Consider the following 143,639-nt stretch of genomic DNA (forward strand, 5'->3'; position numbering starts at 1 on the left):
ATATTAGAAAAGAAGAAAGGCCTCAAACCAATAACCTTAAGAAATTAGAAACAATTAAATTAAACCTCGTGTAAGAAGAAAGGAAATCATTATAACAGTCTAAATCAATAAAATTTTAAAAAGAATAACAGTAGACAAAATCAAGGAAACCAAAAGCCAATTCTTTGAGAATGTCAATAAAATTTATAAACTTCTACACACATTGATCATGAGTTAAAAAAAAGAGAAGGCCCAAATGACCAATATCAGAATGAAAGAGTAGATATCACAACAGATCCTATAGAATTAAAAAAAAAAAAATAGAGGCAAACCAGGAAACAGACTATTAACTAGAGACCAAAGTGGGGGTTGCCGCAGGGGAAGGGGGCAGGGTGATGGGTTAAGGAGGGCACTTGTGATGAGCACTGGGTATTGTATGGAAGTGATGAATTACTAAATCGTACACCTGAAACTAATATTACAGTGTATGTTCACTAACTGGAATTTAAATAAAAGCTTGAGAAAAAAAGATAACAAGGAGTATTATAAACGACTTTGTGCCAACAAATTCAGCAACTTAGATGACATGTTGCAAATTTCTTAAAACGCATAATCTACCAAAGCTCTACCAAAAAGTAGATAACCTGAACTGTCTTAAAGCTACTAAAGATGGATTTTGTAACCAAAAATCTTTCCACGAAGAAACCCCAGGCCCCGAAAACTTCTCTGGAAAATTCTACCAAACATTTAAGGAAGAAATAATACCAATTCTACACAAACTCTTCCAAAAAATTAAAGAAGAGTATGGTAAGCAGAATAATGGTTTCCACAGATGCCCATGTCCTAATCCCTGAAACCAATAGATGTGTCACCTCACATGGCAAAAGGAACTTTGTAGATGTGACGAAACTGCGAATCTTGAGATGGAGAGATTACCCTGCATTATCCTAGTGGGCCCAATGTAATCACAAGAGTCCTTGCAAGTGAAAGAGAGAGGCAGGAGAGTTGAAATAAGGGATTGAAAGATGCTATACTGATGGCTTTGAAGAAGGAAGGCGGGGCCGTGAGCCAAAGAATGCAGCATAAAAGGCAAGGACACTGACTCTCCCTAGAGCCCCCAGAAGGAAGTCAGCCCTGCCAACATGTTGATTTTAGCCCAGTAAGATTCACTGTAGACTTCTGACCTCCAGAACTGAAAGATTCACAAATTTTCCTTGTTTTAAGCCAATAAAACTGGGCTTATTAGTTCAGCAGCAATAGAAAAGTCGTACAAACAGAGAATGCTTCCAATGCATCCTATGAAGCCCGTGTTATCTTGATATCAAAACTAGACAATGCCATTACAGTAAACCACAGAGTATCAGCACTAGACGTCCTTAGCAAAGTTAAGCAAATCTACTCTGACAACATATAAAGAAGATAAGTCCTCATGACCAGATACGGCTTAACCCAGGAAAGCTATTACGGTTCGATGTTCCATTGCTTTTCCAACCTGCTCCCAATCCCTTTGATAGACTTGGTCTCCAGCATCCCATCCTATGTCATCTTCCACCCCATTTCACTCTTCACTCAGAATTTGTCTGCGTCGGACTTCTCTCCATTTCCTAAATATATAAAGTACCTCCATGTGCTCATGCCTTTGCTCATGCCATTCCTCTGCGAACACTGTCTTCCCTAGCCTTGTTCCTGGGGACACTTACTCACCCTAGAGCAGATCCTAGAGCAGATCTCTGCTTGTGCTCTGAGAAACCTTTCCCTCCAGCCTCAGGCTCTTCTTCCCCATCTCCCTATCTCTCTCTGCAGCACTCCAATGAGACCTGTCTTACAGGATTTCACCTTCTCTTATAATTCTTACTTTCCTCCCAGACTATGAGTTCCATCAGAGCAAGAAATGGTGTCCAATTCTTCTTTGAATCTTCAATGCCTAGCACAGCGCCTGCCATGTGGGAGACCCTTCATAAATTACTGATCAATTGGCACTTTAAGAGAGAGTAGTTGATAGTCACTTGAGATACAGTCTCGTGTTCTGCGGGACAGAGGGAACTAATCTACAAGGAAGAAATGAGCCTCAGAGATTGGAAGCGGTCCAGAAAGAAACACATCATCTTTCCACTCAAAATTACATCATCTAATTGGCATGCTGAAGCATTTACACATACGATATTCTTTTTGAGGGCAATAAGGAAGATGGGATTAATCCTACTTTTCCATGAGGAAACTGACGCTGAGGAGAAATAAATAGTTACCCAACATTATGGTGTGAGACAGTGGCAGAGCAGTGAGATCCACTCCCAGGTGGCTCACGATACCCCATATGCCACAGTTGCCCACCCCTGCCTGAAGGAAGTGAAAATCAATTGGGTCTTTGTGCTGGACTGCAGGCATCCCATCTGGAGTTCTGAACTGCCTGCCCTCCGGATAACTTCCACTGCAGGCTAAGGTTTCCCCAGCCTAGTAGCAACCCTGGCTGCCCCTTGACCTCTAGACCTTCTAGGCATTGCCCTCACCTCTACCAAAGCACTCAGTCAGAACACTAACAAAAATGGGAAAGAGAATACGTTTGAGTTGAAAATAGGGATGTCTACGTAGCTCGGTCGGTTAAGTGTCCACTCTTGATTTTGACTTAGGTCATGATCTCACAGTTCATGGGATCGAGCCCTGCATTGGGCTTGGTCTGCTTAGGACCCTAGCTCTCTCCCTCTCTTTCTGCTCTGCCCCCCGGTAACCCCCTCCCCTCTCTCCCTCTTTCTCTCTCTCAAAATAAATGAATAAACTTAAAAAAAAAAAAAAGAATTGAATGTAAGTAGGTACAGCCAATAGCCCAGTGGGCTTCCCCATTTTACATCTTAGGAATCACCTAATAACCCAGACACAGTCCACTGGCTCCACGGCCGTGGCATCTTCCATCTTGGAAGTGTTGGGGGGGTCTCTGGCCAGTCTAATGTGCCCGAGAGTGACCCCTCTATTTACGTGTGACACATACCTCCTCACACTGATCCCCCCAGTCTGTTTTTTGGTTTCTACCAAGTCTGCTCATATACCTTCAACCTTACGTATTCTGCTCGGTTGTGTACACGTCCCCGTGCAACTTGGGTAATGTACATAAAATCTCTTGTGCTTTTACCTCTACTCCTTGCCTTGAGAATTTCCTTCATATCCCCCCTTTTCAGGTCCCATTACTCTCTGTCTAAAAGAGGAGCTGAATTCCTTCCGACCGATCATTTTTTCATCTGTTTCATGTGGTATTTTAATTTCTTCCTCTTTGAGGAAACAATTGTGTAATCTCCTTATACCTCTGCAGAATTATTCAGTTTTACATTCATCTTGGTTACTGCCGTAGCATGCTTACAAAGGTGCTCTCCTGAGGGATGGCTCTCGATCTTCAACGACCAAGAAGAACAAACAATAATCTTTGTGTCATGCTTTGCAGATTGGAAATTGAGTCACAAAGTCTAGGGACACACGCAGAGAGGGCTGAAAGCCTCTAAAATAGTAGTAGTGATAATGATATCAGGCACTGGCAAAGCTTTTCATACTCTCTGACTGATGACACTCTTCAACCCTTAACAACCACCTAAGATTAGCAGGGCAGGGCGGTTTCCAGCAAGAATAGGAGCACTGGCTTATTCCAATGGTAAGTGCTCTCAAAGATTTCTGCCCTGGTGTCTCATTTATTGGCACCATTTTGCATTTGACCTGGCATACTCAGGTTTCCCTTCTCCTTGAGAAGGAAGGACTGCATTGGCTCAAATGCGTAACCCATGCCCTCAGAGAATCCATTCACTTTTCCAAGATTTCTGCCGTTCTAGGAGGTTTGTGCCCTCGAAGCCTCCTCTGTCGCTGCCTTCACGACACTTCTCAACTCTTGCTCTCCACAATAACTCATACAGTTGTCTGCCCTGTAATCGCCCCAGACGTGGAACTCAGCCTTACTCTTTAATTTACGTGCACGCACACACAGACACACACACACACAGAGTCTTCGTAAATAAAGAAGACTTTGTTAAAGATTTGGGGACACAGAAGAGAGGGTCTTTTACATGAAAATTAATACAAACCTTTTGAAAACTGGATATTAGATTTCCCTGTTCTCCCTTCCCCGCTTGGTAGGCCATCCACCCTCTCCTCCCTGTCTTCTCTTCCCATCCCCCCAATTCACTTTCATTTCTGTGGGAGAACCACCTAACATCTTTTTACCAGGTCTCAAGCTCCTCATCGTGGAATTCTCATCTTCCACCCCAAGCAGTTTATCAAGGTATTTCCCAGAACAAAACCAGGACAAAATCTGGAGAGAGCCATGAAGATTGTCTCTTTGAATTACAAATACAAACAAGGAAACTGAGGCTCAAAGGCTTTCTGTGACCTGCCCAAGGTTAGCGAGTTGATATCACTTCCCATCTTCCATTACCTGAAAGACACAAAGCCTCCGAGACATAACTTTCCAATAAAGCTCCCCGCGCCAGGCCATGGGCCTATTTTAAGATACAATCAATTGTACTTCGAACATTTTAGGGAAACAGTGTGGTCCTCTCCACCCAGCTCTGTGGCGGGGGCTGGGGATGGGGGTGGGGGGTTGTGAAATGAAATTGTGATGTGTGGCCTGCTAGATGCCTGTGTCTGTTGCTACAGGATTGTGGGTGTTGCCAACTGCCTCAGGAAGTGTAAACACTAATGTTATTTTGCTTCCACTGTGTGTGGTACTTACTGGGTGATACAGATAGAATTAGTTTCTATTCCTGTAAACATAATACCCAATTTAAAGGGATTCTCAGGCTTTCTCTTTCCTTTTGGTATTGTTTTCTTCCTAAACTGCTCATTCCCTTTATTATAATGTGATTTGGACTTGCTTTCCATTCATAAATCAATAGTTTCCAGCAGTAATAAATATAAGTACTCATTCCGATGGTAAATGCTCACAAAGATTTGTGCCCTCGTGTTGCATTTATTTAGCCTGGACTGAGGCCCAGGTTGAATTTTCTGAGTAAATACAGCACACACTAGAGCTCCTTTTGCAATCAGTCCCCGGGGATCCACACATAAGCTCCTCACAACCTCCTGCTGTATCTCCAGACGCATGTCCACACCACAAACTGGTTGGTGCAATCCAGGAGGGGTGGGACTTGGAGCTTAACATGAAAATCCCAAAGCAGGTGCTCAGAGAAATGTGTCTGGTCCCATGAGTACAGCTCGGTGTCAGGAAGGCCTGGCCTCCGCACCAGAGTGACGGATGCATCCCAGCAGGGGGCGGAGCCAGGCCAGTTCCAGGAGCAGTGACAAGGCAGGCCGTCTGATGGAAGTCTGCGAGCAAGGGACAGGATTCGGAAACCAAGGCAGAGTTCGGGGATCTCTCTCCCACCCCAAACAGCAATAAGTTCCCACACTAATGGAGCTTATAATCTAGCAAGGAACAGTGATCATAATTAAATGATCACAGAAATGATTAATTAATGGCTATCGTGATAAGGGCTGTGAGGAAGAGGTCCAGGGGCCTTACAGATGCACGATATTGAGCCTTCCCTGGGCCTGGGAGGCCAAAAGCACTGCTGAAGGGGTTGAGCATTTAGGTTGAGCGCTGAGGGATGAGTTGGCTGTGTGAGTGGCACCTGCACAAGAGAAAAGGCAAGTGCATTTGATAAATATTTATTAGGTGCCTACTGTAGTCCAGGTACCATGCTAAGCATTTGGGATCCATCAGTGAACAAAAAGGCAAAGAGCCCTGCCTCATGGAGCTGGCCTGTTTGTGGGATGTGATAGTGAAAAGAACATGGGATGGAAACCGTGTGGGCCTCAATGTGGCTCTGTGTGAGGGGGGAGCCGGGAGGTTATGCGGTGGGGTGGGAAGGGGCCAGACTTCAAAGTCTTCTTCGTCTCGCGGAGAAGCATAACATCATGGTACCTTTATAGCTCCCGCATACGATGCCTGACAGATGGCATTTGCTCAGCACATGAGTGAATGCATAAATGAATGAATGAAACAATAAATGAATGAATGAATGAAACAATAAATGAATGAATGAATGGCTTCAGACAGGCCAGTAAACAGTGACCAGAGTGTTTCAGAAAGAGAATTCTCAGTGTAATGTAAAAGAAGAGATTGAGACCAGGAAGCCAGCTAGAAGAAGTTGCAATGGTCTCGATCAATCGTTGCCAAGTAGGCTTGCTTGTTTACTTATTTATAAATGACTTATGTGAGCACCAAATACTGATACATTCTTTAATACAACATACACAAAAATAGAGATTTTAACAGGAAAAGCAGAAAACAGAAATGCTATTATTTTCTTTCTCTGCTCCAGTGGAGATGAGTTTGGAGACCAGTGCTCTAGACGATGCAGATGGGATGGTGGTGGTGGAGACAGACGAAGGGCAGCAGTGAACTTGCGGACAAGCGGTGGCTCTGTCCTCCACACCGCGCGAGAGCCAGAGAGCAGCCAGCCCTGGTGCGAAAGAGCACCTGTGCATACACACTGGCGTTGAAACGTCGTCCCTGCACCCTAGATCGCAACCCCACTCTCTCACCCACGCAGAGGAATCACAATGAAACACACCTCATCCAAGATGAGCGGGTGCCTTGGCAGGATAACCCGGTGGTGAGGTAAGAAGGGAGAAGAAGGAAAGGCGTCTAGAAGAAAGGTGACTGAGGCCAAAGCAAATCCAGAGGTGACTGCCTTTTGCTGAGTGTTCACTGACCTGGGTCTACCGGCAAGTGGCAATCCCGCCTGAGGCCTCAAGCTGTGTAACCAGTTTACAGCCCATCGCCTCCAGTTGTAAAACCAAAACAGAACACGAGAGGCTATAGCCAGGAGACCCAGCCACACTGATGATCATCTTGCCTGGAAGTTCCCACAGGCAGGGACTGTGTTTTATCTGTCTGCCCCGGTTGACTCTGGCATCCTCTATAACGGTGGTGATGCTCACTGCCATTTGCTGAACACCTACCATGCCCTGGGCATGGCATTAAGGAGATTTACATTTTTTAATTTTTAAAAATGTTTATTTATTTATATTCAGAAAGAGAGAGGGGGGCAGACAGAGAGGGATACCAAGAATCCCAAGCAGGGTCCGGGCCGTCTGTGCAGATCCCGATGCAGGGTTCGAACTCACGAACTGTGAGATCGTGAGCTGAGCTGAAACCAAGAGTCAGATGCTTAACCAACTGAGCCACCCAAGCACCCCAGGAGATTTACATTTAATTAATGTTCACAGCACCCCTATGAAGTAGACATTGTCTTCTGCTTATTCTCATTTGATAGACACAGAAAATGAAGCTAAGGGACATTGAAAGTATACACCTAGTTCTCGTCCAAACTGAGGTTAGAACCCAGGTATGTCTGACTCGACTGCATTAGCTTTGCACCGTACCTCTCCTGGCCTCATGTAGACCCTGGGAGCTGCACACCCTGGTCCCAGCTTCCCTTTCTGACTTCCTCAACGCCCCTACCCACATCCCCATGTGCTATGTCCTGCCACGCTAAACTTTGCTCGGCCCCCTACACACCATCCTCTCTATCATGCTCATGCTTCGTGAACTTGGATGCCAATGCAGCTAGTCCTCAGACCACAGTTCAAGTAACGAGAACTTAGAAACTCACCACAGGTGCGGTGTCTCAGGCCCACCCAGATCTACTGAATCAGAATCTGCATTTCATCAAGATCCTCAGGTGGTCTGTATGTATAATTTGAGAGGCACTGGTCTCAACCTGAAATGTCCTTTCTCTTCCTCCTCACCAGGCTGTTACTCAGCATCACTTGAGCATTTACAATGTACCAAGCACTGTGCTTACAACTGAGGACACCAAGTCGAATTAAATGTGAGACACAAACTCAAGATGATGAAAATGTATTCATGGAATAGGATGGAGTATCTCATATGCCTCACTGTCTCCAAGCAGCATCGTAATATTAAGAAAAGGCTCGATGATATTTCTGGAAGAAAGTAAAGGCAGAAAGGGAAGGGAGAAAAAGGGAAGGAGGGTGAAATGAGAGAAAGAAGGAATTTCACTAAAGCTATACTTTCTAAAATGGCAACTCAAACAAGATGGTTCCATCAGTGACTTCCCTACTTGAATACATGGATATCCTGTTGAGAGCCCCCAACCCACCAAACTCTCTTCCTCTTTTCATGTGATTCACTTAGAAAACAGTATTATCATTCTAAGTGATTAGCCTAAAAATCTTACATTTATCCTCGACTCTTCCTTCTCCTTTGCTCTTTCTATGAAGCCATTATAAAATCCTGTTATTCTACTCATTCATGTGTCACTTACTCAGTGTCCAGTGTATGTTGTGAGTAGGAGTCCAGGAGTGAAAAGGATCATTTCTGACTGAAGTGCTCACAGTTTTGATGAGTCAGAGGGGTCACAGTGCGTGGGCAGACGGAGATCTGAGTGTTGGCCCAGCCACTTACCAACGTGACCTTGAGCTAGTCCCTCATTCTCTTTGTACCACCATTGGCAAAGGAGGTAAGAGTAGCACCTCACAGACTCATGTAAGGAACCATTTACACATACATGGTTGCCATCATTATCATTGTCATGGGTGGGGGGGGGGCGCGGATTTGGACTGAGCTTAAACAAAAACAGAGAAGTGGAGAGGGTGGAGGCCTGTGGAGGGAATGGTGAGTTGTCCGCTCAGGCCAAGGCCCAGGGTCTGTTGGAAGCAGAGGGAAAGACAGCTAGAAAGGCTGCCTGAGGTGCCCTCCTGGAGCACTTCAACACCAACCGGCGAGATTTGTGGTGAATCTGATGGTAACAAGAAGACGCTGAAAGTTTCTACGATAGGGAGAGTCATGAGGGTTGTTTTTCAAGTTTACTTTTATTTTTAAGTTTATTTATTTATTTTGAGAGAGCGAGAAAGCACCAGTGAGGGAGGGCCGGAGAAAGAGGAGGGAGTGAGAAGCCCAGTGTGGAGCCCAATGCGGGTTCAAACCCATGAACCACCAGATCATGACCTGAGCCAAAGTGGGGCACTCAACTGACTGAGCCACCCAGGCTCCCCAGAATTTGTTCCCCCTTGGTGTGTGAATAATGAGTGGCCAAGACAGAGACAGAGGAACCTTCAGGCAGAAATGGGGTAGTCAGGAGGAGACACTGGCTTGCAGGGAGAAAGGTGTCAATTCACTGAAATGAAGAAGATGGCAGTACTTCTAAATGGAAACATCTAGTGGTCAGATGGATGTGCTGGCCTTGAATTGAGGAAATGCTTAGGCTGGAGGCACCAACTTGGGAGACATCCATGGAAAATAATACAGCCAATAGCATGGGTAAATGCCCCGAGGGAGTTCAGGTAGGGTGAGGAGAGACACTTGGGGTGGTGGGGTGGTGGGGAAGCAAGAGGAGTCAGAGAAGCTGGGAGGGCAATCATGATTGCAGAATTGTGGGATTAAAAGAAGGGGAGAGAGTTAAACCCTACAGGTAAGAATTGGGAAAAGGACTCTGAACGTGACAGAGACAGGTATGAGTGCCCTTCAACAGGACAGCTGGGGAACTACAGCATCCTTCTTCACAGTCTTTGTAGCCCAAGGTAATGTGAGGCTGGTAGGAAAGGCTTGACTGTTACCGGCCACGTGAAGCAGTTGCCATATCTTGGGGCCGAATGCCTTCTGCAAAGAGTCTATGGCCACGGTCCACTTCAGGTTGAGCCTAGTGTGGCCTGGAAGAGAAATCGATTACTCTGACTTGAACTGGTGGTAGGAGGTTGCTCACAGCCAAAGAGCAGAGTCGTCTCTTTAACCCTGAACTCTTAGGGCTTGAGGATTCATTTGCCCTCTTGCCTGTCTTCAGGGCATCGAAGCTAGGTAGAAATCCACGTCCATTTTTACCAGCTCCAGAGGCAACTCCTCAACAATATGTGGTAGTCTGTTCTACAGTTTCTGAAAACCCTTGCCAAGGTCAAATAGAAAATAGGCCCTGGTAACCCAGAGTTTCTAAAAAGCACACTTGACCACCAATAGGAAAAAATAAAGTCAGAGATCGCCCTGCCTCTGGAAAGCCTGAGCGTGGGGTCAGCAGAGGCTGAGGGAATGGACTGCAAAGGAGGTGCAGAGGCCAGCATCCTGGGGAGTGTGCTCTGGGGCTTGAACTTGGCGAACTGAGGGTCTCTGTCATGCACGAGACCATCAAAAGCAGGACGTACAAAGGAGCATTTGTGCTGTGCCCCGAGAATAAACTCGAATGAGGTTATTCACAAGGAATGATTGTCATCAAGGTCTCGTCATTGAAGTTTTTCCCTTTCTTGGTGCCTAGAATGGAATGGATACCCCTGGAGATGGTGTACTGCTCAGAGACAAAGGGCATCACTGAACACCAAGGAGGCACGTTGGGAGGAATGAGCGGGATGGCAAAGAAGGACCGTGCAGAAAGAATTAGGGTCAAAATTTATGCTTGCTGGAGGTAAGGAGACAAAGCTCATAGTTAGGTTATGGGAAACAATGTTTTATCATCCTAAAAAGATAATTTCAAACATTCTAACATTTACTGAGCAGCTCCTGGGTGGCAGGCACAAGGCTGGGCCACCGGGCATGATGGTACACTCTCTAGAGGGGTGAAGAGCTTATTGAAGGAGATCGGTGCGAGTGATCCACCTCCCGGAACAGCGAGGAAGGTGCTAAGAGAGGCAGGGAGCTGATGCTAAAGGGGCGGGGACACTCACCGGGCCAAGAGAGAAAGAGGAACTTGGAAGAACAGCACAGAGACATTATGGTGCTTCTGAGGATTTGCCCTCGTGCTACATGGAGTGGTTGGTTGGCACTTGAAGACTGAATATTTGTGGATGAAAATAGTCTCCGCTGAGTGATCCGAAAGGTCCCTGTCATGAGGCAATTGTTGGGCCACAAACCTGAATGGCCTGGTACAAGGCCAGAGAGGACTTGCCAGCCACTTAGCTCGTGAATGGACCACGCCCAACACCTGGCATTCATGTCCTGGCACAACTTAGCCCTTCTCTTCTCCTTGACATCTGTGTAGTAATTCTATTGTGACTTTTTTTTTTTTCCTTTGCAGAGCCAGGGAAATATGGAGTTAATATATGGAGTTAATAAGGTACAGAGCTAATGAAGTAAGGAGTTTATTTTAATGGCAAAATTTACTTAAGTCGCTTTAGAAATTACCTTGGTCCCATATTTATAGAACCATTAAGAGTCTAAAAGGATCCCTTGCATTTTTCACACTTTGCTGCTTTTTGTAGTGGAAATGATAAGTCATGGTGACATTCATGATTTTGGAGACTCATGAAGGTCATGGATGAACTCTTTGAGAATGTCAGGGGTCCAGGTCTGTGAATAATGAGTTGTATTTTACTGGCACTCTGCTGGATATCACGAGGCCTCATTTGTAGTTTGGAAAGAAGGTATACTCTCCTTTACATGCCTTCCCTAGACTTTGGAGAAGGTTACCACTGCTCTGCCCTGTTTATGAAGGTTTAGCTTGTGCTACCAGAAGATGATATTGTCCACAAAATTGCAGCCTGACAAGTAACTCAAGCCAACAAAGAGTAACTAAATTCCCCCCAAGTGAGTGCTTTTCTCTTGGTCTATTTCCTGGAACCTAATAACCATGGAAACTCAGACTCTGGCCCCTTCCCCAAAATACCCTCCAAGTACCTCAAACTTAGCATGACGATATACAACCTCAATCTGCTTTCAATTCTGTCTTCTTGTTCTATTAGGATCTAATGTATTTATTGCTGAAGCCAGGAAATTCGGAGTTGGCCAGACTCTCTCTCCAACATCTAATCAGTTACCAAGTAAATCGATTTTACCTCTTAAATGACTCTCAAATGCAGCCAGGCCTCTTCTGGCCCCATGGCACTGCCCTAGCTCAGGGCCAAATCATCTGTCATCACAATACCCTGACACCCTGCCTCTAAACTGTCCTTGCCCTATCCTCCAAAAGGATAGAGTAATTTTTCTCAAAATGCAAATTTTGCACTCAATGGCTTCCACTTAAGATCAAGATAGGGTCCTGTCAATAAGCAGTTCCTGGCCAGTGACTCAGATGCCCATGGTCTGCACATAACCCTGAAAAACGCTTTGACTGGGAACTGTTTATCTCCCTGAACATGCTGTGTTCTTTCATACCTCAACGCATTTTGGATTTGCCCAAGTCTTGCCCTACGCTGCCTGAAAACTCCTCCTCTCGGAGAGCTCTATCACTATCTTCAGGATCCGATTCAAATGCCACTACTCCAAGAGAGCCTCCTGTACATCTCTCAGTGGCCATCCTATCTGGGCTCCCCCCAGCACAGGACACACGCCACTATTAAAAGCACGTGTCGCAGTTTCCACTAACAACTTGCTAGCAGGTTTATCTTCGGTGACCCATGGGCTCCCGCTCATCTTTGAATCCTAGCACTTAGCACAATGCTTGGCTCCTGCCAGGAAGTCTGTCAGTGTTTCCTGAATGAAAGGACCAGTGATTGAGATCTGTAGCTACGTGGGAAAATGACAGAAGCACGTCATCAAAGGGCAAAAACTGCTCTTTTGGTAACCATAAAGTGAATCAAGGCGCCAGAAAAGTTAAAACAAGGATGAAGAATGCTTTTGGATCTCAACTGACTTTTACTCATCACATCTGTCCTGGCTAATAAAGACCATCATCCCAGGTGAGTGTTTCACACTTGGGCACCGGATCCTGCAAATGTTCAATGGTCACAGAAGAAATACGTAAAGGGAAGCTATTGGCTTTTAAATGTAAAAAAGATGCCCCGTAAGAGCAACAGCATTTGCTAAATATTGTTTTCCGTTTGGCACACGAGACCACAATGTCAGATGCACGACTTGGGTCCGACTGCACACGGTGTCCAATATCCGTGGTGGCGGTTTCCACAGGACAATTAGGGTGAGGCTGTTCTTTGTTTACGCCTTCATTCATTCACAGACAACTGTCAGGTCAGCCCGTTCGTGCTGGGCTCTGGAGAAGCAAAGACAAGAACGGGCCCCTGAGATTCCAGGCTTTCCATCAGGTAGATGGCTTACTACACACCGGTGTCCCGGACTTGTATCATTAAGCAGTTACTATTTAAATCCAGCCCGGTTCCAAATACGTTCTCAAGTTCCCCTTGTACTTAGCAGGTCACAGGTTACCTTGGGTAACCTCGGGAAGGCCGCTAAGCACTCTAATCCAGCTAGATGGTCGTGCTAGGCACAACCTGTCTCTAGGATGCAGCTACATTCAAAACGCGGTGTTTAGTTAGGGTAAGTCCACCACTGCTCTAATTCCCCAGTGTGTGGGATTTTGTTGAAAGAGCATTTTCTAAGAAGGAAAAGATTTGGACGAAGGCAGGCGATGAGTAAAAAGCTCAGCTCGCGCTACAACCAAAAACTCCCGGCATTTTGGTGACGTGGTGTTGGGGCACGGAAGGTTTCTCTGGGCGCCCTCCCTACACAGGGTGGTGGAAAGAAAAGCTTCCAGAGCAAACCCAGTCGGGCAAAGCCGTAGTAAATCCACCGCCTTTCGAGCCACTCCGGGAGGCCTCCTCAAGGTAGGGTCCTCGGGGAGCTCCAGCCCAACTCCGATCTTACAGACCGCGTTACAAACACCCCACCAGCCCGGGATACAGCTGCTCCCCTGCCCCTCGGCTGCCCCAGACCGTCACCGCCGGCTTCCCACCAGGCTCGGGAGCGCGGCGCCCTCCTCTGCCCCACCCGGGCCCGGCCCGACCCCCCAGCCCCCACGCCCACCCGGGCGCCACCTCCCGCAGCCCCGCCCCGCGCCGGCCCCACGTGCAGGGCCCCACCCCGGGCCCGCGGCCCTTTAAACACCCCCCACCCTACACATCACCGCCGCCCCCCCCCCCCCCCCGCCACCCGGACGGCAGCCGGAGAGGGACAAAACTCATGGCGTACAGCCAGGCTCCTCCGCGGATCACGTCCCGGGCCGCCCCGCGCGAGGCGCCCTCCACCCGCGGTCGCAGCCCCCTGGCGCCCCCCAGCCCCCAGCGGCCGGGCAGGGGAGTGCGGGGCGGGGCCGGCGGCCGCGCGGGTCTCCGCCGCCGCCGCCGCCGCCGCCGCCGCCGCCTCCGCCTGCCGCTCGGGCCGCCCGCTCGCCCGCCGCTGGGTGCGCTGCACGCGGGGGGCAGCCGCGGTGCAGAGGTTCATGCAGCGGCGGCGGCGGCGGCGGCTGCTGCTGCTGCTGCTGCCGCCGCGGAGGCAGACAGACCGGGCGCTGCCGCCGCCGCTGCCGCCGCCGCCGCCGCCGCCGCCGCCGCCCTCCCCCGGCTCCATGCCGCCGCCGCCGCCGCCGCCTCCTCCTCCTCCTCTCCGGCGAGGGGCGGGGGGCTCCGGCCCCGGGTGGGCACCGCTCCGCGCAGCGCCGCTCCCCCCCCTGCCCTCGGCGGGGGCGCCCGCCGCCTCCTAGGAGCGCACGCTCCGCGCGCCCTGCCGGAGAGAGGGGGCGGGCGTGGGCGGGGGCCGGCGGGCGGGCGTCGGGGCCCCCGCGCGGCGGCCGGAGGAGGGGGCTTCCCCGGAGGATGCCCGGCGGCGGCTCCCCGCTCCCAGGCGCGAGCTGAGCCGGACCGGGAGCGGGCGGCGCGTCGCCATGCCGGCGTGACGGGCGCCCCCGGCTGCCCGCGCGGGCCCCCGCGCTGCCCCACGCCGCGCCGCGCCGGCGCCGGGCGGCAGGATGGGCTGTATCCAAAGCATCACCTGCAAGGCGCGGATCCGGCGCGAGAACATCGTGGTGTACGATGTGTGCGCCACCATCGACCAGTGCCCCACGCGCATCGAGGAGACCTCGCCCATCGTCCTGCGCTACAAGACCCCCTACTTCAAAGCCTCGGCCCGCGTGGTCATGCCCCCCATCCCCCGCCACGAGACCTGGGTGGTGGGCTGGATCCAGGCGTGCAACCAGATGGAGTTCTTCAACACCTACAGCGACCTGGGCATGTAAGCGACCGGCGGCGCGGTGCCGGAGCCGGGTCCCTGGCCCCGTCTCTCCTCCCCACCCCGACCCTCCCGCTCAGCTCCTTCTTAGCGCTCTCCCCATCCTCTTTCTAAACCTTCCTCCCGCCTCCTCTTCCACCTCCCTCCTCCCTGCGCTTTTGTTTCAGTGACAGGGCGGGTGTAGGGAGGCTCCTCGCGAAGGCATTTTCTGGTGGTTTGCTTCTGACTCCCCGTGAACGCGAGGAGGACGGTGCGGGGCGGCGAGAACACGACGAGGAGGGTTCGAGAGACGGGCGTCGGGGTGGCTGGCGAGTGCCCTGGGAGTTTCGGGGCGCCGTCTGGGCTTGGTGGGGGCTTCCCGGGAAGAGTTTGGGGGGACCTGTGGAGAGAGGAGCGGAGTGGAGTGCCGGGGGCGCACGGGCTGTGCCGCGCGTCCTGTGGAAAAGCCCGAGCGGGCTTGGAGGAGAAGGTCCCGGGCGTCCGAGCGGGACTCGCTGGTTCTGCCTTTGGTTCCCTCGATCGTTGGGTTTGAAACCTTGCGCCCCAGTCCGGGGAGCCTGCCGGCGTTAACATTCGGAGCCGCAGACCCGGCCGAGCCGCCTCTCCGGCTCGGCGCCCTCTGGACGAGGTGTGCGGCGGTGAGGAGCACCTTGTGCGAGCAGCCTGGGGCTGGCGTGGCGCGGTGTTTTCCTTGTGCTCCTGCGAAGCGCGGGTCCCTTGGCCGTCCAGGGTCCGTCCTTACTCCACTCACTAACTGCGGCGCTGGAAGGGATTCCCCGGCGCCCACCGGCGAATCCTGCCGGCGAGCTGGGAGCTCTCCAACTTCCTTCAGCAGCGCCGCTCGGTGCGCGCGGGGCTGGGCGGCTACGGGGAGACCCAGCGCCGCGGCGACGCCGCGGCCGCGGCCAGGAGCCCACAGCCTGCCCCAGCAGCGCAGGCTGCGGGCCCTCGCGTCCAAGACTTTTTAGTTACTGGGTTTTCTCAACCTCCCTGCCAGCTCCCTTGCAGGAGCAGAGTCTGAGCAGTGGGCGGCTGCAGCGGCTAACGGTTTGGGGGCCTGCCTTCTACCTGTGTTGCGGTGTTGGTCCAGAGCACCCTACCTGCAGGCTGTAGAGAAACCCTTTCCTGGAAATTGGGCCTCGTGCCATTTATCACCCGAAGACTCTAGAACTTCCAAGGTTCATCTCCTGAATGTTGATATGGGGCGAGCGTGTTTCTATTTCGAAAGGTCAAACTATCCTTTCAGTGGCAGTTGGCAGGCTTTTTCTTGCATTCCGAGAGCATGTAAATTAACACTAGTCGTGGATGCTAAAAGAAATTTTGACAGGTCGTTTTGTTCCCCTCACCTTCGCCTCAAAGAGTTTGAACTTTTCTCTTTAAGCACGGGATCTCAGTGCTGGAGAGAGCTCATTCCTAGTGATGATGGGTGAGAGCCTAGTTTCTTCCTGTAATGCCTCTGCTCGGTGTGTGTTCTTATCTTTCTGGAAGACAGCTGGATGTAAGAAATGGGGGTGGGGGCCATATTATTTTAGGTGGATCATGCCGTTTAAAACCAGACACACCCTCAAAAGGATGATTATATCTGAACACACGGGTCTCTTAAAGTGGCTTTTGTAGAAACTGTTTCCAGCAAAGTCAGAGCAAGCCCCAGACCAAGCAGAGGCTTTCCCTTTTGTCTCCCTGGCCCGGCTCTGATGGCAGTGTGCTCCTTGGCGGGGGTCGGGGCAGGGGGCAGTCACTGCAGTCTGGGGCCTCTGTAGAGGAGGCTGGGAGGGACTGAACAGAAACAGCCTCACTTTTCCCCAGACCGCACAGCCAAACCTCTCTGTTGCTCATATCTCTTGTGAATCAGTATATCAAAAGCCAACAAACAAATAATTTCTTTCCATAAAAGAAAATATATTCTGCCTCAGGAAGAGCCAAGTTGAGCTATAAACAGACATAGTAGTTGAACTTCCTTGGATCAGTGGGAGGGTGTGCCCACCACGGAACCAACTGTGATGGAGATGAGCTGGGGTTGGGTCTGAGGGACACATATTCCCCCGACCTTATCTGACTGAATTCTTGCCTTTGGGGCTTGGGGAAAAGTTTTGCTTTTAAACTGCCGCTATCAGTATTTTAAGATTCTTGGTGGTCATCTTGCTGCAGGGGAGCAGGAGTGTCCCCAAGAAATCATGAAGCCTGTTATTGTAGATCTGTGCCCAGAGTCTACCTGTCTTCGTGGTCGCAGCAATTGCTGTGTGTTTAAGGATACTTTGGAGCCCAGATTTGATTGAACCGATCTCCACAAAATGTTTATGACCTGAAAACTTAGCCAGTGCAGACTTTTTAATGGGACCTCATGTTGCATGAATGTCATCACAGCCTATTAGTTATCTGCTTCAGCCAGTGTCTTGAGTTGGGGGCGGGGGGGGGGGGTGGTGAGCGGAGAACACCGCAGGCTGAATTTTCACCCCTGTGCAATGCTGTTGTTCCATGAAGCATGATATGATCAGAGGGTTTAGCTTAGAAAGCTGCCTTTTCGACATTATAAAAGGGACTGCCAGAGGAAATCCACAATTGAAAATGGCAAGAAACTTCTAGTGACAGGCTTAAAAAGCAAACATGGGCTTTTGTGGTTTAGGGTTTCAGCATTTCCAGGAAGGAGTCGGTTTCTGAAGGAGCATTTGAAATCGTTGATGATACTGATGGCCAGAGCATCGTTTGAACTTGAACACATGTGACTTGGAATGTCCTCCCACGACCACATAGAACCCAGGCTGGGGAATACTTATGTCCCCTATTTATGTCTCCTGGGCCCTGGTGAATGCTGCCGATGCAGCCCTGGGGAGACAGCTGCAAGCCTTCCTCTTTTGGGGATGAAAGGCCTCTGGCTTTTCTCAGTCGTCCCATCAGTAAACAAATATTTACCGAGCGCCTCCCAGGTAAGGGCGCCAAAGGACCAGCAGGCAACTTCACTGTTCCTCAGTAGGAAGGAGTGTTCCCCAGGGTGTCGGAGAAATGCTGGAGACGGGGTTGGGAAAGCAGGCAGCGTGTTCTGGAGGCAGAAGGACTGGAGCTGGATGTGAGAAATGGATCAGGTTCACCTAGATGGGGGGGGGGTGGTGCTAATTCTTAAGGGGGACGAACAGCAAATACATGGAGTCAGGAAAAAAGAAGTTGTTGTAAGGGGGCATAAGTAGGCTGGGGGAAGGGGAGCTGTCAGGTCGGAGAGCAGTGGGAGACGAGGTCCGAAAGCAGGCTGGGGTCTGTCCGGGAAGGCCTAGAACAGTGTGACCCGGAAGAGAAGGTTGAGGTCAGGTCATCGGAGCCAAGACAGAGTGTCGGGAGGCTCTTCCCACCTCCTTCAGACCATGTGGGAGCTTTCCAAGAGGGACACAAAAATCTTTGTGATGGAACAGCTTTGAATGCTAGAGCGCGGCACCCAAGAGGTTTCCTGAGTGAGGTTTGAACAAAGAATGGGGTTCATGTGTCAAGGACGGACGAGGTGAAGCCGGAGTGCGGGGCGAGAGCCAGCAGCAGCCCTCCCCACTCTCTCGGAGCCCCATGTGAGGCATCTTCCGAGCTGTAAGGGAGCTCTGGTCAGCCCGGGTGAAACTTTTTTAGGAGATCGTAGCTCACTCCTGCCTGTCTCTCTACTCTACTCTTTCTTCAGAGCCAACGTTAATGAGAATTTGACTCCACTAACCCACCTTGGTCGTCTGTTCATTTCGACCCAAGCTGGTTTCTATCCATCGCAGAATCGTTCTTGCTCAGTTTGTGACGTCCGTGTGACCAATACAGGAGACACCATTGAGAGACACTTGCTTTTTCAGCAATGACAGCTTCCTCCATCTTGAATCACCCCCATCTTTTAGCTTTATGCCGTTTTTCTAGCTGTTTCTCTGTCTTACTCGAAGTACCGTTCATCAGGACGTTACTCATCTGATCCTCTCCCTGGTAATTTTATCCATCCCAACGGCAGCCTCTGTGTGATATGCAGTCACCTGTGGTATAGGTGTGTGTGTTTATGTAGTTTCCACTCGGCTGTCTCAAAGACATCTCAAATTTAATGGCTCCAAACTGGACCTCTTTTTTTTTTTTTTTTTTTTAATGTTTATTTCTTTTGAGAGAGGGAGACAGAGAATCTCAAGCAGGCTCCACACTCAGCACAGAGCCCAACGTGGGTCTCAATCCCACAATGGCGAGATCACGACCTGAGCCAGTGTCTAGAGTTGGGCGCTCAATCAGCTGAGCCACCCAGGCACCCCCAAACCAGAACTCTTGATTGCCACTATAGCTCCCTCCTCCCCAAATCTGCACCTCCACAGTCTTTCCCCCATCATGGTAAAGACCAGCCCCTGAGCTGCTCAGGCTGAAACGTCTGTGTGTCACCCTAGATATCCTCCCACATGTCCAGTCCATCATCAAACCCTGCTGGTCCCATCTCCGAGATAGCTCTGTAATCCGGCCACCTATCTGCATCCACGCATACCCTCATAGGACAGGTCACTGTCAGCTATCATCTGCTCCAACAGAGGATTTCTAGACAAACTTGCCACCTCCATTCTTGCCCCCACCCCCCACCTCCAGTCTCTTCCCCACCCAGGAGCCAAGTGATACTTTTGAAACGTAAATGTTACCGCTTTCCTGCTTAAACTTTTTTACTGATAAATTCATTGCAGTCGGAATACAGTTTGAATTTGTATCCAAATTCAAGGGACAGCCTCTTCCCTGGTCTCTGAAGGTCTGTCCTCAAGCCGCGTTGGACTGTTTCCATTTCTTCAAAAAACCCAGCTTCTCCCCAATTCAGAACTTTGCCTGTGCCGCTCTTGTGTCTGACGTCCTCTGGTTGCTCACCCTTCTCTAGAAGATTCCTACTTCTCAGTCACGTCTAAGCTGGCACCTCCTCAGAAGCCACTCTGATTTCACAGTTTAAATTCAGGTTCTTCTGGTCTCTTTGAGACACTGTTCTTTTACTTGTTTCAGTTAGCGAGAATGTAATTGTATACTTATCTAACACCTGACCCTTCTGCCCCTTGAAAGTAGATACTGTATCCATTCTCTTCCCGTGAAGAGTGCATAGCTCCTAGCAGATACTCCATAAACATTTGAAAAAAATAAATGAGCCATTTTTTTCTGACCTCAGTGAGGCTATGTCACCTTCAACAAATCCTGTCTGTCTTCAAAGTCAGCTGTTCATAGTAAACCCAAGGCTAACCCTACCAAGCTCTTGAACTCTAGACATACGTGCCGTCACTTAGCACGGACACAGTTTAATGCCACTTTGCTTTTGTGTCATTTCATCCTGCCTTTGCCCCAGCAGATCCACTGCGTCTCATAGCAGGGCTTCTGTCTGTCGCTTCCTCTGTCTCTGTGCAGTAATCTGTGCACCACGAGTCACGCTCAGCAAACGCGGAAGCCTCACTTTCCTGTCACCTGTGATAAAGTGGCATCCAGGGCCTGCCCGAGGAGAGGTAACATAGAGACCTTGTCCTAGCACGTCACCTGCATCGCTGACTCGTGGCCTGACTCTCAGGACCTGGGTACTTTAGCATTTAGCGTCATTTCCCCCAAAGCTAGCACGCCCCTTCTTGTTCACAGCTGCGTGCTGCCTGCGTGTGCAGTATGGCTTTGCGGGTGGCTCTCACTGGTCGTAGAGGTGCCTCCTTTAGGCATCTGATAAGTCCCCAGGCCATTGCACCAACAACCATCCCCCATTCCTGTTTCATCACTGGATGGGGGTGGGGGGGCATGATCTGGAAGTAGCTGGAACTGCTCCCCACCGGAAATGTTGGGGACTCCCAGTCTAGAGCATCAGATGGGAAACAGGATGCACTTCCCTTCTTAGAGTCCTGAGTGCCCTTGGAGGGGGCGGTGGCCTAACCCTTTGCCTCTAATCTTCCCCATCTGGGAGAAAGGGAGCTGCAGCAGATTAGCAGGCCTTATCAGGAAGCACTAAGCTCACTGGAGATAAAGCACAACCCCGGGGCTGGAGGGAGTGGGAGGAACCAGAGGAGACTTCAGGAAGAGGGTTCGAAGGGGACTTAAAAACGTGGCTGGTGGAACCCAGGATGCTAAAATACAACCGGGCACTGGGTAGACGGGACGGCAGGGTGTCAGTGACCTTGCACGGGGCAGCAGAGGCAGATGCTGTCTTTGGGGCCCGGTCTGCAGATGCTTCATGTTCCAGGTTAAGAGAGAAGGGGCGTCTGGGTGGCTCAGTCGGTGAAGCACCCGTCTCTTGGTTTCAGCTCAGGTCATGATCTCACAGTTCGTGAGTTTGAGCCCCACATTGGGGTCCTCTCTACCCCTTCCGCACTCACTCACTCTCTCTCTCTCAAAATAAATAAGTAAACTTTAAAAAAGAGAGAGAGAAAGAAAGAGAGAAGGCTGGCCGCTGCTGCGGCCTAGGGCCTCGCTTCTCCCTCGGCGCTCCTTGAGGAGAGGAACAGGGTTGCCCAAAGGCCCCAAGTAGGTGATTCTGTAGCTTCCTTCTCGTCCAGCCACTTGGGTCACAGATAACAGAGGGCTCCCCTTTCTGATGTGTTCACGCTGAACAGGCCGCAGGAAGTGGCCGTGATTCATAAATGGCTATCACAAGAAAAGAAATGATGTCAAGTTTGCCGTAACAGAGCATTCTGGTGAGCACTCCCAGAGAGGCAGGGCCCATGGAGGGCCGGGGTCCCTGGCAGGGGTCAGGACCCGCACGGCAACCACAGAGAAGCGCCCACACCGACAATCATGCGCAAGCTGCCCGTCTTTCTCACCGGCCCTCCCCTCTCACCGAGGCGCCCTGGAGGTTTTGCCAAGGGTTGTAGACGGAGGGGCCGGTGTGTTGAGGTGGGAGAACCATTCCCATCAGGGAAAGCCTCCTGAGTCTGGGAGATGCTGCTACTGAAGGGCCACGAGGGGAGGGCCACGAAGGCAGGGGACAAGATGACACGGAAGGTCTCTGCGCCGAGTGCTTTCCACACACGGCCTCTGGGAATCTCAGCAGCCAGGGAGGTGCTTCTGTGGCCGGGAGGGTCAGTAGGGGGCCCAGGGCCTCAGGGGCAAACAGCCCCGCCAGGAGGCCGGGCTGGGGCTCCCATCAGCCCATCACTGTGTCTGGTCCACGGCCTTAACTCCTAGGAAGGAGGTGCTCTGAACTTTAACTCCTAGGAAGGAGGTGCTCTGAACTGGCTCTGCGGAATATTGCTGTCCCCCAACGGTTCGCTGGTCTTTTCTGAAGCGGACCTAGTTGTAGTGTCTGCTCGGATCTGTCTTATTTCCTCACTCCTCGGGAAACGGAGAAAGTTGTCCTGAGGTCATGGATGTGGGCGTCTCAGAGCTCCCGCTGAGGGCAGACGTTAGCAGGATCTTTGGGGCGAGGGGTGCAGAGAAGGCAGGGAACCAGCTCTGTCCTCGCCCAGAATCTCGTTCCCTGGGAACAAGGGGACGCCTCCTTGCCTCGCAGGGATCCCACGCCGGCCAGTCTGGGCTGCAGGTTTTAGGCCCATGCCTCCTCCAGGAGCTTCCTTGAGGGTCCGTGTCAGCCCTCATGGGCAGCATGACAGTCACCCAGACCCCTCAGTTAGCTGGACTTCAGAGTCTGTTCGTCCCTCAGGCTCTCCAGACAGTTGGTGTCTGGATGGACAACCAAGAACAGAAGGCAGATCACTTGTGGTGGTGGAAGGACCCTGGGCTTGCACATCAGCTCAGCGGACATACTCCTTGCACTGTCACTCCTTTCCCAGCCCATGCTGTTCCAGCTCAGGAAGGAGCTGCGGACTTTCCAGCCCCGGGTGGGCAGATGAGGACCAATACCTGAAGTGATTTGCACCCAGATGACGGCTGATGTGTCCGCTGTCGTTCATGTACTTGGTTCTTTCCATACAGACAGGTCCTGTCTCTATAAAAAGGAGACTTCACACAGGTACCCTGACAATGATCACAGACACGTTGAGGACAACCGTTATTCCCATTTTAGATGAGTAAGCAGAGACCCGAAGAAAGAGACTATGAAGTGTGCTCAAGGTCACCCTGGCAGGCACTGGTTGGGTCAGGCCTGGTGCCCAGGCCTCCCAACTCCTGCCCTAGAGCCTTTGTGTGCCAAGTGCACAGTCAGCCAGCCCTGGACAGGAGCCGGGGACAAGAGAAGTCATCCTGAGAGCCACGCACACTCAGCACCCCTGGGTCAGTCAGCATTTGTGGCCTGTGAAGACCAGAGAGGGGCAGAGAGGAACATCGAAATGCATTCAGCAAAAGCAAAGAGAAATTTTCAGGCTGTCAGATTAAAGTGAAATAAATAAGACCTTGGCGTCTGATGGCACCCCAGCGGGGTCTCTGTGACAGGCCTGCCTCAGAAAGCCTCTGGCTGGCCTCCTCTCTTGGGGCCTGACCTTTCCAAGCTGGCTTTGGGCCCGCATCAGGCCCGGGCGCTCCGAGGCTGTCAGAGGTCTGGCTAATGGGAAGCGATAAACCGGTCAGCATCCTCGCTCAGCAGGCCCTGCGGCATCTTGAAGAGGCAGGCGGGCTGAGGAGATCGGGGCTTCTGGGCATGAGGGGTGGCCTCGACAGGCTTTGGCAAGTTGGAAACGGCCAGAAACGGGCCAATGAGATGTTGCTTTGCTCTAGAAATGGGAGTAGGGGGCCGGGGTCAGGGGCTGGGGTATGTGGGGACTGAAAGGCATGAAGGGGACTTAGATGGGCTAGTTGTGGGGGAGCAGGGTGCCACCCTCTTGTCCTCCTACTAAGAGCCCCCCGCTGAGCCTCCAACCCCAGGGGGCGGCCTCCACACCTACGGCTGACTCAATCCAAGACCAATTTTTTTTTTTTTCCAGTGACTCAAATAATGGAGAATCTGTTTCAAACCTTCCTAAGTAAGCTTCCCAATTTTTAAGAAAGATAAGAAATTTGTGGGGCGCCTAGGTGGCTCAGTCGGTTAAGCATCCAACTTTGGCTCAGGTCATGACCTCGCGGTTCATGGGTTCGAGCCCCGCGTCGGGCTCTGTGCTGACAGCTCAGAGCCGGGAGCCTGCTTCGGATTCTGTGTCTCCCTCTCTCTCTGCCCCTCCCCTGCTCACGCTCTGCTTCTAAATAAATAAACGGACAAACATTAAAAAATAGGGGCACCTGGGTGGCTCAGTCGGTTAAGCGTCCAACTTCGGCTCAGGTCACGATCTCGCGGTCCATGAGTTCGAGCCCTGCGTCGGGCTCTGTGCTGACAGCTCAGAGCCTGGAGCCTGTTTCAGATTCTGTGTCTCCCTCTCTCTCTGACCCTCCCCCGTTCATGCTCTGTCTCTCCCTGTCTCAAAAATAAATAAACGTTAACAAAAAAAATGAAAAAAAAAAAATAAATCTGTGCCATAAAACTAAACCCACACTCCCAAGATTTCTTCGTGGCCTTTGATGCTGGGGAGGCTGTCTTATGCTGGGCCACACGTGCACTTCAAGGAAGGGGTGGGTATTGGCCTATTCTGTTGTCTGTCTGCCCTTGAGGCCATAAGCAGCTTACTCAACTCGATGATAGTCAGCCATTTGTTGAACATGCGTCTAGTGCTAAATGCCTCATGTGCCCTTCTGCGAAGTAGGGCCGTTCCTTTCCACATAGTAGAGGTGAAGAAACTGAGGCCCGAAGGGGTTGAGTAACTTGCCTGGCATTGCCCAGCTAATCAGAGACAGAGCCAGGATTGGAAGCCAGACTTCCAGAGACTCTGTGATGTTACAAGCCTCATTAAGGGTTGAGTGAATGAATGAACAAATGAGGAAATACAGGGTGTTCAGGAGATGGCCTGAGTGCTTGCTTTTGTCCTTACTGAGCAGACCCGGGGAACAAAGGGTTTAATCAAATTGGAAATCACCGGCCTCCTCGCCTCCCAGCTGGTTTGCTCAGCTGGTCGTGACATGACGTTAATGAGACCGGGGTCTTGGGGTCGGACCCAGGGGACCCTCTTGGCACCCGAGTCAGTGTTCTTTACCCTTCCGGCTACCAGTCACAGCAGAAGCTAAAGAGAAACACCCAGAAAAAGGCAGGTAGTGGGTCAGCAGAATCATCTGTGAGTCACGGAGTGTTAGGGCAGCATGGGAGCTCATCTTGCCTACCTGCTCATCTTACAGACAGGGACACCAAAGCCCAGAGAGGGGCCGTGACACAGCCAGTGAGTGGCACCACCAGGCCTCAGACCCACGTCCTTCCGACTCCCTGCAGCCCTAGTCTGTAAAGTAGTAATTGGGTCACCACGTCTGATTTTTTCATCCCTGCCCCCACCACCCTGCACGCCGTTTGCTGAAGGTCCAGGTTTCTGGACAGAGATGGCCACCCGCCCAAGAGAGGAAGCCACACAGAGGACAGGAAGAACCCGGCCCTCGGCAGCACAGAGGGGAGCTCGGATCAGCCCAAGGGATGTCTACACAGCTGCCAGGAACAGAGAGACCAGCCTATTCCCAGTGTCCACAGACAGTGATTAGCTAGCAAGAAAGGAGAGGGTCTCCCCAGAGAGGCGCATCACAGATGGCAGGAAATGGGAGGGTTTGGCAGCCCACGGGGGGGGGGGGGGGAGGCAGGGGGAGGGATGTATGGAGAAATTGGGATTCTGCCTGGGTGCCCAGCAGCCCAGGATCCCTCTCCCCCACCTCATACTCCCCTCCCACCCAGGTGCTGATGCTGTACATGGGCCCCCTGGCTCGCTGCCCACACACAGGCAGGGTGGCTTCAGGGCCCCTGGCAGCTCCAGAAGAAACAAGATCCAAGTGGTGTCAAAGATGACAGATTGTGAGGGGCCGGGGGCCCTCCCCTGATAGCAGGGCTCAGCTGGGAGGCCCCCATGGGGCAGAACAGATGGGGAGAGTCTGAGAGGGATATCCTAGCAGCCTGGAGACTCCGTTTCTGTTGTGTCTTTTAGTTGGGTTTCTCTCCATTTTTTGGGGGGGGGAGGGGGTCTTATTTTTTGTTAACTTGAGGCACTTTAGCAGGGGGCATGATCGAAGTGGGCTGTCTGTTCACTGCAAAGAAGGGAGGGGTGGACGGGAACAGAAACGAGCCGGTCAGGGCCAACACACCGTTTGCCCGTTGTGGGATTTAAGGAGGGTCTAGAGGAAGGACTGCAGAGGGGGCCGTGTGTGCCTCTCAGCAGCCTGTCACTTCTGCCTGTCTGGTGACTCCAAAACTGTGTCTTTGTACCACTCCAGGCTGCCCGTCAGTCGTGATGACTAGAAAGTCAGAGCAATGTCACGTGGTCTGTCCCCCTCTTACACGGTCCTGTTCCAGCCTGGGCCTCCCTCTCAAAACTTGGCACTAGAACTTACCTCTGGACCTCCCTGGAGGAGGACGCCCCTTCAGATCTCCTGGCCTAGTTGGGCCCCTCGGCAGTGTCCCCTTGGCCCGCGGGGCCTTTTCAAGTCCCTGTCCACCACATGCAGCATCTCTTGAGTCTGTGTCGACATTTCCCTGCCTGGTTTCTGGCCCTCTGCTTTATCTCGGGTCAGTCTCTCTTACTCTGTCAAGCTGCTGGGCCTTAGCCAGATGCCTGCCCCAGCCCCGTGTCCTCCTGGGTCCTCCCTGTCGGGCTCCCTCTTTGCATCTGAGGTGGGAGGGAGAAATGCAGAGGGGGTCCTGGCCGGAGGAGCAATGCTGTCCTTTGCCCCAAAAGCCCGTGAGCCACCCTGTCCTCCTCATACCCTCTAAACCTGCACTGGGTACCGTCCTCTCGTGGTGGGGGCGGGGAGGGTTTCAAAAGCCATGGAAACCGCTTTATTTTTTTTAAGTTTATTTATTTAGTTAGAGAGAGCGAGAGCGAGCACAGGAGGGGCAGAGACAGAGAATAATCCCATGCAGATCCTGCTCTGTCAGTGCAGAGCCTGATGTGAGGATTGAACTCATGAACCGTGAGATCATGACCCGAGCCATAATCAAGAATTGGACGCATAACCGACTGAGCCACCCAGGTGCCCCCATGGAAAGTTCTTTATAAGGAAAATTGTTTGGGACTGAAAGGGGCAACCAAACTAGAGTTCTGGAAGACTGGCAAGGCAGCTGAAACTCAGACAAGACCAGAGGACTGGGGACATCCCCAGAGTGGGTGGGGCTGGGAGGGGGCCGGTCCACTCACAGAAGTCTGTACCAGAGGGATAGGGTATGAAAGAAGTTTGAGAACACGGTTCACTGCCCTTGTCCTCTTGGTGACCATCAGAAAGGCCTGGGCGTCAAGAGCAGACCCTGCGATGTGGGAAAGAGGACAGTTGATGAGGTGTGGATGGGGCCCAGGGAAGCCACAGTCAGCCTGGTTCCTGCCCAGCAAGGCCGGACAAACTCTTGACCTTCTGTCCTGCCCTGCCTGCTGGGTGTGAACTTGGGAGACCCGGGCAGGGCTGGTGCTGATCTCACTCCCGCCCCAAAGCCAAGAACAGCTACCCTTGGTCTTCTTTGCTGAAAAGCCCCTAGGGTAACAGTCTCTGGTCAGGTAGCTGAGCTGAGTGGCCCCAACTAAGGGGTGCCAGAGACAGAAGGGAGGGTTGGGGCCGGGAACCCCGAGGTGGCCCCTCTGCGGCCAAGGTGGCGTCCTCCTGCTCCGGCCACTGTCTCATCTTCTCTCAGGTGTCTCTGAGAGAGGTCACCTTTTCCGAGCCCGAGTCCCACAGGGAATCTCACCACCTGGGTGTACCTGTGGGGTCCCTTAATCACTATTGAAAAGACTTTCCAGAGGTGGAATTATTGCATAATTAGACGAAAGGTTGGACCTGAAGGTTGCCTGAAAGGGGTCACTGTGCAGATTTGGAGCTAAAAGGGCCCCTTTCTCCTGCAGGAACTCCCAGGCCCTTGGCGTAGCATGGAAGGGGGGAGAGGTGGCTCTGTCTACCTGGTAAGGTTTTCGCGGAAACCTTATCTGTCAGCCTTTAACCTCCAGATCTGTGCATACTTTTCCATTAAGCAGCCAATTCTCTTTTAGCCACATGGCTGAAGGGTGGCGTGCATCCAGGACTCGAAGTCGGGGCGCCTGGGCGCAGCAGCCCCCGCTGAGGGTTGTTTGTGAACACTTGGGGCTTCAGATGGTTTTTTCTCTACTCACATGGTGCCACGGTTTCTGCGGCTTGTGTCGGTGACGACAGACAGGATGGAGGAGTCCTAGGCCAGGTACCCCCACAACTGGACGAACAGCCACCACTGAGCCAAGAAGAGTAGAGATGCTTCTGGGTCAGCAGATAGGTGTGTTTAGCTTTGCTGCAGGGGAGAAATCCATCCTTACTCGAATGCCGAGAGTGGTTTTTCTAAGATTTACCCTCAGCGTCTGGTGCTTCTTGAAATGTCTGGGCAATCAGAATTAGGATCTAGAGTTTCACTGTCGTATTTATGACTTGCCACAAAAAAGGAAAAACATTTCGGAATGGGTTTAATGCTATTCCAAAAGAGCAAAGACATTGAGAAAAAAGTTCCATTAGAAACCTCTCTGGTTAAAGGGAAGTGGAGTAGCTAGAGAGACAGAAGCGGGTAGATGGCGAGGCTGCCTTCACGGGGACGGGTCAAGGGCTAAGTATATCCAGAGTCCAAGAACACAGACTATTTACAGGCTAGCATCAAACTCTTGAGCTGTTATGGCTCTCCCTCCAATCATTTCTAGTCTCCAGGATTCAATTTCTTCTGTGATGCCTCCCCTGTCAGTCAACATTTTGATCCGTGCATGCATGACCCAGGACGGAACTGGGATGGAGCTCCCTGGCCTGTAGCTCCTTGGTGACAATCAACTTCCGTACAAGCTCAGAACGTTGGTTCTGGGTCCCTCCATCCAACTTCTGGTTAGTCACTATTTATGTCCATACGGCCCAACTTGTTACTTGTGTTGTGCAAACGTTCTGTGTTCTTGCCAAGCTTTATCTGCTTGATCTATTAGTTAGTGAGAAGGTCTGTTGAAATTTCTCTCCATGCCGGGGTGTTCATCACTCTTCCTGCAGGGTTCTCGAGTTTGCTTTATACATTTTGGGGCTGAGCCTGCTTGCTTCTTTGGTTTCGCTTCCTCTTCATTTTTGACCTCTGGGGAACGTGTTTTTGCAAGCTCAACTGTGGATCCCATAAGAGATTTGTAACGGAGGGTCTTCCAAGATATTTATTTCACTACATTATGATTTCCTTACTAGGTTCTTCTGTTCCTTAACTGTAAAGCAAAAGTAAGGCAAGAAGTAAGCTTTTTGTGGCTACCTTTTCTGGTTGGAAGGAATACCTTTCAGAGCAAGCTGCTTGTCCAGGCGAGGCCCTTTGGTAAAAAGAACTGAGGTTTCTCAGCAGCCCACCATTGGGGGTGGAGAGAGGAGCCAAGGCACTGGGAGGGTCTTGGATTGGGGGGGGGGGTCTGGGAAGACCCCTGCCATGCACTGGACACAGCCGACTGAGGCGTGCTGTTGTCTCGGTGACTCCGTTTCTCTGCTTTGTTGTCAGTGCTCTCTGGTCAACGACTATGGCATTTGTCCCCATCTGTGCACACCTCAGGGCCCCAGCTCTTCCTGGACAAGCCAGGATGTTCTGGAGAGGAGAGCTGCATTCCTAGGAAGCCTCGAGGCCCTGCCTGAGCACAGCCACCCTCCGTGTCTCTCTGTAGCATCAGAGACTCAGAAGGAGTTGGCTCCAGATTTCCCCGCTCTTCTTCCCTGGGCTGACCCCTGAGGCTCATTTTGCGCTGGCATTTGGCTTTTGGCAGGTGGTGAGCTGGTTTGCCTCCTTCTCTTCCAGATGGCTCCGAGAAGGACCGACAGGAGGAGGAAGGGGGCGGGGAGACAAAGCTGTCTGCTGTTTGGCAGGCAGAACCAGGGACCCCAGAGAGGGCACACACACACACACACACACACACACACGCATGCCCGGCATTGCCCTGGCACTCCTCGGGCTGACTCTCTCCACATGTGGGGATGGGGGTGGGGATGCCCTGCGTCGAGCTACCCTGGGGTGTGCAGATCTCAAGGTAGTCGGAGTCACGTAAAACTCGAATCTGGTGACAAAAGACGAGGCTGGAGCTTCCGCATTTACAAAAGCGCCTTTCTGTAGTTACTTCTGCTGAGGCTCCGATTCATTCTTCAAGGCGGTGGTTTTGTCCACATGACGCCGGAGAAAACCAAGGCTCGGGAAGCTTAAGCGATTTGGCAGGTTTACACGGTTAGGAAGTGGCCACGTTTGCCATCTGATTCCAGATTGATTGCTCCCTTTAGGTAGCTGATGCCAGAAAAGAGGGACGCAATGGAACTTTAGACGCCGAAAAGACCACGGAGCCCCCCAACCCGACGGCTTTGCTTTGCAGGTTAAGCAACGACACAGATGTGAAAGGAGGTGAAGGGAACTGTCCAAGGTCATACCAACAGCTAAGCGGCAGACCAGCTGAGATCCCCCAGGATTGAGTTTATTTTAAAATATGTCTGGGTTTTTAATAACAATTCAGTGAGTTTAATTTTTTTATACAAGTTTATCACTTCTCTGAGAAACACACTGTATAATGCAGTAACGGTCTGCAGGAATGACCTCGCCTGGACAGGCGCTTTATTGGGGGCACAGGGTCTCTGCTGTCAGCTGGCCTTCCTGGCTCCGAGGGGCAGAATGACTTATCTCCTCCCTCACGTCCATGTAGTGCCCGTCAGAGATCTGGGCTCTACTTCACTCAGGTGACTGTCAGGTAAGTCCCTTCCTAACCCACGTAGTCAACAGTGATTCACTGATTCATCACCCAATAGGCACAGGACGATCATGAGATACCAGATGTTTTACCAAAATGTACCTCATTAATATTGGTTTAAATTCCTATTGTCTACGGCCGCCTGGGTGGTTCATTAGGTTGAGCATCCGACTCCTGATTTTGGCTTGGGTCACAGTCCCACGGTTCATGAGATCAAGCCTGGCATCGGGCTCTGTGCTGACAGCACAACACAGAGTCTGCTTGTGATTCTCTCTCTCTCTCTCTCTCTCTGTCTCTCTGTGCTTTCCCCACATGTGTGTGCTCTCTCTTTCTCTCTCTCAAAGAAATAAACTTTAGAAAAAGTCTTTTTAAATAAATAAATAGGGGCCCCTAGGTGGCTCAGTCAGTTAAGCATCTCACTTCAGCTCAGGTCATGGTCTCACTGTTGGTGGGTTCGAGCCCCACGCCGGGCTCTGTGCTGACAGCTCAGAGCCTGGAGCCTGCTTCTGGTTCTGTATCTCCCTCTCTCTCTGCCCCTCCCCCACTTGCACTCTGTCTCTCTCTGTCTCTTGAAAATAAATAAATATTTTTTAAAAGTTGTTAAATAAATAAGTAAATAAATAAATTCATATTCTCTCTATTGCACACATAAGGAAACTGAGGCCCTTCAGAGATCATGTGATTTGCCCAACCTTGCAGTGCTAGAACCAGAATCGAAGAGCAGGTTCAAAGGACTCCTGGGCTCTGCTCCTGACCACAGAGATCAGTGCAGCATTTCTCGTACTGTTGCTTCACCTACAAGAGAAAAGTTAACCTTACGATTCCAAGCAGGGCTGGAGAAGGCTGGGAACAGCAAGTAATGTGAACACCCATTGACAGGACTATTGCACACACTCTTACAAGCTGTAAGTACAGGAGAGGTATTTCAGGATTCTTCTGAGGGCCAACACAACACTCTTTAAAAAAAAAAAAAAAAGATACAAAGGTTTGTGCTCTTTGTGTTACCAGCTCTTTAGACCCCTCATGGCTTTACTTGCATTCAGGTGAGGTCTCCATGCGGCAGAATTGGGTGGAGCTAGAGATTCCTTGTCGTTGGTGTCCTTGCTGGAGACGGAGTATTAGATTCCCGGGAGATTAGATTAGTGCACCGTGGTGGAGAAGGGCATGGGGTTCAGAGCCGCCCACCTCCTGGAACTCACTGTCCTTGACTCCTCTTTGGCTGAAGGCCACATAGCATGAAAGAGCATGGACTTGGAGCCTCCAGACAGAGGCTGTGTACATAGGTCCATACGTAGCTGTTACTAGCTGTGTGACTTCAGACATCTCGGGTACCTCTCTGTGCCTCTGCTTCCCCATCCATAAAAGGCAGTGCCTCCTGCAGAATGTTGTTCTGAAGATTTCATGAGTTGACGTTTGTGAACTGCCTACGGCAGTGCCTGACGTATCGCAGGTGCTCTGTGGTTCTGTTAAATTTTTTTTTTAATGAGCGAACAAATAACTGAATGGACAAGGCTTTATGGAATACCTGGGGCATGCCAGGAACTAGGATTGGAAATCTTTCATACCGTGCAGAAACACTGGGTAAAAGCCCTTCCTCCAGCTAAATCAGCCAGCCGGTGTTAAGCACTTGGGTGCTCAGTACTGTGCGGGGTCCACCGTGAACTTTGTAGGGAGGCCCACCCAGAGGCGGCAGAACCTGATAGGCCAGTAGAGACCGCCTAAAGACCACCGTCAGTTGTGTTTTCTCCAGGCAGTATTATACCTGTTCCCTAAAGTGTCCTTACAGGTTCAGACCTGCTCGTCCTTGGGGTCCTATTCCCAGAGAAGGTCTAGCACGAGCGGGCAGCAGCCATGAAGGACTTCCATCCTGGCGTTGTCATCCCGGCATCATGCCTGCTTTGAGCCTCCAGAACCACAGCGGTCCAGCAAAAGAGGGCGGCTGTTACCTTCAGCAGCCTCGAGGACTTTTCTGGCCATCCTCACCTCCTGCACGTCCCTGTTCTAGATGTCAGCACACTCCCCTGCCCCGTGTCCATTGCTGCACTTACTAGACTTTCCTTGTTTTCCTTCCTGACCACCGCTCCCAGGACAGATTTCTCTCTGCTCCTCTCCTCCTGGATTTGGTGTCTCCTGAACCGCAGACCCAGAGCTCAAAGCTCTTGGATTAGATTATAAGCTCAGGATTTCTAGGAACCCTGATGGCTTTGTGTGTGTGTGCTTGGCTGGGGGTGGGACCTGCAAAGAAAGATTACAAGGTCATTATCACAGAGTCATCAACCTAGCCTGAGCACTGATACTGAGGAAGGCAGAGGACCCAGAGCATCCAAGACAAAGCTCAGGATAACGGCAGGTAGTAGAAGCCAAAATGAAACGCACGCTAATGCTCAGGGGGCTGTTTACCTGCACCGAGAGGTTGACAGAGATGTCCCCTGAGACCCATTCCCCACGATTTGTCCACTTTACCATCCTATTGGCATTCTGGGTTCTGAATTTGAACATCAGCTTAATGTGCCACCCTCTGACCCTGTAATCAATAAGTTTAATTCAGAGGTACAAAAAGGGATTCGGACAGGATCCTAAATAAACATAATGCTTTGTGGTCCCAGATGTCATAAAACCCTGCATGGAGAAGGTAGAAATTGGCCCTTGAGGCCGAAAGCCTTTTCAACAAAATGGCCATGGCAGTAACTCTGAAAGATCAGTCCATTGAACTAAAGGCCCAGCGCATTCCCATGAATTGTCCTCAGGGAAGTTTCTGGACCTCCAGGCCATGTTAATAATAACCATTCTTCATCTTGATAATAGAAACTTACAAAGTGCTTCTGTTCATAACGTTTCCTTTGCTCCTGGCAATGGTCGTAAAAGGAAGGTAGAGAAGGTATCATCTCTTTTTTGCAAACGAAGAAGGCAAGACTCAGCGAAGTTATGTGACATGTCCAAGGCCAGAAGGCACAGGCATAGGACTAAACAAGCTTCTTCTAACTCGTGATCCACGATTTGTCCACTTTGCCATCCTGCTGGCCCCAGGTTCTGAGCATCAGCTTGATGGGCAGCTAACCATGAAGAGCCAGTCACCTTTCATTTGGAAAACTTGCATAGATGGGCTCCGCTTGGTGCCAAAAATGTGTCCGAGTTGAGCTTATCTTTGAGAATATATGAATCCAAGATGGGCATTTTGCTGACTTTTGCTGAAATAATGCTTTTGGGCTCTCTTAAAGTCACAAAACAGCAGAAAGGGAATTGGGGAAAACATCTGACCCATCCCTCACTCTCCCCCAGGAAACCCAGAAGCAGGTGGGTGTCCTGTATGATGCGGCCCCTTCTGCAGCCGCCCCCTCCCCCGCCACCTTTACCCATCGAAAAGCCTCCTTGCCCTTTGAAAACCCAAGCAAAGTGCTGATGCCATGATAGCATCTGGACCCAACCTCCAGGATGCCCCAGAAGGCAGGACACCAGATGCGCTCTGGGACAATTTTTTGCCATTCAGACAGGTTGGGCAGGGGCAGTGAGACAGGTGCAAGCACTTCCAAAATGTAAAGTCTTGCCTTGGGTGTATGCTGAGAAGGCAGCTCTGATTTGGAAAGACGAACATGCTGGAACCAGTCTTGATGGAAAAGATGAGAGTCTGAGGCAGGAATGGTGATTCCTACAGTCCTTGAGACTCCTGAGTCTGTGGATATCAGACAGAGATCACCTTCTTTGTCCCAGGGCCTTCCAGGGAGCACAGCCTTTACCTTGAGTAAAGCAGATTCAACCCCTTCAGGTGCCCTACCACCTGTCTTTTTTGGCATAGTTTGAGAATCAAGGCACTAGAAGTCTGATGTGGGTCTAACATTTCAGTGTTAGTCAAGCCTAGAAGGTGGTGTTGGGTCCCCCCTCCCACCCACCCCCATCTGAGGCTTTTTCAAAAAAAAAAATGCAAAACGTCTCCTTTCCATAGGCAGGAGAAAGTTTGGAAGACTTTCTTTGGAAGAGAGGGTCACGTTTTTAGTGGGAAGATGAATGGTGTCTTAGAGAAATCTCTAGGTGAGGTCCCAGGGGGAGAAGAGAGTGGGGGTTTCTTCCACAAAGAAATGGCAGGTCTCCCCTTCCCCTGTGGGCTACCTTTGATGTACTCTTTCCCCCTTGAAGCTGAAGAGTCTGCCCTGAGGAAAGTTAGTTTACACCTTGTTACTGAAGAAAAAAGCTGAGGTTGGAGAGAGAAACAGCCACCCACTCCCTGTCTGTCAAGAGCCAGTACAGCTTGAGATGAATGGGAGACCTCTCTCTGCTCCCCTCTCCGCCCGCCCCATTACACTCTGATGCTTCCTGCTTCATCGTGAGGACAGCCAGCCGCCTCCTCCCCGTCCCCGCCTCCCACCTTTTGGAATTGAGCTAATGCTTTAGGAAATATTTAATGTTCCTATGCCTCCCTTGCATAGAACCAGTTTCAGGGTTCTTGTGATCCTGGATTTACATCCGTCTCTTTCATTTCCTACAAATTTATTGCCATCTGTTGGTTTCATTCCTATGACACCCACATCGAGATCATTCATAAGGAGGGTCGGAACCATTCCTAGACCCTTCGCTTACGCAGCACTTTCCCCCATCCAAATGTCTGAGCCTGTGTGGGTCTGTGAAGGCATAATCTCCCTCCTTTCCCCTTCCTCTCCCCACTCTCACTTCTCTCTGTCTCTCTGTCTCTGTCTCTAAACACACACGCAGGTGCGCGTATTTGACCGTCAGGCAATTTAGAGTTTTGGCATTTGTTTCCTGAATGATGAGAAGTAGGCACTCACCGATCCCTTTATCCCTTGGGAACCCTGGTTGCTGGACCCACTAATTTGGGTTCAGGATTTCTTTGCTGCCTTTCCTCAGCTCTTTGGCCTCGTTGTTACTTGCTCCCACATAAAATCCCCTTCCTTCTTTATTCTCATCAAAGGTAAGTTAGCAGGTTGTGCCTCATCTGTCCCTCAGCCCCTGAGGGCATCCAGTCCCTCTCATCCTGCCACCCCACCTGCTCAGGGATTGGAGGGCTTGAGGAAGGACTGAAAGAGATGGCCCATGCTGAGGGGTCAACACAGAGCCTGAGTCGCAGTGAAGGGCTCCATACGCATTGTTGGTGGTGTTGAAGCAGTCCTGTGTCTTATCCTAACCTTCTCAGATCTGCCCACCCTCTTCTCTCCATCCCCGCCCCCTAGTGCAAGCCTCAGCTCCTCTCAGCTCTGCCACTGCCTCCGTGGCCTCCCAGCTGGCCCCCCTGCCTCCCGTCTTCATGCGCTTCCCTCTGCCACGCAGCCTCTGCATCTCCGCGTATACATCTGATCATCTCACCCCTTCTACTTAAAAACCTCCTAAGGTTCTCCATGCCCTCCGAGATAAAATTGAAACTCCTTACCAAATAATGCCAACGTCCGGAGACCTGGCCCTCCCTGCCAGGGAAGCCCAGGCCATCTAACCTGCCTCACCCAGAGCTATAGTATACTGCATGCCACCCACAGCCAGGGTTCCCCTCCCTTCTGTAATACACCTGTGAGTCTCCCCAGAGAGCCCCCCTGGCATCCACCCCACCCCAAGTCTGGATTAGGTCTCCCTCCCTCCCACTGCCTAGCCTCCACCATACATTAATAGCCAGCACTTACACGTTCCGAAGTATTTCATACATCTTGACTCAATTCTCACACCAGTCCTGTGAGCTGGGCACTGTTATTATGGCCACCTGTACATGCGGAAATTGAGACATAGAGGAATTAAACGATTTGCTCAGGACCACACAGCTCTTCAGAGCCACGATTGGAACCCAGTGATCTGGCTCCAGAGTCTGCGTTCAGAGCCACCAGGCTCTGTGGTCTCCTTTGATCAAACTATGTCCTTTACTGGACTCCTTGCCTGAGAGGCCATGGGCTCTGCGTGTTTGAATCCTGGAGCCGGGCACACTGCCTCCAGGTAGGGGTACATCTCCTTCCAATTAACCCTTCAGCCAATCCAGCCTTCTAGGCCCATGGGGCTCAGTAGATTGAAGACTAACCCACCTTATGTAGCCAGTTGCCCACCCATCATTCCATAATAGGCCTAGAATGCCTTCTATGTGTTAGAAGCGTAGGGTCAGAGACTTAGAACACAACCCTTCCCCCTTGGGGAACTTGTGATTTGGTTGAGGAAATAAACAAGATTATACACAAATCTAGAGCCATGGTAATAATGCCTCAAAGCACAAACAAAGCCAATTTCTTTGATTTATGGTCTATCCTGATACAGAGTCTCCATGTTGTCCCAGCTGGACTCCAGGTCCCTTGAAGGACCATGTGCCCAGCGCTCACCAAGTTCCTCTTTGTGGGCTCAAGGCTCCTGCTGCTGTGCTGTGCCTTGGCCTGAGTGACATAGTCTTCCCAGGCCTGGATGGTAGAGGTCGCTCAAAGGTATTGGGCATCTGGGAGATCCTAGGTTGGAAGCGGACTTGTGAGGGCAGAGCCCAACAGCAATAGGCCCGAGTTGTTGAGGACACCAGAACCTCCTTTAAGGTGTAGTCTGACCGCCCCCCCCCATCCCCAACAATCACTTTCCATTGCACAGTGTCCCCTAGTGACCTACCTCAGTATATAGATCTCTACAAGGCAGCCATCCCCTTCCATGTCAACATGCCCCAGGACAGGGCTGGCTGCTGCCGTGCCACTCACCCTCACGACCAGTCTGATCACAGGGGATCTGTGCCCAGGGCAAGGAAACCAGGATCTCTGACAGCATGCCATGCCAGGGTGCAGGGAGACCACAGCTCTGCAGGACCCGCCCAGGCCCTAGAGCCCGCCTCCTCCCAGGTCTCCACACAATCCAGCCCAGGGCAGTCTCCTTCCTGTAGAGTCCAGGTCACTTGCAGACTGTGCTTGGTATGCACAGCCTTGCATCCACCAGGGCATGCAAAAGGCAGTGCCAGCTGTCATGGGCCGTGCATCTAGCACCTGGTCACCACCCTTTGCCAGGCCCCACGTAGATCTATACTTCTCATCACCTCCAATAAAATAGATCGCCACCACCTCTTCTATAAGATGGGAATAAGCATGCTTACCTTGTAGAGATTTTGTGAAGATCCTGCATGTACTTGGCTAACAAATAGTTGTTGAGTACCTGTTGTGGGCCCAGCTCCTAACACGTAGTAATCACTCACTTACAACAGTTTTAAGAAAATCTGTCTTCGATGGGGGTTCAAAATAATGCGGAAGATGTACAGGTAGAAATACTCCACTGTCTTCCTTCAGTTGTTCAACGCTCTTAGGATGTTCAAAGAGAGGAATGTCTTGCCCGATCACCAGAGTAAAACCCGGAGAGATTTGCATGTCCCCAAACCACTGGTGTGCTTATGATGGGGCACCTGCCCCATCAGCCATTTGACTCGCTGTGCTGTAACTGCATGTTGACTTATCTGCCCCGCTAGAGACCCCGAGGGCAGAGACCATCTCCATGCATCTTAAATGTCCTTCCTCCAGAAGGCACTTGTTGGACCACTACAGGTGAGCCCTTTGTGAGTGTTCCACCTGTTCAATGGCCTGACCTTCACTGTCAGGGGAGCACGGCCCCCACATGAAGAGGGCGTAAATGCTGTAAACCCTTCATGCCCCTCTAGCACAGCTACTTTTTGCTTACAAGGCAGCGAGGCAGCCTGGGCTTTGGTGTCTGAAGACCAGAGAGCAGTCTGTAAAATGAGAGCATGGGCTAGCTCGGAAAATTTCAGGTGTCCTTCTTGCTTTGTGATTCTGGAACACATTCAGAGAACATCCTGAGGGTGGCAAAGGGTCTGGATATTCTTCCTGTAATGTTCATGGGACTATAAGTGCTTAGGTAGGGAGAAGATATGACAGCTGTCTTGAATTATTTGAGGCGCTGTCATATAGAAGGCAAAGAAGTTGCAACTCTTTTGAAAGACCCTAAAGGCTAGAAACAAAACCAATTATTAATTAATTCAACAAATATTTATTGAGCACCAGCCATATGCCAAGCGCTATTCTAGGCAACAGGGATGCAGTAATGAATAAAAACAGACAAAAAAGCCTCACCCTGATGTCATTTACATTCTAGTGAGTGCAGACAATAAAAAAATAAACGTGATGGGTAGGAGCTTCTTGGAACCCCAAAATGGGCTGCCTGGGAGCTCTGCAGGACCTTGTGTTCAAGGATACTTGTAGGACTTCTATGGCTGGTTACACAAGATGACCTTGTTACAAGTTCCTTTCAGCCCTACAATCCTGTGAGTCTCAGGCTAGTTTAGATGAGTGATCTCTCTTTATTTGGACACCTCTGGGCGAAATCATGACCTCCACTCTATGGCACCTCCCACTCCCCGAGAAGAGATGAGGTGGATGTGGCAGCTATTTAATGGATGGCACCAAAAACTGGTATTGGAACGTGTGCAGGGCAAGAGGAAGAGAGGCCTTTCCTTGAGGTCGCTGTGATGTAGAGGCTGAAGAGAGGACTACAGAGGATGGACAATGTGGTTGGACCAATGAGGGTGTCAGGAAGATGGAGAGAAAGAGCAGTGGAAGTGTGGATGGAGCCTTTGACGAGGAGGGAGCAGAAGTAGGAAACAAAGGGGAGCCCCCTAATCGAGACCCAGGACCCCCAGCCTCACCCTCTCCTCGGCCCTACTGCCATCATCATCTTTTCTGAGCTTCAGTGTCCCAGGTTCCAGTCACATCGCTGATGTGCAGTGACGAGGTCTGGGACAGCCACTCTGGAGAGCAGGATGCGGGGGATGAGGGATACGAGAGAACACAGCTTCTACCTCTGGCCACATGCTCCCTTCTGCGACATACCTGGAACCAGCTGTCCCCAGGGGGCTGGAGACTGCCGCTGTTAGCCTTGGCTTTTTCCCATTCCCATTCTTCCTGAGCTCCTGCACCTGGGGCTATAGAGAGAGAGCATCTGGATACGGCCGTCCCTGTTACCCGCATCACTGATCCGCTCTCAGGGGCCAGCACACGGCGAGAAGTCTGCTTCCCTAACCCCCCACTCTGCAGGTGTGGAGCGTATTCAACTGAAGCTGAATCTAGGGCTCCAGACTCCTCCCTTCCCATCTTGCTACTCTGCCTCTGCCTTTCAGTGTTTTCACGTCTATTGATAGCATCATGGTGCAGCAGTAAGAGCACGGGCCTAGGAGCTCAGAGTGCTAGGAGTCTGGCCTTTCATTTGAGTCAGTAATTCTGTGAAATAGATTAAACAGGAATTATCTCTTGTAGTCTACAAGTGAAGAAAAGGAGTGGGGAGGGGGGCGGGGTGGAGAACTCATTCATCCATATTTATGGAGCTGGACCTGGTATTAGGCCCAGGATGGCATCACTTAGTGAAAAAAGGACTGGACTTATAGGTGAGAGTCCTGGATTCAGATTCCATCTCTGCTGCTGTCCAGCCATGTCACGTAGAACACATGAGTTTTCTGATACACTTTATTAGCTACAAAATAAACAGGTGCGCTAGAAGGAGGCAATAGGGGCATCTGGGTGGCTCAGTTGGTTAAGGGTCCGACTCTTGATCTCAGCTCGGGCCTTGATCTCTGGGTTGTGAGTTCAAGCCTCACATTGGGCTCTGCACTTTAAAAAAAGAAAAGAAAAAGAAAATACGGCCATTAGGTGACATTGGGGTCCCGTTAGCCCTTTCCATGCTTGAGGCAGACATGGCTAATCGATCACAGCACACTGTCCCCCCCCCCCACCAACCTCCGGGCAGCCCCAGGATCCTCCTGGCCCAGGAGCCAGCAGCTGATGCTGAAAATCGGAGTCACCCATAAAATGAAATTGTTTGCCTTCCCTCCACTAGATCTCCAGGTTCTTTTCTAGTCGTGCTGGGCATAGAAACCCATTTTCCTCCCTGCCAGCCCATGCACTTTCCACCAGGTCAGCCTGGAACCTTCCTTTTCTATAGACCATTAGAAAGAGTAACAGAATGAGAAAATCTGGGTTCTGGTCCGTTCCCTCCCTTAGTTTCCTGATGTTTAACTAGAGTGTAATGGCAGACTGTGCAGTAGTTATGAGGCGTGAGGGGTGGGGAGGAAGCACCTTTCGAAACTGTAGGAAGCAGTACAAGAGCATTCACGTAGCACACACTCAGAGCACCTGCTTTGTGGCGGGCACTGAACTAACATGCGGGGTAGCGCCTTATTCGTATTTGGTCATGGCAGCAACTTGAACACATCACCAGGCGTCTAAACCCTTTTCCCATGAGGAGGCTGAGCAGGGACCAGGCCTCTTGATCCGGAGCAGACACACCGCCCCAATTATGGGCAAGGTGGCCCCGGGCCGGGGACAGAGGGTGGGAAGCTCATACTCCGTGAGCTCGTTGCTTTTTTTTCCTTTTGGCAAATCTTCCTGTTGCCCCTTTACTCTCTTAGCTGCACTCTGAGTCTTTTATTTTGGATTATTGCTTATCGTTGAAGCTATACTGCTGTACGGAGGGAAGGAAGGGTCACGGTTCGCAGTGACACTGGCAGAGAGGAAGGCAGCAGTCCGGGCAGAAGGACGAGGCGTCCAGATCTGGCCGTCCTGTTCCCCACATCACTGATCCGCTCCCGGGGGACCAGCACACAGCGAGAAGTCTGCTTCCCCAGCCCCACACCCTGCCCCTCAAGCCTCAGGCTTTCCATTACCCGGGGCTCTGGGAAGATTAACGTGTCATCTGTAAAGCACTTCGCGATTCTTGGAAAAAGCCATGCTGTGAGTTCTGACATTGGTAGAAGATTGAACTCTTATCACATCTCTGACTCGCTCCATGCACTAGGATTCTTACAGCCTTGTTCTGTTACCATCTTCTGTGTCCTTTCCTAGTTCTCAGCTGTCCCCACAGACAAGACATTACTGGCAGAGTTTGGTTAAGACACTGTACTTAGCCTACCTAAAAATACTGGTGAGTGGCAAATCTCCCTCAAAGGGGCTCATTGAAAAAAGATTTAGTGCTGAGGCTTGCCATGTTTCTTCGCTTTTTCTGCTGCATCTTGCAAATGCAGGAACCCCTGGGGATATCTGTGGTCTTGGGAGACTAGATCTCTTCTTAATATATCAAAACCAACTTTTAGAAGATGGGTTTGGTCCGTACTGATTCTAAAATACCTTGGATTATTAACCTTTGCACTATCTTGGCAGAATACACACAGAATGTGACTATTTGGGGGAAGGAGAAACTCATTTAGGCCCCAACCTCCCCTCCCCATTGACAGATGCCGTTATATTGAGTTAAGCGCTATGTCTGGGCCTGCATGGGAGCTGGTGACCCAGAACCCTGGGACCACGATGGAAATTGTTCCACTTGGAATTCTCTCTGGCTTGGGTACCTCTCCGTCTCTTTCCTCACCTGGCCACAGGAGACGCAGACGGTGCCATCCGGCTGCCCTTTCTTTGAATCTTCAAGGAGAATATCCTTACCCAGCGTGTCTCATACTATTGGATTGAAAAGGAAAGCAATGAAAGCTTATCCCTTGTTGATAGTGAACCAGACAAGGGGTGATGCTTTCATTCTAAATGGTAATCAAGAAGATTCAGGTAACGCAACCTGAATCCTCATCAACATGGTGTTCCCTGCTATCCCATCTCCCAGCCTTGGATATTGGAGTCATTCCCAATATACCCTTTGTTCAGAAAGGAATTGCTTTCAGAATTTTGGGCTTTGAAAACAAAAGAATATGTTTTGAAGATTCCATTGCCGTTATAGATTATTTCACTGTGGTTATAGATTATATGTTCCTGCCCCTCAGCTCCCTTTTATCACTTTTCTTCTGGGGCAGACATAAATCATGTCCTCACAGGTGTCTAAAGAAAATTCCCCCTGGGGCGTCTGGATGGCTCAGTCGGTTACGTGTTCGACTTTGGCTCAGGTCATGATCTCATGGTTGGTGGTTCATGGGTTCGAGCCCCAGGTCAGGCTCTGTGCCGACAGCTTAGAGCCTGGAACCTGCTTCGGATTCTGTGTCTCCCTCTCTCTGTCCCTCCCCTGCTAACCCACTGCCCCTCTCTCTCTCTCTCTCTCTCTCTCTCTCTCTCTCTCTTTCAAAAAATAAACATTAAAAAAAAAAATTCCTACTAAAGTGGGTTCCACCTGGAAGTCATCTGGAGAAAGTAAACTGTTGGTGAACTGAACTCTTTTCAGGGCACTTGTAGGAACTTCAAAATTGGCCTAATTAATGTTTTTGCATAGTAATATACCTGTTTGCATTGTAGACTTAATTAGCTTCTTTAAAAATAATTCTTCAGGTGAAAGATGTTAATGGCTTCTCGTCCTGCCCTGCTGAGCAGAGCCAGAGAGCTTGATAGTTTTAGGCCAAATAAAAGAAAGTAGTACTTTACGCTGTAGGTAGTAAATGTGCAAAAATCATTACTCTGAGAAACAGTATGGACTGAAATTATAAATAGATTCCAGGAATGAACTTTTAGAGAGTCGTGGATGACAGATATAAATGGGGTTATTAAATGGAAGTTAGGGGACATTTCCTAAATGCTGAAAGTCAACATTATAGATGTGTCTCCCGTAATCTCCCATGACCCTCTGGGACACCAAGGTCAGGGGTTCCTTGTAAGATGAGGTGAATGCTGGTCTGACCTACCGAGGGGTTTTAAATTCTCATGCTCTGCTCTTTATAAGCCAGTGTAACCAGCTGAACCTCTGTTGTTCTTATTTTTTGGATGTTCTGATCTCTTTCAGTCGACCACTTCTTCATAACTCTCTGAAATGATTTGGAAAACGTAGAGGGTCCTACAGCCCAACCATAAAATGAGAAACCCCTGAGCTCCAATCCTGCCCCTGCCAACTCCTTGCCTGACCCTGGGGTGTCCCTATACCTCTCCTACCTTGTTTTTTTGTGTGGCAAAGAGAGGGAATTGGGTGAAATCTCCCCTGAGGTCCCATTGGTGGGTAAGTTCTAGGAACCTATAAATAAATAGAGTCTGCAAGCTCATTCAGGGAGTGCCTGAAATGAAAACGTGGAGGGGCAGGGGGGCTTCTTTGCCTTATTTTTCAGAAAGGGTAAAGTAGAGGGCTTCCCCCTTCTAACAGGAAATGAACATTGTAGGGACAGTGTCGGGAAAGCCGGTCAGCGTTGGGGAAACCTTGGTATCTTCCTTTTCTTCCACCCCCAGTAGAGGAAGTGAGCAAAACACAGGGGAGAGCTCTGTGTGTGGGGATTGGGCAAATCTGAGTTTGGATGCGGCTCTGTCACCAGCTGAGTCCATCTGTCATCAGTGGCATGGAGATAATGATGTGGAGCTGGTGGGATTGTGGCAAGGAGAAAATGAGAGGCATGAAGTGTCTTGCCCGGTTCCTGGTGTAACGTAAGTGCCCAGTACATCATAATGTTTACGGGAAGGAGGCAGGGGTTCCGAACTAGGGTGATTATGAGGGCGAGCCCCTCGCCAGCAACCGGCAGGGAAGGAGCAGGCTGCAGTTGTGTGAAACCCAGTCCAATTAAATGGGCATGAGATTTGCATCGGAAAATGTTTCTAACCAACAGAAATCAGACTCCGTGTTCTGCCTTCTGGCCACGGTTCTTTTTGTCTTTAAGATTTCTCAGCGTGGCGGATTAATATTGCTTTAAAGTTGTATACGTTCTAATAAATCTGCAAAACCCAGTCCAATTAAGTGGGCATGAGATTTGCATCAGAAAGTGTTTCTAACCAATAAAAATCCGACTCCGTGTTCTGCCTTCTGGCCACGGTTCTTTTTGTCTTTAAGATTTCTCAGTGTGGCGGATTAATATTGCTTTAAAGTTGTATACATTCTAATAAATCCATGGGAGTCGCATTTGCACACCTGGGGAGTTTGGGGAAGGATCCCTGCATAAAGCGACATCTTTGAGTCTGGGTCACATGGCTGTCCCCTGCTGGCAGAATATGCAAATTGCAGGTTCTTTTGTTTCTTTTAAGATATTCTGCTAAGTGAGATAAGTCAGAGAAAGACAGAGGTCATAGGATTTCACTCATACGTGGAATTTGAGAAACTTAACAGAAGACCATAGGGGAAGGGAAGGAAAAATAAGATACAAACAGAGAGGGAGGCAAACCATAAGAGACTCTTAAATACAGAGAACACACTGAGGGTTGACGGGGGTGGGGAAGATGGGTGATGGGCAGCGAGGAGGGCACTTGTGGGGATGAGCACTGGGTGTTGTACGTAAGTGATGAATCACAGGAATCTACTCCTGAAGCCAAGACTACGCTGTATGTTAGGCAACTTGACAAAAAAAGAGAAAAGAAAAAGGTATCGCACCTCTAACGTGCATCTTTGGGAAAGTGTAAGTCTATATACAATAACAAGCACCTTCTCCTAGAGTTCTCATAACCTGCCTTTGAGGAAGATGAAAGGGGTCTTATGAGGAGTTTCCAGCCCGGCGTGCAGCTGCTGGGTCAGGACGGGCAGCTCTACAAAGCTCAGCCCTCGTTCCCCACGCCGCGGTGCCAAGAGAAGAGCAGAGGTGCAGACTCCAGCAGGCACCCTGTTGTCAAAGAGGAGACGGCCGCTTCGCCATCCCCAGAGCCAGCGAAGCCTCTCGTCCTGCCAAGATCCACCCCTTCCAAATAATCCATACCTCCCCTCGATGTCGGGAGTGCAAGTTCTCCAGCAAATTCCCAGCACTGCTGGTGACCTTAGGTTGGCCCCAGAGGTTGTTTCCATATCCCAGAAGGCCTGAGTAGCACTGTGGACACCCCTACACACTGCCCTTACGGCTTTCATCACGGTTCACGTTGGAAAGCCAGCGGACGCCGTGGTGCCTTGTTTCATCACGTGGCTGAGCTGGCATTGTCACTCAAGCCTCTACTTACCTAATAATACTTCCAGGCAGTTAGCAACAAAGCTGACCTTACTGGTGCACATAGTTGATGCCATGTATATACACGTATGTGTATATGTATATATGATACATATGATACAGATTATATATATATATATATATATATATATATATATATGCACACATATATATGTAGTGTAGTGGCTCCTTTATAGAAACTGTAGTATAGCATAGTATAGTGGTTCCTTTATAGAAAACAAGTCGAAGCAAGAACTTGGTGCCCTCATCCTAACATGAGAGTCTTTGTCTAATTAGGTAGAACAATTTGGCAAGTGTGAGCAACCATTAGGTGGGGGAATCTCCTACTGCTGCACCTTATGGTGGTAAAAGGGGAGAGAGAGGACATATGCGAAAGCCCTTTGCCTTGATGGCTGACGTGCACCAGTCACTTACTGGCGCATGCACGTTACAAACGCCTCATTTCATGCACTTTACCAACGCCTCATTTAATCCTCAACTATTACCCTGTGAAGGTAAGTAGTAGTAGTCTCCCCGTTTGACAGATGAGGGAACTACAACGTGAAAATTGAGTGACTTGTCCAAGGTCACACTGTTCAGTTGCAGTGCCCGATTTTGAGTATCTGTCAACGCCAGTGTCCTATTCCAACACGCTGAGTGTTGGGGGAGAGGAGAGGTTTGGAACTACCCCTCTAAGCAACCAAGTGAGCACCGAAAAGCCACTTTGCAGTCATTTGTGTGAACTGCTTACTGAACCCCCATGTAACCCAATAGTAATGATATCACTGAGCATGTTATATTCACTTTGTTAGAAGTTTTATTTCATGGTGACAGCTAATACGTGCCCAGTCTTCACAGCCCGTTGCTCTTACTATAGACACACCTGCTCACAAATTCTCAAAATTGGAGAAAACTGTACTTAGAGGAGGTTTTATGGCCTTCTTGACTTTCAGCCTCGGAGTGAAGGAGTCTTTCTCAGCTGAAGTCGGTAGCTTTGATCAGAGCAAAAGCGATGCCTGTCTGTCCCTGTCACTGTGAGACCCAGGCCTTCTGCATTCCGCTGAACATCTGCTATGTGGAGCTGGGCTTTTTCAAGGGACACCTCCAGTCCCGAGCAGCCGTGCCGCTGAGGTCATGAGCTCATGCCCCACCAACCGTTAGCACATGGCCGCACACCCTTGCATTTCCCTTCATAAAACAGAACTTTGGAGCTTTCCAGGTAGGAACCTCTTCAGTATCCCTTAGAGATCATGCCACTTACCCTGGGTCTCAGCGACGTGGAACTGCGTGTGATTTTATACAGCTGTCCCTATCCTTCCTCACATGGAGCCCAAATCTGCCAAATGTGGTCTTCTCCAGGAATCTCACTTCTGCCCACTAGAGCCCCCAAGACCATCTTCTCGCGTAGCAGCCCTGCAGACACTTGAGGAAGCGCTCGTGTCCCTAAGTCTCCTCTGCCCCATCAGTCTTGCGCAGCCCTTTTCCATCTCACTGCTCTCCTGCAGATGGCAGGTTCTGGGACACGGGCCCAAATACGCAGAAAAAGTGGCATCTGTGTCTCTCGGGCCCCTCCTGCTCCGTGCCAGCCTGTCACCCTTCTGCTGTCTTGAGTCAAGGAATCCAGTAAGCGAGGCACAGTGTAGGGTTTCCCAGCATGGTCCCCTGGAGTCGCTTCAACCCCAGAGCAGTCTGGCCCTGCCTACTGGGATGAGGGTTCACTGCCCGCTGGACTTCTGGTATTGCCTCCCACTGTCTTCACTGGGAGGGCTAGCGAAAAGCATCCTGGCTCGGGAGAGTGGGTGGTGCACTGAGTTATTTTGCCTCAGCCCACGCCCTTGCGGTCGCTTTGACATCTACCAGGCTTAACAACAGCAATCTCGGTCGAGTCTGGTGCCTCTGAATTCCTGCCATGTTGTCTGGCTCTGCAGATAGGCGCATAACCTAGAAGAAAGGACACAGGGCTGGGAATCCGGGAACCTGAGGGTCAGCCTGGTTCTGCCACTTAAACAGCTGTGTTATGGTGGGAAAATCACCTGACTCGTTTGCGCCTCAGTTTCATCGTCTCCTTCATGGGGTTAAGAAGGCCTGTTTTACATTATATCAGGGTTTCTCAACAGGAACATTTTTGACCCTTTGGCTTGAATGATTCTTTGTTGTGGGAACTGTCTTGTGAATTGTAGGATGTTTAGAGCATCCCAGGGTCTCTCCCTACTAGACGCAGGTAGCACCTCCCCACTGTGACAACCCAAAGTGTCTCCAGACACTGCCAAGTGTCCCCTGGGGGGCGAAATCGCCCCCCAAGCTGAGAACCACTGCATTAACTCCTGGGATTACCAGGATACACAGTGTGTGCACACGCGGGACCCCCCGGGGGCCACCCTCAGCACCCTTTAGCACTTTGATCCCCTCTGATCTGACCATAATTATGCAGAAGCGGAGAGAAGAAACCGCGTAGCCCACACGAGACTCTTACGGGATCCAGCGGGGAGCTTGATAGGTCTGTGCTTCAACTTCATGCAATTCAAGTAAGTTTCCTTCTTTTAAAGTGTTTAATATCTACCGTGTTGTGAAGTGAAGAGCCAGAAAAGATGAGGAGCCGCTTTTCACGGACGATACATTCTAGTGGGAGGAATTTTTCTGCCCAGAAATGACTGGACTGCAGAACGCGCATACCTGAGACCCGACAGAGGTGCAGAAGGCAGAGAGGAAAGGCTCTGTGCAAGAGGTGATTTGGGGGATCGGCCCTGGGGGTTGAACGGGGTGGCGGCGGGCAGACAGCACAGTCGACAGGTGGTCTGAGCGACGGGAACCGTGTGAGGGAGGCCGAGGGGCACGGAGCATGACGGCATGAGGCAGCAGGAGATACGAGCCGGCGGCCAGTTTCTGAAGGTCAGCTGTGTTGTCCTTGATGTGGTTGGCAGTGGAGAGCCCCGGGGGGTGTCTGAGCCCTGGGGCGGCGTGGCCAGAGCCGGGTTTAAAGGGCTGTTTGGTGGCAGTGTCTGGAGTGGATTGGGGGGAGGGGAGGCCAAGTACAAGGTGATTGAGGGCCTGAACGAGAGTAATGTCCGTGGGAGTGGGGAGCACAGGCCGAACGGGGGAGGAGGTGCCAGGAGAGAAGGCAGCAGGACCTGTAAGGGGGGGAGGCGGAGGGGGAGGCGATGGAGGACTGAAATGTGGAATCTGGATCCCTGAGAAGGAGGTGGCCGTCCATAGACCAGGAGAGGCAGAGGAAGGACCGGGAATCAGGAGCTATGGGCGCTGGGGAGGGGCCGCGGCAAAGCATTAAACATGCGGGTTTCCCAGAAGCTTCCACGTCCGCACCTGAACCCGTCCCACACACTTCCTGTTTGCTCTCACACACATGCTTGTGTGCTCAGTGCTTTGTTTCTTTCCAGTGAGGCTGGGCTTCTCAAAGCTATTTAGAATTTTTTCGGGACTAAATAACATTTAGTGAAAAAAAAAAAAAAAAAGAAGCGAAGCTCAGTCTGGGGCCCTAGTCCCTGTGCAAAGCACCTTTTTATTATAAGCAGAGAGAATCGGCGTTTGGAATTAAGTTAGTTAACAGCGGGAGCAGAATTGCATGTGGAGTATATGCCATATGCTGTTGTTTCCGAATTTTCTAACGATACACCGGGACGCTCCGGGTCTATACACGGTGCCCGCAGCAGGGGCTCGGGGCCCGGACGGGCACCGCTGGGCGTCCCGCCACTGCTCACGCACCCAGGCACGCAAACAGAGCCTGGTTTGCGTGTGAGCGGGTATCCCCACCGAAGGCTTCTGCCCTCCCAGGGCCACCTCAGTCACGGTTTCTTTTGTCCTCTCAGCAGGTGTCCCGACCGGCTTATTCTTTTCTCCCCTAGACCTTGCTTTACCTCCCCCTACGCTTTTTACTATTCATTCCAGCTCCCTACAATTATCACGTTGAGATCCTTAAATGCATCTAAGAAGGGACAATCAAAGCGATGGCTCCCAGGACACCCATCCATCTTCCGTCCTACGTACATATTTAGTCATTAATATTTATCTGCTAACCAGCCAGAGGGCTGCTCCATGGGTCTGTGGGTCCACCACAGGAAAGAAGGAGGTCCTGCCTTGGCCACCCTGGCTGACAGCCCCGTGCCAGCTTTGCCCCCCGTGGGGAAGCTGGAGGAAAAGCCTCAGATCCCGCAGGCTCTGGCTTGTGGATGTGGGCAGTGGGATCCAGCTTGAAATCACCTCCCCTCTGTTCTCCAGCCGATACCTGAAAACACTGGCTTCCATGTGGATAGCTTTTCACAAGTGATCTGGCATTGAGCCCTGGCAGTTGCCGTGATGGAAAGTAGCGTGGGTGTTAACCCCAAACTTCAGGGAGCAGTGGGGTGCAGAGGGGTGTGTGTGACTTGTCCCAGACATTCCTGGTGGCAGCAGATCCCACGGTACTTTTAGTAATAACAGTGGCAACCACTTCCGGAGCACCTCGTGTATGTGTGTGTGTAGTACTCTGAGCAGAGCTCTGAGCACATCCTGTAGGGCCCCAGCTGATGAAAGGGGAACAGTAGAGACTCAAGGCTGGGGACACCGGGGGCACCAGATCCTGGCCATCTGGGAAGAAAGGGCTGTGTGTGGGGACAGATGAGAGGGCGGTCCCAGGAGAATCCCAAGCTCCCCACTGGATTGGTGGTGATCGACTGGAGGCTACTGGTACCTGTCCTGTGTCCGACTGGGGCAGGATTGAGCTCGGGGATGGACGGGCAGTGACTGCAGCTCCAAGAAGCTGGGGAAGGAGGTAGGAAAGGAAAGAGGAACTGTTGGCACTTGTCAGAGCCCTTGTACACGCATCATTTCATTTAATCCCCATGACTCGATGAGGAGGGATGGCATCCACTGTATGGGTGAGGAATCCTGTCCTGTGTCGGAGGTCCCGTCACCCAGCAGGGGACAAGACCCAGGCCTCTGTCGTTCCACCCATGGCACCAGAATTGGATGAGATCTCAGGGATTCCTTCCAGCTCGGAAATTTCTGAGTCTCGGGTCCCACCAGGCCTAACTTGGTTGACATGGGAGGACGTCCAGATGCTTTGCTCTGCTGTGCGTGGGGAGAGGGTATCTAGCATTAGGAGGTAGGCCTGGACTCTGATGTAGACGACCTGGGGGGGGTGGGGGGTGGGGGGGTGGGGGGTGGGTCAGTCCCAGCTCTGACACTTAATACTTACAGGCCACATTACCTTGGACATAACCTTTCTCTGCCTCAGTTTCCTCACGTGTAAAGTGGCTCGTATCGTGACTTACAAGGGCCTGCATTGATATGGCCTCTCCTCCCACCTTCCCAGCCTCTCTCACCCCCTCACTGTTCCCTGAGCACCCTGAGAACAGTCCCGCCTTGAGGTCTTCCCATTGGCCATCCCCTTTGCTCAGAATGAGCTTCGCCCAGACATCCACAAGGCCAACTGGCTCACTCCCAATAAATTTTCGCTCAAATATCTTCTCAGTGCGGCCCACCGAGGCCATTTCCCCAGCACTCCCAGCCGCTCACCTGCCCTACTATTTGGTCCATATTCTTTCTAACCTACCACACGGTTTGCTTTGTAGTTTACTTGGGTGTGATGTCCATTGCTTGCTGTCTGTATACAAGTCGCAGGTCTCTGTCTGCTTGTTCACTGCTGTGACCCAGGTACCCAGTACCGACTCTGGCATAAATGGGTCCTCGTCATACCATTGAAAGGATTGACTTTCAGGTTTGTGAGGATTAAATTAGATAGTATTTGGCAATCGCTTAGCTCAAAGCCTGGCCCATAGGAAGGACTTAATAAAACGCTGCTGTCATTGTGCCTGTCTTTAATATTGATTGATTTGCTGCTGGGTTATAGTTTGGGTTCAGGTCCTACTGAACACGGGCCATATGTAATGACCTGCCCATTATGGCTACAGTCCCTCCTTGCCACCCTTCCTAGTAGAAACAGGCCCTTTCATTGAGCTCCATGGCCTACCGAGGCAGGGTATTAGAGTCAGCTTCAACACGCAACTGGAGAAATCAAGTCAGGGAACGTTTGATAGCGTATTTAGCAAAGGCCGCGAGCCAGAGACCTGCTTGCCTCCTGGGCCGGCAACCGAAGGAAAGTGAAGCAAAATGGAGGAATGCCACAGCTCCAGGCCTCCTGGCCCCGACACTGGCCTTATCACGTTGTGTTGGAAAGAACTACAACTGTGAGAGCTCCTTTTGCGCCACTGGGCAAGTCTCAGTCAACCGCAGAGAAAACCAAATCCGCTTCAAGAATATGGAGATAAGTTGGAGAGAAAAAGCGTGGCTGAGTCAGCCAGAGGCATTTCACAGAAATGGCCCGGTGGGCAGGAGGGCTCTGGCCAGCTTGTGTGGTCTGCCAGGACACGGGCAGCTTGGGGCGGGACTCCTCGGACCCCATTCCTTCCATAGGTCTGCAAAAGGAGGTCCCAGGGGCCCCAAGTGGTCTTTTCTCCTTCCCTCTTCATCCTTCCGCCACCCAACAGAGGAAGTCCTGATCGGTTCTCAGATGGTATTGCGTGAGTACTGACTCCCTCGTCACCAGGAGTGTGAAGTTGACTGCCGTGACTAGCCCTGCCCTTAAGGGCTCACAGCCCAGCAGGGCAGACCGTGGCCCTGCAAGCCACTTCTAGATGACATAGTTAGGAGCACAGACTCAGAGCCATGGGGCCTGGGTTTGAGCTCAGCTCTGCAGGTTGCCTTGGGGAAGTTACATAAATCTTTGAGGCCTCAGTTTCTTTGCTTCATAAAATCAGGACTGATAGGGGCACCTGGGTGGCTCAGTCGGTGGCTGACTTGGGCTCAGGTCATGACCTCGAAGTTCGTGAGTTTAAGCCCTGCATCGGGCTCTGTGCTGACAGCTCAGAGCCTGGAGCCTGCTTCAGATTCTGTGTCTCCCTCTCTCTGTTCCTCCCCTGCTCACGTGCTCTCTCTCTCTCTGTCTCTCTCTCTTTCTCAAAAATAAAGATAAAAGAAAAACTTTTTTAAATGGGGACTGATAATATGCCTACCTCGTAGGGTCGTTGTGAGGAACAAATGAACGAAATGCATCGTGTACCTGGACCCGTGCACGGCACATAGTAAACATTATGTACGTTTGTCTTTATTACTATTATTATTATGGTCTAGCATCATTCTGGGGTAAGCCCTGTGAAGATGTGCAGGGGTGCTGGGAGCTCAGGAGACGTCTGATCTAACCTAAAGCTCTAGGAAGGGTTCCTGGAAGAGGTGATAAAAAACTGAATCTAGAAGGAGGAGGAGGCATGATCCAGGCAAAGAAGGTACAGAGAGTCCAGGAAGGGGGCATTGAAAACCATGAGCAAGACATAATGGCATGTGCTAGAAAGTGCAAGGAGCCTGGTGTTGCTATAGCATAAGGTTCCAGGCTGGATACTGAGTAGCAAACAAGGTGCTGGGCTGGCCATGCGGTCAGATCATAGGGGGATTTGTCATGACCTTTCTGGCTTCTTTTAGCCCAGATCCCACTCTTCTAACCGCTTTGTTAGGCCCAGGAGTGGAACCCAAGTACCAGTCACTTCCCCCCCAACTTCCACTGGCCGCAGTGGGACCTCCCCCCACTTCCACTGGCTGCAGAGTGAGCGAGGGATGGGCATGTGACCCAAAGTGGCCGATTGTAATGCACCCCTGGGATTTCTGCTGGAGCCAGGCCCCCCCTCTTCCCTGCCCCATGGAGAAGTCCCCAGCTTTGGCTGCTGAGATCCCAGCTTGGGCCCCTGAGATCCCCAGCTTGGGCCCCTGAGATCCCCATTCCTGCAAGATTCCTGCAAGATTCCTTGCAGATTCCTGCAAGTTCTTCCTTTTTGAAAACTCCATGCTTTCTCAAGTTGGTTTGTGACATTTGCAAATGAAACAGGCCTGACTAATAGGCCGCACTAAGAGGCTGGGATTTCATTGTCTGAGCAGTGAGGGAGCTATTGAAGGTGTTAAATTGGGGTCTGCATTTGAGAGCCATCATGCTGACAGCGCTGTTAGAACCCGACTTAGGAAGAGTGGAGCAGGGTGCCCCTTAGGCCCTGCCTCAGTCCAGGAGTGGCGTGCCAGGCCTTCCCTGACGTACCCAAAGTAGCAACAGAGAAGGCAGACTGAACCCCGAAACACTGAGGCAGTACCCTGAGCTGCTGGCGCCGGACCCTGTCAGCTGTGTCTCTGCCAGTGAGGCCGGATGAGGTCCTTGGACCTGTCACAGGTGGGGGAGAGGCCCGGCCTGGCCTTGAGAGTGAAGGCCTAGGAGTGGGTTGCTGGCAGAGGCCGTGAGAAGCCCTGTCCCCCCTCCCCATGCAGCAGACCCTTTGGGCCACACTGTACTGTCACCTTGGTCCTGGGTATGGCCCCCAGTGCTCCACTGTTACCGGGGAGGGATTTCTTGTAAATGTATTTGTCTGGGGGCACCTCGGTGGCTTAGTTAGTTAAGCATCCCCTTCGGCTCAGGTCATGATCTCAGGGTTCGTGAGTTGGAGCCCCGCATCAGGCTCTCTGCTGTCAGTGCAGTCTGCTTCAGATCCCTTGTCTCCCTTTCTCTGCCTGTCCCCCCTCTCAAAAATAAATAGGCATTATAGATACGTAGATAGATAGATAGGTACATAGATAGATAGATAGATAGATGTATTTATCTGGTTTCCCACCTTCCTTTAGAGTGACTCCAGATCAAAAACAAACCCTACCCTCTGCTGCTTTTGTAACCCCCTCCCAGCTCTTGGCCGGACCTTGGTTCCTCCACACAAGAGGGCCTCCCATAGCTGTGACCAACCTGTGCCCAGGATCCTGCACACGGCTCCCGGGATGGCCTGAAGGGTAAAATAACGTTTTGTCCAAGTACAGTCTGTGTCCCAGAGACTTTAAAAATGTTACCTCACTGAATTCTCTCGGTAATCCTGGTGGATACTTTCTGTCACCATTTTACAGGCGAGAATGCCAAGGTTCAGGAAGAGAAAATGAAATACACAACAACACACAGCCACTGAGGGAGAGAAGGAGAATTTGAACCCAGATCTGAGGTGATTCTCGCCTTCAGACCGATTTTTCAAACACTTGTGAGTGGGTTCCAGATGCCTGTGTTCTGAGGTCGGTTGCTACCTAAGATACGTGTCTATTGACATAATGTTGGACGCCACACTTGAAAAGCTTGTAAATACCACGTTCGTGGGGTTTTCCCTTCACGCTTACTCATTCAGGTAGAGGTGGGGGGTTGGGCTTCTAAGAGAACCAAGATGAGGTGCAGTGGCTTCCTTTTCTTTGGCTTGGACCTTCCCCCAGTTCAAGGTCAGCCACCATGACTGGCTGCTGGAAACTTCACTCATCCAGGCTGTCGTCCATCGCTCATGCTTCAGGCAGATCTGTGCCCTGGGCGGAGCCACCTTCTCCTGGCATCAGCCGTGGCATCAACCCACAGATGCCCTCTGACCGAGCTTCTCCTTTCCCTTAGGGAAGATTCCGTTCCTCATCCTGGCCGAGGCGCACACCCACATCCATGCCCTCACTGACTTCCAGCTCTTTCACCATGATGCCTCAGCAAATCTACCTGACAGATCTGGGAGTTAATCTGTGATTCAGCAAAGCAGTCAGAGATATGGGGATGTGGAGGAGAGTTGTCACAAACATTCCAGCCACGAGAATACAACAGTGCTCCATAGCACCTGTCTGGGAGTTGTCTGGAGGGCTCTGTGTCTCTCTGGGAGGCTGCGGGGTGAGCCTACGTGCCCTGCAGGTGAGCTCTGCCACGTGAGGAGGGGACACGGGGTAGTCGATGGAGCAGCCCGACAACTGGGCTCCATCGCTTGTCACCTTGGGCGCGTTGGCTCACCTGCTGTGTGTCTGAGGTTCCCGAGCTGTGAAAATGCCGTAAGAATGGTACCTACCTCCTGGAGTCATGAGAATTAAGTGAATTAGCCCATGTAAAATGCTTCAGACACCTGTCAGTACGGGGCACTTGCTACCACTCTTACACCCTTGTCCTGGGCCCTGTGCCTTTGAGGGCCCTGCACTCCACAGGGCATGGAGTTCTAAATGGCCAAGAAGACATGTCCATACTCCTCCTTCTAGGCCATTCTTTAGGTACCCCAAACCCCAGAATTCCCCACTGAGATGGCCTCCCTCCTGCTTCCAGGACCCATGGGGAGCTTTTCCCCAGGGGAGCCTCCTATGGGTGGCCTCCACTGCCTTGGGAATCCTCAGAGGCTCCAGGTGCCTGAAGGCAAGGCTGTGGGTGGAGCCTGGGCTGTGGAGTTCAGTGTCCCACCATGTGGGTGCGGCCCCTCACCGCCCATGATGCCCTCATCCAGGGGCGTCCCATCCCTCGCCACCTTGGTCCAACACAGAACTCTGTGGAGTCTGAAAATTCTGAATGGAGGTCTGATCTTCCAGATAGAAGACCTATAGTAGCTAAGGTAGGAAAATAGCACGTATTTTATCTAGCAGTTTGTAGGCTTGGTTTCTAACTTTTAAATATTTACTCGTATGGAGTGATGAGTCTATTTTTGCCCCAGGCCCTGAAGATGTTGGCGGTGGGCCTGGTGGTGATAACCGTGGTGAGGAGTGAGATCAAGGACGGATCATCGGAGCTGAAGCTCTGAGGCTCGTCTGCACTATTGTACTGATTTGCATCCTTACTTCCTCCCTCTGCTAACTGTTGCCAAACAGATGGAAGGCAAAGGTGCCGGCAACTTAGCTGTAAAGAACAAGATAGATGGTGTTCGCAGACGTGGCCTGGGGTTCCGGAGCCAGGCCCACCCCTCTGTCTAGAGCCTGCATCCGCTTACCTGGGAGCTCACAATGGTGATCTCTGCTCACCACCCACCCTTTCTCTTAGAAGCAGCTTAGCGCCTCCTGTTTTTACGCGCCCACCTCCCCCCAGGGTCAGCCAGAATCTTGCATTTTTGCTGTCTTGGGCAGCCCTTGCAATGGCCCTGGGGGACGCCTCTTCAGGAGCCCCTGGGGTCTGAATGAGCAGCGTTGTCTGTAGCTCCAGCAACCCCACCAGCCCAGATCAATCCCAATAATTCACACTAGCATGCACAATTGTATTTCCACACAAATCGCGTCTGTTCTTCCCTCATTTCACTCCTCTCCAAATGACCTTCAGCGTTCCAACTTGCTCTCATTTCAACACAACGTGCGGTACCTCCAATGCATCTGTGTCTCGACCCACGTTCCTGCAGCCTCTGGGCACCCTACAAAGCGGCTGAGGCACAGCTGGACGGCAACCGCGGTGAAAGACAGTCCCCAGGCTTCGGAGGTGGCACTTGATGGAAAGCACACGGACACACATGAGTTCAAGCCCCGCTCCATCACTTACTTCCTGTGTGTCTTTGGACCAGTTGCTTACCTTCTCAGAGCTGGGAATGCTGCATGTATAAAATGCAGATAATAATGCTGACCTTCTTGTTGTACGATGATTTAAACAGATGACACAGGTAAAGTCCCTAGCAAAGTACCTGGCCCAGATTCTCAAAAAATGTAAAGACAAGGACTCTCTCTGTCTTTGACTGCCGGCACCCTACCCGGTGCCTGACATGATGCATGTTGGTTGTCATCTTTAAGCCGTGAGGAGCTGACTCCACTGAGAGGGGCGGGCTGAGTTTAGAGGGACAAGTAAGAGGGGAGCCACTGGCTGAGCCCACGCAAAGCCACCTCTGTTGTCTGGTCTTCTCTCTCATCCTTGGCTTTCCTCCATTAGCAGGGAAATGTCACCCTTGAAATTCAAACTTGTATTGAGCTGGTCGGGAGCTCTATGGGCACAGGGAACAATGCACCTGTCAAATGTCTCACCTTGGCAAGGCTTTGGAGGTCTCTCGTGGCTGCTTACGGCACACACCCTTTATTCTCTTGACCACTTCTGTTGGAAAGCCGATGTTCTTTAATCTCTCACATGAGTATTCATTACTGTCTATCCAAGAGAGATGTGTAATAGATGTGGAAATGCAGGCAATGTAAAGGCTTGTAAATGGCAAGAAGGAGGGAAACAGTCCTCTGAGGGGCTATAGCTGGGCAAAGGGAGAAAGTGAGGGTCAGCTTTCAATGTGTACTCTCCTGGACAGATGTAGATCATTCTAATGGCCGATTGATCTCGTAGCTCTGAAAAATCTCCCACACAGAAAACAGAGGGCCCAATCTGGACCTCAGATTGGCTGTTTGTTCTTTTAAATATGATTGTGGGTAGACAGGGTAGTTTTCCCCTTTGCATTGTCTCCTTTGGAACCTCTTATTTCAAAAGAAGATAAATATCAAGTACTCATATGTTTTGCTGTTTGTAGCAGATGCCGCGAAAGGAACGGAAGGCAACAGGGTATGTTAAAATCATTTTAACCCATCAGGGCTGCTTGGAGTAATTTCCCTGGAAACCTGTGAAAAGGGTTTTCAAGTTGAACTCGAGACAGTTGTAAATGTGTCCTTTTGTTGGATAACAGAAGGTGAATGCTAATGCTGAGAGGGAATTGGGGAGCCAGATAAGTTCTAGTCTTAGAAGTTCTTAGAAGCTCTCTCTGCCCTCCAAGCCTCAGCCTTCTTGGAGCAGCAGATGAGAGCCAGCTGAGACCTGTCCTGCAGCCATGTGGTGGGAGGAGTGACCCAGGACCCATCAGTTCATCTCTGCCCATGGCCCTCGTGTCTGTAAAATGAGAACACGACACGACGTGACGAGGTACCCCTAAACAGAAGAGCCAGCAATGGGAAGCTGGGAGCTGCAGCACAGAAATATGGGCCTGGGCAGACAACGTCACAGTCTTGTCCCCTCTCAGCCACCAACTCACTCAACCTAAAGGAAGTCACCAAACTCTGCCAGCCTCAGTTTTCTTACATATACAATGGGGGATTGGATAAATGGAAGAGTGGCCAACTTTTTCTCTGTAGAGTCAGATAGTAAATATATTGGGCTTCATGGGCCATATGGTCACCACTGTAACTACCCAACTCTGTCCTGTGGCAAGAAAACAGCAAAAGACAACATGTAAGTGAATGAGTGTGGCTGTTCCAATAAAACTTTATTCGTAAAAACAGGCAGCAGGCCGTAGGTCTTGGATTAGAAGATCAGGGAGTTTCTTTTTGTGTTTTTTATAATTCACAACATTTCTTTTTTTAAATTAACGTCTTTATTGAGACGTAACTGATATATCTCAACAGATATAGATAGATGCAGATATAGATATAAACTGCACATATTTAATATTTCAATAGAGTTTTTTCTAACTTAATAAAGTTATGTTTTATCTAATGAAGGCATAAACCCCATTAGAATATGAAATTGTTGGTTCTTTTATTTGCTGCGTGATTAACTGAAATTATACATTAGATGACTCTCTTGGGATATACTTGATAAAAATTTCATGGAATGTCAGACTCTCAGTGCAGCAAGGGATCTTCGGGATCACAGAGTGCCACAGCCCCACACGCTGGAAGCCCCCCCTCCTGCCTCGTGAGCCCCAGTTATCCGCTTATCCACAGCCTGCAAAGGACTTAACATCCCAGGTGGCAGCCCAGTCTACCCAAGCCCCTCGGTGGCAAAGGCAGATGCGGAATCCTCACCGCTTCCCCTGTTGGTCCTACCCATGCAGGCTCCTTCGCTCTGCCTTCTCTTTCTCCCCTCCTCCCCACAGACGGACTGCAGTTCCCCTGCAGAGCCCAGGACGCTTGCCTCAGAGGACCACTTCAGCTCTGCCTCCTTCCCTCCAATCCATTCTTGGCCTGGCGTCCCTGGGCCCCAGGCCCCTCCCCGGCTGCCTCAGTCTGGTCTGCTTGCCTTCGTGAGTCAGTGCTCCCGTGGGTCTGCCTGCTCTGCTCTCCACCTCAGCTGTGCTCCTGACTCTCTCGGACCTCACTTGGCTCAATCCCTGTGCCCTTCCCAGACATCCAGGAAGCCCTGCCCAAGTCCAGCCCTTGGGCCCCCATTCATCTAGGAAGAAGGTTGAGAACGTCCGAGAATCCTTTAGGGATTTTAAATCTGTTTCCCAGACCAATCAGACCCCAGGGCCTTCGACCTACATATATACCTACAGTTCAGACGTTCCTGCCATGAGTAAAACAGCTAACGGCCATCTCGACCGAAATCTATGCTCATGAAAGCATTTATCCATAGAAAAATAAGTGCTATTAAGTCTGGAATGAAACAGAAGCCCTGGGAGCTGCACTTCTCAGGTGGGAGTAAATGGATACTTATGTTCTTAGCACATTGGAGACGCGGCCACTTGCGCTGACCAGGAAACGTGGTATTGGGGGGGGGGGGTGCGGTGCCAGGACGACAAGGGCTGATCGGCTAAAAAAAGACAAACTTGCGATCTGGGAGTCTTTTATTCTGCTTCTGTAATTATGGAGCTCCAATAGCAAGCCTCGGGCTTCACAAAGTGTGAAATAATGCAAAATTAGGCAAGAATCCTACCCAGGGGCACAAGTCTTTCCCTAAACTGGGGAGGGAAGCAGAAGGAGACCATGGACGGGCAGAAGTCCGGGTAAAATCCAAGGGACATGGTAGATCCTTAACCAGTAGAGACGGCAGGTGCTGCCGTTAGGGAGGAAGCGTTGTGGGACCTTGGAGTCGACTGCTATCATCCCCTCCCCTTTTCCAGATAGTCTTGAGGCTTGAGGGGTGCTCATGCTCAGGGCGATAGAACAAAAGCCTACTGGAACCCTGACGGTGCTCCCCTGTGAGTGGGGTGCCGGCATCCCAGCTGAGGGAGGGAGCTTCCCGTAGGACAATTCTGCAGAAGACACACACCGCAGCTGACATAAAGCCTTGGGCTTAGTGGAAGGACACTCTCCTTTTCCTACAGGGACCTAGAGATGAAGGGCTCTTTAACTCGGGGCGGTACGCGCAATGCACTTCAGTCTTGTCGGGGCCTGTTCGGGTGTTCAGCTATGACCGTGCCAGCCTGCTGATGGAAATGTACTCCCAAATCCACCTTCTTTACAGAGAATGCAGGCTCCTCACTTTCCCGGGCTGCGTGCCTCTTGCTACAGAGAAACGCCGCTCTGGACAGAGCCACGCGTGGCTTACGGGGAACAGCGTCCCCCTCCTGGATACAGACAAATGGCAGATGCGGGGTGGCCAGGCTCGTCTGGAGCCTGGGGAGCAGGGGTCTGCACACACGTTTGAGCAATTCCAGCTACCACTGGAGCAGATACCACAAGCTCAGGGTCTGCAGCAGCCCTGCTGACGGACACAGGATGTGTGAGGGGCACGGGATGCAGCCGGGCCTCCGGCCGAGATGCCCAGCTCTGGATCGTCACAGCTGAGCCACCATCTCTCATGGCTTCCAGGAGGATGGGGAGAGGCAGGAGCTTGCGCCCTCACACGGAGCCACACAACGCACAGGAGGAGAAGACAGTGTGGTGAGATCATAGCAGCGTTTTATACCTGGCTAGGGCTTTGCAGTTCTCAAAGCGCTGTTACGCCCGTGACCTTGTTTTCTCTGGAGAGAACAGGTACTGTTGTTCCCATCTTACGCACAAGGAAGCAGAAGCTCAGGGAGATCAAGGGACCTGACTGGGACAGCAAGTGGGCAGAACTAGGGCCAGGACACAAGCTGACTTCTGGCTGGTCCCATAGCCGCTCCTGGTGTCCTCTCCTCTGGAAGACCTTTCCTGAGCCCTCGGCCCCTACACGTGCCCCGGCCCTGACCACGGGGTCCCGGACTCAGCCCTCTGTCATCATCACTCGCTAGATCCTAAGCTGTGTGGAACCGAGGGCTGTGACTTGACCATCTTAGTATCCCCAAGTCCTAGGACCTGCTTGGCATGCAGAAGATACACAATAAGTTCCCAGAGTTCATTCGCCGTGGCTTCCAGGGCCCATCGGAGCTGGCCCGATGCCGTGTCGACAACCTCTTTGGCCCCACCTCCACCCACCTTCCCCAAATGCAGGAAGTGCTTTCCCACCCCAGGGCCTTTGCCCTTGCTGGCCCTCTGCCTGGAACCCTCCGCCTCCACATATCCGTGCAGTTCTTTCCCTCACTTCGTTTGGCCGTTGGCTTAAAATGACGAGACAACATTCTCAAAGAGGCCTTCCCTGCACCTGTCTGACGAAGCAGCCGCCACCCCTCCTTACCTTTTTCCTGTTTGTTGTCTATTTCCCCCCACCATGCAAGCTTCCTGAGGGCAGGAGCTTTCTTTTGTCCCTTGCTGTGACCCCAGAGCTTAGAACAGCCTCTAAGGAAACATGAAACCATGCTTCAAGTTAAGGCACCAAAAGCTGCTTTCTGTTACCTCCTGATCCGATGGTATCGCCACGTGCCCCTCCTAAACCTCTCACGCCTCATTCTTCCTCCCCAAAGATTACCATCTCTGTGCTATCAAGTGAGGAAGGCTGAGGGGAACCATCAGTACAAGACCAGATTATCTCCAAGGGAGTTCGGAGCCCCTGGTATAGACGTGGGTCAGACACGATCTAACTGCTAATGACACAGTCATGGTTTCCGAGTTTGGCGGGGAAAAAGCAAGGAACCTATGCTTTATATTTCTTAGGAAATAAGGAACCCACATGGTCATATTCTCCAGGGCAGGGCCCGTGCCTTCCTCTTCGGTGTCCTCCAAGGTGACCAGCATAGAGCTGGAGGAAGGAGGAGTAAAGGTCACCTCCCCACCCCCACTCTGTTATAATGCAGGATGGACGAAGTTTTTTCAAGTCCTGCTGGAAATCTCCTGGCTGGAAACCTTCCCAGATACCCAATTTTCTTGCTTGAAGTGCATTTCTTTTCTCCTTGAAAATTAGTGCAGGAGAATTTGTCTCTGTTATAAACCCCATCCTGGTGGGAGGTGCAGAGTGTTCACACAGAACTTTCCAAATGCTTGGTGTGTCCACTGCACAGGGGCTGGGGGCTCTTGGGGTTGGAAAGTGAAGGACGAGGAACGGGGCAGTTCATACAAAGCGGCTGGAGTGGACTCCTCTCCCAGAGGACGTGTAAACTGGCTCTGGACTCCTCTGTGTCAAGAGGCAGGAAGAACTGGCCGTTCGCATCGTAGCGTTCTCCACAGGAACCGGAGGGGCGGAACTGCGTCCCATGCCTGTAACACCCCCTTCTCCCCTCGCTGACCAAACTGACAGGGGCCTCGAGCCCTCCCTACCATGAGACCCAAGGGAAAGCAGAATCGGTCTTCTCTCTGGAGATGATAACTCAGACCTCAGGAATGTAGTCATTCTTCTAATAAATTCCTCAGGCAGCCTTGTTCTGGACCCTGGACTTGGAGAACTGAACTGGACACAGGCCCTGCCTTCGGGGTGCTTCCATTATGGAGGAGACAGAGAGATAGAGATAGAGATAGAGATAGAGATAGAGATAGAGATGATAAAGATGGAAATAGAGATGGAAATAGATTATAGAGATAGAGCGAACGAGATAGATGATAGAGATAGAAATAGATGGAGCTAGAGAGGGAGAGGGAGAGAGGGAGAGATGATGGAGAAGATAGAGATAGAGATAGATAGAGATAGATGGAGAGAGCGAGATAGAGATGGAGAGAGAGAGAGAGAGAGATGTTGGAGATAGAGATAGAGATAGTTGGAGACAGAGAGATGATGGAGACAGAGAGAGAGAGAGAGAATGCATAGTGGGAGAGGGGGTCAGAACATAGAGGATTCGTGGGCCTGCTAAGGAGCCCGTCCATCATTCTGGCGGCAATAGGGAGCTTCTGAAAGATTTTGGGAAGAGGAGTGGTCTGGTTGGATTTTCATTTTCAGAAGGGGGTCATTAGGACGTTGGCTAGCCGGGACCCGTCACGGAGGTCCCAAGCCTCCCTTGCCCCACGAGCGCCACATCCCCTACATCCGCCAGCCGGACCGGGCGCGTCTCCCGCGCGCTCACGCTGCAGCTGGACTCGTCCCTGCTACGACAGCGCTCACCCTGCCTGCTAGGGTTGCCCGTTCCGTCCTGCTCCTCGCCAGAATGCCAGGCACTGTGGCGGGCTCGCCTCTATCCCCCCGCGTCCAGCACAGGGCCTGGAATGCTGCTGGAGCTCACTCGTACATTTACGCGTACATATATATTTTTCACAAACGTCAAATGGAACTATTGAATATCGCAAGAGAGAGAAAACTGGGGTCCGGGTGAGCTGGGGCCCTGACAGCAGGAGCGTGAACGGGGGTCGGGGGGACACACGGGGGGCGGGCAGACCTCGTGGCTGGTGGGTGCTCGTGGCGAAACTCCGCTCCCTGCTCCTCTGTGCCGTTCTCTTCCGTGAAGCCGAGCTTTTAACACCTGCTCACGGCGGTGTCGCAGAGAGATGAGATGAGAGTAGAAAGCAGCCCCTCACCGCCGGTGTCATTGACAGCTGCTCGGCTGCCTCGGTTTCCCCAGTGCCCAGTGAGATCAGTCCCGGACTAGTAGTGGCTGAGCAAACAGGGGAGGCACAGTCTGAAGGAGGTAAACTTTCCTTTTCTACCTTCTGCCACTTTCCTGGGGAGGCCACACCCATGAAACAGTATCCTCGCTTCTCTCAGGGCCTTGGACCCTCTGGCCTCAATGGCAGATCTTTACCAAAATCAATTCTGGAAACTTCCAACCACTCCATGACTGACTGACTGACTGACTGAAGGGACAAATGGCTTTCTAACCCTAGCTCTGCCATTTGCCATGACCTAGGACACCTTTCCACCCTGAACGTTAGTTTACTGACCACGAAATGGGCATTAGACTATGCTTTGCACAGGTTTGTTTCAAGAATTCACTCCAGTCGTGCCTGTGTGAGCACTTCCCAAATTGTAATGTGCAACAGAAATGTCCTGTTATCAACATACCTGCCCCTCACCCCCCGTCCCCCCCAAAGGTGCTCAGCATGGAGCATGCACAGAGGAGGCTGTGGCTGGAGGTTGAAAGGGTAAATGGGGTCTATATGATTTAGGGATCGCCCCACATCTTGTCATATGAAGTATTTGCACGCCAGTAGGTACCCGCGGGGTGGGGGGTCCCACTGTGGAGACCACATCACCGGGGCTAATGCGCTGCCCCCTTTTGGCCACTCTTTGGCTTTCATGGTTTCACCCCGGTTTGGATCCTGACACCTGCTCCTGGGGGAGGTGGCCAGTTCCCCGGCTTCCCTGGCCATGTGGCAGAGCTGACGAAGGTCTGGCCTGTGGTTTCACAGCTGTGCCCACCTGTCCCCCATCCCGCAGTCCTCTGCGCCAGGAGATGCCCACTCACTCCTGTGCAGGGCCGTCGGGGGGAGAGCAACTGAGTGACCTTGCAGGGGAGGCGGGCTAGAGCGGCACAGCAGAGCTAGAGTGACGGGAAGGGGGGGATGATTCCAGCCTCCAGCAGGCTGGGAGGATTTTCTGATGCCACGTCCACAACCCACTAACGTGAGCAAATTCCTCTTTTGAAATGTAGGAGATGGGGCACCTCGGTGGTTCAGTCCGTTAAGCGTCTGACTTCAGCTCGGATCATGAGCTCACGGTACTTGAGTTTGAGCCCCGCATCGGGCTCTACGCCAACAATGCCAAGCCTGCTTGGAACTCTCTCTCTTTCTCTGTCCCCCTCTGTTCATGCTTTCTCTCTCTCTCTCTCTCTCTCTCTCTCTCTCAAAATAAATACACTGTAAAAAATAAAAAAATAAATAAAATGTAGGAGCGTAAACCCTAGTGGTCCTTCATACCTTGATGAAATAAACTTAGCTACATATTTAACTGCCGGTGTGTATAAAGCTTTGGCGTGTCTGTTGTCATCACACTGTTAATTTCATCGTCCTGTGATGCAGCTTCGAGCCCTCTTTCACAGTTGAGGAAATCGAGGCTGGAGCAGTGAAGTCATCTGGAAACACAGCGACAAGTAAGGGAGGTGGGATTCCAGAGCCAAGAGTGTGTTCCTCCTGCCGAGCGGGTTCCCCTTCTCTGTGCCACACCATCTCCCCAGAAGCCCGTGGGGGCAGGACGCTGATGGGGGAGGGCTGTGACCTCAGGGCCCACTGCAGGGGCCTCCCAGCTGTGGACAGTGAAACAGAGGGTCACTGTGACAGCCAACCTGCTCCCCTGCCCACACCCACCTCCCGGCCCTGGCCTGGACAAGGCCTGCAGTTCTGGACCCACTGACCGGCTAAGGACCGAAAGTCTCTGGACAGGGCACGGCTGAGCCTGGTCCACTACAATTACTTTCCACAGTGTTAGTTTTTAAAACAGATTAAAAAAAAAAAAAACCTCTCATCTCCATAACTTAGCCTGTTTAACAATGCACTTACAATGGATTTTCCAGGCCATCTGGGTGGCTCAGTTGGTTGAGCATCCAACTCTTGATTTAGCCTTAGGTCATGATCCAAGGGTCGTGGGATTGAGCCCCGCATTGGGCTCTGCGCTGAGCATGGAGACTGCTTAAGACCCTCTCTCTCTCCCTCTGTCCCTCTCCCCCACTTGCGCACACTCTCTCTCTAAAATAAATTTTTTTAGAAAATGGATTTCCCAAGGATAGAGTCTAGTGAGTTGTGTTCATATCCTAGCTCTGGCACCTATGAGTGGTACGACTTTGGATAAATGACATAACCTCCATGGGCCTCAGTTTCCACATCTGTGAGGTGGTCGTAGCCCTAGTTATATACTTCATGGGGTCGTTGGGAAGAGAAATGAGGGGACTGTCCAGGGTGCTGAGTGTGGGGCCTGGAGCGTAGAAAGCATAAGTGGGCCACAGTCTTGGAGCCGCATCCCCGTCCTGCTTGGTTTGAGGGCAGGAGCATGGGAACACCTGCCTCTTGGGTGACAGAGCAGCAGGTGTATTCTAACCATCGCTTGAAGAACGAGGCGTCCACAGAGGGCGGTGCAGACTGAGAGGTTAGTGTGCGCTCTACTCTGCATGGGCGAGATCCGGGACTTAGTGTCCCCCCTCCCAGTCTTGCCTCAGATAGCCCAACAGATGAGGCCTTCAAGCCATGGCTAGAATGGTCTTGCAGCCCTTGGAGGGCTTCTAAGGGAAGAGAGCCCTTTTGAGCTCCACAGTTCCTCTCCTCGGCTAACGCAGACCGTCGGCCCCAAACACCGGATTAGTGCTTTTATATAAATGGGGCCAAGTGAGGTGAGAATGAGAAGCAGACACACAGGCTGGGCCTCGCAGAACGCTGCCCTGGGCTCACACTCATATTTCCCTCCATCTGTCTCGTTCTTGTGTCTGTCTGGGGACCAGGGTCGCGAGTGCAATTATAATAGAAACATGATAAGTCACTAGGAAAGCTGATCTGTCGTACATACGTTCTGAAGGTGGGAACGACTAAGCCGGAAGAGAATTGCAGTGGCGGGGGGTGGGGGGTATACGCCCCAAGAATTGACACAGAAGCAGAAATGCCAGAGCGGCCTGGCTGCCTCAGGAGATGAGTTGCAGAATTATCTAGCCAGGGACGTCCAGGCCGCTGAGTAATGTCTCCTGATGTTAATCAAGTCTGTGACAACCTGGATCATGCAACTTACTGAACTCAATTTATATTCTCTTAGGCAAAATCACTATGACCCGGATGGAAATTTAGCCAGAGAGCAATAAAGAATGGGAAGCCCCAGGTAATGAACTAGCCTCTGGGAAGCCAGGAGCCCTGCTCTCTGGCTGGTTGTATTTTAAATATTACAGGAAATTAGAGGATACTGAACATTTACTGAGTGCTTATTATGTACCAGGAGCGGTGCTGTAAACTTTAAGGACCTGCATTCATTGGGTCCCCTCAAAAGCTCTGTGCAGAAGGTATCCCAGACCAGCAGCCGCGTGGTAGTTTTCTGACATATAAAGACATTTTCTTGAGTTGGACTTTCCCCCCACTTCAGGTGGCCAAAAAGAAGCGATATCCCCAGTTACCTGTAATGAACACGAGAGACTTAGTGCATCTCCAGAACAGCAGGGACACCGTACATGAGCCACAGTCAATGTGTCCTTGCTGGATGCTGGCTGTTCTGGCCTCTCTAACATGTCTGAGATTTCTAGCCTGCTTTCTACATTGGTGAGATCGTTCACATCAACTATCTTGACCCATCACTTGAAAGCAGAGACCCACTTATTGGGGTGCAGAGAGCAAATATGAGCCCATTATAACCCTATCCTTCCTCTCCCTGCCCATCAGTCCTGGAGAGAGTCCTACCTCTAACAAACCCCATAAATGCGGGGTCTCCTTGATGCATAGAGCAGCAGGTGCACTGAGCAGCCCCCCCCCCCCCCCTTGGACAGATCCTAGCCACCTGGATCCTGCGCTTGCTTGATCCAGGGGACCAATGAAAGAGAAGGGTCGAGTTCGGACCAGTCAGGAGAAGGAGAAGTCAGAGAATGGCCCCATAACTTGCCTTCCCACCCTCCAGGCTTGGTCATCAAAGAGTTCATACTGGTCACTTTGTTTCTCTCCACTCCTGGGTCCTTCCTGTTTGCTCCACAGGGACCTTGCGGATTTTTCTGCCATCCTTCGTGTTTATGGGGCACAGAACCTTCCAGAGCATGACTGTGTAGGGCTAGTATGCTTATCTTACAACTAATTCCTGCTATTATGTGCAGAGGCCCGCGGACCTTGCACTTTGCCCTAGGACCGTGTCATCCCAGTGTATCTTCTGGCTTCCTCACGGTGTCCCGGAGCCCTGCTACCTGAGGTGTCAGAAGCTGTGTCTCTCCGAGTTGGGGGCCACAACTCTACTCTCCCAACCTGGGGACTCCCTGGGTTTTCTGTGTAACTCAGCTCCTGATTTCATGGAGTCCAAAGCGGCCAATGCCCACCCTGCCCCTAACCGACGTGCGTGTGACATAGGCTGGCTGTGTCAGGAACTGGCCAAGCAAGAAAGGAGCAGGGACGTTAATAATTAGCCAGGCTTGGGACAGCAGCACAGGAGAGGAAAAGCCTGTGATTGCTCACTTGCACTGGCCTCGGCCGCAGGAAGGAAACATAATGAACAATGCCCAGAGCAGCAGAAGGAGGAGAGCAGTTACAGTCTCTTGCCGCCCGACTCTTCAAAGATGCCCAGCGGCGCCGGGAGGATGTGAAGTCAGGATTTCATGACACCCAGGGCCAGGGCCGGTGATAAATCCCCGCCCGTTTTCTTTTGAAGATGGTTCCTTCCCTTCTCTTGATCCTAGGACTCCAGCCTGGTTTCCCGGGCAACTAGGCTGACTTCCTGTGGCAAAGGTGGGGTGCGAGCAGACCTGCCCCGGTGGTGTTTGGGGAGGAAGGACCCCCAGGCAAGGAGAGGAGCAGCAGAACATGAAAGCAGGCCAGTCAGATGTTCTTGTCCTTAGCCCCCATCTTAGCCGAGGAAACTGAGGCATAAAGCGGCTAAGTGACTTGAGATAGTACATCGTGGAACCAGGAGTTGGATCTCTTGCGGAGTGAGTCTGCCTTCCTTCCCGAGAAACTGCAGCCACTGACCAACCTTGCGGACGTGGTGCGCTTAAAGCTCGTGCTCTTGGACGGGCGCCTGGGGGGCTCAGCCGGTTAAGCGTCCGACTCCTGGTTTCTACTCAGGCCATGATCTCACGGTTTGTGAGTTTGAGCCCCGTGTCGGGCCCTGTGCTGATAACGCAGAGCCTGCTTGGGATTCTCTGTCTCTCTCTTTCTCCTCCTCCCCGACCTCTCAAAATAAATAAATAAACTTTAAAAAATAAATAAAAAGCTCTTTCTCTTGGAGAGGAGACAGGTGCACAGTGACATGCGTAAGGGCTGGTGGGCTTCCTGTCCACGGTGGGGGGAGGGGGGGAGCAGGCTGAGCTCACTGCCCCTGCCAGAGCCATCAGCCCGTGTGTGACGATGGCCGCCTGTTCCCAGCAGTGGCTCCTGGGTCACCACAGAGACTCAGAGGCCCAAAGCAGTGGGGGGGGGGGGGGGGGGGGGGGGGGAGGGGCTGGAAATCCAAACTTGCGTTCTTCCCACCAGTCAGAGCGACTTGGGATGAAAACTTGCTGAGGGCAGCAGGGGCTCCCAGGACGACTGGCAATTTGAGCTTCTCAGAGACAGACAATATGTTGGTACCAGATGTCATTTTAAGCTAAAAACCTATGGTTATGTTACTTAGACGATCTTCTTTATTTACTCTAACCCATAATCCAGAGCCGTTCTCAATTGAACGTGGGCCGTTGAGCATTCCTGTGGGAACCACAGCTCCGTATTTTTAGGTGTCGCCTGTTCCCAGCTGGGGAATTCGTTTCTGTGTGCGGCTTGCTGCGTTTAGGGTCTGATCCTCTCTGCGTTTATTCTAACTGTCACTGGTCCTCGGGAATTAGCGCCTCACTCCTCTCTGTTGGGAGAGTATCACCCACCCCCCGCAAGATCGTTCCTAATGTCTCCCCTCCTCCAGCCCCAGAGACTGTCTGCTGGGAGGCTGTGGGCATAACTCACCGTATCTATCACTTGGGCAGTTCTCTGCTCATCCCTCCTGCCCTCTTGTCAACAGGGGTGAGGAGAGGCATGACTGAGGGGGCCTGGGGGTCCCTGGGGTCTCAGGAGTTCTGGGCCAGAGGCAGGGCGGTGGAGGTAAAGGCTGTATAGCTGCCTTGGAAAACAGTGGCGGTGGCCTTCCCACTGGTGCCGTCCCTCCCCTCCCTTGGTGGCTTCGGACAGCCAACACCGCAGAATTGGGAAGCCGTGAAGAGTACCCACACCCCCAGAAGGGCCCAAGCCTCGGGATGCCTGGGCGTGTCTCTACCCAAGTCTTTCCGGCCTGGCCACCCCAGCCACCCTGGCCGCCACCTCTTGTGGGACTAGGAGGGTAGGAGGGCCTGTCTTTGAGTTGTTCGTGCTCAAAGGAAAGGCAGTGCCCCCCGCCCCGGGGCAGCCACCCTGCCCACAGGGCCTGGGCAAGCCCTTTGGGGGTGGGGCTGGAATGCCGCCGTCTTTGGCCGTGTGCGCCTGCCAGCTTGCCCCTGCAGGACCCCTGCGATCCAAGGGACAGGTGGAGGGAGTACGCTGACCCGAGTGAGGATGGGAAGGGGTGTCTGGAGCGTCAGAGCGGGCTGGCAGTCTGACCACCTCTGACTCGTCACCTTGGGCAGGCGGTTTTGGCTCTCATGTTTTTACGCAGTAAAAGGGTCTAATAATACCCACGGCGCAGAAGAGTGGTTACGGGGAGTCCAGTATCAAATGCTGTCCACCCCCTGGCAGGCAATTGTGCATAAACCACAGTACTACCATTGTCCCTGCTGTCACGACAACTGAAGACCTCCCGTCCCTCTCTCTGCGGGCCCTGACCGGCCTCTGCGACTCTCAGGGTTCCTTCTAGACTATGCAGCCATTTTGACTCACGGCAGCATCCATACAGGGCCGGCATGTTCACTGCAGAAAAATCAAGGCACATGCTGTCCCCACACCTATAGGACACGCCTGGGCTGTCAGCCTTCTAAGGGAAGCACAGACTGGAGCAGAGGAAAGTCTGCCCCGATGGAACAGGACGGCATGGGGCCAGACTTCTCTCAGCCCCAGCGCAGCGCGGCCGAGGGCTCTGCGGGGTCCACCCCGATTACAAAATGCCCACGGCCGCGCAGACCCTCCAGATGCACAGGTCCCAGCCTGGCAGGGGACGGGTTCCTACGGGGAGCACAGGGCGCATCTCCCCTCCCTAGCGGGGGGGGGGGGGCTTCTGCTTCTGTCCCCCACCTCCCGGCTACAGCTTCTCGCTCCCTCCAGGGCCACTCGACCTTGATTCCCACCACCCTGTTCCTCCTTTTCACTTGCCAACATTTTTCTCTTGGCTGCGACTGCGGGTGCTTTCCTAGGCTCTGTCCCCTCCAGAAAGCTGCCTCTCTGGGGCTGCATTCGGAGCTTCCTGTGTGAGGTCAGCCCTGATCCCAACCTCCTGCTTCCTCTCCAACCTCTGGCTCTATAAAATGTGGCCTCAAGACACACACACACACACACACACACGCGCGCGCGAACACACTCATTCACACTCCCCGAGGACCTCTTCCCTCTTCCCATGTCCCCTCCTCTCCCCAGGGCATCATCATTATTCCCAGGACTAAGCAGTTTCCCTTCCCAGCAGCCCTGTCCTTGTATCATCCCAGCCAATCAGGAGGCGTCAAATCTTCCCTAAAACCCAATGCCTGCTTTACCTCCATTGCCTCATCTGTGTCTGCTAATTTTGTTGCTTTCTTTAAAAAAAAAAATAATAATAATAAAGAGCACTTTCCTTATGACCCTCTTGCCTGCCAATCACACGATCCCATGTGGGAAGGTCCGAAAAGATATGTTACATAAAAAAAAGCAAGCACTTTGCTTTAACGTGGGGATCCTACAGGGGCTAGCACGGCAGGAGAGTGACACTTTGGTTCTTTTTTCCTTCTGCGTTTGGCCCAGGAGAAAAGGGAACCCAAGGAGACAGACGTCCCATCAGACCCCTTTTCTCTTGGTAGAAGTCATGGGAAGGGCAGGTATGAGGAGTAGCCGCATAAAAAATTAGAATTTATGACCCTCTGCGTGTTTCTCCTGCTGTTCACAACCGCCATGCAAAGCTAGACTTGATGGACCACTTGGCCGTGTCTCCTTACCCCTTTCCACCCAGTACCTCTCCTGGGGCTTTTCTGACGTGCCCTGCTTTAAGACACTGGGTATCTATTTTTAAAGAAACTTGTAAAATAGGGAAAATGAATGGGTGCTTGTTTATCTGTCACATCAAGATTTTTCTCCAGAACACTTCCCTGCAAGATTTCTTTAATGAATGGCTGCCTCTGTATATTTGTTTCTTTGCTTATCCTGAACCACGACTGAAGTTTACAAGTGGACTTAATGGCACACAGGTTTGGGGCTCAGAGAGGTCCAGCTTTAATCCTAGAGTGGCTGCTTAGTGACAGGTTGGGAGATCCTGAGACCCAATGGGCTCACCTGTAAAATGGGCATTGTTGGAGGATTAAAGTTGCTTATTCCCTTATTCAACAAAAGTGTGGATTAGGGGGCACCCGGGTGGCTCAGTAGGTTAAGTGTCTGACTCTTGATCTCAGCTCAGGTCATGATCTCTCGGTTCATGAGATCAAGTCCCATATCCGGCTCTGTGCTTACACAGCACAGCCTGCTTGGGAGTTTCTCTCCTCTCTCTCTACCCCTGCCCTGCTCGTCCTCTCTCTCTCTCTCAAAATAAATAAATAAACTTTAAAAAACTTGTGGGGGCGCCTGAGTGGCTCAATCGGTTGGGCGTCCGACTTCAGCTCAGGTCATGATCTCGTGGTTCATGGGTTCAAGCCCCACGTCAGGCTCTGTGCCGACAGCTCAGAGCCTGGAGCCTGCTTCAGTTTCTCTGTCTCCTTCTCTCTCTCTCTGCCCCTCCCCTGCTTGTGCTTGCTTGCTCTTTCTGTCTCTCTCTCTCTGTCTCAAAAATAAACTTAAAAAAAAAACGTGAATTAGAATGACATTTCTTAGGACCTCTTTACTCTCACCTTTCATGCAAAAATAATCTGACAGGCTGCACCAAATTTAAGTATGTTTGGGATTCTTGGATCTACAACAAAAGCTGGGGCGCATACATGGAAGTCCCTTTGGGGAGCTCATTGGGGCGTCAAAGGATTTGAAGACTAGATTTCTGGGGGGGGCCAGGCTGGCCGGCAGCTGAGGAACATGGAGTAAAGGAAAATCAAGGTCTATGTCCTGGATGACAGGCTTAAGGAAGCTGGATGCTGGAAGACTAACAGGCAGCGAATAGGCAGAGAACCAGAAGGGAATCCAGGATGGAAGGAGAGGCAAGAGAGGCAGAGCGGGACAACTGGGGCACAGGAAAAGGGGGAGGGGCGGTGGGGAGCACCAACCACCTGCAGGGGGTCCCTGCTGGAGAGGGTTGAGAACAGCAGGCAGGTTTGGGAGCGCAGGCTGCACACAGGGCAGCCAGCCCGGGATCCCCTGCGGGGCAGGGAGCAGGGCCATGCCCCGCCATCAGAGGACACTTTTCCACCGCTCTTTATTCTCCGCACCAGTGCTGCCTCCATTAGCACAGATAATTAGCATTGATGGCAGCTTATTACCTCATTATTTCTGGCTCATGTTTGCTCAGTGTGTTACAGGCGGTTTGGACAGATATTCTCCCTGAGAGCCAGGTTCTGGAAAATTCTTCAGAAAAGTAGAATCTTGGTCCATAAGGCTCCCCCCCTTTTTGTGTTTCGGAAAAGATAATAGCTCGGCCATGTTAACCCCCGTCTCTGGGTTTTCCAGCTGTCCCGCCTCAGCGAGAGCAGGGCGAGTGTGGTAGACAAGGCACAGAATGCAGATGCGAGTTCGAGACCGGTCTCCGTCACCTACTAACTGTCGGACCTTAAGAAAAATCATTTAACCTTCCTGAGCTTCGGTTTCCTTGGCTTTAAAATGGAGGACAGGGGCGCCTGGGTGGCTCAGTCGGTTAAGCTTCCGACTCTCGATGTCAGCTCAGGTCGTGATCTCGTGGTTCATGAGTTCCAGCCCACGTCGGGCTGTGCACTGTCAGTGCAGAGCCTGCTTGGGATTCTCTCTCTCCCTCTTTCTCTGCTTCTCTCTCTCTCTCAAAAATACATGAGTAAACATTTTTTTAAAAATGGGGGACATACTATCAACTTCACTGGATTATTGCAAGGGTTGGATCAGGTCATTGACAGGAGGAGATAAAGCCGGGATTTGGCTATGGTTATGTTCCCAGTCAGTCACCAAACATTTGTGGGGTGTCTCCATGGCAGTGGTGAGTGGCAGGGCAGGACCCATGAAGAATTATGCTTGAGAACCCACCTGCTTGCACCAACCTGCCGTGGGGGGCGTGGTCAAAGCCCCTCCGCCCCTCATCTTCCCTCATTTTTTAAAAAAATTCATTCAGGGATTTTATTGTATTTTATTTTATTTATCAATTTCTTATTTAAATTCTAGTTAACATACACAGTATTGGTTTCAGTAGAATTCGGTGATTCATCACTTACAACACCCAGGGCTCATCCCAACAAGTGCCGTCCTTCGTACCCATCACCTATCTAGCCCATCCCCCACCCACCTCCCTCTGTCAACCCTCAGTTTGTTCTCTATCATTAAGTTTCCTCTGGTTTGTTTCCCCCTCTCTCTTTTTTCCCCTCTTCCCATATGCCCATCTGTTTCTTAAATTCCCCATATAAGTGAAATCATGGTCTTTGTCTTTCTCTGACTGACTTATTTTGCTTAGCATAATATACTTTAGCTCCATCCACATCGTTGCACATGGCAAGATTTCATTCTCTTTGATGGCTGAGTAATAGTCCATATATATATATATATATATATATATTTATCCATTCATCAGTCGATGGACATTCGGGGTCCCTCCATAGTTTAGCCATTGTTGCTAATGCCTCTGTAAGCATCGGAGGGCATATACCCCTTTGAATCTGTATTTTTGTATCCCTTGGGTAAATACCTAGTAGTGCAGTTGTGAGATTGTGGGGTAGTCGTATTTCTAAGTTCTTGAGGAACCTGCACACTGTTCTCCAGAGCGGCTGCACCAGTTTGCATTCCCACCAACAGCGCAAGAGGGTTCCTATCTCCCCTCGTTTTTGGCCCCACTTGATGTTCAGGTCGTCCTAAGTCATTCAGCAGTGCCTCGGGTATCCTCTCTGCCCGGGCCCCGCCTTGAGCCCATCACTCATGCCGCTTCCTCCTCTGCCACCCATTCTTCACCCGGGATTCCACGCGGGGTGTGTTCAAATCCCTCATTACCCCGGGCTGGTTCATTCATCCCCCAAACCCCAGTCCCGTGGGACAGTGCTACTTCCAACCTCGTTGGGCGGTTGTCACCATTGATAAGTGGACGCGTGCGAAGTTCGGGGAACGATGCCCGCACAGAGCAAGCCCTCAATCCGCATTGGCCGTCACCATTGTCACCACCTGCTCCTATCCCCAGCTGGGGTCCATGCTTCTCCTACATCCCCTAGGGTGACATGGCTTTGTCCCCAAATATCCCACACCATATTGAAGTGATCTGCCTCTAAGGCTGTCATTCCTTGGTGGGAGGGGGGGAGGGGGCGTGTCTTCAGTCTTGGTGTCCCCTGCACTAAGGACAGTACCAGGCACATGGCAAGTGCTCGAGAAATCATGGAACCAATTTAAAATGAGCCATAACTCTGAGGTGGCTTTCCTTTATTATTGATTCTGATTGTGGAGACATTCCCTTCAGTGGGCCTGGGATGTAGCCTTTGAAGGAAGGACAAAGCTGTGATGGTGGAAAGCTCTTACCCCATTGTCATCATCGACATAGCCTCCTCCTTTGGCCCATGGCACATACTTCCTGTGTGACTTACTTTTCAGCCCAGCGTTCCTGTTGAATAAGGGGTTGGTTTCAGTGGCTGGGCATCGCTGTGCCCGTCCAGGGGCTGGGCCATTTCCAGCATCGCTGAATGGGCAGATGGCTGGATGGTCCTGGCTTGGAAAAGAGAGCATTCTCTCCAAGGCTGTATGCTCAGGAGCCCCAAGAAGTGGTGCATGAGGGATAGGACTTGCTGCCCCCCGGTCTTCATGTTGACATCTTTCAACCCTCATGAGTGCATGGGGTCAGAAAGTGGGTGTTGGGGACAGTGGGGCCTGGGAGGGCCAGGGGGAGCCTTGTATAACTGACCTTGGTATGAACCTTTATGTTTTAAAAGAGCTACTTCTGCAAGTGGCCATTACCAGCTTCCTGTCTGGCTTTCCATCCCTGCCTCTGCCGTTGGGATTTACACGGGCTGCCAGGGGGGGCCAAGTGCCCCGTGCGGCTCAGGAACAGTGTGAACCAAGTCTTCCTGAATCCCTGCAGCACGGTTGACCACGGGGCTCCGGCCCACGGGGAAAAGCTGCTGTTCGACCCCCCCCCCAAAGTGATGTTAACGGAGCCCCCCTGCCTCCCAGAGAGCCCCCTCCTGCAGAGTCCAGGGGCACCTGTGTATCCCTTGGACACCTGGAGGGCAGGGCCACCCCCACTGCAGGGACACGGGCAACAGGGGCCCCTCCGTGGAGCCCTCTCCTACTTCCTGGTCCATTTCCTAGCCGGCTGGGCACTCGGGACACTCCAACTGCACCCCATCAGGAGGCAGCATCTACCCCTCCTAGGAGCCTCAGAACAGACCATCCCTCACACTCCTCTCCAAAACCTTAAATTCAATTAGTCCCTCTCAGGGGGTTCCCACCGGGTTTCTTTCATCTCCTAGAGCCCTTGGCCCTCTTCCTGCCCACCCCCCACCCCCGCTCCTCCTCCTTCCCTCTCAGGCAGTCGACATCGCCACTCCGTCTCCAACACCTTCCATCCTCTGCCTCTTCTGCAGACCTTCACCCCTCACATGTCCCTGAAACACCACTGTGTGCCACAGTGTGGCAGGTACTCGGTCTGTCGTAGTAACCAGAGTCTGCATGTTAGAACCCACCTGAAGACACGGACGTTAAACCATAAAAATGTTCATACATGTGTAATTGCAAATGGAGATGTGTTGTATGAAATCAGAAAAAGAACAGAGTTCTATGGCAGAAACCTAGTTTAATTCAGCGTTGGGGGAGGGAAGATGAGTGCAGATCAGGGAAGGTCCCAGAGGAGGTACTACTTGCACTTAGAGCTGAGGGTTATTCAGAGTTACCTACGTAAATAATGGAGAAAAGTGCTTTCCAGGCAGCATGTGCCAAGGTCCTGGGGCAGGGAAGAGTCGGCATGTTTCAGGACTATAAGGGAAGCTGGCGGGGATGGAGCGCTGGGGGGAGAGTCAGAGACAAGATTAGGCAGGGTGAGTGGGGAAAGTGAGGGGTTTGGGATTCATTCTCCTTGTCATGGGAAGAGTTGTAAACCGGGAAGCCGCCAAGCCAGCATCTGCCTCGTCTGCCTCTACATTTGGGTGGCTAAGTCACCAGCAGTCAGGTGAGCTGAAATGGTCACGAAGCACTTCCCGGAGGACTGTGGGGTGGAAACGGCTTGGCCAGAGCTGGATGTCACTCGATGAAGCCCGGAAATTGTAATGGGCATAAAAAAAACCCTAGCATTCCACACACTTGCCATGTAACCTGCACCGTGGCTCCGTAAGGGGGCATCATTTTACAGCTCAGGCCACCCAGGCCGAGGACAGCCAGGGTGTAGCTCACGAGGGTCGTGCAGCTGAGTGACAGGCCAGGATGCAGGCCTGGATCTTCTGACGTCAAGTGGAGTGCTTTTTCTGCCCCGCTAGCAGGGTCTGCAGAGGAGGGAGATTCCCTTGGCAAGAGAGGACCAAGGGGAACACAGCATGTGGATGGATGTCGGTGCTCCTTCTGGTTCACACAGCTTTGATGGGCTCCCAAAGACAGGAAGAGTCCTAAAGCTCCCGATTTCAACTTCACATCTAAAGAGTGTGAGGTTCCAGAGGTTTCTGTTGTGAGTCAGCTCCCCTGCTGGCTCTCAGGCTGATGCCGGAATCTTCAGAGAGGAGATGATCCATCCAGGGGCAAAAGCCAGTCCCCCGGGTGTTTGATGGAGGTGACCAACAGCTTAAGCGGCATCGGCTCAAAGCGCCCGCAGCCTGGACCCCACCATGGGGGAGACTCCCTCCGGTGCCACCTTCCCCAGAGCACAGGACACAACGGCCAACACGCACTCTTCATGAATCAACTTTGTTTCTAAGCACGAGCATCGAGTGTTCTGAAAAGGGAATTAGGAGAACAATGCCTTTCACAATAGCATCAAAAAGAATACGATACCAAGAAACAGGTGCCCTCTGGCATCTCCAACACCCCAGAAACTTTCTCCGGCCTGAGCGCACTCCTCACCTCCCTCTTTGCATTGAAGCTATTTGTGTAGCCCTTCCACCTGCCAGGAGCCAAGCCAAGGCCATCTTCGTGTCCCCTCCCCCCATATGGCCTTGGAGGTGGAAGGACTTCAGAAAGAAGGTGTTAAAGGATTTCATCCATGAGCAGGGAGAGCAGATCGGGAGGCACAGATCCATAATGTAACTTTTTAAAATTGAAAACACAACATGGTCACGTGGGAGGCAGGCACCCAGTTTAAGGGGAAGAGTGTGGGGTCTCTCCTGGGTCTAAATCCCATCTCAGCCACTTCCCAGCTGGGGGAATACAGACAACTTCCTTAACTTCTCCGTCCGAGAGGCTGCCTGGGGCCGGCAGGGTTAGTTAGCAACGCCTCCTTCACAAGGAGGTTATGAAGACCGAATGAGCTGAATCACAGCACCGAGCATGGTGCCTGGAGCATGGAAGGAGCTTGAGAACCCTCCATCTCTGGAGAGCTGAGTGCTGAAATTTGGGCCACAGAGGCGACCGCTCAGATGTGAATCCTGGCTTCATGGTTGCCCAGCTGCCTGATCCCGGTGTGACTTCATCTCTCTGTCTCAGTTTCCTCCTCTGCAAAGCGGGGCCGTGCCGCCGGCCATCTGGTAGTGTTGTTGCAGATTAGAGGAGGGCAGGTGTGTGGAGGATGTCCCTGGTGATAGCCGAGGGGGTCAGTCCACCTGGACCGAGCGCACGTGGCCGCGCGGGGGGAGCACTTAGATGTCCCTGGACGTTTTAGGACCTCTCTGTCCCTCTCGCTTGGCAATACCCGTGCGAACTCCTCTGTGCTCACAAACGTGTCCACATCCACTTCCCTGCAGACAGGCATCCCTTCTGTGTGTGAAGCAGGGCACCTGCCTAATAAACCATTTTCATGGCCGTGTCACCAGGCTGAGGTGTCGGCAGCCTCATGTTGCCTGCCCCCCACCCCCAAGCTTAGCTGGTGCCGGTAACTCCCCACATCTGCTGCCCAGCTCAGCGTGCAGTGAAATGTGGCGCGTGAAGAACACACAGCGGAAGTTAATGAAAACAATAAACTCTGATTTTAAGAGTCTGTGCCACTCGCCCACACCATTTCGGTCCTCAGCCTCGTCCCTTCCGTGGACCTGTGTCTGCATCCCTCCTCCGTTTAGCTTCATGAGCCTAACCCTTCCACCTACCCGCCCCCCCGCCCCCCGCTTGGGTATTATTTGGCAGGAGCTCGGATGTCCTTGAACAAGAAGCCGATGTCTTTGGCAGCTGGGAGAAGGGGCACGGGCACGTCCCCGTTCCCCACCTTCCCGCCTGCATCCTGCCCAGTGCTGGTGAGAGGTGACCGCTCCCAGCAGCTGGACGGAGAACCAGTGCTTTGGGAGGGTGGGGGAGAGGGAATCAGGCTGGGCACTCAGCTCAGTACTGCCTGCCAACAGCCTTGGGTTCTGAGCCACAAGTGGCCCCAGGTGCTGGGGAGTCAGGTTCAGACCAGGTCGGCCACCTACTTGCTTTGTGACTTTGCCAAATGCTTTAACCTGAGACTCAGTTCCCTAGTTGGAGAAAAAAAAAAAGTCAAGGGGAGTAACTCGTGCCTCCTTTGAGGTGCTGTGTCAAATGTTTAGTAGAATGCTGGACACACAGTGAGTCCCCAGGAAATATCAGCCATTAATAGTGGTATTAATAACATCTGACTTTCCGGAGTCCCCTCTGTCTGCCGTGGCTTCCACCTCATCACCACAGCTGTTTTGCTCAGTCTGGCTCCTCTGGTCTTATTCTTGATCCAATAAACAGACCTTTGACTTCACTTTCTGGTTTCCAGACTGTAGGCCCCATAAGACCACTCGGGCCAAGCAGCCTTCACCCTAGACCCTGCACTGATATTCCCCCCTCCCCCCCCCCCACCCCGAGCCCACTCCTGAGTCTCGCTCTTGGCTTGGTGACCCAGACCAAGGTCTCTCAGACTCTTCCCTGATCTGTTGGTCTTTCTACTTAACTCCCCAGGTCTGGTCCCCCAAAGCAGCCTGAGCCCTGTGGGCCATTCTGTTCGGCTAGCTGATGGCGGGGGGTGGGGGGGGGGGGAGGACAGGAGTGGGAAGGGGCGATCTCTCTTCCCCAGGCTGGGATCAGTGAGGCTCAGACAGCTCTGGACTTGGTGGTGCCCCCGTATTCCTGCTCAGACGCTTGTGCCCAGAAGCCCTGCCGTGGTTCATTCATTCATTTGGTAAATATCTAGTTACTTCCTATTCGTAGTGCAGAAGATTTAGCAATCATGTCATTACTAGTATCTCCTTGACCTCGAGAAATTGTCCCCCTTGATGATTCCCAAACCAGATAGGAAAGAATCATAACCACTGTCTAGGCCAACAGATAGGAAGAGCTCTGAATTCTGGCCCCGGCCTCCATCAGCATTAGGTCCAGATGTCAGGGTGGGGTGGCAGAGAGGCTGTCTCCTCCTCGGGGCTGCCTGGGGCCCCCTGCCAGCCGTCCTCAGCGTTCATCGTCTCCATCAGATGCACACATCATCATTGGATCCAGCCCCCAGAAAACTGGTTGCATCTTTACAAACAACATCAAAGGCTGCAGATGTTCTGTGTAAAAGTCAGCGAGACCACACAGCATGCCAGGCTGTCAGTTCACCGGGACTGGCAGGGTGGGAAGACCCCAAAGCGTCCTCCCCCAGGGATCCACCGGGAGACTCCAAACTAGGAATCTCACTTGAATAACACAAAAAGAAACAAGCGAGCCACACTTCCTCCCGGTCCGTGACACAACAGGAGGGACAAAAGCAAAGGGGGGGGAGGGTTGGGTGCTCACAGGGTCAGAAGCCTTTCGCTGTCACAGCAGCCGCAGGGTTCTAGATTGTAGGAGCCCCCGGGAAGGCCTGGCTTGGGGCTGGGACCAGGCGGGGTGAAGAGGCCATGGCTCCTCGCACCCCGAATGCATAGGTTGGCAGTGTGGTAACCTGCAGATCAGAAACCCCCGTCAGGAGCTGCAGGTGGTGCGGGAGACTCAATCAGGAGGACGCGGGGACCCTAGAGAGGAGAAGTGAATGGGGACCCAAGTCCGGCTTAGATCCAGGGCGGCCATCCGAGTGCCCAGGGTCTGTGGAGCCCAAAGAAAGCCAGCTGTGTGGGGTCCCGTGTTCTGGGAGGAGCAGCTCGTTTCTGGGGAGAACACCCACTGCATTTCTGTCTTCAGAAATCAGACTCCCTCCCTTTGAGGCCCTGAAAACCCCGCCAGCCAGCACAGTGAGCGTCTCCAAGTGACAGCACCATCCAGGAGCTCTGCTCCACGGCCCTGGAAGAGTTCAGAGGGACCAGGTGGTGGCGTCGGGGGCGGGGGGGGGGGGGCGGCATGGGCTGCACACCCTAGCCATGGAAGCCAACTGAATCCTCTGCTTTCGTCCCTAGGGGCCAGACAAACGATGGACAAGAGGAGGAGGAGAGTGGATACGTGTTTCCCTCTCATTCTGGGATTTCGCTACTACAGATAGATTCTTAGTTAAAATTAAGAAGGGCGTTATTGAATGGACACCCTAAAATGGTAAAAGTCGTTATCTATGATGGGGCCACACTGGGGGGCTCAGCTGGCTAGGCGTCTGACTCTTGATTTCAGCTCAGGTCATGATCTCAGGGTCATGGGATTGAGCCCCACGTCACACTCTGTGCTGGGCATTAGCCTATTTAGGATTCTCTGTCTCTGCCTCTCCGCAGCTCAGGAACACATGCACCCTCTCGCACTCTCTCTAAAAGAAGAAGGAAAGAAAAAGAGTAGTAATCGATGATCATGGGACTATGGGCATTTCCCTTTATTTTTGTTTTGCCTACGTTCTCACTTAAAAAATCATTCGTCTGTATTTGTTCTGTAATAGAAAGTGAGGAGTTACTTCACAGGGTTGCACATCGTGAATGGGAAGCATTTTGAGGGGAAAGAGGAAGAGAAGTGGAAACACAGTGTCACTCGAGCCAAGCGACGCAGGCCAAGGGGTGGCTGCCGTTGACCGGGGCAGGCAGTGTGGGGTGAGGACTGACACTGATCCGTGGGCAACTCTGGGCATTGCAGACGGTCTTAGCACCACAGCACCCCCTCCGGGCTGTGTCCTTGGAGCAGCCTCTGGGAGATGGAGGGAGGACCCTCATTTGGAGGACAGGAGGGTGTGGGGAGCCTCTGAGTGCAAGTAGGCTGTGAGCCCCTGGAGGTTGGGCACGGACCCCCGCCGTGCCTAGCTCAGAGGGCGCGGTGCTCCCTAGGGACACAGTCTGGCCCCGCATGCCTGGCCCACGGGTGTGAGTGAGGACATTCGGTGTTTAAGGCGGCCCTGGCCTGTCTGTGGGGAAGGCCGCTTCGCTCCAAGAAGCCCAGAATTGGAGTCGAGGCGAGCCATCCTCAGACGTGACCCAGAAAACTGGCCACTGACCCGAGACTTCCGGCTTGTCAAATATGAACAAGCCAGCAGAGGCCTCTGGGAACCCAGCTGGAACAGGGGGTCTGCTGGAGAAAATGACCTCCAAGTGGTGAAGGGTAGATACGTAACGAGAAGGCGTCTCCAATGCTACAGAAACCCAATCAAAACAGAGCATGAATGCGGCGGCAACCGAAGCCTTTCGCTTAAACATGGAGCCTCTCCCAACACGGATGGCTCTTTAAAAACACTGGAAATGGTCTTTTCTGCTGTGGGAAAAAAATGCCTCACTGTGTGCCAAGAAAAAAGGATGTGGTCAGAAAGGAAGGGGCGGAAGAGGAGGTGGGCGGCTTCTCAGAGTCTGACATAAACAGTGCAGAATGAGGAAAGACCTAATTTTAAAACTTACTCTGTAATCATGGTGCAAACCATCTGAGAATCGGGACCCATGCCAGGGCCGGGGCTGGGACTGGTGTCTCAACAGGCTGAGAGGCTGCCTAGAGGCAGTGGGCGTCTGGACCCACCAGGTGACGTAGGGCATTGGCTCTGAACCCCCGCCTCCCCCACCTCTCATCGCAGCCTTCTTCGCAGCCCTGAGCCCTGCCCCCACCTGCTCCTGGAAAGGGGCTTCTCTCCATCCTCTCCTCTCCCTTAACTCACTCGCCATGGGCTGTGACTTCAAGCTCCTCATGTGGAAGGGCTCCGGGGAAGCAGAGGTGCTGGGCGCTGCCTTTGCCAAGTCAGAAGTGACACTGAGCAGGAGGCTCTCCGGGATGTGGGTGCACTGCTTTTCCCAGCACTAAACGGGGAAAAGTCTGAATCCTCAGAAAACACGGCATTCTCTTTAACTTTCCACCTTCCCAAGTGGTGACGCCATAGGTTCGAGCCATGAAGGTAAAGAGAGAAGGCAGGAGCCCCTTCCCACCATCAAAGGGCAGTAAAGTTAACAGCAGCCAGTCTCCTGTAAGAGCAGGCTCAACCAGGTGGAGAGATCACAGACTCAGAGCAGTGCCTGTGATAAGGTCAGGGCTGAAATGCAGCCCTGGAGCTTGAGTAGGGTCTCGGAGGTCCCCAGTCCAACCCTGTGTTTGGTTGGTGAATTTCGGAGAGATCCGGGGCCCTGGGAAGGAACCTGGATGGCTAGGGAGGAGGCACCTGGGGAGGGCGGAGGGTGTCTGTTTAGCAGTTGTGTAAAAAATGTTTCACTATTGGTGACAGCAGCGTCTGTCAGCTAATATCACCCATGACTATTATCATTATTTTTCAGAACCCTTGGACCACTAATTTGGTACCAGGGCGTCATTGTGAGGAAAGCACGTGATTTTGAATCAGATCCCAGAATCGCAACTCAGTTCTGCCCATCGCTAGCTGTGTGACCCCTGAGCAAGTTCCCTATTGTGTAATGGAAAGTAGAATGATACCCACTTCATGAGACTGATATAAGAAGTGGGTACAAAGCTATTTCTGGGAGTACTTTGTAAATGTTAAGACTGAACAGATGTGAGTAAAAGCGCACAAATCAAAAGAAAATTTTGAATTAGAGCTGTCCAGAGTTCCAAAGCCACAGGGCTCCAGAGCTCCCGCCTCCACCTGTCCCCGATATTTGTGGGGTCCAAGGTAAGAGCACAAACGAAGGCCTACATACCATATTTCTAAATAGTAGTTTTAATTCTAAGTCAACTAACGGAAAGCTGAGGGTGTAAGTCAGACTGGCAGTGCTAAATCACATCGGTTCTGTCTTTTTACCTTGACAGATAATACCTTTCTAACAACCTAGAAAGCGAGGTTCAGATTTAGAATTCTCAGACTCCTCCAAGTTCTGTGCTAGGGTATAGAGGCATAAGAAGATACGAGCCGGCCCCTAGCTGGCCCCACTCTTCTTCCCACCCTGGCTCTGTACCATATAGAGAGATACGGACCATCATGGATATGCATGTAGACACCTAACCACCTAACACACCTGTCCAAACTCCATACATGCCCCCTACAAACCACCATGCTTTGGCTCACACAGGTGGAGTAGACTACCCTTAAGAAGACAGACCAGGAAAAAGGCCTTGCATCAACCCTGGAGGCAAGTGTGGGGCCATATGGGCTGGGAATACTGAGATCCCAGATACCCAGAGCATGGTCTAGAAGAAGGGGCACCGGCTCCAGATGGACACGTCCGCTTAGCCCCACAATGTGAAATGGCATAGCCAGAAGATAGCAGAGTGGGTCTCTTAAAGTGGAGGGCCAGGCAGGAGCTCCTGTCGCCTGGGCTGAGGGACAGTATCATCCTGGATCTCAAAGCCTCCCTGGGAGCTTGAAACACCCTTGAAACCACCCATCAATCAGGGGACATCAGTGTCAGCAGTACCCCCGAATACCTGCCCACTCCCTGCCCTCAAGAATGCTGCTGCTGGCTCCCGATCTCCTTGGTGACCATGGGGCTTCGGGGGGGGGGGGGGAGCAAAGAGGGGCTCCTTCGGGGAGGTTGCTCTGCTCCTCGTGGGCCCTGGGAGAACTGGCTGGGTCCGGGTAGAAACAGGACCTCAACCCAGGGGCCACTTATTTGAATGAAATGCTTCGCACGAGCTTGTTTAGAGAAGATTTGCCTTTTTCTTCTAAAACTGGGCTGCAGAAAGCATGAAGGTTGCAATAATCGATGCTTTCATTATTAGCTCCATTGGCGAGTCCATTAGCTGTGCGCTTTGGGTCAATGACCGATTGTCCAAAATGAAAACACTGTGTTTATCCCGTGAGGAGAGGGTTGTAAGAGAAGGAGGGGAATTGAGATAATAACTAATGTGGGTCTCGTGTGTTATAGTTTCCAAAGCGTCTGCTCACCTGCCATTGCTCTGTGTGATCCTTGTAACAGCTCCGAGATGTAACTTGCCTGGAGTCACTTTCCTTCTCTAATTTGCCTTCCCATTTTACACATGAGGAGCCTGAGGCCGACAGGAGTGTCTTGTCTGAGGCCAGCCAGCTGTTACTTTAGCACTGACACCCAAATCAGTGCTTTCTCCACTCACCACCAAGAAGACCTCAAAGAGAAAAAAATGAGATTGGGGACTCATTGAAGGTTAAGATTAAGGAGCTTTCCCACAAGCATGGTGAAGGAGAGAAAGCAGGGTTTGGGGCCAGAAAGACCTGACTTCAAAACCTGGCACTGCCCTCCCCAGGAGGAGGAGTTTGCACAGTTCACTCTGAGCTTCCTTGTGTGTGACCAGGGTACAATAATCCCTGCCTCACATGCTTGCTGTCAAGTGTTTGCAGCTGAAAGGGTCGACCGCTGTGAGTTTCCTTCTTTCCCAACCCTCCCTCTTCCTGAGTCTTGCTTCCTTACTCATATCTGAACTTAAATCTCACTCGCGCCCATGCCTGACCACACGCCTCACATTTCATTATCACATTTAAGGCTCACACCAAGTACATCAAGGGAGTCCTATTACTATGCCTAGCTTGGAGATAGAAACTGGCATAAAGAGGGCAAGTGACTTATCTAACTGACACAGCCAGTAGGTGGTAGCACTCAGTTTACAAGCTGAGGCAACCTGGCTCCAGAAATCCTGCTTTCGGTTCCTCTGCTCGGACAACTCTCCAACTTTGGTGCCCAACTTCTTGAAGGAATTACCTGAATTCTCTTTTTTTTCCCCTTGTTCTTGTTCATTCCCCCCATAACTCCTTACCGAGTCTTGATAATAAATCTAATGGTCTTTTTCTTAACCCCACTCTCTCCAGTTCATGTGGCTTTAAACACCGGTGACTTCCTGAAATTCTCTTGACTTTGGAAGTTCATTGTCCCCTTTTGCTGGTCCTTCTGCTTCTTAGTTTCCTCTTTGTCTTCTGGCCATCTGAACGAGCCTCCTAAGGCATCTCCTTCAGCTCCAGTGATCCCAATATCACCGTCAGGTCAGCTGACCCTCTCCATGCAGACAGTTGCCAGATTTACACCTCTAGCCCTCACTTTCTCCTAAGCTCTAGACCCAACTTTGCAACCCCACAAAAGCATCGCGTCCCAATTGAAACTCAGTCTCCTCCTACCTTTCACTTCAGACTGTTTCAATACCTATCTATTCAACAAATAATTTTGAACTCCTTTTAAAAAAATTTTTTTTGATGTTTATTTGTTTTTGAGAGGCAGAGTGTGAGAAGGAGAGGGGCAGAGAGAGAGTGAGACACAGAATCTGAGGCAGGCTCCAGGCTCTGAGCTGTTGCACAGAGCCCAACACGGGGCTCGAACCCACAAACTGTGAGATCATGACCTGAGCTGAAGTTGGATGCTTAACCGACTGAGCCACCCGGGGGCCCCAATTTTGAACTCCTTCCACGTGCCAGGCATTGTTCTAGGTACTGGAGATATGGCAGTGAACACAACATAAGACATACTTTGGGCTTACATGTGGGGAGTTGGGAGACCATAAGCGAAATAAGTTATATATTATATTAGACAGTGGAGAAAAATAAATCAGAGACATAGGATGAAGAACACTGGGTCGGGAAGTTGCAATTTTAAATATGGTTGACAGGAAAGGTGGCACTAAGAACACGATGCTTGAGCCAGGAATGATGGAGGCAAGGGAGCAAACCTTACAGATCCTGAAGGAAGAATGCTTCAGATGAAATGAAGAGTGCAAAGGCCATGAGGTGGGAGTTTGCTTGGCATGCTCAGTGACCAGCACAGAGGCCAGAATGGGCAAGAAGGAGAGAAAAGTTAATGATATACAAGAGGAAATGGAGACCCCGATCATGCAGGGCCACCTAGGTCCTTTTAAGAACATTGACGTTTCCTAAATAGTTTAGGAGCCGTGGAATCATTTTGGGCAGAGGAGTGACATAATTTCACGTTTGTTTAACAAGACCACTGTGACTGCCATGTTGAAAATAGACCAGAGCAGCAGAGCAGAAGTATTAGCAAGCATACTAGTTTAGGACGCTAGTGCAGCAATCCAGGAGAGCCAGCTGTAGCTTGGATCAGGGTAGTGGCGATGGAGGTGATGGATGGGCAGGAGTTGAATTCTAGATAGATATTGACGACATCAACAGGATTTGCCAATAGTTAGTAAGTGGAAGGTGCGAGAGTGGTCAAGAGTGACTCCAGGGTTGTTGGCAGGTGGGCCAGGGGGTATATGGAGCCCAGGAGAGCAATCCAGGCTGGAGATAGAAATTTGGAAGTTGTCAGCATGTAGATGGTACTTACAGCCATGAGACTGGATTCACCAAGATGGAAAAGAGAGGAGGGCCAAAGACTGAGACCTGGGGCCCTCCGAAGGTGGAAGGTTGAGACATGAAGCAGAACCAGCAAAGGATGGTGAGGAAGAGCTAGCGAGACACAAGGAGAAACGAGAGTTGTGTGTGTGCTCCATGTTCTAACCACCACGTCCTGCGCAAAGACACAAAGACAAACACGACTCCGTCTTCCCTGCCTAATGGAAGAGTCAGAGCTTTGCACCCTGAAATTCCACTGTGGGTGGGTCTGGAGATGGGTGTGGCATGTCAGCCACAGTGAGGCCACACCTTGTTACTTCTGAGAATGATTTTACACACACACACACACACACACACACACACACACACACCAGTCAACTGTGCTTGGCTCTTCTGATTAATTGTTTGAGTGAATGTTTTACTTTATTTCCTCTTTTGTCTCTGAGAGGCAATCAGTTGCCAAGCCACAGTAGATCTATCTTTGCAGTATCTCTTCTTTGTGGCCCTTCCTCTCCATTCTCAGCCACCAGCATAGATGAAAGCTTCACTAAAGATCACCTAGAATGTTGCAAAAGCTCCAGAGCATCCTGGTTCCCTCCCTTTGGTTCTCTAATTCTTCTTCATACATCACATTTCTTCCTGGCTCATCATCTCTTGCTGAAAAGTCCCACCACCCCTGGGATGAAGCCCAGTGCTCAAGGCCATTATTAAAGGCACTTTCTCCCAGACTCACACTGCCTTGCCCAACCAGCTTTGTCTCCACTCTTCCCAGGTGGTCCCTCTGGTTCCTGGACACTCCATGTTCATGCTTAATGCCACACATTTGTCCATGACGGAAACTCCCGCCAAGGTGTGCCCTTCTTTGTTCCTCACAGCTCAAATTCCATTTCCTCCCCAAACCCTCCCCCTATAGCCTGCACAGATGTCCATGTTTCTGACTTCCTGTATCACTCCAAGTCTGTGTCATTAATTTTTGTGTGTAGGTATATTATGGCATGAACAGTCACTAAATACATTTGTAGTCACCAGTTCATTCATTTTATTTGTGTGTGGCTTGTCTGCCTCCCCCCCAAGGATAAACATGGTGTTAAATGTGGTGCAATTGTAATAATGGAATACATGAATGGTAGATAATAGTTTTTTTAAAGGTGAGGGAAAATATAAAGTATAAAACTGTGATAAAACACTTTGTTATATACAAGCTGTATATAAGACAAGCATGAAAATGATTTAAATAAAATATTCCTTTGACAAAAATGTATTAAGATCTACTATCTGCCAACAATGTGCTAAACACTAATGATCCAAAAATAAGTCACAGTCCCAAGCCTCAAGGAAAGCATAATCTAATGGAGAAAGCAGACACATAAACAAACAATTATAATATAACCTGGGACCTGTAAAGAGCTGGATATATCCAGGAGAGCTTGGAAGAGAAGGCTTCCTGGAGGAGGTGACGCATGTAATGATTCTCAAAAAAGAGTACTTAGGTCCAGTGAGACTTTAGCAGGGGAGAGAGAGCTTCTGGCAGTGGGCATGGCATGAGCAAAAGGAAGAGGGGAAGAACAGCATGGCATGTTGGGGTGGGGAGGCCAGACCATGGAGAACCATATATTAAGAAACGTGAATCTTACCATGTAGATGATGCCATTGATGCCCATTCAGAGGAAACTTTGAAGGGTGTAGAAAGGACAGAATCATGTCTGCATGTGGGAACACCAATGCAGCTAAAAGATGAATTTGAAAGGGATTGGGGTTGAATGCAGAGAGGCCCAGCTGTGGCCCCTTACCAGTAGACCAGGTGGGAGATGCTAAGGGTGTGAATTAAATGACGGCAGTGAGAACTGGAGAAAAGGAGATAAATTCAAACATCACGTATGGAGCAAAATTCACAGGATGCGGTGATGCGGTGGCTGAGACAGTCTAGGAAAGAGCATAGGAAGATGGCCCTTATTTCTGGCCTCGAAGGCTGGGTGAGTAGTGGGTCACCCGCTGCAGCAGAGATGGGAGAAGGGGCCAAGTGTATGCTAGAGGTGGTGAGTTCACTTTGACCATGTAGAATTTGAAGCGCCTCAAGCATTCATTTAAAGTAGTTCTCTAAAAGAGAGAGTGACTCCACGGTACTATCACTCCTGAAATTCATCAGGAACTTCTTTGAAAACCATTATCAAACTGGTTTATCAGCTATATAAACCAATCATGCATTGTATAGGCATAACTCTTTTTGGAGGGAAAAAAAAAAGCCACTACCTTAGAATGTGCATTAGTACCTATCTTTCATAAAAGAAATAAAACTATGATATTTTTGGAAAAGAAACCTAGTCCCTATTCACTAGATTGAAGTCATAGTGAATTTTGGCTACTTCCAAAATCAAACCCTCCCTGGGGCTGTGGGAGAGAACATGCCTCAGACCCAAAGGATTTCCAATAGAGCAGTGGCCAAAGTCACAGCAATGTGGATGGATGGGGTACGTAGCCTCCCAAGGTCACTGCACCCATTGGCTAAACTCAGCCATGTCCCTTTGTTTCCATGTGATGAATAAGAAGCTTGTTTCTCTATTCCACAGGATCTTCCAAGAAAAGGGTGTCTTCCTTCTCTCCCAAGACAGACACAAGAGTAGAGCCTTATTATATTATCTCTGTTTGCGGAACATCTGGGACCAAACTAAGCTTTGTAAATTTCTCACTTGACTGACCTCTAGACCCTGGGCTTAAGTCTGTTCACGTAGCTCTGGGCAGGAAGATGGGGGCAAAAATAGGAACTGTGAAGACACTATAGACAAAGTATCTTAATCAACCAGCAAGATAGCCAGTCTTTAAAAGGACAGTGTTATAACAGAATCAAAAACCAAATTCCCTAGCCAATATGCCACAGTTGGCACAGTGTCTAAGTACAGTTTTACACTGCTGAGAATACTTGTCCTCTAGTCCCACAAAAGAACCCCAAACAGGTCTTGTCACTGTAACCTAAACGGAGATCAGAGTTGAGGCAACACAGGAAGTAAATGCCTGGTGACTTAATAAGTGTCTCCACACTTTGGCTGGAGGCAAGAAGCTGACTCCAGTCTGGCCATTTCATAAACCCAATAAGCAGATTGGGCTTCACCTGACCTCTGACCTATATATGAATATGTCCTGCTCAAATAACACTTACTCCCTTTTGTACAGTAAGAAATGGCCACAGCATTTTCGGTGAGCTACTCCTTGGCTCAGCTACAACCAGCATGTGCAGCAAAACGGTATCTCTCTGACTTTCTATTTGAGGTCATTTCTTCTTCTTCATTTCTGCCAATCATGATACACTGCAGTTACTCCCGGCAGCTACCAAGGGCATGCAGACAAGAGAAAAGGTTCTTGCAGCTGTGCGCTCACTTCCTCTCCAGGAAGCCACACTGGAAGTGCTGTGGAGGCCAGCCAGAGGCAGTAGTTAGTGTCTCAATGTCCCTGCGTGACAGTAAAAGATGCTGAGACATTTCAGCATCAACTTGACAGTGGAGCTCTCTCTTAAGCCATTTGTATAAAGCCCTGTAGGATCTTCTGTCACTTCATAAGAGGAAGAACTTAGCTGATGAGTGGAGCATCTCTTTTATTTCTTTAATTATTACATTCCTCTGGGGCTCCTGGGTGGCTCAGTGGTTTGAGCATCTAACTCTTGGTTTTGGCTCAGGTCATGATCCCAGGGTTGTGGGATCAAGCCCTATGTCAGACTCCTCACTGAGCATTGAGTCTGCTTAAGATTCTGTGTCTAGGGGTGCCTGGGTGGTTGGTTGGTTAAGTTGGTTAAGCATCCAACTTCGGCTCAGGTCTTAATCTTGCAGTTTGTGAGTTCGAGCCCCACGTCTGGCTTTGTGCTGACAGCTCAGAGCCTGGAGTCTGCTTCAGGTTCTGTATCCCCCTCTTTCTCTGCCCCTCCCCCACTTGCATTCTGTCTCTCTCTCTCAAAAGTAAATAAACATTAAAAATTTTTTAAAAAATTCTCTCTCCCTCTGCCTTTCACAAAAAAAAAAAAAAAAAAAAAAAAAAAAAAAAAAACTTCTCATATTACTAAGAATCATTCCTAGTCCCAGCAGTGGATATATGGAGAATGCACACTCAGGCTCTGCTGACTTAATTTCTGCTTCTGTTTGGATTCAATCCAGCTCCTGGTGGCTGCTCTGGGAGCTGCAAGCAGATGGACAGCCAGAGTCCCCTCCACTCTGACTTTCTCCAGAACCATGTAAGGGTACTTGGGGAAGTGATATGGTATAGTGGTCAAAAGCACAAACCCTGGAGTCAAATAACTCCTAACTCCACCTCTTACAATCTGTAGACCCCACATTATGGGCCTTAACATCTTTAAACCTCTACCCTCTCATGTGTAAAATGGAAATAAAAGTTCATTTATCTTGTGGGATATTTTGAGCATTAACTGAGATAACATAGTTAAAGTACTTAGCACAGTGGTTGAAATAGAGCAGCATTCAATAAGTATCAGCTGTGACAATGATGGTGGTGGTGGTGATGATGATGATGAGCTGGGGGAAGAGACATGGGCTAAAGTCAGGGGTACCCAAGAGAAGTAGCAAAGTGCCCAGAATGGCAGGTTCACTAAACTAAGCAATTAATGGGGTGCCTGGGTGGCCCAATCAGTTGAGCATCTGACTCTTGGTTTCAGCTCAGGTCATGATCTCATGACCCGTGGGTCTGGGCCCCACATTGGGCTCTGCATGGCAACGTGAAGGCTGCTTGGGATTCTCTGCCTCCCTTTCTCTCTGCGCCTCCCGTCCTTGCACTCTCTCTCCCTGGCTCGCTCTCTTTTCTCTCTCTCTCTCAAACATAAATGAACATTAAAATAATCTTTAAAAAAATAAAGTTAGCAATTAGACTTCCAGTCTGGACCTGAAGTCAATGGGACAATAGCACTTTAGAGACTATGTATGCCAGCCTACAGCACAATGTTTGCTTTGAGGTGGTTTCCAGAAGGTGACCATTATCTCCTTGTGTATCAGTTGCTATGTCTGTTTTCCAAGTGCTGGATTGGCCAATGATTGGAATTTAAGCAACCCTCTTTGTTGAGTAGAAATTCTACGACTGTGATTTTCTGGGAAATTTGTGTAACCCTTAACTCTGCCTCCTTTTGCCCTCCTTTCCACCTGATGCTTCCTTTCAAGTACATCAAACCGTAACCACTTCTTCCCAACAAACAAACTTTGCACACACTCATACTTCCCAAGAAAGTTGTTCTTGCAATGGAATGACTCTAAATAGCTGATTACAATTCCACCATCCCAAATAGTTGATACCTCTTTGTGGGGCTCACAAATGCCTCTTTGAGCTTCCCATTGCCAGTTAAACCAGCTATGATTTTATTTAACTTTTTGGTATTTTTTTTTATCTTTGTGTTATTTCGATTTGTCCCTATCTCATCCCAAAGCAGCACAGCATAGAACTTTCTGACCTGAATTCCCCTCTGAGCTTCCCATTTTGACCAAGTTGACTGTGTTAGTAAGTGTTGGGCATGTCTCCATCTTTTGAAAAATTCATACAGCCTCTTCTTTTCTTGTGCATCTCTTCTGCTTTGCCAGGTCAAGCTGGGAACTACCTGACTTGAGGGAAGGGAGAGTAAAAGCCATCAGTGACTCAGATGGGGTGAGCTACCCTTGGTACGGGAACACCACAGAAACTGTGACCCTGGTTGGTCCCACCAACAAGATCTCCAGGTTCTCCGTCAGCATGAATGACAACTTCTACCCAAGTGTGACGTGGGCAGTGCCAGTGAGTGACAGCAATGTGCCACTGCTCACAAGGATCAAGAGGGACCAAAGTTTCACTACCTGGCTGGTGGCCATGAACACCACCACGAAGGAGAAGATCATTCTGCAGACCATCAAGTGGAGGATGAGGGTGGACATTGAGGTGGACCCTCTTCAGCTCTTGGGGCAACGGGCCCGGCTAGTGGGCAGGACTCAGCAGGAGCAGCCCCGGATCCTGAGCCGGATGGAGCCCATCCCCCCTAATGCACTAGTGAAACCCAATGCCAACGATGCCCAGGTCCTCATGTGGAGACCCAAACGAGGGCCACCTCTGGTTGTGATCCCTCCTAAGTAGAAGCAGACTGGCCTGACTGTGTGTGGAGCACATGACGCTGAGACACGCAGTGAGGCTGCCAGGGGTGGCAGGAGCCAAACTGAGTTTCTGAGCCAAAGCAGACCTCTCGGTTTGCCAGCCTTTGCAGCCACTTGTGAAGAGTAGGGCTGCTTCTTGGGTGGTAGAACCATAATCCTTAGGAAAATTCCCTTCCTTTTAGGAATAAAGAAATCGCTGATTTGACAGACTTGCTGTGATTACCATGCAAGTAGCCATATTTTGGAGCTGACCAGGATGATTCTTTTATCTGAACTATTGACCATTGCTTTCCTGCGAGATGCAGGGGATGGAAACAAAATTAAACAGTGCCTGTGGCAAATGCTGCTTCCCAACCAATTAGAAGTGGGAGTGAAAACATCCACACCAGGTGTTTGTAAGACAGACAGTCCCACTGTCTGACTGGAGGGTGCTGGGGATGGGGGTGGAATGAAAGTCAGGTGGCGAAGAGAATGGGGAGAGAAAGAAATAAGTTGTTATTACAAATTAATACCTGTGAATTTATTGGTAGACCATCAGCTCTTCAACATACTCAGTGGAATGAAAGGCACACTTAAAAAAAAAAAGGGAGATAGAGTGATATGGGCTCCCTTCTGGAGAGCCTCCTTGGAACTGTCCAAGGTCCTGATGTGAACAGACAGATGGAGACTCTCAATGGTTCCATCTACCCACTTCTTTCCAAAATCTGATCGTTCAGAGTATTCCTTAATCACAATATTTGGATAGATAGTTCCTGTATTCTACAGTAGCTATGGTATTTGGGGCCTTTGCCATGTTTTTAGTGAAACCTTAATTGCAATTTTGTTTACAGCTGCCTATTCTGTTCCCCGTTTCCAGCCCTAAATTTACAAAAAGATAATTGTTTCTAAACCATGGAATCCATGTAGAATTTCAAGAACATTTTAACAAATACGAATACTATTTTCATTCCTTTTGTTGGTTTTTTTTTTAGTTTCTGAATGATGTGAACATACAGAATGCACATATGTATACACATGCACGCATTCAAACATACACGTCAGGATGGAGTCAGCATAACTAACACATTTGCCAGCAGTGCCTACCTATGTACTTGAAGCCCAGTACATACGCTTTTTATCTATATATGTTTATTTTAGCTCAATTTCACAGAAGCTCAACTTTAACTGCATGAGCATTTGTGAGAAAGTGCTTCATAATGCTTAACTTCAGAGCTCTTTAATGAAAATATGAGCTGCTCACATTAAGCAAGACTCTATGGCTGAGATCCAACCATCAAGGATGAGAGACCATATTTCCTTTAGCTAGGCCAATCTCAAACATTTTAAAGAGTTTCTAGTCTTTACAGTAAGAATTTTTCCAGCTCTTCTAGCTTCCATCACCCAAATCCCCCAAGCAAAATAATTATAAAACTGCCACAGTGTCATTGTGGATTTTATGGATGGATACCGGCAGCCTAATTTCAGAGGTGAAAGAGTTGAGGGTCAGAGTAATTATTACAGTCCTATGGTTGGCTCCAATGAGATCTTCTCCCAGAGTCTAAGAATGGAGAAGGAAAAGCAAGAGGACTTTTTAAATTATTTTTATTAAAAATGCAATTAAGTCTAATTTCTTTCAGGTTCTAGTCTCAGGGGATGGTGCTTATTTACAAGAGAGGGTTAACAGATCCACTTGAAATCATGTAGTGTTAACCTCACACCCCAACCACCAGCTACTGTCTTATAGATTAGTTATTGATGGCAAGCTGAGCTATTTATAACAGCACATTAATGACACATCAGTGACTCACAAGAGACCTGGAGACATTCCATTTAAAAATAATTCAGCTGTTATGTCTGTCCTTCCCATGCTTCCTTGTTTTTTAAGGGAGCTCCAAAGAATGCCATGGCTGAAATAAAGCTGCTTATTTTTCACTCTGATGTTCAAAACAACTTTTCCCTCTAAATGAATTACATGTCAACCTTATGGGATGCTAAGACACTGATCCTAGAATCTAACCCCCATGGCCCTATCCTAAGAAAACCTAATATTTAAAAAACCAACATTGTACCAAACAGCTGGTAAAAATGATCACTTAATTACAAGATCCTATACAAAGTTTCTGTTTTTAAATTCCCCTTGCCCATCCATTAAAACAAGATGACTTCCACAATCACGTTTACATATAATGTAACTTTTTCAAGGGCATAGCTATATAAAGCCAAGGGTAGCATACTTAACTAGACTTGCTCCTGCTGAAAATTCACACTATTCAGAGTTTGAAAAGAAATGACCTGGCCAGTTTTCTGGAAAATTATGTAATACCAAAATGAGAAAAATAGAGGGGAAAGTGCTTATAAAAGTTAAAAGCCCTTGGGCAAATATACATTATGATTATTGTTGGTGATACCATTCAAGCTCTGCAGTTGGGTCTCTTGGTTCTGGAATGAGCCTGGCAGAATGCTCCATTGCCCTGCAGCCAATTATTTTAAAGTTACAGTGGTTTTACAAGGAAACAATCCCTTCTTTTTCTCTGATCCTTAGATCATTACCTTTCAGCTTAGTCAGGATATTGTCAAATAAAAGGCTCTCCAACAAGAGAGAATTCACCTTGAAATCTCTACTGGGGTCACATCTTCCCACCCGGCTTTTCTTCCCCTGAGACTCCCTGGGTCTGATACCAGATGCCATCAGTTTAGAGAAGTTCACTCAGTGCCTTGATCAGGTTTTAGTCGGGAGGTGTCAGGACTATACTTGGATTCCGAACACGCACATACGCAATGGTTTCTGGTGACACCAGAGTTTTTGATTCCCGTGTGGAAAAGACTGTTTTGTCAGGTCATAGATCTTAAATGTAGTCACCTTTGAGATCCTTTCTTCCATGATCTCATGGAAACTGAGAGTTAAATTAGCTCATCTATTCAGGGTCAGAGACCTAATTAGCAGCAGAGCCAAGAGAAGAGCCTGGGTCCCCTAAATCTCATAGCACAGCATGGTCACACTTACCTGACAGCCACAGTCCTCTCCTCGTTTCCATCCCTGAACCATTTACCTTTGTAGCACTAGAGACCATTAAATTCATCCTTTAAAAAATAGGGTGAAATCTTCGTTACAGTTATGTCAAAAACTGAATGTTCCAGATTCCCTTTTATCCATGACAGCTGTTTCAAGATTGAGCTCTTAATCTGGGCCCTTTGCAGCATGGATTTTATATTCCCATGTCAGTGCTTTAGTGCACAGCACATGAGAAGGCTGGAGGCTGGTCCTCACTCCACCTACCATTCCATGGGCCTTTAATAACTCTCTGTCCCTGGTACTAGGAATGATATCTCAGAGGTCAAAATCATGTTCTAAGCAACAATTCTGAGCAGTAAAATAAAAGAATTATGATTTGTAGAGTATTTTACCAAAGGCTTCCACATGCGTTTTCTCATCCCCAGATAGTCTTAGGAGGAGTGCAATATTGTTGGTATTATTATCCCCATTTTACAGAAAATCCATTGAGATCCAGAGGGGTTAAGTGACTCATCCATAGGCACACAAACAGAAAATGTCAGGAGCTGGGGTTTGAACTGGGCCGTTGGGCTCCAAATCCCATGCTAGGACACTCCTGCGCGGCCTCCCCAGATGTTCCCTGTCTGGAGGGCACAAAAGACAAGGAAGCAAAGGAGAAAGCAAGTCACTTTCACCCACAGTCATGTAGTCTCTACCAGCTACTAAGTGGATGTATTAAAAATCAGAGAACTAACACTGTTTTCTAATGCAGAGAACCTTGTAATCTCCAGGGAGATTGGCCCAGAAAAATGCTTGTCAGGGGCTGCAGTGTGGGTGAGCTGGCTGTCAGTCGGTAGCTCTCGGCACGGCACTGGTAATTAGTAGAGGAGGAAATCTGCTCTCCTGGTCCCAGAACCCCTTAAACACCATAAGCACAAAAGGAGGAGGAAAGCAGGCATCCTGCAGTAAGGGTCCCAGCTGAGCAAGGGCCTGCCACCCACCATCCCTCAACACGGCAGGAACAGCCCGTGGGGTGGAGGCAGCGGAGACAATGGCTTTCCGAGCTCCGGTTGGCACATTGGACGATCTTGTTAGAATGGAGGGCACAATTAAACATTACCAGAGCCAGCTCCCGACTGAGTTGCAAAGAAAGATGTAAACACACACACACACAGACCCACTACACTCACACGCTCCTCAAGCTGAAAAGAAAATTAATCAAAAACCCAATGAATGCCTGAACTCTATAATTAAGCCTAAATGATCCTCAGATAGAAAGGGAGCTGAGTGAGCAATCTCGGTGCACAAAGATATTTTTACTCTGGAGTCTTATTGCCATTAATTTCTTTTGAGATCTTGAGTACATCTGGTTCCAGTTTCCCTGGTAGGACATCTGCCTATGGAAGACCTTCAGGAGAGTTGCCAGCTCAGTGGCAAGGTTATTGGGCTGTTCCTCCAACACTTTTATGGGAACGCATCTGGGGAGGTGAGTGCCATTGCCCTCCTCGGTCAGCCGTGCTCCCTCCCATAATGGATCGTACCACTGACCTCAGTCCCGCTAACAATTCCTCTGAGGTGTACACGACTTCACGGTTTACAAAGGGCTTTTGAGGTCCTTTACATAGAGTAAAAAACATCTCTGTTGAAGATAGGAAATCTGAGGACTGGCCTTACCTTTCTGTCTTTATGATTATTAACAACAATGACTCCCGTTTGATTAGTATGCTACAGTTTACACAGCACGGACCCAAAGATTGTGTCGTTTAGTCTCAACAACCCTATAAGATCTGCTTTATAACCCCATTTTGCAGATGAGGGAGTTGAGGAGAAAGGTCATGTGAGCTGTCCAAGGTCCTTAATATGAGTCATGCTCTGAGGACTTTGAGCTTCAGTCTTCTGGCTCCACACCTTCACTCCATTTCCACGGAACCTTCTCTCCCTCATTAAACACAAGCAGTGTTCTCTGCTTCTCCGGTCACTGCTATTCCTCGGGCAGGACTGACTAACAAGGAGAGAGAGTCTTTGCAGAGTTGCCCTGATTGATCCCTGGATCCAGTTTGACAAGACAGATCAGCTCTCCTGAGGAGTCTGGGTTCAACTCTCCCAGGCTCTGTGCCTTCAGGTGATTAGGGAGGTTCGTCTGGGTGCTCTGAGGTTGGAGGCCAGAGCCCAGGACCTCAGCATGACTTGAGATTCAGCTGGTGAAATAGCCCTTGAGCAAATCATTTCATTCACCCGGGCTTCAGTTTCCTCCTCTGTTAACTGAGCCACTAATACAATCAGCCGACATCACAAGTCAGGAAGGACAGTGGGATGATGTCTGGAAACACTCCAAAATGTCTCACGCGCTTCCTGATGTAAGCTTATTGTCACATCAGTAGAATCACGGGGCCCAGTGCTTGTTGCAGGATCTTAATTAAGTTCTATCTACTTGGAAGCCCATTTTCCCATTTCAGGGAAACCCAGGCTCCCTGCCAAGTAAGCCTGGCTCAGTGGAGGGTGGTGGGCTTTGAGCTCCCCCTGTCCTCAGACGCTTTGCTGCAGAGACCTGGACCCTGGCAGTCAAGAAAGGAAAGGACACCACTGTGTAGCCGTGTAGAAAGCAGCTCTGGGCAGAGTTTGTAGCTGCAACTCTAAGTTGCAACTCCAAGAAGCCTTTGGTAGGAAAAGGAGGCTGAATATCAGATCTGGGCCAGACTTGAAATCCCAGCACACTTTGCCACCTAAGCCGCCTAGAGAAGCCAGCCAGGGACAGCTGCGTTGTTTTTGTCATGAATTCAGGCAAGAGATACAGAGGCAGAAAATAATAATTTTACACACACACACACACACACACACACACCTTTTTGTGGGTTTCCACTAATACAGAGGGGGAAAATAATGATATATATTATATATAATTATATATCTATAGTGTGTGTGTTGGGGCAGGGGGAATCTCCCACTGGCCTGTCTCTACACAGTTTCTGATGCCGCAGATCTTGGCCGGGACTCCACAGTTTGCAGGTCGCATTACGGATTTGACCCTCAAAGTACTCATAGAAGGAGGAAATACTTCTTCAAATATTGCATCATCCCCGCCCCCCCCCCTCCAGGCTGTCCCACCACACTGCAGGCATATTTGGTCATGGCCCCTCTCTCTGCCCCCCCTGCCTGCTGTGGCCCCATCACATACGGCCCCACCTGGATCAGTCATACAGCTTGCCTCAGGACTGCTGCCCAAGGTGCCCTGTCCCCACAAATCACTGTGCCCCCCCTCCCAGCTGGGCCCACCGCCACAGGCTGAGGAGAGGTCATTTTGTCCAGCTGGGGAGTGGTCCAGAAGAGAGCCCGCTAGCTCCTCTCACCAAGATAAATATGAAGCCAGGCCGCTGGGCGGCGGGCCACACGGCCACACACAGGAGCCTCTCCTCTGCCTCCGGGCTCCCATTGGTTCTTGGCTAACCCAGAAAACGTGGCTCAGTCCTTAAAACCGCTGTGTCCTGGGTCAGAAAGCCCGAGAGAAGGGAAAATAGACACCAGAATTACAGCAATGAGGGCCCCAGCTGCCCCTGGACCTCCCTGGGGACCGGGAGGGGCTCTGACAGTGCGCGTGACATATTCAAACGGCAAGACGGCTGCACGGGGGGCTGGTCTCAGGCCAGCTGAGGCCCAGTGTCTCTGGGAACAGGCAGGAGAAAGGAAGGAAGACAGAATGCTTTGCCTCAGGCCAGGCCAGGGATGCAGGGGAACCGACCAAAGCGCCCAGGGTGTGAAATCTCAGAAGGCCCTTAATGCCAGTTTGTGCAAAGACCAGCACTGCGCTTGGTGCGAGTGAACCCCCCCCCCCACCGCCAGTGTCCACTCTGGACACCTGGCTTGTCTCGCCTGGGTCCCAGCCCCGCTCTCTGCCACCTTCTATGCGTGGTTTTCTTCCCAGGAAGGGTGGGTGAGGGCGGCTACCGTGAGATCCCTCTGGATACCCATTCTTCCAGCAAGTATTTATACAGAGCGTGTACTGTGCGTCAGGAGGAACAGAGCCCAGAGGGAGACGATGCTGGCAGAAGGCTCTGGGCGCCACTCATTGTCCCCCTTTGGGAACCCCACAACACAAGTAACCCCAGAAGTTTAACAAGGAGCCCCCTAGTCTGCCCGCGAGGGGAAGCTGCCTTTCCCGCCCCAGGACTTGGTGAGGGTGGGTGAGGTGACAAGGCAGCATTCTGTCAAGTCGTCTGATCTCTTCCGAGGAAAGGCACTGGGGGAAGCCCTCCAGCCGCATCCATACACACGCAGGCACTGGTGGGGGAAGAAACCGCTGGTTCTCTCTCCATCTGCTCTTGTCCCTTCACCCTCACCCTTCAAACCAATTCGAATATTCCTCACAGACATGATGCAATGAGATGTTAATTGGAAAAATAACAGGAAGGATAATACATGCGCTTCAGGCTGAGAACTATTTCATTAAACTGGGCTTTGAAAGCAAGACAGCCAATTAAATTATTTCCCACTTCACTCCCTCACGTACCAGAAACCATAGAAAGCTATTACTTCTAATTAATTAGAAAAGAAAGAAGGACTCCGCATATGCATATCAGATGAACAGGGACCCAGGCGCTACACCACGTTCTCTCTTCGCATACAGTGCGCATGCGTCTACGCACGCACACACAAGTGTGCGCGTGCACACTCACACGCATCAGGGACTAAGACTCGTCCACCGTCTCACCTGAAGAGTTTCATGGGTCTTCTGAAAACACCAAAAATAAAAACACCTGCCCCCAAGAGTCACTCACAAAATCAAACAAAGGAAAATGCCTTCTTTGGGCACCTTCATCAGAAAGGAAATAGGGAGAGAATAAGCAGCTCTAAACTCAGATTCCAAACCTCCCGCACCACAAAGCGACTTGTCTGTTGTCCTCTTCAGGAAAGGAGGAGGCATTTCCCAAGCCAGCTCCCTCTTTCAAAGGCCCAGGAGGGGCTCACAGACTAGGGGTCCTCAGACCTCCGAGGCATACTTTTGAATTGACTTTGTTATTATGCAGGTCACATGCAGGGCACCCTCACTTTTCCATCTGTGAAAAGGGAAGAAAGCCTGTTCTCAGTGACATAGTCACCCCCCTCAACGTTTTTCAGCTTGTGAGAACACACTGGCAGAGAGCCCTGAGCTTCCTGTGCCTTGCCTTGGGGAAACAGAGAGACAAAGCTCAACCATGCAGCTAAAATATTTCCTGTACAAAAACTATGCTAAGCCAAAGTCACCCTTACTGTATCGCAAGTTTAATACAATTAACATAATATGAATATTATAATAATGACTATAATGGTCATAAAAGCAGTCATCACAATGATGTGACTTTTGCACACAGGAATCTCTCCAGTATGGTCCATGAGCAGCGGACAGACTCGGAGGTTGTGACAAGGCTTCTGCATGAGCCCACATGAGCCCCATCCTCCCCCCTCACCCACCATACCTGACATTCTGTCCCATGCAAGACATCAAGGGCTGGCAGAGTCAGTGCCTCTGACCATTTGCTTATTGCAAGAAGGGGAACTGGCATTCGCCGACTCTAGAGCATGGCAGTTCTTTCAGAGTATAGGGTTTATGGAGGAACCATTTCTAGAATGGCTTTGTAGGCTATTAAGTCCCCCCATTTGTATGTATGATGAGGTCGTTTGCAAACTTCAAACAATTGGAACAAGTTTATTTGACAACAATCTATGTAAGAATTTCAGGTTTGTTTTCTTCCTGAAATTGAAACCACGCATACACTCTGAAAATGCAACAGTGTTCATCTGTTATCATAAAAACTTGTTCTGCCATTCAGGGAAGAAAGGGGAGGATGCCTGGTGCTTGGGTTTACCTTGGAGCAACTCCTTCCATGCATTCAAAACTATTCTTTTTATTCGAAAGACTTAGTTCACCCACTTCTGCTTTGGGACCTCAACTGTTATATAAAGCAATAGATAGAAATACCCACACACACACAAAAATAGTGGTAGCAAGTTGTTTTTTTCTTTAAAGAAAAACCTATTGCCAACTTCGAGTAGTGTAGACCTACACTCAAGAAGTTTTAGTGCGGCTGAAGTGTGCACCCGTGCACAGGAGGAATACGGGGTAAGCCACGGGGTCCTGATGAATCCTGTGCCTTCAGATGCTGAAACACAAGGCCACGGGGTGGGGCCCTGGAATTCCCAACCATTTCTTTAGATCCCTTTATGCCTTGATAGTGGTTACGCCGATGGATGATCTAGAATCCTTTAATATTGTTTTCGTTTTTAATCATTTTTCAAGACCCACATAAGTGCCATAGACCATCTCTGCAGAGAAATACATAAGTAAATAAGTCCCAATAATTTTGCATTGAATTTCAGGGTCATTGTCCCCTTAAAATCTATTTATAAAGCCTCGATTATAAACATCGACCTGTAAGGAATGACATTCTTTAGTCACTGTCTTAATGCCCATTTTATTTACATGTTTTTATGTCCACATACAGGTTACCTAGTAGGACAAGGCACGTCCATCAAGCAGAACCACATGGCAGAGACTAAAGAGGAGGATGGGGCCATGGCTGGTGGCTCTAAAAGCTGAAGACCTGGACAGCTGATTTCCCATTAAAACGAATGCCATCCTATGTGTCTCCTTGCCACCCTCCCATCCCGTGACCTGTACCCCCTTCTGCCCCACCATATGCCATGCAGTGCTCCCCATGGACTGGCTGAGCTGGCTGCTTGGCTCTCAGCAGGCTGTGCTCAAGTGGGAGCTTTACAGGCTGTATCGTTTTGTGTGGCAGGATTGAGTCCATCCAGATCTCAAGTCCATCCCCAACCCTGAAGTTGAAGCTGCCCAGGGAGAAGAGCTGGTCAGCCTGGACTTAGACACCTAAAATGGCTCAGCCTTGATTCTCAAACTCCACCTTCCCTCCCTACACTTTTGGGTGGGAAACAGCAAGAATGTGTATCTCCCTTTTTCCTCCCGTCTCCACATGGGTGGCCAATGTTGATACTCTCTCGAGATTTCTCTGACCCTTGGAGCCAGGGCCAAAGCAGTCCTGCTTCCCCTGCACCACCAGGCTGGGTGTCTTCAGGTGGCCAAGGGCAAAGTGTATGTCAGCAGGATCAGTGGGGTGAGGGGAGAACCACCCTCGAAGGGCAAAAATGGTGTGCATTGTTTTATTTGTTGGTTTATTGATCGGCTTGCTTACTGGTTGATTGAATTATGAAATATGTTATTTGTTATACAGCAGAAAATCCACTCCCACCTTTGAAGCATCCAGCCCCAGAATTTGTCTTCTTGGCCTCATAGAGCACAGTGAGTTACTCCTCTCTGAAGCCACAGAAAGCAGGGTGGGGGGAGGGGAATTCTCTCTGTGCCCACTTTCACCCCAACTAGATTTTCAGCCAGAAATGGGATCTGAAACCACCAGCTAGTGAGGTCACAAAGCCACACAAATCAGCAGAGGCTCAACTGTCCACATACAAGCTCCTAGCATCCCACCATCTCCTCCCCTTTGTAACAGCCCTGCTTTCCTGCTCTGTGTGCACAGGTGGGGGGGTGGCCAGTCACCTGCAGCCTGGCCACCTCAAAACTAGACTTATTTTTCTGCTCTGGTGCCACTTTCTGAATGCCACATGCACACTAGAGATGCCTGAGGAGCATCCATACCTGGTCCCCTCCCCAGCTCATTACAGCAGCATCTGGGGATAGAGCCTGGGAGCAGGTGTTTTTAAAAGCCAGGATGATCCCAATGCAAGGCTAGGGTTGAAAAGCAGTTCTAGTGTTTGTGTTTTTCCTTCCTTCGTCCCTCCCACCCACCCACATCCTTTATCCTCTGCTTCCAAGCTTCCTGCCGCAGCAAGAAAGGGAGCAGCCACTGGAGAATGAGAACTCTCTTCCCATTTCTCCAGCCCCTCCTCCTCAGTGAACCTTACCCATCAGGTCAACCAACCTGAGCAGTTCCCTGCAGAGTTAACAGATCTCACCATTTGTACCTCGAGGCTGGTGCCTGCACCCAGCCGGGGGGCGCTCAAACGATTTCCAGCTTTTCTAGGAACAGAAGCAGAAATCTACTCCGCTCTGAATTCTCTCTCCACCTCCCCCAGCCTCCCCAATTCCAAAGGTTTAAAGGGCACTTGGGTGACATTTATGTCTCCAAATTCCAACCCTGATGGGAAGGTCCATGCTCGGTCTTTATAACCCAAGTCTTGGCCATGTCTGCAGAGTCGCCTGAATTGAATGAGGGTCTACTGGTAACAGAGGAAAGAGTCTCATTGCCCCGAGCCAGTTCTTTCCCCAACAGTCGGTAGGCATCCAAATCCCAAAGGGCTGAGAAGAGACATCTCACCCTTTACACTTACAAGACCTCCACTGCTGAGTGTGAGTAAATGCATGTGTGAATGCGTATACGTATGCTGTGTAGAAATCATCGAGGTCCATAGAGATGTACTACGTTCATAATGGGCCCGGGTGAATTCCATATTAGATACAAACACAAGAATGTTGTAACATATACAAATTGTTACACACGCACACACACACACACACAGCCTCAGGAAACCTGTGATGTGGGAGGAGTTTTTTTTAGTACTCGATCTCCCCCATCTGAGCGATTTCCTGGGGCAAGTACTATTTCACACTTACCCTCCCCACTGCCCAGCCTGTCCCCTCCTGTGCTCTCTCCCTCCATGCCTTCTTTTCCCATTAATCAGAATGTCCCTGCCCCATGTCCCATCTCTCAGGGTCCTACTCTCTGATAGGTGACAGACAGTTCAGTCAGTGGGTGCTAAAGAGTTGAGTGTTACCCCTCCCAGGTGACATTCATGTTTTAATTGGGGCTACAGATAAATGCCTTAATCTGAAGGAGTGGCTCTAATGGTGGGACTTTCGGGCACAGCAGTGGGCCAGTAAGGGAGAGTATTTTTTAACAGGGGGAGCTTTTTAGCGCCCCCCAAACCATACCTATCTCTAAGATCAACCCTTCATAAGTACATGAGCACAAGCAAACACACTTACCTACATACACTTTCCAGAATTTTGAGACCCCTCTCTTGTATTGGCCCAAACTTTACAAATGGGAAAAAAAAAAAAAAGAAGGAGGAGGGGGAGGAGGAAGAGAAACAACTAAATTAATTTAAACCTCACTGGGAAATGTAGCCTGTTTTTCCACTGGCCACCAGCCGTCAGGCTCACCCCGCCGCCCGTGTGCATCTCCCTTCTGTTCCTTCTCTTTTCTGGGGCGGCCTATCAAGTTCATTTACTCAGAAGTGTCCTCCCTGTGCCCCGCCCCCAACAAGTGTATTCCCTTCCTTCATTGTTCCCCGCTTGGAATTGTGCTGTTTTTCGGTGTTGTCTGGACAAAGAGCAGGTTAAAAGCATGAGCATGTGTGTATTGCTTGGGTATTCTGCTACAGTTTGGAGAAAAAAGCCACCCGAGGAAGAGACGGACGTTGGCTCTGCAGAGTGCCTTAAAAATGACTTTAATTAGGAAATTCTGAGTCGTCAGTCTTTGGATGTTACATAAACTCAAACAGATGTTGCATTTCACTTCTCTGGGATTAAAAAAACAGTTAAATACAGTACGTATTCAACAACAACAAAGTCTCTTTTCTCTTTAATTCGGTCATTAAAGATGCAGCGGCTGGTTTTCTGAAAAGCCTGTTGGAAAGGCCCCAGAACAAGCAGCTCAGGGACATGCAGACAGCAGATGCAGGAATCCAACCCACTAGGACAACTGGTGGGCTGAGGCCAACTTAGTGCTGCGAACTGGGGACCAGAGAACATTCTAGAGACCCAGAGGGCAAGCCTTGTCCTTCCATACCCTGGCCACCACCACTCCTCTCTAGAGCACCCTTTGGCCAGTTTCTGGCCAGTAATTTTTCTTTAGCTTAACACTCGCTATCTAGGATTCTACTAAAAGAAGATGATTGGAAAAGTCGATGCTCCCGGGAGTAGTCAAGCCTTCCAGGACCTTGCCTTCTCTCCTTCGGGGTGTTTCTTAATGGTCAGACCTTTTCTGGGCAACAGTGGGAAGTGCAGGTGGGAGGGAGATCTTGATGTGTACGTGGATTATGAAAACTCTTTGGGGTGGGAAGGAAGTGAGGACCACCTCTCTTCCAGCTCCAGCCTGCCAGAGCCCCCTCCTGCCTCTCCCGCCTCAACCTCACCCTGCATTTCTGCCGGAAGCCAGCACCTGACTGTTAAATGCTCGGGGTCATCCAGCTAATAGCTGTTCTCTCCATTGGACTTTTTGCTCAAATCTGTCATGGCTGTTTTCTACAAGAGATGTGGCCCTTTTGAAGAAACAGCAGTTTTAAGGGGGCTAGGAGTCAAAAATTTACATTCTCTCTCTCTCTCTCTCTCTCTCTCTCACACACACACACACACACACACACACACACCATTCAAAAGAGGAAGAGCAAGAAGGAGACCCAGATACTCAAATAAAAAGTGGTAAATAGTACTTTCCACTACCAGCAAAAAAAACGGTCTATCATGCATCTCACGGGGTAAGGGAGCACATTTTTAAACATATCTATTTATAACTAGGACACCCCACCATCACCATGTGAACCAAGCAGCACATGTCCAATTCTATAGGAAGCATATTTCAAAAAAGGGACATTTCAGAAAACGCGATTCCTGCCTCTTCTCCATTAAAAAGCGTGATCTGAGGTACACCATCTGTGAAAGAGCAATTGGCACTTTTTTCCTAAATTCACTTATTTTAGGGAATAAACAACGCCCTGGCGATGGCTGAACACCGTGCGGGCGTGTGTGTGTGCACGCTCACACGCGCATGTAGTAAGCTCAAATGTATGAATGAGGGTTTGGAGCCTAGTGACAGTTGAGGCAAACTGAAAAAAAGTGGCATTTCTTTCTCACTAAAAGAAAGTGTAAAATTCTATAACGGTATGGAAAAGGAAACAAGGATGTATTTGGTTCTTTAAACACACACACACACACACACACACACACACAGAAACTTGGGGGAGCAAAGACAGAACATTCAAATAAAAGCTATAATTTACCTTTGTGAAGAAATGGTGCAACCTACGTAACCAACCTAGAGTACTAATATGGTCACATTTCTTTTATTTTTCAGATTAATTTCTTGAATTTTCTTAGGGCCTGTCACAGAGTTCAGTAACCCCTTCTTGGGCCTCCTCAGCGCACCCACCCCCGATTTCTCAAGAACCCTGTGTCCTGAACTCATCCCATAGAGAGCCGAAGCACCAAGCAGAAAGAACAGGGTCGTATTAATCCATTCCCAACTTCCCTTCCCACTAGCTGAGGGAAGAAGGCAGCTCACAGCTGCCAGGATACCCAAGACACAAGTTGTCAGCTTGGCACAGCTTTGGGCACCATACTCGGCTCAGTCATTGTTCTCAAAGAAAAACAATGCCAAGGGGCTGGGACGGAAGGCCCTTCCAAAATCAGTCCCATGTTGTGCTGAAACCACGCTCCTCACAAATTTCTAAGCCTCTATGTTAAACCCAGCTCAACAGCCTAAAGCCCTGTCCCCCCCACCCACCCAGGTCGGTGACCTCGTCACTCTTCCTGCTCTGAGCCCAGCTCTGGGTCCCTTGCAGATCCCAACAGGTGTCCCAACTTCAAACCTGGGGAATGGGAATTGGCTCCCATTTCCCATCCTATGGAAAGGCCCAGGTGCCCTGTGCAAGTTGACCCACTTCTGCTATGCCCCATCTCTGAAGCCTCCATTTTGCACAAGGAGACCACTGGAGTGGTCTGCAGAACAAGAGAGTTCTTATTTCAACAAATACTTACTAAGTGACCAGCATATACCAGACACTATTCTAGATGGTGAGCATTCCTCAGAACAACACAGACAAAATCCCATCCCTCCTAGAACTGCCATTTCAGTGGAGGGAGAGAGAGAGAGAATGGGCATCATGAATAAGGAAATTATACATTATGTGGTGAGAGGTACGATGGGAGGGGAAAAGAACAGGTAGGGGGATCAAGAATTCTGGAAGACCAGCTTCCAGGTGCTTTTCTGTCTGGGCCATATACCAAGAAACAGCTGTCAGTTGCACTTACTAAGAAAACAGTAATTAGGGCCTCTCCCATTTAATCTCTGCATCAACAGGCATCCTGGGACATGTAAGCCTTGAGGACCACACTTCACACATTCTGAAGCAGTCTCAGGTTGACCGTCTCCTATCTAGAGCGACGCACGAAGCTGTCATTCACCACTGCTAAGAAAGGTTGACTCCCAAGGGCCACATGGCCACTAAGTGTCAGGGTGTGAACTCCAAGGAGGCTCTCTTGACTCCACAGTATGATTTTCCCGATGCCCTGGCAATGAGCACAGGATGTGAAGCCAGAAGACCCCAAATGGAGACCCAGCATTCCTAGGCGCACAGCACCTCACCAAGTGCCCTGCAAATAGGAGATAAGACTGGGTGCAAAATTACATTCTCAGTCATAAGGCATGGTGTCAGTGACACTTTTGGGCAACTCCACAGGCTGCCTCAACACTCCACTTACCTACTATCTGTGTGATTCATTAAGTAAATAAATATAATTAAAAGGAGTTATTTTTCCAGCATGCTGCACGCAGCTCCCAAAGCAATCCTTACTCAACGTTGGAAAAATTAAAACAGTATATATTTTCTGTCTGTAAACCAATTATCTGATTCAAATCGGATTCGAAGCAAGCCCGCTTCTCAGGTATTCTACGAAAGCACGTGCACAGCCACACTGAACGTGCTGGGGAAACTCTGGAGCACGGTCCTTGTTAGGAACTTCCGAGCACTCCGTGTGGAGAAAAGGACAGTCCTGTGACAGATCCCCGGGGTGTGGGTGTGGCTGTGAACCACCAATGGATTTACTGTTCCATTCCCGGCCTGTGGTTTCCCTTTTTATCTCAGCCATTGGAGAACACCCACTGTGGAACAGAAAGAAAGTGTCACAGTGGCCTGAAAGGCAGCTGGTACTGAGCCCATCAGTCTAAGCTAGTAAATAGGACTGAATTCAGCTTCTGGGAAAGCTGAGACGATGCAAAGTACAGGCAGGAAGGTGCTGTGCCCTGTGTCCCCCGCACCCCCTCCCCCTGGCCAAAAGGCATATGTCGAAGGGCTATACCCCAAGTGATGGTACTTGGAGACTTTGGGGTGTAACTAGGTTTGGGGGGTATTTGGTCTTGCAGAGGTGATCAGGCTTGATGACGTCATGGGGAAGGAGCCTTTACGAAGGGATGAAAAGACCCTAGCTCTCTCACTTGTGTGTTTTTTCTCTCCTCTCTCTCAATCTCTCTCTCCCTTTCTCTCTCTTTCTGTCTCTCTCCCCATCATGTAAGGAAACCAGGAAGAAGTCCCTCATTAGAACCCCACCATGCGGGCACCCGGCCTTGGACTTCCAGCCTCCAGAGCCATGAGAAATAAATGTGTGTTGTTTAAGCCATTCAGTTTGTGGTGTTCCTAAGACAAGAGGGATTCTCTCTTTTCTGAAGCGGTTCACAGCGCCGCCAGGTGCTGCCCACGCTCCTCTCCCCAGGGTCAGGATGAGAGACTTTAGAACAACAACGGAGACAGTAAGTAACCTTGTCGCCCACACTCCCGGCCTGGAGGGTGCACACAAGTGTCCTTTCCCGGCTTCTACAGCTCCTCACCATCAAGATTCCACGGCAAGTTGGACAAAACCACCCAAAAGACAAAGATGCGTGATACGTCCAGGGTCAAAATGGAGGAAGCGGGCAAGTCTCGTGTTGATGGGGCAGGACAGAGAAGGAACCTCGACACAGGGTGAAACAAATCTCAGAATAAATAAGAGGCATGGGGGGAGATGCTAGAATCATGACGATCAGGGTTTCCAAACTGAAAATTCACGTCCAGAGCCTGACACAGACGCAAAATAGTCTATTCACAAGGTTCCGGAACTTGGGTGTGTCCCCACCCAGCAGTGCAATCTGAAGTGTAGTGATGGTTCGCTCTAGTGAGATGATCTACCTTGAGGTGACGGGAGCCAATTATTTTCCTACCACGGAGGAAAGACAGAGAGAAATGGGCTCCAACCAGAGCTATAGGGATCCTTTGTTAAGATTCTGAGAGAGTGAAAAATGGTATTTGGTGGGGAATTTTTCTTCTCTTCCTAACACCCCTCTCCCACCCCAGATAGAGGGGTCCATAAGGCAGCTGCAAACACAGCAGGCTGGAGAGTTTGTCCCTGGGCGATTCTTTCTTTCTTTTTTTTTTTTTTTAGCTTATTTATTTATTTTAAGAGGCGGGGGGTGGGGGGGGACAGAGGATCCAAAGCGGGCTCCATGTTGTCAGCACAGAGCCCGACACAGGGCTCAAACTCAAAAACCATGAGATCATGACCTGAGCCAAAGTCGGACGCTCAACCGACTGAGCCACCCAGGTGCCCCTGTCCCTGGACGATTCTGAGTTGACTTTGGCTATTTCTTCTGAATTCACAGTATTAAGCTGATGGCTAAGAGGACCCCCCCCCAAAATCCCATGTCTTTAAGAGAGGTCCCCCCACCCCAGGAGAAGCAGTGCCTTTTAGGAGAAAATGGAACTCGGATGGCGAGTCTGGGACGCTGAGTCGCTTGGGAACCAGACAGCCTGGGATCCCAGGGGCATGGGGGGCCACCGCCAAAACAGCAGATAAAACACCAACAAAGCTGACCAGGGACCCCAGCTTCCCTCTAGTGAAAGATCTCCCTGCTGGTGAGTTCAGACAGGCAGAAGCCAGAGACTGAACAAGGACGTGCTTCTATCTCCGTTGAACACCTCTCTTGCCAAATCACGCTAGGAAAATACTGCCTGTGGGGAGGCAGCCCCTGCGAGGACAGGGAGGGGGGCCCATCCAGGTGAGCAAACCTCCTGGGAGGGTCTACTTTGTGTGGACATGAAGAGGACCCTAGTGCCAAGTCCCCAGGTGAGCCTGAGAAGAAGCCTATGACCAGAGTCTGGGAGGGGGATGTGGCCTCTGTGAAAGAGGACAGGGGCCCCAGAGTTAAGGGAGCAGGGGCTTGGAAACCAAGCAAAGGAGTTTCCCAGTGATTCCTCCTGCAATCCACAGCGGCCATGCAGCACCCCTCAGCAGAAGTACAAGATGAACCTCCCTTCAGTCCAACTATTCGGCCCTCAGAAACCCCCATTTCTTCATTATTTATCCAACAAACATGCAGGGCACCCCTGCTTTGTGCCAGGCACTGCTTTAGGTGTGGGAGACCCAGCAGGGGGCAAGGCAGGCAAAACTCTGCTTTCGGTAGCTTACATTCTAGGTGGAGGCTGGGGAGGGACAGATAATAAAATCAGTAAGCAAAATACAGGCTATGTCAGTGTTAAGTGCTCTGGAGGAGAATATAGCAGGAATTGAAAATATTGATTGATGGGTTTAAAACAGGATGGTCGGGGGGGGGCCTGGGTAGCTCAGTCGGTTGAGTGTGCGATTCTTGATTTCGGCTCAGGGCATGATATCATGGTTGGGGAGTTCAAGCCCCACATCGGGCTCTGTGCTGACGGTGCAGGGCCTGCTTGGGTTTTATTCTCTCCCCCCCACTCAGTCCCTCCCCCCAGTTTGTGCTCTCTCTCTCAAAATAAGTAAATAAACTTAAACAGTTTATTTTAGAAATAAATTAAATAGGATGGTCAGGGAAGATTCACTGAGAATGTAGCATTTAAACATAGATTTGAAAGAAGTGGTTGTCATGCAGATACCTAGAGAAGGAGTTTATCAGGAAGAAGAAACCGGCAGTGCAAAGGCCCTGAGGCTGGAGTGAGCCTGAATTGGACATGATTGGGGAAATACGGAAGGCCAGTGGGGTGAGAGTGGAGCGAGTCTTCTTTCAGACCCAGCTTGCCGGGTCTGGCTCATGTGAGTCACCAGGTCTCACTCATGTGAGTGCCCTGCCGAGTCTGAACCCACACTGCCCACTGGTCTTCATCAGAGGTGGGGATGTCCTGGCCGGGTAGCCAATTTCCTCATGACAATTCTTCAGTAGTTCCTGAGTCTCTGAGGGAGGTGAGTTCGGAACCCCGTACTGGGAAAAGGAAGGAAGGAATAAGAAGGAGAAGCAAGCATGGGATATGTGGGGCCGTGGAAAGACCACGGACATCTGGCCAGGACCGTAAGCAGGTCATGCTATTCTCTTGGCGACTCTGCATGAGCTGTCCCTGTGCCAACGCCCGCCCTCTCTTGCCCCCAGGTCCTGCTGCAGGAGCTCGGTCTTCCAGCTACACTCACATCCGCTGCTCTGCAGTTTGCTCACTGTTTCCTGAGGTCAGGAGCAATGCCGTATTCCCAGGACCCCAGAATAGATGGTCGCGGGGTGCATGGACAGGAGATTCCAAGATCACCGCTTTCCCTAGAACCGAGAGCTCTGAGGGTAGTCATTGCAGCCTCGTGGAGGGAGCGTCCACCCTGGAGCAAAAGAGTTCTTTTCGGAGTAACTTTCCCTTCCCGTCTGTGTCTGTGAGCTGGCGGACAGGCCTGCAGAAGGGGAAAAGTCAGTGTGTCCCATCCCCCATTGGCCTGGGACTTGAGATCCCTTTTGGGAGGTGGGGGTGGGGGGCAGAGGCTCCCCGGAGCTGGAATCAACTGAACACAGCCCAGCCCTCAGTCTTCATGGGGACCCAGCAGGAGTCACATGGCTTGGCCTTTCCCTGGTGGGGCTAGAGCATGGTGGGGGCGGGGCGGGGGGGGGGTTGCTTTCATGACGGGTGCTAAGTGCCTGCAGATAAACCTGAGCAGGAATCCACATCAGCACCGTTTTTAGGGGCCCAGAGAGAAAGGTAATTTTCAGTGATTTTGTGCACCTGTCTTTTGCCAAAGTGAGATTTTAGCCACAGTATTTGCTGCTTCAGAAGCCCAGGGTTTACTCTCAAATGCCACCAACACAACAGGCTGCTTCGCAAGAGCCAATTACCAGTGCAGGTCGCAATTTAGTGAGAAGAGGGGGCGGCCAGGGTGCAGCCACAGCCTCCCGCCAGCCCCCTCCCGCGTGGCCTTTGTCATTCACACCTCATGCTCGGGCTCCTGCCTCCTGGCCATCACGCGGAAACACGCCAGCGGCCATCCAAGGTGCCAGCGAGGCAGATCTATTTGTCTGGGGCACCAGGGTGTGAGAAAACAAATCCTTTGTAGAACAAATGTGGAGAACGCTTATTTATGTGTTAGACATTTCAAATCGTGTTTTCTGTAAAAGTGGCTCTCAGGCAAGAGAAGCGGCATAGAAAATCTTGGAGGTTGAGGTGATTCAAGCACAAGAGCGAAGTAAGGGAGGGTCCAAACAGGAGGGGGAACCTGATCATCTCGCGGGAGAAGGAAGCTGGGAAGTAAGAACAGGGCAAGAAGAGAACCTATTTTTTATTTTTCTGCGAGAGAACCTTTTGCTATATTCGATTTGTTTCTGTGTGTGTGTGACGTCTTTTCAAAAAGTTTCTTACTCACCATATTTAATATATACGCACATACCCACATTTTACATTGATTTTCATACCGGTGTTGTGTATTTCCTTTTCAAGAAACATTGAAAAATACGCCTGCTGGACTTTGCAAGTGCCAGCTGCCCCTCATTCTGCCTTCAGGACAACCCTCCAAGTAACAGAATGACCGCTTTACATATTTTACAGGTCAGGAAGCTGAGGCTGGCTGGCGCAGGGCGGGGGTGGGGGACTCGCCCCAGAGCACACGGTAAGTGGCTAAGGGGCCGCACTATGCTAACCTCCCAGCCACCTGACTGCAGGGCCGTGTGCCGGGCCCCCTTCGTGCCTGCTGTACGAGTCCTGAACACGGAGGGAGAAGGCTCCAGAGGAAGGTGCTCTGTTAGACACTGGCTGAGAGGCTGGATGAGCAAATAGAACCGTCTCCTCCCTCCTCCGGCCTGGAAACATTTCCTCTTTTCCCATTTGCCTTTTCTGCGGGCTTTGCCTTTCCTGAGTCTCAGCAGTCACTAGCTCTGTGTTGTCTCCCACACTGTGTGCACAAGACAGCAATGAGCTATTCTTACCTCCTGTGAGCTCCTTGGTGCTCAAGTGTCTCTTAATTCAAGGCTACAACCGCAATTTCTCTCTCTCTCTCTCTCTCTCTCTCTCTCTCTCTCACACACACACACACACACACGCACACACATACACACACACAGTTCTGTAGTCATTTTAAAATTTGCCATACCAACACTCCCACACCGGAATATTGGGTCTACACTCAGAGACTGCCATTGACCCTTGACCCAAGGAGCAGCATAAATGAACCAGATCACCAGCGAAGACCTCTATCCCCCAGGCTGTATTCTTGTCATTAGACGCATCTAATGACACCTGTGGTCTTCTTCCAGGGGCCCCAGGGAACCCCACTGCCAGCACTCACAATCACCCCCACTCCCCACTATAGACTGAATGAATGTGTCTTCCCAAAATTCGTATGTTGAAATCCTAACTCCCAATGTGATGGCATTAAGAGAAGGGGGTCTTTGGGAGGTAATTAGGACATGAGGGCAATTAGGACATGAGGTAATTAGGACATGAGCCCCACAGAGCTCCTTGGTCCCTTTGACTATGGGAGGGCACAGCAAGACGGCTGTCTGTAAAGCAGGAATCAGCCCTCATCAGACACTGAGTCTGCCAGCACCTTGATCTTGGACTCTTGAGCCTCCTATGAGAAATAAATACTGTTGTTTGTAAGTCACCCAGTCTGTAGTAATTTGCTAGAGCAACCCAAACAGACTAAGACACCCCCCTAAAAAAATACCTATTTCCTACCTACAGTGGGCAATGCCATGATGTCCTTTTGCGTAAGGCCTTGATCCTCTTAAAATACCCTGGACCCTGGAAGGGCAGCCTGGGGCGGTGGCTGCTGCACACCATATGCTGCATAGCCTAGAGGTGCCATTCACATCACAATCCACGGGGATTTGTATATTGTGGTGACCATTTTCCGGCAGATAGCTGCCAAAGGTCTGGTCTTAGTGCCGCTTGCCCCCACCAGGACAGAGCCCATTGTCTCCCGAGGGCCTTGCTGCCTTGACTCCCTGGGTGGCGGGGTGGGGGGGGTGCAGGGATCATGAACCTTGTCTGCCCAGGTCTCTTCTTTCCAGCAGGGCTTATGCTCCCCAATGGCTTCAGTCTGCTTCCATGACCTCTTTCTGCATCTTGATGGGAACCAGTGTTCTCCAGTCGACAGGAGACCTCGCCCTGGGGGCTCCAGTGCAGGACTCCATAGTCAGTCACTGAATGGGGGAGAAGGGGCCAGAAAGGGTGGCCGGATCCAAGGGAGCTCACGCCATCTCCTCATTGACCACCGCAGTGTCTGACTGTGGAGGTGCTCCCCCCACCTCCCACCCCCGTCTGAATGCCTTCAGCTGTTTCTACCATATCCCCAGTGTCCCTGGGCTCTTCTGGTCACCACCAGACTGGAATCCACAGTTGAGTGACTGCAGTTGTCCATTCTGACGGGGCTGAGGTTCTGAAGGGCTCTGTCCCCACCTGTTACAGTCCTCTCAGTTCTTACGGCGATCTCTCTTAGCAAACTTGGGACATGGCCCGAGACCTAAATCAAAGACATGGGTAGGGTCCCCAAATTCCCACCGCAAAACTGTCCCACCCTCTACCATCACTCTGTCCACAGACAGACCCAAAGCATCTTACTCCGCGTTGTCCCAGGGTGAATTCCCAGCCCACCCAGGTCATCCTCTGGGAAGCTGGGGTCAGGACATCTGGTGTCTTGGCACTTTACCACCAGTTTCCATTTGATGCATGGAATTTTTTCTTCTTATGAGGTTGGTTTGTTTGTTTTTAGTTTTAAAAGCCATGAAGTTGCCCTCTTCTGCCCTCCCCCACTTTTTCCTATGCCTGTGTAGACAGCTATAGATCCCAGGCAGTCCTTTGGACTTGCCTGAAAATAGGCACCTGGCAGGTGTCTGGACTCAATGATAGATGCAAAGACAAGCCCCTCACTCCAGCTCCTTTGCTGGGGCTTCCGCCTTTGTTTCACACACACAGCATCCACCCCCCCCCACCCCCCCCACGGCCTCCCCCAGGCCCTGGGGACAGCAGAACCTCTGTTGAGATGGGACACATGCCTCCCAGGGCACCGCTTTGTGCAGGTTTTGGGAGATTATTATTTACAGCTCCTTAATGTCTGCTTTCCCTTCCGGCTTCTTGGGAAGCAATAAAATGGGAGACACAGCTGCACCTGCTCTAAATACTCACCTTGCTACAAACAATGGCTTCTGGTGATTTAGGTCTTACCCTCTCAGTAGGCCTCGGGCAGGGGATCCCCCAGTCCTGTAATTACGCTTGTCGTTCCAAAGGGATCTGAGGCAGCCCTTTCCAACCGTCTAAAACAGGGTGGTGTATTTATGTGTAAGCCAGCCAGCCAGCAAGCAAGGGCAAAGCCACCAACCTGGGAGGGTCGAGGGCCCAAGTGCATGAATTAATCCCAGAGTCTGGCAGCACTCAGGGCAGGCGAGCCATCAATAAAACATCAAAGGCCGGTGCCATTAGAGGAGGCAAAGCGGGATATTTTATTCATGACTGTATTTTGAAGGGGCTTGCTCATGACTCACAAATTATTCATGAGCTTTTTTCTATTTTTAAATGCAAATTACAAGGGTGTTTAAAGGGGCAGAAGTGCTACACCCTCCCCCTAGTACCTCTCTAGGCTATTTTGGGGAAAGACTGTCCCACTTCAGGCACAGAACTGCTTTCCTTTCCCGGTCCTGTCCCGCACGGCGGTCAGCACTGTGTCCCCCTGAGGGCCTCTCCCAGCCTCGCACCTGCACCCCCAGGACCACCCTCTGCCACTCATTCCACCAACAGCTCCTCACCAGACAGAATCAGAGGCCAGCCTCTGTGACAGGGACCTGAGCGATCACCTCTCGCCGTGTGAATGAACTGCACATATGATCTGCCGATGGTTCCTGAACCTCCCAGGGTGCACATTCCTGGGCTTCTCTGACTTTCTCAATCACAGCTTCTGTGATGGGGTCGAGGGACCTTCATTCTCAATAAGTTTCCCCAAGTGATTTTTAGAGTGCCGTTTAAGGAGCACTGAGCTAGACCACAGGCTTTCGGACTTCAGCATGTCTCAATCACCTAGACAACTTGTTAAATTACAGATGGCTGGACCCCACCCCCAGAGTTTCTGATCCAGTAGGTTTAGGGAAGGTCTGAGAATCTGCATTTCCAACCAGTTCCCAGGTGATACTGATGGAGTCTGGGGACTCCCCTTTGAGAACATTTGACCTCCTGAAGACTATCGAGGCCTAGGTTTGACAGAGGCCACACATCTGTCTAAGAGAAGAGTGTCAACCCAGAAGGTCTCCCAGCTCCCAGGTCTATAGGCCACTGTAGATCACCACCTCCCATCACATCCCGTAGGCTTTCTCACTTTGGAGCCCATTTTCAGGTCTTCCTGGCTTGCCAGAAAATGGCCACTGCAGTGACATAATGTAAATATCATGACAGCTTTAAGAAAAATGCGTGGGCACCTGGGTGGCTCAGCTGTTAAGTATCTGACTTTGGTTCAGGTCATGATCTCACGGTTCATGAGTTCAAGTCCTACATTGGGTAAGCACAAGTCCCGCTTCAGGTGAGCCCCACTTCTCTCTCTCTCTCCCTCTGTCCCTCTTGGGATTCTCTATCTCTCTCTGCCCCTCACTCGGTTGCACCCCCTCTCTCTCTCTCTCTCTCTCTCTCAAAAAAAAAAAAAAGAAAGAAAAAATGTGCAAAGTCCTTCTCTCCAACCCACATACATTGCAGAGGCATCTGCTTTATAGAGCACCCCGCCTGCATTTCTTGAGCCAACAAACACCAATTAAGTACTTACTATGTATGCACCGGTGATGGAAAAACACAGAGTTCTTGCCCTCAAAGAACCAACAGCACATAGGTTCAAATACAAACCATTCTGTGCAACGGTGGCATTTATGGGAACTCTGAGAGGGGCATAAATCACAGCCTGGATTGTGGGGAGGGATCCCAACGGAGAGGCAGTATGGGGGCCGAATCTGGAAGGACATGAAGAGTCAGCCCTGGGAGGAGCGAGCAGGAGGGAAGATAAGCTTAAGCAAAAACAAAAGTAAGAAAGCATAGGCGAGGGGCAGGTCCAGAAGCATGGTGGGTGGGCTTCTCAGGTCTTCAGTCTGCAGCGGTAGCTTTTTTGACATTTAGAGCAATTCATCCAGTCCCTGGAGAGGGCAGGGTGGGAAGCAAGGAGGTGGGAAAGTTCTTCAGCTTCTGTGAGATGAGCCAGAAAGAAGGCGGTGGAGCCATAAGCCCATGACACTTCATGAATGTGACCTTGAGCGTCAGGGTCCAGAGGATCACTGCTCTGGTTGGGAGGGAGTGAGGACTGGGGCTAGCAAGGTTTCTGTAGAGGCTTCGCTACTGCTCTCTGGGAAGCTGGGGTCCCCTGACTGGCCTTCAGGAGAAAGTGCTGCAGACCCACCCACACAGTGGGATTCTTCCACCTTCTGCCTCCCAATATCCAAAGCAAACCCATCTCCCAAGTCCAGCTTAACCATATCCTTTCCCCTCTTTAAAAGTGTATTTCCCCTTCTGTGGTACAAACTCTTGTAGCATTTGATCTGTGCCTCCCTTTTGGCATATAAGACTTTCTTGTGTGCTTGTCATTTCCTTGACTAGACCAAGATTTCTTTTTTTTTTTTTAATTCTCTAAGCTACTTCTATTTATTTTCTTTTTTTTAAATGAAATTTATTGTCAAATTGGTTTCCATACAACACCCAGTGCTCATCCCAACAGGTGCCCTCCTCAATGCCCATCACCCACCCTCCCCTCCCTCCCACCCCCCATCAGCCCTCAGTTCATTCTGTTTTTAAAATTGACTAGACCAAGATTCTTGACGGCAGAGGCCATGTTTTATTCATTCATCAGATACGTAGTACCCGGCATAAGGTCTACTATGTAGTACAGTCTCAAAAGATGTTGAATAGAGGAATGCATTGAAGAAGTAATTGAATGAAACTATTTCCCATGGTGGCCTCATTCCCAGAAAGCAGGCTAGCCACCATGCGGTGGGGATGAATATCCAGGAAAAGCATACTCTTGGTTACTGGGTGTTCCCCATTGACGACCAGCCTCCGGAAGGAATGGGGCCTTTACTGAACTTCCCACGTGCCAACACCCTGAATGAGAAATTCATCCAGAGCTCCCAGTACTTAACCAACAGGCGAGGGCTCGCAGAGCCCCAGATCCATCGGAAGCTGAGAGATCACTTTGTGCACATGCTCTGCAGATAATTAGCCAAGCACACTGGGGACTGCAGGCACTTTGGGGAAATAATTACAATAGGTCAAGGGCTCAGCCAAAGCAAAATCAAAATGAAATCATATGGACTGCTGAGGTCAGGAAAGGGATGCTCTGGTCTCTGAAATCCCATCAGAGTAATTATGAAAGGAAGGTGGGAGGGAGGAGGGGTAAGGACGAGAGAAGAGGAGCAGAAGGAGGATTCCTGCCCCCCCCCTCCATGAGAGCCGGGGATTCTGGGTAAGTGTGGACCAGCTGGCCAGATAGCACTCCAGTGCTGCCTCCTCCCACGGCCTGGGGTGGTGGGCGTGCAGGGTTCTCCCTGTGTCTTCCTTCTCACACACACACATGCCCACTCACTCCAGTCCCCTCTCCTCCTTGAGGCCGAGCAGAAGGGATGACTTCAAGGGAGATTAGAATTACAATGCACTGCCGTGGAGCTTCTGGGAACGAGGAACCACTCCAATTATTCACTCACAAAATCAGGCAGTTACTTCTGAAGCCGCGAGTACACGCCCAGGTCTGTGCCAGGCTCAGAAGGGCTGGCTAAAGACAGTAAGACACATCCCAGCCACCAGCGGCTTATGCCTGGGTTGGGGGAGAAAACTAAGGCTCATGCAACTATCAGAGAAACCATAGGGCAAGCTGCGAATCACCCTTAAGCAACGGCATACCAAGGTAGGCGCTCCGAGGTGTCCTTCCCACTGTGAGGGAGGAGGAAGTGCTTTGTACACAGAGGATTTACAAACAATGGACGGACTAAAGGAAGGTCTGCTTTTTATTATCACCATTGCTGCAACTCTAAACAATATCTGTGAGAAGATATTCCTCCCCCAGCCCCCTGCCCCACCCCAGGTAAAGATAGCTCCTACCCATGATGCCACTGCTGTTAAGATGAAGCTTCCCAAGGAAGAGGAAGTTGGCATAGGTTAGAGTAGTTTGGGAAGATTTCACAGAGGAGAAAGATCCAGGGTTAAGCCTTGATGGGTGGGAAGAGTTTGAAGAGTAAGGAGTAAGTGTAGGGATTCCAGACTTCCAATTCTGTGTCTGCTGCATTGAGAAACATCCCCTCCTTCTCTGTCAAAGACTTCCTATTGGTGATCTGCCGATCTCTGATGTCTCTGATGTCTCTGATCTCTCTGATGTGTGAGTCAGTGAAGGAGCCTCCTGGTTGAGGCTTGGTGCCCTGGGCCTCCTTGGAGGACTCTAACAGAGGAAGGAAAAGCAAGCAGGCCCTGCAGTGTGCCTGGGGTACGCGTGAGTGTACAGGTAAGACAAGGGGAGTGCACTAGAGAGTTGTGGTTGAGGTCCCAGGGCACTGAAATGAAAAGAGAAAGCATTTTTAAGAAACAGAAAATAGGGACGCCTGGGTGGCTCAGTCGGTTGAGCGTCCCACTTTGGCTCAGGTCATGATCTGACAGTTCCTGAGTTTGAGCCCCGAGTCGGGCTCTGGGCTGACAGCTCAGAGCCGGGAGCCTGCTTCAGAGTCTGTGTCTCCCTCTCTTTCTCTACCCCTCCCCCACTTGTGCTCTGTCTCTCTCTCTCTCAAAAACAAATAAACATTTAAAAAAAAAAAAAGGAAAAGAAAAGAAACAGAAAATGGGATCCATAGCAAAGTGGATTTCCTGGCATCTACCAGAGCAAGCAACAAAAATTAAGCGATCAAGAGAATGGTCCTCCAAGCTTTGGGGAGAGGCTGCTGTTCTGGAACAGCTCTACTTCTCAAGGTTCAGAAGCAGTGTCTCTGCTCAGCAGGAGGACCTGGGAGGAAGCTCCAAGTAACTGAAAGGCTGTCAGGAAGGAGGGAGATGAGTCTAACTGCACAGCTCCAGAGGCAGAATTAGACTCAGCGGGTAGAAATTATACAGAGGCAGATCTCAACCCCACATTAGCCTGATGTTTTCTTGCCCTTAGAGATGTCCCACAGTAGCTGCTTGAGAGGTGGCGAGCACCCAGTCACTGCACATGATCAAAACGTGGCTGAGCAACCATTTACTGGAGGATTGTAAGGTGTTCTGAGAGACATTCGAGCAATGAGCATAATCCTGGGGGCACCCACAGGTGCCTCTTTAAGTCTGAAACTCTGTGAGTATCCTCCTTGACCAAACTCTTGGATTTAAATCACGCAACCTGAGGGGCACCTGGGTGGCTCAGGTCATGATCTCATGGTTCTTGGGTTGGGGCCCCGCATCCGGCTCTGTGCTGGCAGCTTGGAGCCCGGACCCTGCTTCAGATTCTGGGCCTCCCTCTCTCTCTGCCCCTCTTCTTCCCCTTCCCCACTCACGCTCTGTCTGTCTGTCTGTCTGTCTCTCTCTCTCTCTCAAAAATAAATAAACATTAAATACACACACACACACACACACACACACACACACGTATGATCAATCAATCAATCAATCATGCAACCCAATATCCAGACTCACAAAAGCTACTGTGGAAATGTCAATGTCAATCCCCAGGGACACCCCCTCCCTGTTAGCTCCCCAGAGTCCAGCCAGCCATCTCTAGAGGAAACCAGAGACATGTTGTCCTGCTCAGCAACAAGGGGTAAAAACAATGCAGGGCTCAGAACCGGGAGAGCTGGGTTCTGCTCTTAAGCCTGTTATTAACTGTCATGGAACCTTGGGCAAGTCTCTTCTCTGGGTCTTGCTTTCCTTACCTATCTAATGAAGTAGATCATTCAGAGTAGTCCTCAGATTCTCCCCAGCCCAAAGCAATTCTCCCATCTTCATACTTTATCGAGAAAATAGAAGCATCCAGATCAGAATCACCTCATCTTCCTATTGCCGGCCTCTAAAGCCACACACCCTGTTTCCTCTTGTGTTCAGGTGGGAAAGTGTCTCCATGTCTCTCTAAATTTGTTTTTAAGGTTTATTTATTTTTTTAGAGAGAGAGAGAGAGAGCAGGGGAGGAGCAGAGAGAAAAGGAGACACAGAATCTGAAGCAGGTTCCAGGCTCCAAGCTGTCAACACAGAGCCAGACGCGGGGCTCGAACTCACGAATTGCGAGATCATGATCTGAGCCAAAGTCAGACACTTGAATAACTGAGTCACCCAGGCACCCCCTCCACGCCTCTCTAAAGTCAGCTTCTCTACTTGTGCTCTGGACCTTGCGTGCAGGAGCATTTTAGTCCTGAAATTATTCTCTCTCTTTCCTGCAGAAGCAACTCTCCCCTCCCTACTAGGGGAACACACACCCGTGCCAAAATAGCAGCAAAATACATCATGGGGACCTTGTTCGGATCCTGATTTGAAGAAACGTGCTTCATAAAAACATCTGTGGGACCAGCGGAGAAAAGTGAACTCCAACTAAATGTTGGATAATATTAAGGAACATTTAATATTAAATGCTTTCCTTTAAAATAATCCCGGGGACCAGGCGACTATGTGGGCTTATGAGTGAAACAGGATTGGATATGTATTGATAATTGCTGACATTGAGAACTGAGTACACAAGGTTCATTATACTATGTTCTCTGCTTTTGTATATGTTTGAGATTTTTGTGGAATAAATCTTACAAATAACAAAGAACTAAATAAGGGGCAAGGCTTTCAGCAGGTATCATACCACATCTTGGTAGCAACCCACCCACCCAGGGTTCCAGATTCCTGGCAGAGAGGAGAGGCAGGTGGGGTCTTCGTCCCCTTGAAAGGCCAGTCCAGAAACAGAGACGATGTGTCCTGAGGGGGCAGGATCCGGGGACCACCAGGGGGAACCCTGAGGTCTTGTGGAGAGAGGTCCAAACCAGGAACCCCCGATTAGTGTACCCAACTCTCAACCCACCGTGGGGGCTCAGAAAAACTCCCATTCGGCGCTTTACTGCTTCCTGAGAAAAATCTCCTCACGCGCCTTATCTCATTTCCAAAAGCCTCACCATCCCTTTGAGACTGCTCTCCTTCTTCATTTTGCTGATGCGGAAACAGAAGCTCCCAGTGGAAAAGTGGCTTGCCAAAGCCAAGACTTGAACCTGTCTTTTCTCTAAAAAAAGTCATATTTTTCCCTGTCTACTCATTGTGAATTCCCGGAAAACAGAAACTACTTTTTTTTTAATGTGCATTTCTTTTTGAGAGATAGAGACAGAGTGTGAGCAGAAGAGGGGCAGAGAGAGAGGGAGACACAGAATCCGAAGCAGGTTCCAGGCTCTGAGCCGTGAGCACAGAGGCCGATGCGGGGCTCGAACTCACGAACTGCGAGATCATGACCTGAGCCCAAGTCGGCCGCTTAACCAACTGAGCCACCCAGGTGCCCCAGAAACTACTTTTTAATCTTTGCATCTCAAGTGCAAGAAGCATTCTGGAAGCGTGATAAAAGCTCAGTGTTTGCTGAATGCATGAATGGGTGGGTGCTGTGGGCCCTGCTTGCTGTAGATGCTTTTTTCTCTCGCACAAGTGTTCATCGCAGCCTGTGTTACGGGTGTAAGAAGCAGTTCTGCTGTCTCCCCTGGGGGTTGGGAGTTCCCCAGTGGCCAGGAGAGAGGCCTTTGACGTTTCTGGGGCCCCTACTCGGCCCTGGACATGTGCCAAGAGGCAGTCTGGGTAAAATGGCTGGGGAAGAGGGGCAGGGCTTCCGTGGTCAACATGCTGGTAAGTATCTCGTAAGAAGACAGTACATTTGTTATTCTCTCTCTCAATGAAAGATTACAGTTTCTTGTCATAGAATAAACAGAACCATATTTATTATTCACATGCTGACTGCTTAAACTGTTGACATACACGGCTTTTCTGACTTTTGTAAATTATTTCTTCTCCATCACAGAAAAGCCAAACGGAGATGTTGGTAACCACCCGCCCCATCTCCCCCCAGGCTGTACTCACTTTAGGTCGACACTGGGCAGGCAGGGGCCCTTCTCTGGAATAACATTAGGATGCCCAGAGCCCGTCAATGGGTTGGCAGAGGCTAAATGGATATCCGAACTCACTGGAAAATCCACGGTCTCAGCACATGGCAGGAGCTGGCATCCCGGGCACAGTCTGAACAGAATCGATGGGTTGGTAGGAAGCGGGGAGGGAGAGGGCTGGGGAGGTGCAAAGTTTAATTTCCTCCCCTGGCACCCTGCCAGCTGGATGTAACAGCAGCTGCTAATACATTTCAAACAGCCAGTTTCATGCAACGCCAGTAGTGGAAAAGCTGGGTTTTTGTCCAACCCTGGGAAGCAAAACTAGTGAATTGGGCGGTGGAAGCCCAGGGCTGGCGCGGTCCGTGTGCACGTGCTCACCGCCGTGACCCCCAGCTCCCGCTGTTCGCGGCTCTCCGCCAGCCCTGGCCCTCAGGTCCCCCCAGCTGGGGTGACGTGTCCGAGCATCTGCCCGGAGCAGCATGTCACCGAAGTTGCCTGTATTTCGTGTCAGCCCTGAAAACTCCCAGGGATTTTGGAAACAGAAGGACAGCAGGAGGGCTCAGACCCAACGAGGCACTGAGCACTCAGGGCTTTTAATAAACACTGAATGTCTGTGCACCTCCGACCCCGGCCCCGCCGGCCCGCCTTGTCTGTCTGGGGAGGGGAGGGGCGGGGCGGGCACCCCAGGGCTCGGGGGGTTTGACTGAGGCCGCAGCCCACACCCTGGGCTGACCTGGAACCACGTCGTCCATAGGCACTTCTCCGCCGGGGCCTCTGGGGGAATGGGTCCCTAAACTCCCTGATGCCACCGAGGAGGCACCTGGCGTCAGTTGTAATGGAGAACACTTCTGGCTCAGCCCCTCAAGGAAACTGGGCCAGGCTCCCCGGGAGAGATGGGTTGTGACTCAGGAGCCACTAAGGAAGATTTGCAGCCTCTGAGGCACTGAGAGTTCTGTTGACCAGGACAGGAAGACGCTGTTCTCCCACCTCCCCTCTGGAGTGAGGAGCAGGAGAGGTCACCGAGGGAACAGATGCAAGGGGGTGGGGGCTGTTCGCCCAGCCCCAGGTGCTGTTCACCACCAGCCCTAACCAGCCAGCCAGGATCTGCTTCAAAGCCCATGAAAAGGTCTTTCTGAGTTTAGTTCTGGGCGTCTGTGCTCCAGCAAAGAAATCCAGCTGCAACGTAGTAAACACAGTGAGGAAGTTTTCCTGTTTTTTTTTTTTTTTTAAATTTAATGTTTACTTATTTCTGAGAAAGAGAGACAGAGAGAACAAACAGGGAAGGAGCAGAGAGAGAGGGAGACACAGAATCCGCAGCAGGCTCCAGGCTCTGAGCTGTCAGCACAGAGCCCCACGCGGGGCCCAGACTCACAGACCTCGAGATCATGACCTGAGCCGAAGTCAGATGCTTAACCCACTGAGCCACCCAGGGGCCGTGGGAAGTTTTCCTTTTTAATGCCTGGGCCCGGTGCTGCCGCACGATATGGAGGCCCTCCTAATGGGCTTCTGCTCCAGGACCACACCAGGCAGATGCCCACATGCACCCCTGCACTCCAGCCCTTTCTGAAGTCCCTCCTATGCATACAAGCTCCATCTCCAAAGGCATGAAAGCAGGCTTTGGGGAACCACTTTTGGAATCAGGCACATGGCTCTACTCCAGAGCCCTCAACCCTGAGTCTGGGCTCCCAGGGACTCACCTCTAGACCTGAATGCAAAGCATGCTGGGCCTACATTCTCTTGGGCAGAGTTCATTGCTTTCAGCAGATTCTCCAAAGGGACTCTGTCCCATAAACGTGAAAGATTACTGATCTGGAGGTGGCTCAGTCGGCTCAGTCGGTTCAGGTCATGGATCAGGTCATGATCTCATGGTTCGTGAGTTCAAGCCCTGCATCAGGCTCTGCGCTGGCAACACGGAGCCTGCTTGGGATTCTCTCTCTCCCTCTCTCTACCCTTCCCCCACTCCCTCTCGCTCTCTCTCAAAATAAATAAACTTTACAAAAAAATTACTGATCTGTAGGCAGGTCTGTTGGTTTACAGACAGGCCCAGCAGTCTGGCGGTCCTGCCCGAGTACAGACTGATGTCGTGACCTGAGATATGGACGACGAACAAATTAGATGCAGTTTTCACTGCCTCTGTAATTCATTAAAGCTGCTAAACCTGATCTTCTCACAAGAAGCTCCCGGGGCCTGTTTCATCAGCCAGTTTATTACGGAGGCTGGTGACTTCACATCTGCATTGCAAATAGCTCCTCTGTGTTGATATTTCATTTGGTCTTGAAAGGCCTGTAATATTTTGGGTGGGGTTAACGGCTCTCATTCAGAGACCAGCAGATCTTCATGTACTGAAAACACGGTAGATGCTCAATAACTCTAGTTCGAATGAATGAATAAATGAATGAATGCATTCAAAGACAGTTCATGTCTCAGGTCACGATCTCACGGTTCGCGAGTTCAAGCCCTGCGTTGGGCTCTGTGCTGACAGCTCAGAGCCTGGAGCCTGCTTGGGATTCTCTCTCTCTCTGCCACTCCCCTGTTCATGCTCTCTCTCTCTCAAAAATAAATAAACCTTAAAAAAAGAAAAGCTTTGCTTTTTAAAAATTAGATGCTCATATTCATCATTTATTCATCCGTCCAACAAATTTTTTTTTATTTTTTTAAATTTTTATTATTATTTTTTTAAATATGAAATTTATTGTCAAATTGGGTTCCATACAACACCCAGTGGTCATCCCAACAGGCGCCCTCCTCAATGCCCATCACTCACTTTCCCCTCCCTCCCACCTCCAATCAACCCTCAGTTTATTCTCAGTTTTTAAGAGTCTCTTACGATTTGCCTCCTTGCCTCTCTGTAATTTTTCCCCCTTCTCCTCCCCCATGGTCTTCTGTTAAGTTTCTCAGGATCCACATAAGAGTGAAAACATATGGTATCTGTCTTTCTCTGTATGACTTATTTCACTTAGCAAAACACTCTCCATTTCCATCCACGTTGCTACAAAAGGCCATATTTCATTCTTTCTCATTGCCACGTAGTACTCCATTGTATATATAAACCACAACTTCTTTATCCATTCGTCAGTTGATGGACATTTAGGCTCCTTCCACAATTTGGCTATTGTTGAGAGTGCTGCTATAAACATTGGGGTACAAGTGCCCCTATGCATCAGCACTCCTGTATCCCTTGGGTAAATTCCTAGCAGTGCTATTGCCAGGTCATAGGGTAAATCTATTTTTAATTTTTTGAGGAAACTCCACACTGTTTTCCAGAGTAGCTGCACCAGTTTGCATTCCCACCAACAGTGCAGGAGGGTTCCTGTTTCTCCACATCCTCGCCAGCATCTGTAGTCTCCTGATTTGTTCATTTTAGCCACTCTGACCGGCGTGAGGTGGTATCTCAGTGTGGTTTTGATTTGTATTTCCCTGATGAGGAGCGACATTGAGCATCTTTTCATGTGCCTGTTGGCCATCTGGATGTCTTCTTTAGAGAAGTGTCGATTCATGTCTTCTGCCCAACAAATGTTTTTTCAACACCTTATTAACTCCTGGCTGACGAATCCAGGATAATGAGAAGCTGGGACTATGTCATATTCACCTTTGGATCTCCAGCATCTCCTGGTATATATAAAATGCTCAAAAAATATTTATGGGACCATAACAGGAATTCTGTGTTCTTTTTTTTTTTTTTCAAAGAAGTACCAAACATATTCAAGCTAAGAATCTGATTAATGCACTTACTCCTGAAAATAAGAGTAAACGGTTAGCAAAGAGGAAGCCTTTGGTAGCCCTTAGGATACTCATAACATATAGATGATACTTGAAAATTGGAGCAACCCCTTCATATATTAACCCAACATATATTTGCTAAGCTGCCACCATTCCATAGGCACCAAGCATATGGAGGTGAGCCTGATCTCTGCCGGGTGACAGGTATGTTCAACGAAGTTTAATCCATGGAGGGAGAGGAGGGAAGATTAGTCAGCATCACCGAGGGAGGATGTGGAGGGAGGCTGGCCAAGTCCACGTTTGCAATTTCCCAATGGAGCAATGTGTCACTGGGATTAAAAGATCAAGGGCACTGAGGGCTAGGCAACGAGGCACGACTGGAGGTGTCACAGGACACATCTGGGAACTCTCAAGCTCCAGCCTTCAGAACCTCCATCCACAGCTCTTCAAACCACTGATACCTGGGAGGCCAACACTGCCTCCCCATCCGTGGGGTCTATTGAAGTTCTAGGAGTAGTTTGAAAAGAAGAGATGAGACACCTTGATCTGCTTCACCTCTACCTGCCTCTCCCTTTCTTCTTCAACAATAAGATCCATAGTGAATGCTGAGAAGGGGCTCAACCGGGTAATGTTCCTTTGAAGAGGGAAAAACAATGTGTGAGACCTGTAGATAAGAGACGGTGGGGTCCATCAGAGGGACTGAAAGCTCAGTAGGAGGAGGGGGAGACGTGGCTGGAGAGGCAGGCAGACGCAACGCCCGCACAACCTTTGAGCCACGTAAGGGATTTGCCCCCAACTCCTAAGAGTAAAGGGAGTTGCGGTTAAGCAGCGACATGCTGTCACTCGCATATGTACTTTTGAAATATCTCCCTGGTGGCAGAGATCGCAGCAGGAAGCCTTTGCCCCGCTGAGCCAGGATGGGGACCCAAGCTGACAGATGGCAAAAGTAAAAATGCTGATGGTTTCAGGAAACATTTAGGAGAGAGAATACAAAGAGCTTAATGATTCTTAGAGCATTTATTAAGCTCTTGCTGTATGCCAGGCATGAACTAGCTCATTTACTCCCCCCAACAATCTTCCTGGATTGTTTCTATCATTATCTCCAGTTTTAAATCCGGACGTCAGGTGGAACAAATTGAGACCACCCAGCTTGTGAACAGCAGCGTTGAGACTCAGCCCAGGCGTTCAGGCTCCCATCCTCCTACCCTTCCCTCTTAACCATCGTCCCATACCATCTGGGGGTCTGGCTTGGTCCAGAGGGAGAACGAAGGTGCCATTCACTGAGGTAGCAAACAGGAGGACCCATGAGGTTGGGTGGGAAGGAAGTTAGGAGTTCGGTTTTCAGCGCACTTGGGGAACATCCAAATGAAAATGAGCAGTAGGTGTTCCAGAGCTCAGGAGCTAGGTTTGGTAGGAGGCAGGGCAAATAGATTCGAGAACTATCAGCAGAGAAGCAGCGATCACACTTCACAGGCTTCCTCTGTGAGGATGATGCTGCGTTTGGGAGCAGATTCAATGTATTCCAAGTGCAGAGGAAGCGGGGAGATGTCAGTAGTAATGAGCCCAGCTGGTCATGCCCACTAGCCACTCAAAGGGCATGATGTCAGGGCCCAGGGTTCTGAAACCTCAGCCTTCCCAGGCAGCCTTTTGATACCTGCTTCATGCCTCTGCCACAGGAGCTGCTTTTTAAATACTGATTAACTCCTCCTTAAAAAAGTCACGTTTCCACGCTGCCTGCCAAAACGGTAACAGACAGATAATGTACTGTGTCATTAACACATCCCTGTCTATTTAAAAACCTCCAGAGAAGCAAGCAGATGAGCCTTGGAGTTGGCTCAGCGGTGGGGATTATTGCTTGGCTAATTATAAACAGCATCCTCAGAACTCCAGAAGACGCTAAGGGGGGCACAGCCCCTGTCAGCCCTGAGAAGCCAGGAGTGATTATTGGAACGTATCAACACTCAGGACACAGGAAGGTAAGAGGGCACAGAAATAGAACCCCGTCCGTGAGACAGTGTGCCAGCCAGCCCCCAGTGATCCTCACCCCCTGGTATTTGTGCCCTTGTGTGGCCCCCTCCCTCAGTGAATCAGAGCTGGCCCTGCGTGGCCAATGGAACACAACGGAAGTGTGTGATTTCCAGAGCCAGATGACAAATAGCATTTGCAGATTCCTCTTTGGGCCCCTTGGTACCATGTAGTGAGGACCCTCAAGAAGCCCTGTGGAGGGGCCCATGTGGTCTGGAATCGAGACCGCCAGCCATAAGAGCAAGACACCTTCATGCTGAATATTCCGGCCTCGGTCAAGCCCTCAGATGATGCAGCCCCAGCTGACATCGGACTGGAAACTTATGAGACCTCAGAGCCACCCAGTCAAGCAGCTGCCAAATTCCTGCCCAAAAGTATCGGTTAGAGGTAATAAATAATTATTGCTGTCCCAAGCCAGCGAGAGTTGGTGTGACTTGTTACATTAACGAATATAGTAAATAAAAGACTGGGTCCAGGGTAGGGAAAGGAATATAAACCTAGCCCCTCCTTCTATACCTGAGACTAGTACACTTCGGGGACTCACATAGATGATCTCATTTAACCCTCATAATACCTCCAGGAGGTACATATCAACTCCATTTTACAGATGACAAGACCGAGGCCCCAAGTATATAAGACTGCAAAATCTGCCTTAGTCCTACAGCTAGGGAATGCAAGCAACCAGCCCGCTTCCCAATTTCAGCTTTCTTTTTATTTTTTAATGTTTATTTATTTATTTTGAGAGAGAGTGGGCATGAGTGGGGGGAAGGGCAGAGAGAGAGGGGGAGAGCGAGAGAATCCCAAGCAGGCTCTGTGCTGTCAGCGCAAAGCCCGACACAGGGCTTGATCTCATGAATCTTGATCTCATGCGATCTTGACCTGACCCGAAACAAGAGTAGGACCGCTTAACCGACTGAGCCCCCCGGGCACCCCCCAAACCTTCAGCTTTCAATCACAATGTCCTACCCCCCTGGAAACAAGCAGCCTCAGACTCTGGTTCTAGCTCAGCCATTAAATAGCTCAGTAATCTGGAGAAATCGTTCATTCTCCCTAGGTTCATTTTCTTTCCTATAAAATAGGAAATTAGAATCTTTAGCCTCTAAGGTCCCAGAGAGCACTAATATTCTTTGACCCTGTGGCCCCATCTCACTGTGTCTACCTTCCTCCTAGGACAGGTTGTTCTCAAAGACTTCCCTTCGGCTGTGGTTGTGCCCCATCTCCTCATAAGGAGTTGGCTTCGGTTGTTGCGAGAGGGTCTTAGGTTAGCCTTAAGAAGTCCTTGGAAGTTCTGGGAAACTTCAGTTACCAAGAGAACATAAGAAACTTTCTTCCCTGGAGGCTTTTCAAAATAACGTTAATACCTATCTGTCTAGGAGCTCTTAGGCTGGCTGAACAAATTAGAAAGAAATGAAGCTAAGTCTGACAGAAACCAGGTGGTGAGATTTTGGCAATTTCTATCTTGCACACAGTAAGTATCTCAAGGAGAAATTTGTGGAATGAATAAATGAATAACGGGCCTTTTCTTCTGTGTCAAGTGGAAATGAGCTATGTGACAGTGGTCAAGTTATTTAACCAGACGGAGCCTCAATTTCCTTATTTGCAAATGGTAATTAGCCCAAAAGGATTGTAATAATTATAAAACATGATGATGCATATCAAGCCTTTAGCAGAAAGTCTGGAAGAGAGAATGTACCCAAAAAAGAAAGATGGCTACCTTGATTCAACAGAAGGACACGTCCTCAGTGTCATTGATAGCTGGAATGCAGGTTCCCTCTGTTTCTGTGAATGCTTCCAAAACACTGACATCTGTAGAAGGGGAGTTTGGGCAGGAGAAGGCCACATGGCAGACTCAACAAGCCCTCCCACCACCCTCCAGCTGCTTAATATTTGCCTGGACAGCACCTCCCTGCTAGGGCTTTCCAGCTCTAACCCTCACTTTTGCCATACCCACCCTCAGAACCCACCGGTGGCCCAGACACCCAGTGCATTTCAATGCCACCACTCCGAGCCCAAGGTTTGAAAAACCATCCACTTCCTCCAGCCCTGTTAGGAAACTGACTCCTGATGGGTGGCCACTTCAGGACCTTCCCATCACAAAAGGACTTTGAGCCCCACCAACTGTATAGTGTAGTAGCCACTTACATACCACTCCCATGGGAACCCCAAGAAGGTTCTGCTCAGCTCCCTCCCTCCTGGCGGTCTCCAGATCAAACCCCCTATACCCACTGACTCAGTAGGCTGATTCCTTTGGCTATGTCCATACAAACAATTTCCCAAGACTGTTAGATCCAGTATGAGTCTCTAGAAGGCAGACCCATAAATGGCACTAATTCCATTCTGACTGAGAATGTCATAAAGGCTTTCTTATCACTCACCCAGCACAGGAAAGTGAGTGTGGGAGAGGGAAAGGGCCCTGGTATTACTGTTATCAAGTGCATGCCGTCCAAAAAGAGATCTGTCAGGCTTCAGCAGGGGCTGTTGATAGGCTAATTCAGTTAAAACCTCTCGTTTCATTAAGGGGAGGAGACCATAATTATAGCTTGAAGCCAATAAGTAAAGGGTCATAATACTTAAATAAGTGAGGAGGGCTCCAGAACATTCAATAATAAAATCAGGTTAGGACCAGAGAGAAAATAGGATCATTGAGCCAGAGATGACCCTCGGTTTTCATTAGTCCTTACTAAGATTGCTGGTGGATGTGGTTTGTTTTCCATTCATTTCATTTGGGCTCCAAAGAGTATGCCCCTTCCTTCAAGATCTGCCCCCCAATTGAAAATTACCACGAACCTCACCCAAGTTAATAACACCAATGACAGCAACGAGATTCACCTTAGTCAGAAATCTCTTTTGACTCAAAAGAGTCAGCCGGTTACGCATCTGACTCTTGATTTTGGCTCAGGTCATGATCTCACAGTTCCGTGAGTTCAGGCTCTGCACTCTTAGTGCTTGAGATTCTCTCTCTTTTAGAGAAATATTAGTCCCTGGACCAGAAAATTCCAGGCACCAGACACCCTTTACAAGGGAAGGCAGATAGCTTTGTTATGCAGAACGTTGCAAACTCTGGGTGCTCACACAATGAGACTTTCATTTACTTTCAGAACATTTCCATTCATCTTTCCAGGCTTCTCAGCCTTCTTATGAGCAAAAAAGAAAAAAGAAAAAACAGAAAAAGAGTAAATCTCTTATGTTAAAATTAATTCCATTTAAATGGTTTAAGAAGGATCTTTTCAAAGTAGAGGATCTGAGTTACAGGAAGACAAATGTTGGGACAAACACCATCTGCCTTTCCCCCAGTGAGAGGGGCCGATTCAGCTGGCCCAGCTTGGAGGTCACAGTCAGACCCACACCAAGTGAGGGGAGAGGGGTACCTGGTGGCTCAGTAGGTTGAGCGTCTGATTCTTGATTTCGGCTCAGGTGATGATCCCAGGGTCGTGATACAGAGTCGGGCTCCACACTACATGTGGAGTCTGCTCGAAGCTCTTGTCGGCTCCCTTATCCTGGGGTCCTGCATAGAGCACGTGAGAGCAAAGCGTATGAAAGGGAGGACGGAATACATGAAGCAAAAGCTAACTGAATTGCTAAAAGAATGAACAAATCTCTAAACGCAGGCAGAGATTTAAATACACCTCTCTCAGAAATTGATAGAACAAGTAGGCAAAAATCAGCAAGGATATGGAAACGCTGAACAACATGTTTAACAAACCAAACCGAATTGACATATTTAGAACCCTGCACCCAACAACTGCACATTACACATTCTTTTCAGGCACGCTCAGAACACTTACAAAAATTAACCATATGCTGAGCCATAAACCAAGTCTCAACACATTTCAAAGGACAGAAATCAAACTGAGTGTCTTTAACCATAATGCAATTAAGCCAGACATCAATAACAGAAAGATTCCAGGAAGTCTCCATATGTTTAGAAAGAACTACGCCATCTAAATAACCAACGAGGAAATCACAATAAAAATTAGGATACAGTTTAAGTAACAGTAAAATATATATATATATATATATATATATATATATATATATATACACACACACACACTGCATATTAGAACTTCTAGGATTCAACTAAAACCACCACTATATTAGGAAAGATACCACACCATATAATCATACCATACAGTTGCAACTTTTCCCTCCCTGGGTCCAATCTCATGAGCCAGACCCCGGGCCTGCTGAAGGGACTCTGGCACTCTCCAGGGCTGGACCCACCATTTCCTGAATCCCCCTTCTTCACTGTCTTAGCGTAGCCCTGCATTCCTAGATGCAGTGCCCTCCCAAGCCACTGCCTCAGAACTCATGCATGGGAGATATTGCTTCACAGCTCTTACAAGTCAAAACATGTTTGACTATTAGTTTGTCGAGGTATAGGACTTTAGGTTTAAAATTCCTTTTCCCTCAGAACTTTGAAGACATGTCTCCATGGACCGCCAACATCCGAGGTCGCTGATGAGGAGATGCCAGGCCGTCTCTTGTTTCCTTGTGGACCTTCTGCTTTTGTTTGCTTCTCTCCTCTTTTAGGAGCTTTTAGGAGCTCCTTCAGTTTTGGGTTTCATGGTGCCAAGTCCAGATTTCAGTCACTTTGCGTCGACTGCATTGGAAGTGTGGCAGGTTCTTTCAATACGGAAATGTTACTCGTTGACTCCAGGAATTTGTTTCTATTATTTCTTGGTCAATTATCTCTCCTCAGTTTTATCTGCTTTCTTTTTGTGGGACTCTATCAGTCAGATATCAAACTTCCTATAGGGATCTGCCATGCAGTTCTTTTAATGTCTTTAACAGTCATTCCCATTGTTTGTTTTCATGTGTTTGTTTGTTTGCCTGAGTTGAGGGAATATGAGCCTTGATGCTGGGCGTTCCGCGTAGGGAGTAAGGGAGAGGTTGACTTTCCGTGGGTAGTTGCAATTACTTCCTCCCTTTCCAGCCCCACACCCCGCGCCCCCCTCTAAGTTTTCTCCTTCCTTGTAGCCTCTCCTTGCCTCTACTTCACCAGGTACCACCTTTCCACCTTTTTTCCATCTTCCAGAAAGTGCTGAAATCTCTCTAATAATTGCAGAGAGATTATAATTTTTTTGTGATTTAATATTATTTTAAGGGGTCTTGCAGAAGAGAAGATAAAGCTACATATTCAGTCTCCTATCTTTTTTTTTTTAACGTTTACTTATTTTATAGAGAGAAAGAGAGTGCAAGCAATGAAGATGCAGAGAGAGAGGGACTGAGGATCCGAAGCTGGCTCTGCACTGACAGCAGAGAGCCTGATGTGGGGCTCAAAGTCATGAACCGTGAGATCATGACCTGAGCTGAAGTGGGATGACCGAGCCACCCAGGTGCCCCTCAGTCTCGTATCTCTACTTGGAAGCTCTTGTTCTATTTCCTTACCTGTTTGCCCACTATTGCATAGTAAACAAAGGGCTACCACATGGTTTTGTTTTGTTTTGTTTTTATCTCTAACTTTAGTGCCTAACACAAACATGGCTAAATATCATTCCTTTTAATGTTTGCTGAATTGAATAGAATCGCTTAGTGCATATTATGCCGCTTCAGTCACCCTAAGATGATTGCCAAGTCCTTAAGGAAACCTATAAAGATAATAACCTGAGCCTCCAAACTAAAAGTCAGGATAAAATTTCTGGCAGATTTCGGTGCATTGATGAGGACCACGTAAGTGAGTATTTTAAATCTGGATAATCCCAAGAAATCTGGCACTTTGGGTTAACCTGCTACCCCACGAACTCACCAGCACCTGATACGGTGTGCTCTAAACACCTGATACAGTGTGCTTACAAAAAACCCTGTTAATGTTGCTTTTCTGGATGATGAAGGAAGTTAGAAGAAATGTCACTTATGTCAATCCTGAGAATATCAGGCACTTTCCAAGTTGGAAGCAAGAACTTCTTCTCTCAAAGTGGGTAACTGCTGATATTATCCCAAAGGTTACTGCTTTTCTTTTATTTCGATTGATAAAACCTCAAGATTTTGATCAATGAATTGGAGGTTCCCCATCTTATCAATGATTTAGAATCTGGCTGATAGCTGATGACATAGTTTAACTCACCGAGGATTGATTTTCTACGTATTTACAACAAAGCTGCCATTCAACTCCCAGAAAGAATGAGGGCTCATTTTCTTCCATCTGTCTGAGCTGGCCAGTAGAACCAGAGAGCAGCCCAGATTGAAAGGTCGGGCTAGCAGTGTGTACTCAACTCTGGGAGAAGACAGAAGGTAAATCTTCGAAAGTCCTGAGATAATAAAGGCGCAGTGAAAATACAAGTAAAGTCGTGTGGGTCAGAATCTGAATCTTCCGGCTGCCAGGGTCTCTCGGGTATGGATGTTTTCTGGTCCATGGGAAAAGCAAGAGCTTTGGAGTTGCACAGATTCAGCTGCTTCTCCTACCAACTCTTTGATCTCGGGGAAGTTTCTGGACCTCCCTGAGCTTCATTTTCCTTAGATATAAGGTTATCAGAGGAAATTAAATAGAGTGAATATTAAAGAACATATCCAGTGCCCCTTACATAGTAGGTGCTCCGTAAATGTTAATTCTTTCTCTTTACGTCCATGGAACGTCACTATGAAGCCACTCCCATCCATAGACCGCATTCTGGCAGGTCACCCCTCTGCTCCGGTGACCGAAATGGTGACTCTTTACGCAGATTTGACACTGCTTCTCCATTTCAAGGCACCCCTCCCATGACTCTTCCTCACGCTGTTCTCTCTGTTTTCTTCTTCTTTCTTTCCCTTTTCCCCACCCCTTCCCCACCAAGTCCCATGTCACGTAATAAGAAAGGACATGGAAAGCAGGCACAGTGCGGCTCTAGAGTGGGGAGTACAAAGGAAAGGGAAAGAAGAGAAAGAAGGCACAGCCGCCTGTCACTCTCACTCAAGGCACACCCATCTCTGCCTTCCATTTCACCTGCCATGATACGTTGGAGGTTTCCAGCTCTGTCTCCAACCCAGATGTCTCTGGAATGCGTATCCAACAGCCACTCAACGTCTCCACTTCTGTGTCTATACGCTTTTCACACTCAATACTTTTCGACGGAACCCATCATTCCCCCACCTGCCTGTTTTTTCCACAGCCCACTTTACCTCCTGGACAGCCAATTTCAAGTAGTAGCCCTGCTGTCCACCCAACCGTCTCAACCAGAAGCCAAGGAGAGGGACATCCTTGACAGCTCCTCTCCATCCACTCCTGCTGGCACCAATCGCCAAAGTATGCCTGGTTCACCTCCTCCAGACCCCTATCATTCCCATGTTAAGCCTCCTGTATCTACTCTCCAAATCTCATTTTCCCCTCACGATTTCTGTCTCTTCGTTGTTTTGATCTTGTGCTAAGATATTTCTTCCATTTGAACCTCTAGGTCATTAATATTGTTTTCAACAGTGATCATCCCCTCCTTAAATCTTAAATTCAAAAAATCATAGCCGTTTTTTGTTTTTGTTCTTCCTTTTTTTCTGGCTCTAGGAGGTCTTTTTTTTTTTTTTTTAATGTTGTATGACTCTCCTTAAGTGATTGTTACTATTTTTTTTAATGTTTATTTATTTTTGAGAGAGAGACACACACACAGAGTGCAAGTGGGGGTGGGGCAGAGAGAGAAGAGAGGGAGACACAGAATCTGAAGCAGGCTCCAGGCAGAGCCTGACACGCGGCTCAAACTCACCAGCCATGAGATCATGACCTGAGCTGAAGCCGGACCCTTAACCAATTGAGCCACCCAGGCGCCCCTTTGCTATTATTTTTAAATTAAGATCGATGTCTATCTCCTCTAGCAGTTTTATTCCAAAGGAGTTGCCTCTCTCAGTGTTTTACTTACTATTGTTCTGTGAGGATGTTGTGGATCCAAATGTGGACTTGTTTCATTTTCCTCTGTGAGCTCTTGGTTTGTTCTGTCTTGGAACCCAGGTCATTGCCTATCAAGGATGGCAATGAGGGGCACCTAGGTGGCTCAGTCGGTTAAGTGTCCGACTCTTGGTTTTGGCTCAGGTCATGATCTCATGGTTTCTTGAGTTCAAGCCCCATGTCGGGTTCTGCACTGGCAGTGTGGAGCCTGCTTGATATTCTCTCTCTCCCTCCCTCTCTCTCTCTCTCTCTCTCTCTCTCTCTCTCTCTCTCTGCTCCTCCCCCACTTGCACTATCTCTGTCTCTCTCAAAACAAATAAATAAACTTACAAAAAGGATGGTAATGAACTTGGAAGCACTGGAAAGCACAGCAGCCTCTCACCCAGGTGACAGGTTGTCTCTCACCTGCTGAAAGCTCTGGAAGAAGCACCCATGCCATCCATCTCCTCAGCAATAAAGACCACAGCTCTCAGGGGCGGAAGGACCCAGTCCGTGCTTCAGTGCCACCTTGGCTACTTGGGAGCAGGTATGCCCCCCGGGTGCTCTTGAACTCACATGGGGCTGGCACTGTGGGCAGTGAATCTCCACAGATCAAGCTCTCTGTAATAACTTTGCTTTTTTCCCCATGGCTTTTCCACTCTCTCCAGGCTCCTGACCTGCCCAGAAGTCTGAACATTATTGCCAGAACTCTACACTTCCATCTGGTAGTTGGATTGGAGCTAGAACAGAAAGGCAGTAGGATACTTGCTCCAGCCACCATCTTCCCAGAATTCCCTCTACCCATCTCCCCTTCATTGTCATGTACCTAGACCGGGCACCATGGTCCCTTGCCTGAACTACTGCCTCTAAATCGTTGCCACTCCAGCCTTCCTACAATCCATTCTCCCCACTGCACCCAGATGGCTCTTTAACAATTAAACAATAATCTGTTCATCTTATTCTGCCACCTTAAATCTTTCAATGACTTCCCAGGGCTCTTGGGATGAAGACACACACCTCTGACATACCCTACCAGGCTCTAAACAATCTGGCTTTCTTTGAAGCCTATCTATTCATAGGTAAGGGAAGCAGCTGTAGGAAGGGGTCTCTTTCCTAGAAAGAGAAACAATGGCTCTGGACTAAGAGTACCTGGGTCCTATTTCCTCTATTAGCCAACTGAGTGTCACTGACCAAACCACTTCATCTCTGGTCTTCTTCTTCATCTGAAAAGCAGTGGTAAAGTCTGCCTCGCCCATTTCACAAGGTTTTGTAAGCCTCTAATAAAATGTTTGCCAATGTATGATTTGTAAACCACAAAGCAGTACAAAAATTGAGCTCCCCTAATAAATGGTGTGATTTCAGGGAAGCTATAACTTAAAACCTGGCTTCTACCAGCTTGTCACTGATGCCTACAACTGCCACCCTGAAAGTTGCTCTCCTGGATTGACACAGTATGACTCCTGTAAGCCACCATTAAAATGCACATGATTCAGGGGAAGGAATGGAAAAGGATAAAGCATGGAGTTATTGGCAGTAACCACTATGGAGTATTCTCACGGAGCTGTTTCTCACATTGGTTAATTCTCTGAAGCAAAGAGGACAGGTAAGGTTTTATGAGTGAAAGAAGGGATTTAAAAAAAAAAAAAAAAAAAGGTCCAGGCTATACCCAGAGAGGGAGACCCAGGTATACACAGAATTGGCATTCTAGGATGGCGCAGTGTTAGCAAGAAGTCCGGCACCTGGGGCGCCTAAGTTAGGTGTCCAACTTCGGCTCAAGTCGTGATCTCACAGTTCGTGGGTTCGAGCCCCACGTCAGGCTCTGTGCTGACAGCTCAGAGCCTGGAGCCTGCTTCGGATTCTACATGTGTGTCTCTCTTTGCCCCTCCCCCACTCACGCTCTGTCTCTGTCTCTCTGTCTCTCTCAAAAATAAATAAACACTAAAAAAAAATTTTTTTTAAAGAGGTTCAGCACCCTTCATTCTGGAACAGTGCTTGTCTTCCTCTTAGTTTTATTTTGGGAGGTGTTCCTTCCTTTCAGACAATTATCTTCCTCCCCATAGGACAAAATATTTAATGTATGAAGGACAAAAAATGAGAAGAAAAAAAAAACATTGCAATCCCTTGCTTTTCCTCAACCAAGAATGCTGGGTAACATTTTACTCCCATATTTCATTTAATCTAAGACATCATCAATTATAGGACACCATGATTTTATGTAATACTATGAAAAAAATTGTTTCCAGTTTAAACTATGACACAACATCGATTATAAGACTTATCCCAATTTCAGAGATGATGAATATGAAAAAAATGTACATCTTAAAATCTATGAAGTATGACATCTATACATTGATTGGGTCAGTATGTCTAGGCTGCTACCATCCATCTGCTAGAGTGGGGATTACAATGTGAAAGTTTCCATATAGTCAGAGTAGAAAACAGTTCGTTGCTACCAAACACTTTTTGGAAATGATTATGGTGATGGTAATCTTAAGCTTCAGTTTCTCCTGAAGTAAAATGGAGGAAATCCTACATACATAATAGATATGAAGGATTTTTTTAAGTATACAAATGGTTTTATTCCAAGCCATAAGAAACAAATTTGGTTCTAACAAGTGTTTTTGAAGTTGAGGCTCAGAGCCCTCCTGTAGACCCCAGTTGCCTTCCCAGGGTACCTCAAAGCAATAAGCATCCCAGATCCCATGTGAAATCCTGCAGAGGACCCACTTCAGCCCATAGGCCCCAGAGGCCTCCTTGCCAGTTGCCCTGATGCAGGAACTCCCACATTCCAAGGGACCCAACATACCGTAGTGTCATTTAGGTTATCTGGTTTTCATTAAATAGTGACTAGGAGCCCAACACCAGGTAATATTATTAGAGGAAAAAAAGAAGTTGCCCAGCCAGATCCTGCCCTACTCTTCATGGAAATACCAAAATAGAGAATAGATTCTCAGTATATGGTGAGGTCAGGGTGTCAGGGTAACAGGATTCCCATAGTCAACATGGATACGGGGGTGGAGATATATCATTACTTAAGAGAGTTCACCCACAATCGGGCTCTGGCCCTGGACCTTCCAGGGCCAGAAATACGGTTTGCCAGTGCAATGAGAACAGACTCACATTACACAGGACCAATGTATAAAATCAGAATATAAATTCATTCACTTACAAGAGGAATTATAGCTGCTCCATAGACTTGAATACCCCAGTCCCCATGACCTATGTGACTGTGTGGGAAACCACACCACAGCTGGAGTTATTTGTGAAGCCTGAAAGCAGAGGAGGGTGGTAGATAGATCAAATGTGCAATGGCAACAGGTTAAGGCTGCCTCTGGGGCACCTACTTCCATAGCAAGGTCTTACCCTTCTAACCAGAAATTCTATAAATGCAATGGCCGCAACCCTTTCTTACATCTCCACGTTACTTAATGGGATCAGAATAAGCAAAATTCCATGGCTGAGGCACCTTCTCTTGTAGAACAGATAGGAGCTGTTCTAAGACTTCCTCTCATTATTATTCTGAGGCTACCCAGCCTCTTTCTTTCTTTAGATATGGTCCTTATTTCCATTGGGTCTTACACTGGCCTGAGAGGCATTCTGTCTCTCCAAGTCATATGCATGGCACCATTCACTCAACAATCACTAACTGAGCAACTACTATGCGCCAGAGTTCAAGGCAATATGATAGGCACGAGGGGCAGAAGAGTGCGCAGGCGCGACAAGTGTTATAATGAAGGAAGTACAGAATAGACTGGAGGCACACGGGAAAGAAGCTGGAACAGACTCTGGAATGGAGAGCTATATCAGAAAGTTGATCGGAGAATCACCTAAAGAAGGTTGAAGGATCTGTAAGGTAGTGACAATGGTATCATTGGGCACAGAGAGAGAAGCTGGGCTTCAGTTGATCCTATAGGGAGCTCTGAAATTACAAGTCCCTTCAGAGTGCTCCTGTATCTAAATAAACACCCCTTTCCCCAACCTTATGTTCTGATCCCCTCAATCCAGCACCTTGGGGTTCAGCCCCAAGTGCAGTCCTTCAGCTCCTACTGTACCTGTTAGATCCTGCAGTAACTTTAGTATATAGTCAGTCCCTCTCCTCCCTAGTGGGCCCAGCATTTCCTCTGTCAAGTTGTGCTGGGATTTGGCCCTTGCGATTGGTCTGGTTGCCAGGAGAGGAGCCAGAGGTAGGTTCTGAGGAACACAAACATCATCTTGTAAGACACCTGCCTCAACAGAAGCCTGATCAGCATCCACCCAACAAGGGAGAGGGCCACTACTGTGGCTCTAGGGGAATCTGTAAGTTCAAGTTCAGTTCCCTACTGCATCTACTCAAATTCCCCCATCTTGAGTCTCAGTGTCCAATTTCCTATTAGTGCCCTGACTTTGGCACTAAAGACCCTCTAGGGCTAGAATCCATCTTTCTCTGAAGATCTGTTCCTCCTACAACTGAGCCCTGAGCTTGATTCTCCATTCTTCCTGGTCCCTCTTCAGAGAATAGGATCTTCTTAAATGCTGCCGAGGATGCCTATGGCTCTCACATTTTGCCTAGAATTGGCGATTAACCCCACTCTGAGCCCTCCATCATCTCTCTTCATGTACACAATGACATTCAGTGACTGCCACCAACCCATAGTCCTTCTAGTCACTATTTCTCTCAAACCTCTCTAGTGCCCCAGATACTGCATGGGCCAATAGTATCCTATCCTAGTCTTGGCAATTGAACTGCTGCACATACCTGGGCCCTCCTTCCTCCTCCCGCCACCAGTGTTGAGGTCCTCATTGCCAGATGACTGGTTAGTGGAAGCTCCAGGATGGCATTTTAGTATCTTCTTCCCAAACCACACCTGACACCAACCGTCTTAGCTTGGGTTTCAGGGAAGCAGACTAAGATAGACTGGTGTGTACAGAATTGAGTGGAGAGTTCTTGCGGGAGATGCATGTATGAGAAACTGAGGAAGGCAGGGTTGGGAGAGGGAGAAACTGGGCAGCAGTAAGGCTGCAGCCAAGGCCCCCACAGATATTATGGGGACTCAGTAGCTGAGACAGCCTTGCTGAGCAGGCCCAAATTGAGGCAATGGGGTTGAGACTTTGAATCCCCAAACCAGCTGGCCACTGGCTGTGTGATGCCCTTGGGAAGGGGCATGACCTTGGGGAGGGGTTCCGTGTGGCTCAGAGCAAGTCTCAGTGAGAGTTTCAGCACCCATTACCATTTCCAGCATCGGTGGGGTGGGGGGGGCGGTGAGTGCTGTGACCAAAAAGGGGACCTGGGTGGAGACTTACAGTGTCCACCCCAAGGGGTGTGGGATCCAGCCAAGAGAAGGGGTCAAGGAAAGGAGGAATGGAAGGGAAGTACCTCAGGCAGAAGGAGGAGCATGTCCCAGATAGGGAAAGCAAGTGGAAAGACGTTTGCTGGGGTGCCTGGGTGGCTCAGTCAGTTAAGAGTCTGACTCCAGCTCAGGTCATGATCTTGTAGTTTGTGAGTCCCAGCCCCACATCGGGCTTTGTACAGACAGCTCAGAGCCTGGAGCCTGCTTCAGATTCTGT

The 143,639-nt window shown here is 50.0% G+C and overlaps 1 protein-coding gene across 1 annotated transcript; it reads left to right on the forward strand.

Annotated features, from left to right (window-relative positions):
* Window positions 1-14,597: 14,597 nt before the first annotated feature.
* Window positions 14,598-94,445, forward strand: FAM78B (family with sequence similarity 78 member B). The gene is made up of 2 exons (XM_007078111.3): window positions 14,598-14,860; window positions 92,960-94,445. Exons 1-2 carry the CDS (start codon window positions 14,598-14,600, stop codon window positions 93,480-93,482), a joined length of 786 nt encoding a protein of 261 aa, XP_007078173.1. The 3' UTR covers window positions 93,483-94,445.
* Window positions 94,446-143,639: the final 49,194 nt, after the last annotated feature.

The sequence above is a fragment of the Panthera tigris genome, chromosome F3, assembly GCF_018350195.1.
Source record: "Panthera tigris isolate Pti1 chromosome F3, P.tigris_Pti1_mat1.1, whole genome shotgun sequence".
Lineage (NCBI taxonomy): Eukaryota > Metazoa > Chordata > Mammalia > Carnivora > Felidae > Panthera > Panthera tigris.

Coding starts and splice junctions, on each gene's coding strand:
- FAM78B (XM_007078111.3), top strand. CDS start 14,598: ATGGGCTGTATCCAAAGCATCACCTGCAAGGCGCGGATCCGGCGCGAG. Junction 14,861..92,959: donor ACCTACAGCGACCTGGGCAT/GTAAGCGACCGG, acceptor CTGCTTTGCCAG/GTCAAGCTGGGAACTACCTG.